At 36.9% G+C, this 144,179-nt stretch overlaps 4 protein-coding genes across 4 annotated transcripts; all 4 read right to left on the minus strand.

The window, feature by feature from the left end:
- Positions 1-8,895: 8,895 nt before the first annotated feature.
- On the minus strand, positions 8,896-41,504 carry LOC145981100 (uncharacterized). The gene is made up of 8 exons (XM_083114238.1): positions 41,367-41,504; positions 35,118-35,187; positions 34,666-34,718; positions 34,082-34,117; positions 32,933-33,053; positions 29,015-29,073; positions 18,392-18,414; positions 8,896-9,015 (listed from the first exon to the last, which is right to left on the minus strand). The coding sequence occupies exons 1-7, from the start codon at positions 41,445-41,447 to the stop codon at positions 18,394-18,396; spliced, it is 441 nt and encodes a 146-aa protein (XP_082970364.1). The 5' UTR covers positions 41,448-41,504; the 3' UTR covers positions 8,896-9,015; positions 18,392-18,393.
- An 11,865-nt stretch (positions 41,505-53,369) lies between these two features.
- On the minus strand, positions 53,370-86,102 carry LOC145981102 (general odorant-binding protein 56h-like). Its single transcript, XM_083114240.1, has 8 exons — positions 85,953-86,102; positions 64,468-64,534; positions 63,972-64,024; positions 60,976-61,011; positions 59,283-59,403; positions 56,453-56,511; positions 54,722-54,744; positions 53,370-53,480 (listed from the first exon to the last, which is right to left on the minus strand). Exons 1-7 carry the CDS (start codon positions 86,031-86,033, stop codon positions 54,724-54,726), a joined length of 438 nt encoding a protein of 145 aa, XP_082970366.1. The 5' UTR covers positions 86,034-86,102; the 3' UTR covers positions 53,370-53,480; positions 54,722-54,723.
- Positions 86,103-103,535: 17,433 nt separating this feature from the next.
- LOC145980710 (uncharacterized) lies at positions 103,536-122,053 on the minus strand. Its single transcript, XM_083113776.1, has 13 exons — positions 121,974-122,053; positions 119,186-119,249; positions 116,923-116,969; positions 116,083-116,118; positions 115,769-115,886; positions 114,110-114,165; positions 112,318-112,384; positions 111,447-111,496; positions 109,755-109,790; positions 108,082-108,199; positions 106,526-106,578; positions 104,466-104,573; positions 103,536-103,664 (listed from the first exon to the last, which is right to left on the minus strand). The coding sequence occupies exons 1-12, from the start codon at positions 122,034-122,036 to the stop codon at positions 104,484-104,486; spliced, it is 798 nt and encodes a 265-aa protein (XP_082969902.1). The 5' UTR covers positions 122,037-122,053; the 3' UTR covers positions 103,536-103,664; positions 104,466-104,483.
- Positions 122,054-128,509: 6,456 nt separating this feature from the next.
- Positions 128,510-138,002, minus strand: LOC145980805 (uncharacterized). Its single transcript, XM_083113896.1, has 8 exons — positions 137,908-138,002; positions 136,652-136,727; positions 134,552-134,601; positions 134,217-134,252; positions 131,527-131,644; positions 129,983-130,038; positions 129,484-129,525; positions 128,510-128,594 (listed from the first exon to the last, which is right to left on the minus strand). Exons 1-7 carry the CDS (start codon positions 137,962-137,964, stop codon positions 129,493-129,495), a joined length of 426 nt encoding a protein of 141 aa, XP_082970022.1. The 5' UTR covers positions 137,965-138,002; the 3' UTR covers positions 128,510-128,594; positions 129,484-129,492.
- Between the last annotated feature and the right edge of the window lie 6,177 nt (positions 138,003-144,179).

Genomic DNA, 144,179 nt, shown 5'->3' on the forward strand with positions numbered 1-144,179 from the left:
GAAAATAAGACACACACAGACAGAGAGAGAGAGTGAGACAGCTTATACGCAGTTTTTCCTACACAAGTACTGGGTTTAAAAGGTAACTTGCAACAACTATTTCACTCACCTCCTATCAATATCGCCTAACATATAATAAAATAACCACAGGTTTTTGATACTTGGTGTCAGAACATAGTGGTTTCAGACTGTAAATTCATCCCGATTATTCTATTTGTTCATAAAGTGAACTTAAAAAAAAGAAAAATGATGATGCCAGCATTTGGAATATATAATTCTTCTTTCTTGGCTTACGTGCCCCAGTAACCTTCCGTTCAATTCACGGAAGCTATGACGTGTATTTCCTGTTTCGCGAACATACGAGAACCTTTCACAATGTTGCATCAGATAATATATTGCAAGAGTGAGTTGGTTGTGTATATAAATCTAGTCTTGGAAATGGACATGAATACAATGTCAAAATTATTGCATAACTTAAAACATTCACAAAGAGGACATTTATTGCACTGCGCTTTCTAGCAAAGGTAAATGTGGAATGCAAAAGCTCAGGCAATGCGACCTCTTCTTTCTTGATCCGAACTTCGAACAGAAACTTGCAAATATGCTTGCCGAGATTTCAAGTGATGGGTCAGATATTGAATTTTTCCAATACAGAGGACGAAGAATATATTCAAAGCAATCATGATACCGATTCATATGTGTCAGTTGACAGCGAAGAAGACAACCAAAACAGTAGACCTAATACCGTAAGTGACAAATATTTCTATGTTATAAAGTAGATTCAAGAGATCTTCCGTGGAGACTACGAAACATACCAGGGTCCCGGAATATAATAAAATTAAAATTCTTTTGTTTCATCCAGAACTACAAAGAAGAAACAAAGTAGATCCAGTTGATGCATGGGGCTACATTATCACAGACACTATGCTGGAGAACGTGCTGAAATGGACAAACAAAAAAACTTGAAAATGTGAGAAAGAAATACGTTAATTCTTATAGAGTTGTGCTCAAATCTTGTACCCTTACAGAACTGAAAAGCTTCCTTGGCCTCCTGATTTACAGTGTAATTTTAAATAGAACAACAAAAACTTTCGATCTCTTTTTGCTACAGACGGAACAGGACATATTTCAAGTAACCATGCCATCAGCTAGATTTGCAGTACTTCTGAATTGTATGAGATTTGTCAACCCTGAAAGCAATTTTGCAAGTTCTGAGTGAATTTAATATCAATTCTCAAGCTTGCTATTCGCTTGGTGCTAATATAACTAGAACTAATAATCAGAACACATTGCATTTACAATACTTATCTCTATTGCGATAAAGGAACAGATGGGCTAGAGTTATGTAAAAAACAAGAAAAAGCTTTCTATACATAAGCAGGCTGTAGTAAGACTGTGTAAACCTAATTTTCATACCAACGGAAATGTAACTACTGATAACTGGTACATTTCCATGGAATTTGTAGATGTACTGTTAGAAACTAGGCTAACTATTGTAGGAACAATGAAAAAAGAACAGAAAAGAGATTTCACCACAACTTCAGGCTCAAAAAGAACGAAAAGTTGGAAATAGTATATACAGCTTTACGAAGAATGTTACAATAGTTTCTCAAGTACCTAAAAAGAAAAAAACATAATTCTTATTTGAAACTTTTGTGTTTTGTCTAACAATTGATTAAATTAAGTACCGAACATTATCGAAAAGCAATTCTCGAAACATTATACTGAAATGTTTAAATTATAATAAGTATCCTGGCATAGCCGTTCCAGTCTTCAAACTGCTCCCAACACGGCTTCTGCTTGCTTTTCAATAAAATCTAAATTATGTACAGTTCAATTTATAGTGCTAGCGTGCCTCATTGTTACACGGAAAATCCTACTGGAGTTTATTTTTTTTGGAGCTCTGAGACTCACCAAACCCTATATGGTACTGAGTATCCTCATCATTGCGATGTAAAAAGAAACATGAGTGTTTGTGTTGTGAATGAAAGGGCCAGAAAATCGCATGTAACGGCTTTTGATGTTATCTGTAAAAAAGCATAACGAGAGCAAGGATCGTGTCGGAAATAAACTTGTAGAGGGCGAGGCTTGCAGCATGAAGTTTCAAGGATGCCAGTTCCTAATAGCTCGGTATTAACCAACTAATTATCTTGTCTTCTTAAACCCGAAGGTTTAGCAATAAAAGCCTTCTATCTCTCACCCTATAAATGAGCAAGATCAATCCAATTTTGTATCTAATTCTGTCCAAATCACACGGCTCGAATCTTGTGTGTATTACCTTCACTGTTTATTCTTTCCGCTAGCTTCTGACCTTGACCATTGATCATGCATTTTTATTGCATGTTTCCCATGTCAGCACAAAATCATTCATGACTATGAGGATGAAAGGATCAGAAATACAATATTATTTAACAAGCAGTATATATGTTAAAAGTTCCTAGAGAGGGATGTACTTGACACAAGAATATAATTACCAGAGAATGATTGATTGAATTGCAGCTTTAAGTTCGCTTTATGCACGGAAAGGTAAATCGGGATTGGACCTGTAGATTAAAATGGGGTTCGAACCACCATGCGCCTGCAAAAGGTATTAATCAAAACCTGGCACCTTTTGATTACAAGGCGACAACGCTACCACTTCGCCATCGGCAAGGCATAATTACCAGATAATAACTGCAACCGACACAGTAAGAGGGGTCTTCATATTGTAAAGCGAGTTGATTTGCTTGCTAGGCTAGAGAGAACTGTTCGGCATATTCAACGAATTCATTTGATTAAAATGCAACAATATTTTACATTTCAACGTTTTTGTAGATGTCTAAACGTTTGAGAAAACCTTTTTTGGTTAGAGATGATAGAAGGAGAAGAGAGAGAGTGATTGAATAATTTCGAGGAGAACATCTTAATAGGGGACAGTGTTTTTTTTTTTTTTTTGGTGTGTAACCACTATGTTATCGATGGGAACAAGGTAAGAACAACATTACCACTATGCTATCGGGATTAAGGACATTTTCTCATTATCAATTGTGTCTACACATAGAACTTCGTGCCTGTCTGCATCCATACCTGTACCGAGAGATTCGACCCATGCCTCAGTCTCTTGTGACTGACTTACTTACTTAATTCTTTACACTCATCAAAATATGTGCTTAAGAAAATGCCTCAATCGCACGAGCCAAGGCATCCTTAGGTATCTTGTCATCCTCTGTAAGCATCCAAGCAACCACATGTATAAATTATAGTCTCCCACACATCATGCTCTTTTATGTCCAACTCGGCAAGGATAAATAGATTCGCTTCCTCCACCATCAGGGGAGATGGGCAGTGGGAGCTCGTATACCATGAGGGGTTGAATGGACCTAAAAGCAAAATCAGTTAGGATGGAAAAAGAGTGAATAGACACAGATCAGGATGGGCTTGTATTTGTCCTCATCGGGTTTAAGAAGCTTAGAGAGTTAGTTACTTGGTTGTTTCTCACTGCACTATTTGAAATTTGAATAATCGCATGTTAGTTATGAATGCATCGTTGATTTCCTGTCTGATCATATATGTGTTTGGGTTGAGGCTCCGTATCTGCCAGCAACATTTCTTTTCTTCTTTTTCTTGTCATCTGATTTATATTGAACATTAGAAACGACACATTTCCATTAACAGTATTTATTTATTTATTTATTTATTTATTTATCGAACTCAACAGGTACATACCTAATTACAGAGCCCATGTGAAGGATACATAGTGCATGTCATGCAAACATTTAAGTCTATACGCCATCGGGGGTGGGATTGCCACTACGTCATCCGACCTAGATCAGGATAGTGGGGAGGGGGTGGGACAATTGTAGTTGTTGGTGTAATGCACTTCGAAGCAGACGTGTGTTTTCTAAGTGCCCCACTTCCTCAATTTCATCAAAATAGCCATTATTCATCCTCATTGTTGGCATTAACCAAAATAGCTTCGCTTCTTTTTTTTTTTACAATTTTCGTGGTGATCTCCGTACGCACTGGGCATTTGCAGATTAACAAAAGAAATGTCTGAAGTTTGAACACGTGACCCCCTCCATACCGGTGCAAGCTGTTTTTGTGATTGTTCTCCTCGATTATTCAAAGTGTCTAATTTTCGCATATTCAAATGCACACAGCTGAAGGGGGTTCATGTCACATTAGTGATTTTAAATTGTATTCTCGGAGCCATGCACACATTTCCTAACATTGTTGCCTTATAGTCGATGAGTTGTGCAGGTACAGCTGTGAAGTTGTTAATAAAACCCAACACAGACAAGTCCCCCAACATTGCTTTTCGACATAGATTATTTTCTTTTTACTAGAAAATTGTTATGATTACAGTACACCCATATCAGTATAGAATAACATGGTGCCATTTTCTGTTTCTCTTGCCAACAAAAGCAAATCTACAGACCATAGGTTCGAGAAACAAGACATTTTTTAAAATAAATTATCCTGCACATAACATGGACCACCTATAGCAATGATATAATATAGATCGAATTAACAAATATAATTCAAAGTTATGTAATGAGATTTGATTTAGTATTTAATCACAGCAGCAAAAAACAAACTCTCCATTCGCTTCACATCAGAGATTAACTATATTTTGCATACATGCAGAAATAGAAATGTACGCCCCGCGAGGTGTGCTATTGGAAGACTATACAATAAGTACAATGCAAGTGAGCAGTGGAGTAAATGTCTTTCTTTTATTTTGATGTGAACAAAAGTTTTAGTCCATGCTTGATCTGAACCCCCTTGTCCAAATAAAACAAAAGCTCTGGTCCCATCTGGAGACTGCAATACTGATATGTATGTCTATTCAGAAAAACCCAAAAATTTTAACATCCATGGACAATACCGTTGCGCCCTCCATGTGTAATGTTTTATTTCCCTTGTTGGCTGAACGCGAAGATGCTCGAGACTGCTTTCGAAATTATTTTCGGCCTCACATCACGATACAATTTCATCACACACAGGCAAAGAAGTAAAAGTTAACATTTCTCTCCTTCCCTCGCTTTTAGCCATCGTCCAGTGTCCTACATAGCAGGTGAATCGTGACTAGCAAATGTATTGAAATCGAAATGAGAATTATCCATTTTGATCTCCCTCCCTTCTTTGCATGCATATTGCATATTACGCTCGCTGATATTGAAATAAGCGGAAACACACCGCTATGCTTTAATAAAAAAAACATCCATTGTACAACTGTATTGGTCGAGGTTCATAAGCCTCGTCCATCTCATGCCAGGGACTGCATATTTTGTGTAGTTTATAGTGGCATCATATTCCTTCACCAGATATCAAACTCGAGAGACTTGCAAGACAACTCAGGTTATAACTCATTACTAGATCTGTTTTGTCCATATGACAATGCTTGCTGTCAGTGATGACATTTTTATGCTGTTTAACCTAACAGTATTCGAATCTCTGAGGGGCCGGGGACTGAGCTTTTGCATTCCACATTTACCTTTGCTAGAAAGCGCAGTGCAATAAATGTCCTCTTTATGAATGTTTTAAGTTATGCAATAATTTTGACATTGTATTCATGTCCATTTCCAAGACTAGATTTATATACACAACCAACTCACTCTTGCAATATATTATCTGATGCAACATTGTGAAAGGTTCTCGTATGTTCGCGAAACAGGAAATACACGTCATAGCTTCCGTGAATTGAACGCAAGGTTACTGGGGCACGTAAGCCAAGAAAGAAGAATTATATATTCCAAATGCTGGCATCATCGTTTTTCTTTTTTTTAAGTTCACTTTATGAACAAATAGAATAATCGGGATGAATTTACAGTCTGAAACCACTATGTTCTGGCACCAAGTATCAAAAACCTGTGGTTATTTTATTATATGTTAGGCGATATTGATAGGAGGTGAGTGAAATAGTTGTTGCAAGTTACCTTTTAAACCCAGTACTTGTGTAGGAAAAACTGCGTATAAGCTGTCTCACTCTCTCTCTCTGTCTGTGTGTGTCTTATTTTCGTCAGGTTGTCGTGTCGATCGCTAGTTGTATGTCACAGCTTAACCTGTGAAAAACCGTACTAGGTAATATTTTTTACATGAGGTAAGTTAGCATACTCTGCTAGGGTGTTTTGTGAGTATATGTTTCAAGCTTCTAGCTGTAGAGCATTAGCTTTAGCCTATTTGCAAAAAGGTAAGTTTGGTAACACTGCTCGTCGAAAGCAGCTCAAACCGTGTTGCTAGCTGTAGGTTAATTTTCCCCGTCAGAAAATATAAAAACAATTGGAAGAGGTGAGTTGCTTATACCCTATCTGGAAGGCTTGGTGTGTGTGTGTTCATGGCTTATGTCGTAGGTTAATTTAGTTTGCAATAGATCTTGTGTGTTGGCCACCGTCAGCCCCTTACAAGTGATATAGCAGCCTTACTCTGTAAGGCATAGTGTGTATGTATGAGTGGGTGAGGTTAGTTTAGTTCACGATAGATCGACCTGTCACGACCAATCAAAGTTGTGCACCACTTTGAGTCACATCTGCTTTACTCTGTAAGACTATATGTGGGTGGGTGAGTGAGGTTAGTTTAGTTCACGATAGATCACACTTTGAATTTGCTCACTTTTAGACAGTAAAATTAATCAGAAATGTTAACTGTACTTCAAAAAGTAAAATTGTGTGTATCTCATGTCGAACTAGAAATAAAGAAGTTAAACATTAAGCATGCATGCAGATTAATTAAGCCGTAAGGTCAAAATTGGCCCTCTTCTTCTTCCCCTCAAATCGCATTATATACGTACATACATGTGGAGGACGTGGCGTTACAAGAGCCCTGCCTCCCAATATTGCTTAAGAGGTTTGGTTAGCATGCAATAGATCAGTATGCTAGAAAAACAGAGGAGAAGAGGGGGGTAACAAGAGCACCACCACTATTGCCAGTTAGCGTCACCAACTCTTCATCGTATCATCTTCGAAGACTACAAAATATTACGCTGTCAACTCCTATTTGTAGGTTAGCCTCGCCTGTGAAATATCATATAGCAAAATGTTTAAAAAACAAAAGGTTTGTGAAGCAACTAGTCAGTGTTGCCAACTCATATTTGTAGGTTAGCGTCGTCTGTAAAATATCACATGGTGAAATTTTCGAGCCCACTGAGCCTAAAAAGAGGTTAGTCAACCCGTCAATTACATCTACAGTAAGGCTAATGTTAAGGTAAAAACTAGGTGACTCGATCTGGTAAATACATATGGAAGTAGTCCTATTGAGTTGTTAAATAAAATTATTGAAAATATACTCGTACTAATAAATATGAGAGTTCTTCCTTGGTGATTAAGCATTGCCAAAAATGTTTTGAATTATTCATGTAATTTTATTATTATTATATTATATATTATAGTGGTTCGTGATTGTATTAATAAAAACGGAGTAGGAATTATTAGTAATCCTAGGAATGTTCTTGTTCAATTTAGTGACAAATTCATAATTGATGATGTTGGGTCAAATGACGAGAATAATCTTGTTATCACTTTCAGTGTTTAGTTTTTGATTTATTTTTTATTATAAAATTGTTAGTATTTAATAGTTTATTACAATTATAGTAGTTAATAATTATAAATAGAAAATAAATTGATATAAATATTGTGAATAGGATGAGTCAGTTTAAAGGATATATTTGTGGGATAAAAAAGTATCCATAAGAATAATTTAGGTTTGACATTCCTATGTTATATATTAACTAACTTTTTCATTAGACGTAGTTGTTATATTACTATTTTATTAATCAATTAATAAAGAATTTATGAGTTGTAGTTTCAATAATAATTGGTATAAATCTATGATTTGACCCACAAATTTCGGAACATTGTCCAAAAAATAGAACAATTCGACTAATGTTTACTCCTGCTTGATTAAGCCGTCCTGGAGTAGCATCTATCTTAATTTCTATGGATGGTATGGCCCATGAATACAATACATCTGCGGATGTAGTTAGGACTCGAATATCTATATTAATCGGTAATATTGTCCGGTTATCTACATCTAATAATCGAAATGAGTTTGTTATTATTTCATTTGTTGGGGTTATATATGAGTCAAATTCTGCCCTTATAAAATCTGAATATTCATAGCTTCAATATCATTGCTGTCCAATAGTTTTTAGGGTTAGTGAAGGTTGATTAATTTAATCTAATAAATATAGTAGTCGTAATGATGGTAGTGCAATAAAAACTAGAGTGATTGCTGGTATGATTGTTCACATTGTTTCTAATACTTGACCTTCTAAAAGTATTCGGTTGGTTAGTTTCTTATTAAATAATGATATTATTAAATATCCTACTAATACTGTAATTATAATTAAAATTAGCATTGTGTGGTCATGGAAGAATATTATTTGTTCTATTAGTGGGGAAGATCTATCTTGTAGTCCTATTTGATTTCAGGCTGACACTTTTAAGGAAGGCTATCCTTATATTTGAACCTTAAATTCAATGCACTTCTGTGCCACCTTAAAAATTAGTTAGTAAGTAATATTGGAAGTTCTGAATATGTATGTTCGGATGGAGGTGATATTTGATATCATTCAATTGATGATGCTTGTTGTAAGTTGAATAGTGTTGGTCGAGCACTTGTTATACCCTCTCAAGTAATAAAAATTATAATAACTACCGCTGTAAATGATAAGAATACCAAACTGAACACACCCAGTTTTCTAATTGACCATAATTGACCAGTGCACATCGGAGATGAAAAGTATCAACAATTTAGAAACTTTTACTAGCCTCCCATAATTCTTGGTTTTAACCTTCAACAACAACTCGTATTTTGCTTATTGGAAATGTTGCGCAACCACTCCATCACAGAGGTCCTCATTTTCTATAAAATTCTGCATATTTAGGTTAGAATTAGGCAAGAAAAACCTCAGTTCGATTATGCTTTAAACGATTTTATTCAGATTGCTCCACTTGTAAAGAACAACTAACACTTCATAATTAATTTTGAACAGGTATAACGTCATAAATGTAGACTCTTCCGGATTTGTTATGTGATCTGTAAAATAGAAACTTTTGTTAACTTTTCCTATTTTCATAAAATGAACTAATTAACATTAATTGTAGATTAGGCACACACAGGAGTTGCACTACGTAGAAATTTTCAGTGAAAAATTCAGGTTCGACTAGGACTCGAACCGGGTCTCTGGCATACCGTGCCATTGCTCTAACCACTTTTTTTTATTTAAAAGGAATATACCCCTGCGCTGTGATATCCCCCGTCATTCACACTTTCTCAACTTTCACACTTAGCATTTTTTACATTATTCTCAGTTTTCTCATTTGGACAAACACAAATACCCATGCCTTACCCGGGACTCGAACCCGGAACTCCTGGCGTTGTAGCGCGCTGTGCTAACCACTCCGCCACGGAGGTCGACAACCACTGAGCTACCGAGCCGCTCTGACCTCACCTGAGCTTTCGAAGTTTACTGTATTTCAAAGGCAACAGATCCCGTTGCGGTAGCACTGGCAGAGACGATTGCAAGCAGGTAAAATAGCGATAGCAAAAGATCAGGTGAGGCCAGTCGGCTCGGTAGCTCAGTGGTAGTTCCTCGGTGGACGCCGTTGGTGTTGGACGTGCTGATATCGTTCTCTGGTAGTGCGTTCCTCGAGTGCAGCTAGTGAGTCTGAAAAATTGGACTTGTGAAATAAGAGACAAATCGATAAACTTGTAAGTACAATAGTGGCAAGTAAGAATAACGAAATGAATAGGTTAAATACGATAAAGATAAGCTTTCCAGTGAATGCTCCTAAACCGAGGGCAACGGATATACCTGAATTTATTCACGGACAATTCCGTCTGCATGTTGACTCCCGACAATTTTGCGTTGTGTGTATATTAAATTTGTGAGAGAAGCGACAATGAGAAAACTATTAGAACAACATGGACCTGACATGGAGTTTCGTTACGCTGATGGTAATGTGAAAGTGTCATTAGAAGATGCGGGAAGGGTAGTGAAATTTGTGCGTGTCTTTAATCTCCCATTGGAAATGGACGATGATATCGTGAAAGAAAAACTGCGAGAATGTGGAACTGTCGATAGTGTAGACAAAGAACAATGGTCGGGGAACTTTCGATACCCAGTGTATAATGGAGTGCGAGTGGCTAAAATGGAAGTCACAAAACCAATACCTTCATTTCTAGTAATTCTCTCGTTTCAGTGTCACGTTATCTATGATGGACAGCAACGGACGTGCCAGATTTGTCACCAGCCTGGTCATGAAGGTAGGATGTGCGACCTTCGTCAACCCACTGTCCTGAGAGGTCCGCTCAGGCACGGACGGAACTACAGTCAAGTGGCGCAACAACGAGAAGGATACTTAGGAACCTCGGGACCATACCAAGAAGTTCCATCCAGTGAAACACCTTCTACTAGCCTTGAGAATCAGCTGGAATCAACTGAAATACATACAGAAAGACAACCTAACCCCCAGAAGGACGGAACACCTACCAACCCCGTAGAAGACACCACGAAGGAAGCAGAAGTGGCAGTGGCGGCTTCGAAGATCCCAGAGGAAGATGGTACACCATGTTTGGCAACTAAGGAAGAAAACTCCAAACCGGAATCAGTGAGAGAAATAGTTCTAGAGGATGGCGTGGTACGCACCAGTAACATTAAGGATCAGAAGACAGCAGAAAGAAAGGAAGAACAACAAGACGCAATGGGAGACGATATGGATAGTGAGTTGATTACACTGGGGAACAGTGAAATTGCGGCACAGTGTTTGAGAGCTAATTTAGGGCAATTTCATGCTGCTGAATAATGATATAATAATATATTTCCTGAATTGGCTCTAATTTATGAAATAAATGCAACTAAACCAAAATGGCGGAAACATAGGACATACATATAAATGAACTTCCAACAACAATTTAATATTTCTTTTTTTGATTACAATCACTATTATAAAAATCAATTTATATAGGCCTATGATCATAATAATTAAGAAAATATGTACACAATGAAGTAACAAACTATGTGAAACGTTTTCTATAGGATTTCCTGCTGTATTGCTTTTTAGCACAATCCGTCTTTAAGCTCCAACAGTAGTCGGCCATCACGTGGCGATCCCACCGTCCCTGGTACCTTTCTTCCATTATCCTTATATCCTGATGGAACCTTTCTCCCCGTTCTTCACTAAAATCACCAACGTTCTCAGGGAATCTGTCAATGTGGCTATGTAGAAAATGTATCTTCACACTCATATTAGCTCCCAATTTCTCAAAATTTTTCAACATATTTCCAACTATATCGGGGTACTTTTCTGCTCTGTGATTCCCCAAAACGTTTTTGACGACGGACACAAAGCTCAGCCAGGCCTCAGATTCGATGTAAGACATGTAAGTTGTAAAATTGGCATAATTTATAAGTGTACGAATTTGTGGTCGTCCGTCAAAGATTCCTGCCTTCAATTTTTCAATACTTAGTCCTGGAAAAGTGTGGCATATATATTTGAAACAATCACCACTTGTATCTAAGGCCTTGACAAACTGTTTTATCAACCCAAGTTTAATATGCAGTGGCGGAAGAATGATTTTGTCCCTATCTATCAGCGGTTCATGAATGATATTAGCTTTTTTAAATAATATTTTCCCTTGGGGGCCAAACTTTTATCGTCCAATGCTTTTCTCTAGCACGACTATCCCACAAACATAGCAAACAGGGATATTTTGTGTACCCACTTTGCTGTCCTAGTAAAAAATTCACCATCTTCAAATCCACACACACGAGCCACTTATGTTCAGCATATTAAATTTTTTTTCTAAAACCATTTTTATGTTTTGGTATTCTTCCTTAAGGTTTGTTGAGTGTCCGATATATTGCCTAGCAATGCTTCATAAGTTGCCTAGCAACAATTTACAAATAAATAAATAAGTTTCTTATGGGAATTTCAGCCTTTATCAAATTTTGATATTACCGAGAAAAGCGTAGAGTAATTTTACCTCCTACATTTTCCATGGTGTGTTTATTTTTATAACTGGAGTCAATTCAACTGAACCAATCATACAATTGGCAATCACAGCTGTTTTGTGTGCTGAAACTGTTATTAAACTTTATGCCGCAAAATAAAATCTTTTTTTGTTCCCCAGTGTTACTGATGAAGATAGTGAGAGCAGTATTGTAAATATGAAAATGGTTGTGGAAAATGGAACTGGTTAAAAAAAAAAAACGGACTAAAAGTGCGCGAAAGTGAACAACATGAACTTAGCGAAAAGAAGATCTAGGCGCAGGGTATGTGATTTAAGTAAATCAAAACAATAATTTAACAATTAGTTTGTCCTTGATAATTGGTATTAAATATTGCATATATAGCCAGAATAAGATTAAGCTAAAATGAACTGGAAAAGAGTATTTTCTTATAATTCTACATATATTTATATATATCTATATGTAATCCTTAGTTTTTCATTACACATTCATAATATATTTACCTATACAGTAGCTACTATTAATTATAATAAGTCGTGTAGTAATATTAAGCAGGAAGCTTTACTAGACTTCCTTAAAAAGCATATGTGGATATAGCCTTTTTGCAGAAATTGGAAGTCCATATTTAGAAGACGATAACATATATGATGTGTATAATAATTTAACTCCACAAAATCATGATATAGCTCTCTATATTCGTAAAGGAATACCGATACAACAGGTTCAATGTTACTATTCAGGAAGAATAATGACGGCAATATTAAATGGAATAAAACTTTGTAATATTTAGGCACCTTCTGGCTCACAAAACAGAACACAGCGGAACCACTTCTTTCTAGAGGACGTGGCGGCGGAATTAAGTGGTAATATTACATCTATCATCTTAGGAGGTGATTTTAATTCAGTTCTAAGAATCATTGATCAGAAACCAGGTTACAACTACTCCCCAACTTTAAAAGCATTAATAGATGGATTACAATTAGTTGATACATGGGAATATGTTAAAGGAGATGATGAAGGTTATACGTACATCAAACCAAATCATGCCTCGCGCATTGATAGAATTTATGTATCTAATAATATTAAGCTCCACGTTCCTAATGTGCAAAATTTTCCAATTTGCTTTACAGACCATTTTGCATATATCGTTAGAATCAAAATAGATAACTAACTAACAAACTCTCTAGCCTTCTTAAACCCGAAGGTTCATGGCTGCAGCAACACAGGCCTTCCATCTTTCCCTATCTTGAGCAAGTTCTATATACTCTTTTCCATCCCTACCGATTTCTCTTAGGTCCATCTCAACGTGGTCCCTCCATCTTCGTCTTGGCCTTCCTACAGGTCTTTTACCATCAGGTTTCACAACAAGAATCCTGTAAACTCCTCTTTCCTCCCATTCGTGCCACATGGCCTGCCCACCTAAGTCTTCTTGATTTAATTATTCTAATAATATCTGGACATGAGTACAAATTATGTAGTTCTAAATTATGTAACCTTCTCCACTCACCTGTCTCCTCATCCCTTTTAGGTCCAAAGATTTTCCTAAGGATCTTATTTTCAAATACTCTCAATTTATGTTCCTCTTTTAATGTAAGGGACCAAGTTTCACATCCATATAATACTACAGGCAAAATTACTGTTTTGTATATTTTAACTTTTAGTTTCTTAGATATTAAACGAGAAGCCAAAAGTTTCTGAAGAGAGAAGTAACATGCATTTCCTGAATTAAGCCTACTTTTTATTTCCTCTTTAATATAATTTTCTTTTGTTAATATTACTCCTAAGTATTTGAATTTGGAAACTGGTTCAAACGAGTTGTTATCAATAATTAGATTTTGATTATTATGTAACACTTGGTTTCGGCCTGTAAGCATATATTTAGTTTTCTCTTTGTTAACTTCCAAACCTATCTCTTTAGCAGTTTTGAAAAATATTTTAGCATTATTCTTAATTGTATTCACATCATGCCCCAGTAAGTCTACATCATCTGCATATGCTAAATAGATCAAAATAGATTCAGATAATATTTGTAGAGGACCAGGTTTCTGGCATTTAAATAATGCATTGATTCAAGTACGTTTTCAAGAAAAATGGAAGACGTGCTCAACAAAAAACTACTTATAAGACAAATGTTGTGGACTGGTGGGATAGTTGCTTTAAAGTAGAATTCCAAAACAAATTTTGAAAACTATGGAAAACAAAAATATCAAGACAGAAATAGTATGTACAATTTTTACTACAGTGTTTTGCATGAATTAAAATGTCAAGTATTGCTAGGTAAGTCAGTACAAGATAAAATTAAGCATGTTCAGGCGATATTATTAGGATTCCATAGAAATAAAATAAAAGCTATTCAAGTAAGAAGTAAGGTATAGCCCTTTGATCACGGAGAAAGAACCACATTATATCATATAAAACAAGAACGAAGTAGAGGTCAGAGAAAAATTATAAGCAAAATTAAAAACAAACATGAGAAAGAAATTATAATGCAATCTGAAGTTCAACAAGTAATAAAGGAACATTTTAAACAAAAAATTTGGAACCTACACGATCGACATAATAGATGGCAACATAATAATAAATAATATACCCACAATACTTCAGTATGAAGATAGAAATATATTAGATGGCTCAGTGTCGGCACCGTGGCGGAGTGGTTAGCACATCGCGCTACGACGCCGGGGGTCCTGGGTTCGAATCCTGGCTCGGACATGGATGTTTGTGATTGTCTGTCCTGAAAAGTCCTGAAATTGAAATATGAATGAAATGATATGAGTGAATGAAGTGTGATGGGGGAAGCTTCCGCATAGGGGCTGTCCTTTAAAATTAAAAGTTGATAACCTTGCTCAAGGTCCCGGGTTCTATCCCTGGCCGGTTCAAATCCGGGAACTTTTATAACGTTGGAAGCGGCTCCGGCGCCCACCCAGCGTCGAATGACATGGGTACCTGGGGGAAACCCTGGGGGGTAAAGGCGGTCAGGGGCGCGATGCTGATCACATCACTCCCACTCACCACCGGATCAAGAAAGTGTGGGGCGTTACCCCTACACCCCCTATACGCCTTCATGGCGTTGTGCTAAGCACAGGAGAGTACTTTACCTTTTTTTTTAGAAAGAGTTTACTCAGGATGAAATAACTAAAGCGGTTTTCAGTTTACGTGGAAATGTATCACCAGGTATCGATGGTATTACAAGTGAAGGTTATAAAAAGATATGGCATACTATAGGACCCACAGTAACTAAGTGGGTTCAAGAAGTATTTCACAAAATTAAGATAGGAAAAAAATGTAGTACTGGAGTGAATGTTTTAATAGTTAAGGTAAAGAAACCGATAACAATTAATGACTACAGACCAATTAATCTAATGAATGTTGAATATGAAATCTTAACAAAAATGATATCAAACAGGTTAAAACCATATATGTCATTGTTAGTAGGTAACACACAATATGGAATGCCAAGTGTTGGCACCATACACCAAGCATTAATGATAACTAGAGATAAAATAGAAACATATGAAGAGAAGAATGACACTGACGCAGCTATTTGCATGCTTGACTTTGAAACTGCATATGATTATGTTAGCCATAAATATTTAAATTAGTTTTACAAAAACTTGGGTTTAGTGACAAATTTATTAGTTGGGTACAACTATTAACTAGTAATATATATATTAAGGTACTTGCTAATGGGTTCCTAACATCGACAATACAGGTGACAAGAGGAGTCTTACAAGGATGCCCGTTAAGTTCATATCTGTTCATGTTATCGTTATCACCTTTTCTGAACATGATTCAAACAAAATTGTCATCTCTGAGATATTGTGAAAATAACTTACATGTATGTGGGTATATGGACGACTTAACAGCCTTCATTAACTCGAAGACTGATTATGAGGAATTTATAGTCTGTCTAAATGGATACATGCAAATATCAGGTGCAAAAATTAATTATAAAAAATCGCATTTGTTGTCACTGGGAAAGCAAACAAACTTAACATATGGACGTGTAATTGTAACTATAGATAAAGTAAGAATATTAGGGATAGTTTTTCAGAATATTTTACAATCGACGATAAATATTAATTTTGAAACAATAATAAATAACATACAAGGTTTGATTAAAACCAATGTGTTAAGAAATTTATCGCTTATATCATGAGTGCATTATTTAAACAGATACATATTCGCAAGTTTGGTTTGCTGCAGCACTCTTTCCTTTGTCAAGAATTTTGCAACAAGTTTACGATCGCTAGCTACGTATTCCTTGTGGCAAGGTCAGGTTTTCAGAGTGGCTTATATCACTGCAGTGCAACAGCGAACGGCAGGTGGATTGGGACTAATGCACGTGGAATGGAAAGCAGCGGCATTGTTCAACACGCGTAATCTACAGATGCTTATACAACAACCAGATAGCTACACAGCGATAGTGCTACGATCGATCCTCGATAAAATTCCCTTGACCTTGCCAATGCACACAGCAGCTATCCCGAAAAACTTTTTTTATCTTTTACCTTCTATTGCAGAATGTGTGTACAGACTGGGAGCAGGAAGTACGATAGGGAACCTACAAGTCAATGACTTGTATCGCCAGGAACTTGACCTAAATACGCAGTCAACGAAAGTAGAGCAACAATGGAATGGAACCTAGTATGGACGAATGTTTGGGCGAAACATTTAACTAACAAGGTTCAATCTTTATGGTACATATTAGTACATGATAAATATGATACCAAAAGTAAAAGACATCGACTTCAATTCAGTGACACGTCATTATGTAATGTGTGCAATGAGGAAGATACAATAGAACACAGAATATCTAAATGTCGTCACGCAAGTACCATGTGGCAACAATTACGAAACATGTTAAGTAGAATATGTCGTACATCAACAGCTAATTATACGACACAGACTGTAATAGTACCAGATTTTTAAGCATTATCCTAAAACCAAATGGAATGCAGTACAATGGCTTATTAGCAATTCTATTTACTATACATTAAACTGCACAAATATTAAGTATGCATGTAATTTTAAAGATTTCTTACAAGAAGAATTAATGCAAATCACTATTGTTTATAACAGAAAGAATTATGCAAATTTCGTAAGGGTTGTATATGAATAAAAGGAAGGTATCTTATTTTTAACCATGTTCATATAAAATGTAATTTGTGATAATAGTAAAAAAAAGAAAGAAGTGATTATAGCAATGGCACGGTATGCCAGAGACCCGGTTTCGAGTCCTGGTCGAGCCTCCATTTCTCGCTGATAATTTCTACGTAATTAACATTAGTACGAATTTTACAGACCTAGGTTAACTTTTTCATTATATTACCTATGTATGTACCAGATCCAACGCACTAACATTATCCTAGCAGTAATTTCACAGATTTTCTGACAGTTAAGAAGTGAAGGAAAAATATAGTATATTAAGATCAACCTTTATGTGATGAGTGGGTAACTTACCCGCCTACGTCATACGAGATATTATGACATATTGTATACATCTATATCAAGATGGAAGATCCTCTGACTTAAAATAGTGACTTTTTCTTTCGATTGTTACTTTATGATTACAGTTAAGGCCGGTCCTCTCATTTTCTCTTCATTTCCCCATATCTCTTTTGTTCTCTGAAGCCAATTGGCAGCGGCACTGCAGTCACGTGGGGCTGCTGAAGTACCAGAAGCCATCGTGGCAACGTCAGCTGTTTTCGTGTTTTGCTTTTTGAAGAATAAATTATGAATGAATACAGCACTATATTTCCATTTCGAAACATGAGGACTGCGTACATGAGAAGAAAACTTGCTATCATTTTTGACTATGGATTCTTTACAGAGCCAGCCGAAGATTTGTGTGTGCATGTAGATATTAACTGTGAGTGTCAACCAGAAGAATAACAACATTTGATGCAAGCAGAGGGAGGGTGAATTCTTCTAAGGGGCCATAAAATAGTCTCCCCTGTACTCTGTCCCAAACATCTCTGGAGAAGGCGAACGAAAACAAGTCTCTGTGCAAGTAGTGACGCGAGACGGCTGCACCAATGAACAGGTGAGAGGAACAGGATTGCGTGGAGGGGAAGCGACTGAAGTTACCAGCCTTCCCAGCAGCGTGTACTGCTTCGTTCTGCCCACTCGACCCTTCTCTTCCTCCTCTGCCGCTATGCGCTGCCTTGCTCCAGAGATAACTGAGACAGGGTATAGGTCCCTGAAATCTTCCCTACAGTTTAATGAAATCAATAATATGGATTAAAAATATTCTCTCTTTTATATGTGTTTATACATATATTGAAGTTCGTGCGTATACCAATCTTTCCACTGTATGGATCAGCTCACAATTCCATGAATTCTTAAAACTAAAGCTAACCGCATTAACAGAACACTGAACTTAGATTTCTATTTGTTAAAAAATGCAATCACTTCATCTGGTATGAAAATTGATATTACCTTCATTCTAGTTTTGGATTTTCCTGTAAAAAAAGAAAAACAGAATTGAAATATTATAACAATATATATTTTTCTTTAACAGACAAAAATGGACATATGAAGGTGAATTTTGAGTTAAGACACTAACTGAAGAAATAAAAGTTAGCTCTCACATCACCCGTTAGCGGATAATTATAATCTGTCCTACCAGGGCATATTTCATCACGAGATTTTCATGCGATCAATTATGCACATCCATTTTTACCTCTCATGAAACATCGAGATAAATAGATGCTTGCACCGCTTTCGAATCCAAAAAAAGAATTATTTCAAATTCGAAGAGTCCGTAAGTAGGTGCGAATCCACAACACACATTCGGGTTAAATATTACTCGGTCAAAACATCTCCTGTGTATTACAACTGAAAGACTTTTTCGTGCCAATGAAGTTCAGAAGATGTTGCTGCTCATAGAATGTTGCTGCTCTCTCTCAAGATCAGAAAACATATGCACTCAATTCTGCATACAACGGTTAAATGCTCTGGTATGCTCTGTCATATGCGACTGTCAGGTGAAGTAATATTTTTGGCTCGGCTTTGAATTGTAAAATCTGGCCGATTGTAATTACCCATACATGGCAGTTGAGTGCCAAATAGCTTATTGAACTGATGATTAATACAAAGATTACATAATAGATGTCCTCACTGTACTCTAAGTGTAAATTGATACAAATGATTGTATTAGCGATGAAAGTATAAGATTGTATGGCAAAAACAACGAATGACAATATTTTCCAAATTAGATTATGTATGTTTGCAATGTTTTCACAATTAGTTATGTACTTTGCTAATTTGCAAGAAAAGTGAAACATTCGTCAAAACCGGTAGAAAGCAAATGTTAAAAGAGAACTGGTTCCAAGAACGGATCACAGAACCGTTGACTGTGCAAAAGCCGTGGAATTGACGTAGATGGAATCGGTTAAGGAATCGGATCTGGGGAACGGTTGAAGGGACTCGGTCCGCTAGAAAGAAAAAAGAATGGCGTTCGTCAAGGAACAAGCGAGAAGTATCTATGGAAATCGGGCTCATGAGGAATTAAGAAGTGGATCCATTTAGCTAAATTTGTTTATCAAGGACCGTTCGTCGAAAATTCCAAGGAACATTTATTCTCCATTCTGTGTAAAAATGGATGTCATAAGTTAAAGTTGAGAGAAATTTTTTCCCCGATGGCAGCCGATCTGTAAGTACAAATCTTCAGTTAATTCTTGCATCGGAATTTGATGAGCGTGCAGGAACGTGAACTGTACAAAGTTTCATCCCCGATTTTGTATATGCTAGCATCCGTGTGAGTAATTATGGCCATAATTCGTGTGTATACCTTGTGTTGAACTTCGTCGGGAAGTTCATGAAGAACATGAGCCAGTGACGCTCGATACCCTGTTTGCGTTCATTAAGGAGAGTAATGAAGCTCTCAAAGGTGAACTCAGAGAGAGTAATGAAGCTCTCAAAGAGGAACTCAGAGAGAGTAATGAAGCTCTCAAAGGGGAACTTGGTGATAAAGTCATGAGTACCGCCAGGGAACTTAAGGGGGAACTCAAGGAGAGTAATGAAACTCTCAAAAATGAGCTCTCTTGAACTAAGGATATGGTTATCAACTTGGAGACCAAGTTGTGTCAGTTCAAGGTTGAAACCGATAAAAGTATCCTTGAAGTCAGACAGGGGAATGAAGAAATTAAAAGATGCGTGGCTCAATACCGTATTGAGTGCATTACCAGAGCAGAAGGGGTGGAAAAGAAATATGACTCCTTGGTAAGCAAGCTGGAAGGGGATGTACAGGGTGTTAGTGAAAGCATTGAGCAGCTGAATTTAGACAATGCCCTGGAAATCCAAGCATTGAGGCAGGAGGTCACCCAAAAAATGTGTGTAGTCGAGGGAAACAAAGGTTTGATTACTCTTACTGATCATGACAATGACGCAAGAAATGGTAATGGCATTCCAATAGTGGATAGCTGTGTAAAAAGGGAAAGGAATTTGGTTGATTTTGTAGTTGGGAAAGACCAAAGATCTGATAATGAGGAAGACTTGTCAAAAGAGGTTACACTTCCTCTTGTCGTGATATCTACTTTGAGGTTAATAGAAGGGAGGATGAGTAAATTGGATGAAGTTGTTACCCGGTGGGACAACAGGTGTGTAGATAGTGTAAATAAGGAATCGAGTTACACTGTGAATAACAATTTGCTGGGAGGGGAAACTAGAGGTTTGAATAGGAAGTTTGCTACAAATGACTCCGATTTAGAAAGCGTTTCACGTATTGGTGTCGGGAATTATGTAAAGGTTAAGAACGGTTACGCGAGTTCTGTAACGTCGTGTAAGGAAGACGTCTACAAAGACTCTGACAGTAAAAGAAACAAGAAAAGTTACTTGAAAACGCGACACAAGAAATTGAAGTTGAACGTGGGTAATGTGATCTCTAAAGAGGAAACTGGTCTAGAGCGACAGGACAGTGTACCGGCTGAGGGTAGGGGAACACATCCCGGGTTGCATCCGAACAGTATACACATTAAGCCGCAGGACTTATTAAAATTTCCGAAATTTAATGGGATAGTTTCTGATGTGACACCGTCTCAGTTCGTGGAGAAAACTGAGGAACTCTTAGATTTTAATGGGATTCATGAGAACCAGTACCTCAACTATGTGCCTAAGTTGTAGGTCGACAGTGCAAATGTATGGTACGGGGTAAATAAGGATAAAATTTGTTCTTATGGGGAATTCAAACAAGGGTTTCTTTCACATTACGAGAATTCCAGATGGCGCAGCTCCTGCCTTACTAGAATACTTAAGTCGCCTTATAATAAGTCTGTAGAGGAAAGCGTCCTCCAATTTTTCTCAAAAAATTTCAAACTGTTGAAATCTATACAACCGAACTTGGAAGAGTCTCATCTAGTAGCCCAGTTAGATACTTTGTTGCCTTACAAACTTAGGGAACACTTCGTCATGCAGGATGTTTCCACATTTTCAGAAGCACTTCATGCCATTGAAAGCTATGAGTCATTGAGAGATCTGGGAACAAAGAAGGATCAGAGTCACACTCAAAAGATCAAAAATGGCCGTGAAACTTTGGGTAGAGTCTCTGTGGTATCTTAAGCGAAGGATACCACAGGTAGAACGAATCTGAAAGATGTAAATACATCTTCGTCTGAGAATGTAAAGAAGCCTCAGGCCAGTCCGCGTGGTAATAGACGGGTTCAGGCTATGTCGTTCTCATCTAGAGAGTCTGTTTCGGGAAACGAGTCGGAGCTCGCATTACGGGAGGTGATGTGAGTGGGGTAAAGATAAATCCTCCTAATAGTCGCTTCAATGGTTATACACCGCGGGCAGGTAATCAAAATATGGGTAGAAATATTCCCACCTTGGAAGGAAAACAGCTCGTTGGTGACAGTATGTTTGTGAGGGTTGCTCAAAATTTTGCAGGTTACCCAGTTTCATTTGATACAGATGGCAATAGGCACATTGGTCTATCGGTGAGCGGGCAAACCATTGATCAGCTGAACGAAAGGTTAAGGTCATGTCAAAGACTGGCTGACTCTGTCCTCGTTATGATTGGATCTAATGATTTGCTTAGATGTCGCTCAGTGGAAGAAATAAAAAGGGGGTTGATGGAAACGGTCAAAGAAATGTCTAGCAGGACAAGGGATATAAATCTGTTAACATTGCCACCTATTCCTAAACTGATGTCTTCAAATGGTTCCCCTGCGTGGCGGAATTGGGAGGAAGTCAATGACTTCATTATGTCATTACATAACGGTAATAATGTAAAAGTATTTAATATTTCTCCATTGTTTTTTGATGACAGGGATCGCATCAAGCTTGAGTTATTTGAAGAATTTATTGGGCCTCCGTCTCGTGGTAGAATGGACAAAGTTCATTGGAACAGGGAGGGGATGTCGGTCATGTTAAACTTTTTGAGATCCTTGGGAGTATTGGGTGAACCGGTAGGTCACACTTCAAATAGGGAAACTTGTCAAGTGAAAGCTGAGGTCCATGCTCCTTGAAATTTCAACGACGTTGAAATAGGCAATGGACGGACGGGAAACGACCAGTACACTCTCCACAAAGGGCAGGGGGGAAGAGTGAAGTAACACGACCTGCCATACTATTTGTAAATATGGGAGATAATTTGGGAGACGGGGATTTAGGTGAATTTGATAAACAGTTAATACCTATCAATATACCAAATAATAATAACCGCCCTTCGGCTTTAATTCAGGTTACCATTTTAGATCAGAAATTAACTGCTTATGTGATCCGGGCGCAGAAACGAGTCTGATGTCACTAGATGTATGGAAAGGTCTCTCCTCGCTCGTTTCTAAACCAAGGTTGATTCCGGCATCAAATGTTAAATTATCGGATTATTCTGGTACAAAAACTAAGGCAGTAGAAGGAATAATAAAAGTAATGGTAAATTTGGGAGGTTATGACATTTATGTACAGTTTCTTGTAGTGAAAAAATTGAGTGTTCCTATCATTTTGGGATTGGATGTAATATATAATGTTCAGGGTGAGTTGAATTTTGAATCGGAAGCGTTGTTCTATCAGACCCAAAATGGCAGAGTCTTTTTCAAATGCGCTCCTTTGGAGGAAGTGAGAGACTCGAAGGAACCTAGACCTGTAAAAAATTTACAGGTGTCTGAAGGTAAGAACGTTGGGGTAAATAAGGGGTCCCTCTTCGAAATAAAGTTTGAGGAATCAGTTGAGTTATCGATAGAACAAAAGTCTCGACTTATTGATATGCTCAAAGACTACGAGGATTTATTTTCTGATAAGCCCAGATTATGCAAAGAGTATATACACGAAAGGAGCTAAATACAGATAGTCCCATAGTCAAGAAAAATTACCCTATCCCCTACGCTTATCGTGAGAAAGTAAAGGAACAAATTGATTTAATGTTGCAATGGGACGTGATAGAGCGATCTAATTCGGAATACCATTCTCCTTTGTTGGTGGTACCAAAGCCAAATGGCGGGATTCGCCTTTGTGTAGATTTGAAGAAAATCAATAAGCACGTAAAATTGAAGCAGATCTCTCCTTTGAAAATAAATGAATTGTTGACATCCTTTCAGGACTGTAAATACATGACATCCTTAGATTTAGGGAATGCTTACTGGCAGGTGCCCTTGCACCCAACAGCCGAAAGTATACAGCCTTCTCTTTTGACGGTGTACAATACCAGTTTAAACGTGTAGTTTTTGGTTCATTCAATGGCACTGCTGTATTTGTGGATGTAATGAACCGAGTTCTTGGTATATTTCAAGAGTTCACTGTTATCTATGTAGATGACATAATTATAAATCAAAAAAATTAGATTCGCATATAGAACACGTCAGATTAGTACTTTCGAGATTGAAGGAAGCTGGTTTTACTTTGAAACTCGAAAAGTGTAAATTTTGTGTTCAGGAGTTGAAGTTCCTAGGTCACATAATTACCACACACGGTTATCAGAAAGACCCCGCCTACGTGCAAAGTATCGTAAATCTACCTGTGCCTTATAATATTAAGCAGTTGCAAAAGATCTTAGGATGCTTCAACTGGTTGAGTAAGTACATTCATAATTATGCCATGATTGCGCACCCTTTGTATGACCTCTTGAAACATAAAACGAAATGGCAATGGGCCATAGAGGCTGAGCGAGCTTTTGAACGGTTAAAAGAATTAGTAGTTCCGGAAGTCACTTTAAACTATCCTGATATCAATAAAGATTTCTTTGTACAAACGGGTGCCTCCTTAATTGGAGTTGCCGGATATTGTTATCAGATCAATGAGGGTGAGATAAAACATTTAGGTTATGTCAGTCGGTTACTGAAATCCTACGAAAAGTCGTATACGTCCACGGAATTAGAGGCCTTGGCGATTCTTTTCACTATTGACAAATTTTCATCCTTTCTTCGTGGAAGGTATATTGTGGTAATATCAGACCATAAGTCACTCACCTGGATGGAGTCAGCCCACACGTGGAATGCTAGACTCACTAGGTGGTTTATGCAACTCCAGCAGTATTCTTTTGAAGTACGATACTGTAAGGGTTCCGATAACCAATTGGCGGACTTACTCAGTAGTACTTTTCCGGATATCTCAAACTCTATGTTTCGAATAAATCAGAATCAGGTGTTGTTTCCAGGAAAAATAGTTATTTCCAAAGAGGAAATTATTAAGTCCCAGCGTGAGGACTCTCAACTTAAGGAAATAATGGATTACCTTGAAGGAAAGTGTGCAGTGGTCAGTCCTCGATCCAGGACTTGGGATCAAACCTTTTGCATATTTGATTAAATATTATACGTTTGGTTTGGTTTGAGTTGGTGTTTTAAGTCCACTTTATGCACAGTAAGGCTAATCGGGACTGGACCTACGGTTTAAAGTGGGATCCGAACCACTGTGCCATGTGCCTCCACCGGGTATCGAACCCGGGACCCCTTGACTACAATGCGACGACGCTACCACTGCGCCATCGGGGAGGCCCGTGAAATATTATACATACGCGATTATAATGATCATAAGAAGCTCAGAATATGTATACCGGTTATCTTAATTGGTAAGATGCTTATAAGTTTCCATGATGATGCGGGACATTTTGGGGTGGCGAAAACCTTGGCGGAAGTCTATAGGTTATTTTTCTGGAAAGGAATGAAAGCAGACATCAAGTCTTTTGTTAAGGATTGTGAGATTTGCCAGCGAACAAAACCCAATAAGCATCCTTCTAAATTTGTTGCGAAATCACATAACACAGATAAACCTGGTCATGTGTCATTCCTTGATTTGCAAGGACCTTTCGCCTTAGGGCCGAAAAAAGAAAGATTTCTGTTTACCGTCTTGGATTCAGCTTCTAGGTTTCTCGTGGCGTATCCAATATCTAATAGTAATGCCAAAACGATACTTAATAAGTTGGAAAAAATTTACTTCATTCATATGGGAGTCCTTCGGCGGGTTGTCACAGATAATGGGCCCCAATTTAGATCAAAAATGTTTCAGGAATCCATGAAAAGGTGGGGAACTTATGTAACTTATGTCCCTACCTACCACCCCAGTTCTAACATGGTGGAGAGATATCACGAAGAACTTAATCGATTGATGAGGGTTTTGTGCTCCACGAATCACTCAAGGTGGCCAGATTATGTACAGGATGCTCTACACTTGTTGAATAATTCAATCTCCTCTCAAACCGGTTTTTCTCCTAGTGAGTTACGTTTGAATTTGGAAAGAAACCTTTTTGATTTTGATCCCGTAGGGTTGGGAATGGACAGCCTTTCTTGGAATTCTAAATTGGTTATGGCGGATTTAAGGAGTAAGGAATCAAGAAAAGGCCGACTAAAGAACATAAATTTAAAGACAGCTAATAGATGCAGTATCAAACAGGGAGACTTGGTTTTTGTAAAAAGTCTTTCTCCTGGAAATTTGGGCGACAAAATCATTAAAAAATATTGTAATTTATACTATGGACCTTATCTCTGTGTAGAGAACTTTAAGGATTCCACGCTGAAATTAGTAGACTGTATCACGGGGGATTTATTAGAAAATCAATCCATCGAAAATGTAAAGCTGTGGTTGTGCTCTCAGGAGAAAATGAAGCATTGGTTGACAAAACTAAAGGGGGTCAATCTGCTTTACTCAGGTTTGATTGATGAAAGGTTGCAGGAGCTTGACTCACTCGTTCGTCAAGTGAGTGAGCCTGCTTATACTGATCAAGAGTGAGGTGTAGTGTTCGGCAATGGCGCATACGGGTCAAGGGGAAGACCAACTGCGGCGGGCTGTTATGGCCAAGTAGAAGGGATTCAGCGACGGACCGGAGTATGTTAGTCGGGAACTACAATTATTAGGCAAATTCGAGAATAAACTATTCATTTGTGGGTTTAGCAGGTATTATTGGGAAAGTAAGGGAGTACTTAGAATGTTGATGCTTAGATTTGTATGGATTAGGAATATCAGATAATAAATGTCCTTTTAGTCCAAGTGAAATCTTACCTGCGGCGGGCTATGGGGCCAAGTGGGCAAGGTTTTGCGGCGGGACAGCACGCAGCGAGGGGGGTCATGGACTCATTCATTACCTGATGATACTTGCAAGCATGTGGTGACCAGGGGGACTTGAGCATTCCCTTCCTGGGGAATTCGTTCAGTGTTAACGTTGTAGATATTATTATGTTGTAAATGGTGTAATTAATTCTTTGTGATTTATGTGTATCATGAAAGTCTATGTTCTATGTCTGAGTAATTTAGGATGTATGATGGGTGCTTATGTTCAGTTGAATATTGATTTATTGTAAGAATTGTATGGATGGGTTCGGCCTTTGGTTGGGCGCCAACTATGACGGTAACTGTCATATGCGACTGTCAGGTGAAGTAATATTTTTGGCTCGGCTTTGAATTGTAAAATCTGGCCGATTGTAATTACCCATAGATGGCAGTTGAGAGCCAAATAGCTTATTGAACTGATGATTACATAATAGATGTCCTCACTGTACTCTAAGTGTAAATTGATACAAATGATTGTATTAGCGATGAAAGTATAAGATTGTATGGCAAAAACAACGAATGACAATATTTTCCAAATTAGATTATGTATGTTTGCAATGTTTTCACAATTAGTTATGTACTTTGCTAATTTGCAAGAAAAGTGAAACATTCGTCAAAACCGGTAGAAAGCAAATGTTAAAAGAGAACTGGTTCCAAGAACGGATCACAGAACCGTTGACTGTGCAAAAGCCGTGGAATTGACGTAGATGGAATCGGTTAAGGAATCGGATCTGGGGAACGGTTGAAGGGACTCGGTCCGCTAGAAAGAAAAAAGAATGGCGTTCGTCAAGGAACAAGCGAGAAGTATCTATGGAAATCGGGCTCATGAGGAATTAAGAAGTGGATCCATTTAGCTAAATTTGTTTATCAAGGACCGTTCGTCGAAAATTCCAAGGAACATTTATTCTCCATTCTGTGTAAAAATGGATGTCATAAGTTAAAGTTGAGAGAAATTTTTTCCCCGATGGCAGCCGATCTGTAAGTACAAATCTTCAGTTAATTCTTGCATCGGAATTTGATGAGCGTGCAGGAACGTGAACTGTACAAAGTTTCATCCCCGATTTTGTATATGCTAGCATCCGTGTGAGTAATTATGGCCATAATTCGTGTGTATACGTTGTGTTGAACTTCGGCGGGAAACGTGGCGTCCTAGGTAGCCATATTGAAAGAAAAAGTTGTGGAAAATTTCATCGAGCGTAAAGTACGATATAGGTCTCAATCGGAAATTGATTTAATTGACCAATTTGTGTTCGATGATTTAGTATTGAGAGACCAAGATATTTTGTTGCACGTTGGAGTGCACGTATAATCTGTGATTGGGTAAAATCAAAAATATTTTTGATGAATGATTCAGTTTCATATATTCCCGGGAAGTACGACTCCCGTACATTGAACATTTACTTTAAGTCCTAGAAAGGAAGTTATTACTGTACACTTGTTATATGGTATATGCGAAGGACACTTTATGACAAATATTGTTTATGTTCTGGCGTAAATAAATTGTTGTCGATAATCCAACATTTCAGACTCTGAATTTTGCGATTTGTATCTAAAAAAGTTTTAGTATATTTTCTATGTAATAATATGTTAATGACAATAATTTATTTCAGGCAGGGAAAGTTCATCTTGCTCTGGTCTTTAAGGGCAATAATCTGGACATCCATTTAGCAAGGGTATTTTATGTTCGAGTCTGATGTTCTGGGTTAGGCGTACAGTAAGCTAACACCCCCCCCCCCCCGGTTAAGCCAAAAGGTTGTTCTTCTTTGAGCATTTGAATTTCATTTATCAATATAGATTAGTTGTTTTTTTTGTTTTTTTTCTAGAGCTTGCGGGAATTTAAATTAAAAGTAAGGGCAAAGGGGAATCTAAATTCATTCACAGGGTTGATCATTCTTACCGGTTGGTCAATATTTCGTTTTAGTGTTGGAAATGATTTTTTTTGACATATTGGAATTTCTAAGGGTATAAGTTCGCGAGAGTAATTAGAATGCTGCGTGACCGTGCGTTGCCTGACGGGTGTGTCCAAAGTGCAGGGACTCTACATTTTTTGAGTTAGCGTTTTGTAAAGCGATTGCAGGTGGACATATAGGCACGGGGAAACCTCGTCAGCCTAGTCTCGTCATACTGGATGTACTCACATTAGGTAAAAGGATAAACATGTATTGAAATGTGATGCTTTCAACTTTCCTCAAACATGTAAAGAAATATTTAACTCCAGAAAGTGATAAATGTGTTTTCACATTGCGTGATAGAAAAACTATAATCAAGCTTCAAGTACTGAATTATCCTGCATGACAAAGTTGTGATCATTGTCACAATACTTTTATAGCTAAATGATTTAAATCTTGAAAGCACAAAAATGACATAATAAATTATCTACATCTTTACGCCTTCGTTTTATTTTTTTATGTGTAATGGTGATTACGTTGGCAGTATATATAAATACACATATCTTAATTTAACACTTCAACACCGTGCGATAAGGTGTTAAATAATACTAGTAATAGTACTAGAAGGAGGAGGAGGAACTTACGGCACTAATATTAAACTATTTGAAAAGAAAGAAAAATCTTGAAAAGTACTTACCATTCCACTGAAATTAACGACACATTCCAGCATGCCATGAGCTGAACCGCAATCATCAGCTAAAATAATTTTTAGAAAATATAAAATTGGATTTTTAATTTACGTAAATTAACGCATATTTTTTGTTACAAAGACATAGCTATTATGTGTGGCTAGTGGGCATTGGCAATTTTAGCTTGAGAAATTTAGGTCATATGTCCCTCCCCTAAGTATTAAAAATAATATCGTCAGCATTATAGTACAACGAACAAAAATGTTCAATTAATCCTTTCCCAGACCCAGGTAGTAAAATAATTAAACAATGTTTAGCACAACACTTAACATCGGAAATGAAATTTGAGGCTTGTTTGTTACAAGACAATAGCATCAGATATTACCCATGTGAGTGACAGTTTTGCCTGACGAATGAATATATCTTTTGTACTCATTGTTAATACAAATTGATTGACAAAAAATACTTCTATTTAAAAGAAAATCTACTGATGCTATCACCATCCAAAGGTTTCAGAGTTCATTTCTGGTGGAGATACATTATAGTACAGTGATTCGGATTCCACTTTGAAGATCGACTCACTAATAGTTTATCTGACCACAAATGTTTCTAATATGTTGTGAACTTCGTGCATCGTGTAAGCAGTTCGAAGAACTTCGTTTGAGCTTGTGCCAGGAACACTTATATTCTGTGAAAAATGACATAGCTACAATTAGCACATTATGTACAGTAAAAGAAAACGAGAAAACACGTTATTTAACCTAACTAACAGGAAGTAAACAAACTATACGAAAAATGGTAGAAAAAAATAGAATTCAAGTGGAAGTGGTCATATCGAATTTTGTCTCAGCTTCAATTTAGTCTATCCACTTCGTCCGTCTGATACTGGTTTTCTGTGATACACTGAGCAGATAACAAAATAGAAATGAAAGAACTCAAACTTCCAAGGTAAGCGACACATAATATAGTATATATTAAGGGCATTATGAGGCAAGTGACAAAAATGGTTGCAAATACAGGGATATAAGTAGTAGTAATACAAGCTCTCCGACGACTGTGTTTATCTATGCACCGGATATACATGTAATAGTTCGCAACTGTGAACAGGGAAGTATATTCGCTACTGATTCACCATTAGCTTGTTACTGTAGTTGTACGTTTTTTAGCCGAAATGTAACAACGTGAACCTCGGATACTTCCGTTATCATCACAAAATTACCACAAGGTATCTGGACACAAACCTGTAGATATCAACCTTGCAACAAGATTTGCAAATATTTGACATGTAGCTGAGTGTAAACAGCCACATGTAAGCTGTAAGTCCAATAAAATGTATTGTTGATATTTGACATGTAGGCTGAGACAAAATCCGATATTTACACTTCATTTTGAATACGTTTTTACCATTTCTCTTATCGTTGATTCACTTCCCCGAGATGACTGGTGATCTTCTGTCTGGTAGACTATGATGTTCGGCCTACTGGACGCGTTCCTCGATTCGTTCTGCACCTAATCATGTGGTTGGTAAAAAAAAAGGTAAAACTAAAGTGTTCCCCTGTGCATAGCACCACGCCATGAAGGCGTATAGGGGGTGTGGGGGTAACGCCCCACACTTTCTTGATCCGGTCGTGAGTGGGGGTGATGTGATCAGCATCACGCCCCTGACCGCCTTTACCCCCCAGGGTTTCCCCCAGGTACCCATGTTATTCGACGCTGGGTAGGCGCCGGGGCCGCTTCCACCGTTAGAAAAGTTCCCGGATTTGAACCGGCCGGGGATCGAACCCGGGACCATGTGGTTGGTAGTTTGTCAATTTTCCAAAATTTGTATGTTCCTTCCAACCCTGCCATGCGCTGTTTTGCCGCAGGAAATGACGTCACAGATACGATCAAATGTTGTGTTGGGTTGCCAGCATCCAGGCGGAAAAACGGTCTTTTTTGAACGGCTGTAGCATCGAATCGACGCACCAACGAGACAAATGTTACTGAGAAAAGTTGTTTGTTTTGATGTCCTCTATATCAATATGTGGTCCGTGGACGCAATTAAATGACACCCTGTATATTTGAATTCTTATTTAGTCCAGTTAAGACCAGTAGCGCACAGGTAATACATCTTCTAACGCGAAGAACATTGTGAAACATCCTCCTTGATTTTTTTAAAATATAAATTTTTATAATCAAATCGCGCATATTCTTTAAAAAGAAAACAAACAAACCCCAATATGTTAAAATGTGTAAGTTAACAATCAGCGTCACATAACCCTCATGTTTATTTGTGCAATGAATAACTTGAAATCATCTTATACAATTGGAATGAAGGAAGTTTCTATAATTAATTTAATTAGTACAATTAGAGTAATACCAAGACTCAGGGGCATTGTGTGCATTCAATCACTGCAAGCAATGAATACAAATAAGAAATGCTATTCTATCCTGCGTGTCCTACGGAGCGATATTTAACGCATTCAAATGTTCAGTATATCAGTGTGGCTAGCGTGTTGTGTGCCATGTATTCAGTAACATCAACATATTCAAAGTGCAACACCAAGTCGTCCACTTCATTGATTTTTGTCATGTACTGTATCTGGTGTCTTTACCGCTTTCATTAATTTTTGGAGCAATGTACAGAGTGGTATATTGTCATGCGTTACGTGTTACCAATCAAATGAACATTTAAAACAGCTTTGTTGAATCTTCTGAACTTGAACACCGGTACTCGTCTGCTTGGTTGCAAGTTATTTCCTTGCACCTGCACTGCACCGACTGTGACGGTAAATAGTGGCTTGGTGTGACAGAAATAACGTCAAATTGTCCCCTTATCTATTCTTTTGGAGTTAAACTTTAATTAAACGAGAGGTTGTTTTCCGAGAATTATACAACTAGGGCAGTACTCTGCCATAGGAGAGTAAGCAATAAAACTTTAACTTACATATCCAATTTAATTATGCGAGGACTATTCGGATTGGATTGATTTGTTGTTCTAAGTCCACTTAATGCACAGTAAGGCTAATCGCGACTGGACCTACAGTTTAAAGTGGGATCCGAACCACTATGTGCCTCCACCGTGAATCGAACCCGGGACTCCTTACTTACAAGGCGACGACGATAGCACTGCACCATCGGGGAGGCCGAGGGCTATTCGGAAAGTAAGTTCCACGAGTCTTTTATTCACAGGACTTTTTACTGAGGAAAGCATACGCAGTACCTGTGGAAAGATGAATCTGTATTCTACTTTCCCACATGAATTCCGTCAACAACGAGACACTTAACGTACCACTGCACTTGCAGCACTTATTTGGAAAGTCTTTTAGTATAAAGCTTAGTGCCCTGCTAACGAGGAAGTTGATACGTTCACACAGAAAAAACTGATTTGTTTGTAGTAAAAAGCAAGTTTGGTAAAACGTTTTGGTAACCATACATAAAAAATTGGTATTGTTTACAAATGTAGATAACTATGACCAAACTATTTGGTAACAAATGCACACGATTGCTAAAAGAATTAGGTTCAACTGTGCACTCATTTGTCGCCTATTAAAACAAATATTTGGTCACCAGAAAGTATTTGTGTGATTATTATTCAAAATAAACATTTTCTCTGTGCATAATCGGCTATTGTAACGTAGTCCAGACAGATCCATTTTAAAATTCTGAGCAGTGGAACTCATTGAATCCAAGATCAGGGCTGTAAGGAGCATAGGTTCATACGTTTTTAACTGACCTACTCAAGAAGGGCTGCTGTTGTTGCCGCTGTGAGAAGTGAGCTCACCTGGCCTCTTCTTCAAATGGAGCTTTCTATTTTGTCACTTGTTACTAACATTATCTAGAAGGTATATTAAACTAAAAAAAAATCTCGCGAACACTACATGCCATGCTTATGTGCTGTAACAGTAAAAAAACGAATTATTAAGCTGCAACACCGTTTAACTTACGTTTAAATAAAGTCGTGCAATCAACAATGGCATATCCAAAATCATCCTTCTTTCCTTGCTTTTCAGCAAAGTCGCCACCAAGCTTATTGAATAAGTCTTCATCATATTTTCCGTCTTTTAACTGAAAGAAAAGATCCAATAGATATGAAGTGAGCTGTACCAATTCACTGATTGATTTCTACACATACATATTGCCACAACGTGGTATTCAAAGGGGGCGTGGTTCTATTTTATATGAAGGAACACTGCAAAGTGATTGGCTTTCTAATTTAAACTGTAAATGCAGTTCCGATTAACCTACCTCCACACAACTTGTTTTCATATTCTAAGATTTGCAATTCTATTTGCGTTCATAGTCAATGAAAAAAGTTAGCAACAACAGCAAGAAAGTGGGCACTAAGAATAATAAATAAGCACTAAAAGAGAAAAATAGTAAATTTTGCATAAAAGAGAAGGAGGTGCGTAGCGAGGGGTAGGGTAAGGGGGCTGAATCCTAAGGCGCCATGCACTATTTTTACAAAAAAGACAAGAAAGTCAGAATATGGGACGGAGAAATTTACAGTTATTTTCTCCAGAGTTGAATAATTTCAAATTACAACTTTTGTACAGACACACACACAAAGAGACAGGAGAAAAACTAGTGTGAGAGACTGACAAAGATTGAGAGAAACAGAAATAGAGAAAGAATAGTAGAAAGAGATATGAAGAAATGAATTAAGTGAATAGAAAGATAAAAAAAATATAACAGAGGAAATATTTATTTCACCCACGAGAAATTCTCTGCTTAGGCTACTGTATCTGTGAATTCATATTTCTGTAATTAAAGCATTTACACTTGTATATTCAACCATAACGTATTTCTTTTCAATACTTGGTTGATCACTCTATGTTGAAAATGTTTTAGAGTCTTACGATAAAATCCTTGTATTTCTTCATTACATTTGATTTTGTTGTCTTTTAAATTCAAATAAATATACATTATAAGTAAAGACTTAAATGCAACTATTCCTTACATTGAGAATTTAAGAGACCATAAAATCGATCATAATGTACATTTACTACGATAAAGTTATATGTTAATACTTTAAAAGTTAATCAACATTAAACTCAGTGCTTGAACGGACAGATCTAAAATTAAAATATACATACGACTCCAGTAAATTCCATCATACACTTGCTGAAGCACTGTAAGAGAGAACACACAAACATTAGTCATCAACATAGCAATATTCTCTATTATTATTTATGACGTTATTTATATTTTAACATACGTAAACTACGAGCTCTAAGAAACGTGGTGTAAAGATTGAAATGAAAACTGAAGGTCTAAACTAGGAAATATTTGCATGTTCTGAATTAGGTATGGAATTAGAATCATATATTTTCAACATGTGCCCACTTTAATGGTTTGCATATATTATTGTCTCTATTTTTATGCAAACCATTTTGGTATTTGTTTTGCACTTGTTATGAATCATACGTGTTTATGATATGTTTGAAGCACTTGTACAAATTTGGTTGCAGAAAGTTTACAATCTTAATGTATCAAACTCTTAATTCATTTTATGTTTAAGGATGCTTTTCTAAATGTATATCACGTCTGTTTATTGTGTTGCGTTTGTTTCTTTCATTTTCATGTATAAAGTGAATTAAGTAGGCTTTGAAAGCTGTTTTCTTGCTCAATGAATATAATGAATAAAACTAACTTGTAATTTATTATATAAATATCTTACCTTGATCTTATCGGACGCGGACTCCTTCTTTTCAAGGTAATTCTTTATATCATCTGTAAAAAAGGTTAAAAAACATACAATGTACTGTCATATGCAATTACGTTATACATAGACGTTTAAGGAAAGAACTTATTTATACCGAAGATACAAAGGCAATCCTCAGCATAGGAGTAGTCGTGTCATTTCGTGCTTATCGAATTCTTCGGACTTTTTTTTTCTGATTTGAAAATTATGTTAACATTTTTGAAAGGATGTTAATTTCCGAGCATATTCTTCATATTAAGACATGTAACACTAAGTCATGTTTATTTATTTGGTACAGTCTTTCATTTCAATCCCTGTCCGACCTTCTTAAATTAGTTAAGAGGTGAAGATATTATTTCTTTTAATTAGCAAACGCTTTCTACTTTTGATTATATATCTTATCTTTTTGGAATCTCAGATCGTCTTACCCATAGACACTTCTCCATGCTCTTTTTGGTCTTTACATTTGGGATATCCTTCCTCGAATAACTTCTTCATCTGAAAGAAGAGAAGAGAAAAATATAATTCTCGTCTTCGGAATACCAAGGGCTTTGATTATTTACGTAATTGACAAATGGCAAATTTCATGTTAGATATTTTTACATCAACTGCGGTATTTACTACAAAAGAGCAGGGATTTAGAATCCAATTCAATCTAGTGTCTGTCTATTGAAAGGAGAAGTCGCTATCCTTGCCTTCAACTGACGTTTTTACTGAAAGTGACGTGTTGATGATTGAAAACTTCTACCTCTGTCGCTGGAAGTCTAGTCGATGATGGTGGTCCTTAGAAGGGCTGAATGGCTGATGAGGTACCATAGCCGTGGCTTTCTGGTGACTGTTCTGCCAGGCGCCCGGGTGCAGATGTTTTATACTTCATGGTTCGGATGAATCTTAATCTTCTTGGATCTGCTGAATGGTAAAGTACCGGCATGTCCGCTGATAATTTTTGGCTGCCTTGTCTGCTGGACCTGAACCTTCTTCATATTTGACTGTGCGGTGACAACAGGGCCGGTCTAATCATTGGAGTCAGGTCTCCATGGTGAGTTGCAAGTTCTGGAAATGGAGTCAAGTCCTCCCTGCTTCTTGTTGCCTTAACTCTGCAGGTTCTGAACGTGTTGTCTGAAGGTAAGACCGTGGTCTAAGCTCAGACCCAAGTACAGGGTAATTCAAAATTAATAGTACAAAAATAAACCATACATGTGACTGCTGTAATGAATGTAATTCACAATTATCGATATAACATGAAAGGTTTAATCATCAAGTGACTTGGTACACAAACTACACGTTTCTACTGATATTCGTCGACAGCATTTATCTGTTGTACATAGTAACTATAATTACCGATGAAGTTTTTGCGTATTCTAGCACATAATAAGCATTTACTTTCGCTACTGCCACCATTTTGCATGACAAGCTTGTTTTGTTTCAGTGTTGCCAGATGAAACCTGGAAATTTAAATTATCATCATATTATGTCGATAATTGTCAATTACATTCATTACAACAGTCACAGGTATGGTTTATTTTTGTACCATTCATTTTGAATTATCCTGTACGTATATTGTCGGCATATAGGATAGAATACCCAAAGCTGACGCTGTTGCAGGAACCGCAGAGACTTCTTGAATAGAAAGGCCGTACATTTGGTGATGTTGTTTTTCACCCTACATTGAGTCGACCACCTCTCGAACTGCAGTTGTTGTCGCAGGACATGGAAGGCTCCCGTAAACTTTCCGCGGGAGATGAAGTATGCGGCAAATCACGTTGGTGCCACCAGGATGTCTGCCGTGTAGATGTATTACACGATTGGCCCCAGTGCTGATCCTCGTGGGACACCCGCTCGGACTGGTCATGTGCATGTTGCAGTTTTCTGGAAGATCTTCTAAGTAGCTCCTCAGGAGATGTGTGTAACAGCCAGGGATGGGGAGGATGAAGAGTTCCTTGACAACGCCTTTAATCCAAACTCTATCAAAGGCACACTCTACTTCGAGAAACACTCCCATTGAAGCTCTCCTCCTGCTCTGGTTTAACGTGATATAGCAAGTCATCCCGGTATGTTGGCAACCGAAACCAAACTCATGATCTGGAAGCAGTTGGTTTCCGTCACTTGTTCTTACAGTCTCCTGGGGAGCACTCTCTCCACGACCTTGCTTAAGTGGGAGAGCAGACTAATTGACCTATAGCTCTTCGTATGACGTAGATTCTTCCCCTGCGTTTGGACGGAGCAGATCTTCAGTCTTCCACTGCTTGAGAAAGTATATTATCAACAAGATTATAAAGCTAATTCATTCAAGAGAGTCACGAACTCTACAATGACTTCATCTATTCCCATCCCCTTTTGTTGTTTGTACTAAGGCATTTTACGTAGCAGTTTATATTTTACATATTTGAGCTAATGTGCAGCTCTTTCATTCCAAGCATCATCAACCGCTGTTTCTTTGCTTTCGTCTATAGGCGCCATCTATTATTCCTTTAGTAACTATTGAAATAATTATTGAATTCAATATTCGAATATTTATCGACAATTCTAAATGTTTATTGTGTAGTTATTTTAATGAAAATAGTTACCAAGTGTTCTCGCCGTGTGACCCCATGCAACTATACACAATTCCAGGTGGGGCTCATCTACAAGTTTACCCGCTTGGACATTCCATACTGCTACGTCAACCTGCTAGACTATTTCCTCCACAACTGCTATTTCTTAACACAGTATCAAGATGCTGTCTCTACACCCAGACCAGCTATACCCTGTCCAAACTGTCTCTGGAGCAGGCGAACAAGTCTCTGCTCTACCAATGAACCCTTGAGAGCGAATGGGATTCCGTGGAGTGGGGGAAAGCAAAGGTGGAAATTAAAACCAGAAGCAGTTCCTCATATATTTCCTAATCTGCCCAAATACCTCTCTAAGACAGTTAGAAGCGAAAATCTCCCATGAAAAGGCAATCCTTGCGGACAGATGATAATAAAGTAAGTACTCGTCGCAATGTATCATTAAGCTTATCAGTAGAGGATGATTTGCTTCACACTGCGGATGCTAGCAATACAATAGCATTGCTAAAGAAAAAACTTAAGAATCAGAAACGCAATTTAATTAGAACGCAGAATAAACTAAAGGTCGCACAGGCTAAAATAAATTTGCTTGAAAAAGGCGTTAAAGATGCTAAATTAAAGACAACGGTCACACAGTCAAAACAGTTCGCGTCTCTTAGCAAAAATCAAAAAATTGTAATTGATACAATCTTAAAGAAATGCCAACTGAAAAGTAAGACAGGAATGAGATACAGTTCTGAGTTTATACTGGATTCTCTTCTATTAAAAATTAAGTCCCCCAAGGGGTATAGACACTGTTTGCATCACGATTTGCTACCTTTGCCTTCTGAAGCTCACTTGAGAAAATTGGTGAAGGGTCTTAAATGTCCTTACGGCGTAAATTCCCATGCCATCGACGCTATAACACATTTTTTTAGTGAAAAGAATGAGAATGAGCGTAGCGGAATGCTGATTTTTGATGAAGTTAAACTTAGGGAAGCAATTCAGTTTAACTCGAATTCCTTAAAAATAGACGGATTTGTTGATTTGGGAAATCTTACTCCAGACGAAAGCAAGAATCAATTAGCAAATCATGCTCTAGTTTTTATGTTTGTTCCTTTTCTGTATAATTGGATTCAACCCATAGCAGTATATGCTAGCAGGAATGCCACCCCTGGTGACATTCTCACAAAAATACTTATCCAGGTAATCATACATTTGGAAAAAGCAGGGGTGAGAATTATTGGTTTTACATCTGACGGTAGCCAATCTAACAAAAAGTTATGGAAATGCTTAGGAATTTCCGGAAACAGAAACAATCTTAAGTGCTCTATATCCAATCCAGCTGACCCTAGTAGAAAGCTTTGGGCATTTTCAGACGCACCACATATATTTAAATGCATAAGGAATAACTTCCATGATAAAGTGCAGGTGTACTATAATGGTGATATTGTTGATTATTCATTTTACAGAAAAGTGTATGAACATGATTCATCTACTGAACTTTCCGGTATGAAAGCTTGCTACAAAGTGACCTCTGCTCATTTGGATCCTAATTCATTCCAACGAATGAATGTAAGACTCGCAATGCAGCTGTTCATCAGATCTGTGGCTAATGGAATAAAATTTTATCGGAGTATTAATGCAGAGGGATTAGAAGGCAGTGAAACAACAGATAATTTCACAAGGGACCTAAACTGCCTGGTTGACGCATTAAATTCATTCACTCCTGCACAGGCACTATATAAAGGATCAGAAGCACATACAACTTTAATAAAATGGAATGCTGTCCTTAGAGATAATCGAAATTCCTTCGCTTCAGAAAAAACTCTAGAGTCCTTAAGAGTGACTCTAGAAAGTACTTTAGAAGTGTCCGAATATTTGTGGAAGAACAATTACAAGTACGTTTTGACAGGAAAATTTAATCAAGATCCCCTAGAACGCCATTTTGGTATATTGTGGTCGTTCACTTGCGATGATCATCCCTCCGCTGTGGATTTTCTGCACTTACATATGCTGCAATCAATTTACGTACCAGCAAAACTTGCTTTATTTTCGGGCGGAAACTGTGAATACAGGACTGAATCTCCTCTGACGTCTTTTGTTAATCAAATGCGAACTCTGGCAAGATCAACCGAAAATAAAAATATTTCTGTGAAGAAACAAGCTGAAAATAAAATAAGGGAAAAAATTTCCATTGTTGAAGATGAAATTCAAATACCGGACTGGGAAAACAACATACCGAACTTAAATGAACAAAGTGTTGGTAAAGAATACTTGGTGTATCATTTGGCAGGATACATAGTGCGGTATATTTCCAAAGTGACGGATTGTAAACTGTGTACAACTTTTCTGCACGGGGAACCAACTAATGTACCTGCCTCACTTACGTTAATCCAAGACTATGGTTCGAGCGACGGCTGTAAATACCTTACCTATGCATCGAAAAGTGTTTATGATGTGCTGTTACGAGTGGAAGAATTTGTTGCAGAAAAAATATCATGTGCTAATAGTTTATGGGGTGATATATTTTTTGAGTGTTTGGACAATTTAAACATAATTGCTGTAAAAACTTCGCAATTAGGATGCTGTGAAGATCATGTGCTGCGTACGCAACCTAAACTCGTATTTCACTATCTGAAATGTCGATTTTTCTTCCGCACCAAGCAGATAAGAAAGGAATTAAGTGCCTCGAAGACAGCAAAATCATCTCGGAAATTCTCCAAACTATCCAGCTGCTGAGCTCTTCTCTAAACGTAAGTAACATGCATTTTTGTTTATTATGTAGTTAGTTATGTAAGCAACGCGAGCATCTTCCGCGCCGTCTCAAACGTCACCACTGCCATCTAGGCGGTGGACCACGGCAACTCAGGGAGTGCGCACACTATTTCTTCTATACGCTCTGGTTGAATAATCAGTGCTGTAAGAGTAAGACTTTTGAAAAGACGATCGTCAACAACAGAAAATATATCGGAACTCAAAAATGCCTTAAAATTTGCACAGCACTTTTTTACGTCACTTGCAATTTTCACAATTTAAGTGATCTATTGTTGAGAATCCGCTAAAGAATAATGCTTAACAATTCAGCACGACTGAAACTTTTATTTTTAGAGATGTTTGTGATAACTAACTTCCTTTTCAAGTGATATTAAACTTTTCCACGTAGCTAATAAATATGGTCCTTTGTTTTATATGCACACATTTATCGTTAAGAATAGTTATTACCATAAATACTTTTTCTTGTCTTTCATGTCTTCGAACCTTTAGGGCTATCATATTTGCAAGAATTATAATTTTAAAATTGTTGTTGCCATGAAACAGAAGGACGAAAATACGAGGGGAGAATATCAGCTTAATACAATGAAAACATACGTTAATATTAAATTACCGATTAGGGCATAATGTCAGTCATGGATTTACACACTTAATACATTTTTTTCTTTACAATTTTGCGTGTTTCTTCAATTCCTACCCGCTCGCAACCAGAAAAGAAACAAAGCATAGTGTAAAATGTTTTTTTGTATTTTCGACCCATGGCAGCTAGAGACGACCGAAATGACGTCAAGTTTAGAGTTCTTTGTGCATAAACGTACTATATTTAGCTCATATTCGCAACCATTCCGTTGCGCTTTAACATATCAATTCTTAGGTTCAGAAGAATGTAATTTTCGGAAACTTATGACTGGCTGCATAATCTTTAAGCTTTGCTAAACCCATTTTTATTATCGATTTACACGAGAAATTCTTACCTTCATTGAAAATAACGTTTGAATAGCCATCCCATCGTGCTCCAATGTAAAGCTTAGGGCAACCAAATGACGAACGAAATTATTTAGGGACGCAACAGGGGTGGCGCCGCCACCGGAAAGGTTTGTCAATAAACAGCCCCATTACAAACCTTCCCAGCAGCGTGTACTGGTTCGCTCTGGAGTGTCCTAGGGTTCAGCACCAATGCTGTATGTTCGTTTTACTCAAGATGTTCGAATCGTGTTTGGTTGTTTTTCTGCCACCTCTGCAGACAAATCATGTCTATGGTTTCAGTTAGGCCTATTATTATTACAAGACAAAGTTTGCGGTGTGAAGTTCATGGAAGTTTATCTAGTGAACAAAAACACACACACTTCAAAACGAGACAATGAAATAACTTACAGGATCATCTTCCTCGCCGCAATGGACTGCTGCAAACAGCAGTGTGGTCAGAAAGAGTGCAAAGATGGCGTAAGAGTTCATGTTGCTTCTTCAGGTAGTAATCTGTGACTGATGGTAACAGCACTAGAGGATAGCTATTTAATACCAGCCGTTATATACCTACCCAGAGAAGAAAATCCTATAGTTATCAGAATCCGCTATTCAGAAAATCAACCTACGAGTTGATCAGATAAAATACTGACTCACAAAAGACATGCATGCAAAGATGTACAAGGTCATGAGGAATGCATACATGAATTGCACGAATATTAATGTGCAGTTCATTGTTGCTTACCCCTAGCAAACGAAAAGTGACCTGAAATCAGAAGCTACGCTTTGGATTTTTCATATTTACTTTCATTTCGTCATTTCTTGATACTTTTAGCAGTATAACGTTGATAGAAAGTCAACATATACAAGGTACAGTCATGTTCAAAAAATCTGTCGCATGGATTTTTTCTAAGTCCAACGTCATACGAAATTATGTTGGTAGCTCTGAAACAAGGAAGTGTTGTGAAATATACGATCCTCCAATCAGAGTGAAGTTCGATTCTGAGGAGCAGGAGGCGTGACTCACGGTCTTGTCCACAGGAAGTTCAACCAATGCAGCATTTCCAAATATGAGATAACGTCCCCATTGGTTAAATATTGTTTCAATAATGCGAATCGGCAGAAAGATTGCGCAAAAGTTTACTTTGTCGTTTTAATTGCCTTTAATCGTTTCAAATTAGTATTAAATTGTCCCAATTATAGTTCACGAGCTTAATATAATGTATTCATGTATGTGTTTGACAATCATGTATCACTCATTAGAACAATTTTCACATTGTTTTCACTACGTGAGATGACATTTCATTTACATTTACGATAAAATAGTGGTTTGGGTGTAATAACAGTTTTCATTAATTAATTTAGAGATGCATTTTTATTTGTTGAGTTAATGATTAGGTTAATTGGTTATTTCTCGCGAAAAGAGGGAACCACAGCTGAAAGAAAATACACAACTTCTAATATTGAGGTCAAGAGTTCGTTTTAACATCACTTTTTGCACACATAGGCTAATCACGACTCGGGATACATTTAAATTGGAATCTGAAACTTTATGCGACCTGACTGGAACTCGGAAAAGGACACACTGATTACAAGACAACAAGGGGTTGAGAGGGAGTGGGAGAGGGGTGACGGAAAGTAGCACATAAATAGTATTTTTGGGGGGTATTTAATGTTATATTTATACACATACAAACCTAAGAAAATATTTATTTTGATACATGTGTGTGGGGGGGGGAAGGGGGAAAAGAGAGGGACAGAAAGATATTGGGAGAGATGGGACGAAGAGGTGATTGTGGTAAATGTTTTATTTGACGTTCAGTAATAAAAACAATCAAATCAATGATGATTATCTTATAAATAACATATTTAATGTAAATTTGTTTTAAAAATGGGGACGGGGAGCTGTTTGTTTTACGTTCAGTGCAGGATAACAAGTGGAGACACATAGTGGTTCGTATCTCACTTTAAACTTTAGGCCCAGGCCCCATTAGCCTATCTGTGTATAACGTGGATTTAGAATTCAGTAGAAAATAACGTCGATCTAGTATTTTGGATTTTAGATGCGTTGAGACCACTAAAATGTCCAATTCTTGTAATAAGAAACCTGTCCTCATATTACCATTTTGAAAGAGAGAGAGTTAATTGTATAATCTTTTGTTGTTAGTTTCAAAGAGGACTAATTCAAATAGTAACAATGGGAACGAATAAAGCTTACGAAAAGTTCTTGCCACCGTGGAGATTTGAACCTACGACCATTAGATTGATAACCCAGTGCGATAACCACTACCCCACGAGTTCGTTTCTTCTTAGCGCATGATTATGAGTTAAGACCAATTCGTTGAATATGCATTAGAAATATAATCCCCACCCGCCTCTTGATAAACAACACACCCAAACGCTCCTTTGTAGAAATGAAATAAAGGTGGTATGAATGCACAAAACATTTAAGCAAAATCTACTATAGTTACGACGCAATCGTTTTACATGGAGAGGCCTAGAGCTTCGAAAATTGAGGTTGTGACGTGGTTTCTTGTAGTGGTAGGGTAGATATTCGTATGGCAAGGATCCAGCGTGCACTAGCCAGTAATTTCCGAGAAAAAAACTTCATTTTTTTTTATGATGGTAAAGTGGTTCGGTGATAGGCTATCAGTATTACACGCCGAAGATTATAGGTTTGACTTCTGTTCGATTACCCCTGTTATTATTATATATAGCAACTAAGTATTGTATTTAATAAATAATTTAAAGAAATAAAAATGTTATATATATATTTTTAAAAAAATAACACTCCTTTCTAATGATTTTTCAATGTTATTTTTGAAAATAATTGTTCAGAATATGTTTTTGAATTTCTCATCATTTTACTAGGATTTGCATAAAAATTATCCATGTGTCATATTCGACGAAATGTCATGTAAGCGAAAGTTATACATTTTTATTTTAGGGAAAATTATCAAGAAACAAAACAAATAAATACTATTGACATCCTTTTGTGAATAGTATTTATTTTACATTATTTTTTGTTCACCATGCATAGTTGTATTCTTGTAAAAAGCATGAAAAACAATATATTCTCTACATTTCGCAAAGCAAATAATATACGAATTTTCGTAATAAGTAAAATGCAATAAATAATTTTTCGGTTTAATAAGAAATAACAATCGCAGATTTAACCGAACTGTGAATCGAACACAGAATTTTACAACCCATAAAATGCCTTGTAGCCTTTGCAATGAAGTGATGTAGATTCAAGTAATAAAATTTAATGCAAAATCGCACGTTATAAGATTGTTCAAATATATTAAATCAATGTGTCCATATGTTATTATACTGTCAGCCATTTGGCACATCTCGTTACAAAATATCAGCATATCACCATTCACTAGTTAATCGAATTGAATATTGATTCACTTCACAGTTCAATGTGCAACAATAGTTTCGACTCATATCACGTGAGATGTAAACTCAATTCAATTCTCTCATTGTATGTAACTTGTATGTTGAGTTCATGTAGAAATATCAATTATGAGCTCTAAGCTAAATTTGACGCTACAATCGCTTGAACAACTCTTGCGTCTCGCTGCCAGACATTCTACGTTCCTGTTTGCTCCAGGTCGCTTCTGCATTTCATTATCATTGTTTTTACCTCTGTTTCATTCTCATCGTCGTTATAAACCTACGTAATTTCTACTGTTTACAGTAGACAGAATCTACTGTTATCAATTGTAGTACTCTACTGTGTCTCTCGGAAATCTACTCAAAATCAATGATTTCCTACTGAACACTTCAGTAGGCCTAATGTGTAATTACAGTTGAGGAACTACAAGTGAAATATTCTCTTCAGTACTACATGTAATATTTCATGTAGTGTGTTTGAATTTGAATTTGAATTCAAAATTTTGGGTGCGTCAGCACTTAGGCTATTTTGCACCTGTCACATTATACGGGGGTCCAGCCCCTTACCAGAACTAAAATAACATAACTGTAACGTCGTGTTGTAATTAAAATATTAAAATATTCTGAATTCGGTTAAAAGCTGAGGCTGTAAAGAGGCACTCAGCACCCACAAGGACCAAACACAGGACAACACAGAAAATTATACTGGCCATGGGGACAGTCGCCAGAACCTTGTTCGTCTGCAAACTGAAGTCCCGGGTGTACTACGTGGAAGCAACAATAGGGTGTACATACTTCGTGGAAGGTCATCCCTTACACCCTTGTAGTGTGTTTAGCTCAGCATGTTAGCTGTAAATATAACTTTTTATTCCTCCTCACTAACAATTTGTTTTTATATCTATTTAAAATTTAAACCAACCTCACTTCCAAGTAGTACAACCTGAACTGCATTTTGCAGACTAACGAGGCTCTGGTGACTGGACCTACTGTTAGTATAATCTTTGTAGGACTGTGTGTGTGTTGTCCTTGTTTGTGCTGACTGTCTGTCGCTTTACAGGCTCAGCTTTTAACTCAGGTAAGGATATTTTAGTTTTCAGACACGCTTTTATTTTTGTCATGATAAGGGGCTGGATCCCGTATAGCGTGACGGGTGTAAAATACCCTAAGTTTTCAGGCACACAATTTGTAATTCAAATTTAAAAAATCTTAACATAGATGTTTCAAAACACCTATTGATCTACTGAAAACAGTCGACAAAAGTTGCATTGGAGTTAGTAGAAAAGAGTCATGAAATAATACCCTAAGAAGTCAACCATTATGAATTAATGTTACATACTTTTTTTTTATTTTACTTTCCAAAACCTAGGAGCTCGAAATAATACATGGCATGCGATTTAGTAGACAGTCTGCTTTTCTGTGATTGATTCGTCGTGCCCAGTCGGGGATTACTACTGTTCAAGGTAAAAGGGGAAGGGGAAGAAATCCACCACCAGTACCATGATGTATGAAGTAACATGTTCACAGGCATTCAATACAACTGATAAGGGTTCACCTGACCTTGGAAGTGTGGGAAACACGTTTCACGCTGGTTTCCAGAATGCTGTGGCTAAATCTGGAACTAACGGTGGAATAAGAAATAGTTTGTAACATTTAACAATGATATTTCGTATTTACAAAATATGAGATATGTAGACTTTGATTTATTTATTATAGTAGACGGTAGAGAATTACTTACCACGAAAGTCAAGTTCTAAATTGCAGACATCAAAATGTACTCCAGGTTGTAAAATACATTTGTGATAGACAGCAGATAGGTTAATACGGTTTACAAGATTGCTAACGACTCTTAAGACAAACGTTCAACGAAGGTTATTGAGTGATAAAATGGGAAATTGTTAAAAATAGCGGCCTAGTTGAGTGAAGATCGAAGGTTCGAATCTCTTATAGAACCGGCTATTTTTTGACACTAATTTTTGGTGCGTAATATATTTAATGTATTGTCGACATTTATAAGAAACAAAATATGAAAACTCTCCTCCTCCGTAACGGTGCGGTTTAAGACACTGTGCTTTGGACTCCGACTGCAGCGGAACGGCATAGATTCGAGTCGTCCTGGGTTCTCGGCCTGTTATCTGTATAGAACCGGTGGCAACCCACCATCGTGAGGAAATTGGGGAGCTACGAGCGACTGGTGTAACCTGGTTTCAGATATCTTCTATAACGGCTGACGATTCAACGTGCTGACCAACGTCACCTCGTTGCCAGTTGAAGATAACTCTAGGTAGGATTGTGGAAGGGAGACTGACAGTCGGGAGATAGCCCATGGCCATTCGAGGTTTTAAAATATGAAAACTATTCCTTCCGTAAATCTAATTTCTCGTCATTGTCACGTGAGATTTCTTTTCAGTATGACTCCTGCAATACTAATTAGTTCCTAAGTGAGATAATGAGATGGACAGAGAGATATTAAATTATGAGTTCACTGTTTAAAAAATAATCATTAACAAATTTTTATATTCACACACATCTTTACAAATTCCTGAGCACGTCTCTACAAATGAACCAATCTAGTGCACACTAGAGCCTTGGCTTATCGATACCTATAGGGTATCCTACAATTACAGTCAAACCACAACCTCAATTCTCGAAGCTGTAGCCTCTCCATGTAAAACGATTGCGTCGTAACTATAGTAGATTTTGCTTAAATGTTTTGTGACATTCATACCACCTTTATTTCATTTCTACAAAGGAGCGTTTGGGTGTGTTGTTTATCAAGAGGCGGGTGGGGATTATATTTCTAATGCATATTGAACGAATTGGTCTTAACTCATAATCATGCCGTAAGAAGGAACGAACTCGTGGGGTAGTGGTTATCGCACTGGGTTGTCACTCTAATGGTCGTAGGTTCAAATCCTCACGGTGGCAAAAACTTTTCGTAAGCTTTATTCGTTCCCATTGTTACTATTTGAATTAGTCTTCTTTGAAACTAACAACGAAAGATTATAAAATTAACTCTCTCTCTTTCAAAATGGTAATATGAGGACAGGTTTCTTATTACAAGAATTGGACATTTTAGTGGTCTCAACGCATCTAAAATCCAAAATACTAGATCGACGTTATTTTCTACTGAATTCTAAATCCACGTTATACACAGATAGGCTAATGGGGCCTGGGCCTAAAGTTTAAAGTGAGATACGAACCACTATGTGTCTCCACTTGTTATCCTGCACTGAACGTAAAACAAACAGCTCCCCGTCCCCATTTTTAAAACAAATTTACATTAAATATGTTATTTATAAGATAATCATCATTGATTTGATTGTTTTTATTACTGAACGTCAAATAAAACATTTACCACAATCACCTCTTCGTCCCATCTCTCCCAATATCTTTCTGTCCCTCTCTTTTCCCCCTTCCCCCCCCCACACACATGTATCAAAATAAATATTTTCTTAGGTTTGTATGTGTATAAATATAACATTAAATACCCCCCAAAAATACTATTTATGTGCTACTTTCCGTCACCCCTCTCCCACTCCCTCTCAACCCCTCATTATTATTGGCGTTCGCCAGACCAAGTGGTAATATATCAATGTCTTGTAATCAGTGTGTCCTTTTCCGAGTTCCAGTCAGGTCGCATAAAGTTTCAGATTCCAATTTAAATGTATCCCGAGTCGTGATTAGCCTATGTGTGCAAAAAGTGATGTTAAAACGAACTCTTGACCTCAATAATAGAAGTTGTGTATTTTCTTTCAGCTGTGGTTCCCTCTTTTCGCGAGAAGTAACGAATTAACCTAATCATTAACTCAACAAATAAAAATGCATCTCTAAATTAATTAATGAAAACTGTTATTACACCCAAACCACTATTTTATCGTAAATGTAAATGAAATGTCATCTCACGTAGTGAAAACAATGTGAAAATTGTTCTAATGAGTGATACATGATTGTCAAACACATACATGAATACATTATATTAAGCTCGTGAACTATAATTGGGACAATTTAATACTAATTTGAAACGATTAAAGGCAATTAAAACGACAAAGTAAACTTTTGCGCAATCTTTCTGCCGATTCGCATTATTGAAACAATATTTAACCAATGGGGACGTTATCTCATATTTGGAAATGCTGCATTGGTTGAACTTCCTGTGGACAAGACCGTGAGTCACGCCTCCTGCTCCTCAGAATCGAACTTCACTCTGATTGCAGGATCGTATATTTCACAACACTTCCTTGTTTCAGAGCTACCAACATAATTTCGTAAGACGTTGGACTTAGAAAAAATCCATGCGACAGATTTTTTTGAACATGACTGTACAACGTTAACTTAGAAGAAAACTTAATCATAATTCACCATATCGATGCTAAACTTGTACGCATATTTTTTGCAGATACAGTAAAACTTCTCAATAACGGACAGACCTGGGGGAACTTTAATTAGTGTTATTAAGAAGTGTCCGCTATTGAGAAAAAAGTGTAGGATGTTACACAATAGGATAAGCATATTAAAGTATGTACTTTAGGAACATAATGTTTTCCCCCTCTACATTGCAGGATCAAAATATACTGTACTACACACGGTGAATATGAATTTACTAAAGTATCCCTACATATATTGCAAATTGACTTCAACTTCTTCCTTTAAAGTCAGTCGTTTGCGTTTCGGCGACATCGTAGCAGAAGTGACACACTTCTCAAGATAATCACAAAGAATATTGTCTTCTGTCTGCACTTTTAAAAAGAAATACGTTCGGTGTATCATGAAACAATGCGCGCTAGTTCGAAAATGGAAATACTGGTCATTGTTGTGTCGAATTCCAAGAATTGCTACTGTTTTCTTTCAGGCTGTCCGTTATTAAGAAGTTTTATTTGCGTTGGGGAGGTAGTTTTCAGTGTCCGCGTCCGTTATTGAGAAGTAATATTGCCATTAAACCTCATGTACTATTTCTGCCGGGGAATTTAAAAATGTCCTTAATTTAGAGGTGTTCTCTATTCAAAGGTGTCCGTTAGGAGACGTTTTACTGTATATCTATTTTACAGCTTACCGGTGCGTCGCTGTTCACTTGACAGCTCCGAAATAATTATTTTGTATCGATTATTATAAAATAGTGTATTTTGACCAGTTTATGGCCTTAGTTACGCCAGCAGCTCAGTCAGCGAATTCATGGGTTTTAAGTTTGAAACCTACATTTGTCATGTGGGGTTTACTGTGTGTGTTTCTTCATTAATTCACAATTCATCTACATCCCAGCGATTAACCTATTCTCTCTCCGTCTCTCATATTTCTTCATTTCTTACCCCAGCTGTTTTTGTAGTTCAGAATCAATGTAAAGAAAATTGTAAGCTTAATTGTAACCCTACTTTAATAATAATAATAATAATAATAATAATAATAATAATAATAATAATAATAATTCTTTTCTTTCCTTTTCCCTCGTTTCACTTCTTCCTTTCTTCTTTTCTCGTCTTTCTATTCTTTTCCTTTCTTCCTTCCTTTATTTATGATATTTCTTCTTTCCTTCCTCCTTTTATTTCTTATCTTACTCACTTTATCTCTTCTTCCTTCTTTTTTAATTCTTTTTCTTTTTCCTTCCTTTCGCTTATCTTTTTTCCTTCCTTTCGCTTATCTTTCTCTCCTTCTCTCTTCACCCTTCCTTTATTTATTTCTTCTCTCTTCCTTTCTACTTTTCTTTCTTTCTCTTTATCTCCTTTTCTGTTCTTCCTTCCTTTATTTCCTTTCTTTCTTCCCTCATTTCTCCATTTATTTTATTCTCTTTCTTTTCTAATCTCTTCTTCCTTCCTATCTTTTCTATCTATATTTTTTTTCTCCTTTCATTTATTTTTCTTTCGCTTCTTCTTTCCTCGTTATTTCCTTTCCTTTCTTCGTTGCTTTCTTCTCTTTTCTTTCTTTCTCTCTCTCTCTCTCTCTCTCTCTCTCTCTCTCTCTCTCTCTCTCTCTTTGTTTCGGAACAAATATTAACTTGTATGTATGTATGTATTAATGGTACTTGTATGTCCATTTCCGATTGTTCTATCTCATCATAGAAAGAGAACTTAGACATTTACAAAGTTTGCCTGCTTAAGAATAAGTGCTCTTGAAACTGAAGTTCGACTTTGGTCACTAATGTTTGAGAATGGCAACACTGCTAACTTAAACAAATTACCAAGAGCATTGCATTGCATGCGGCATTGTTACATTGTCGCCACCATATTGGACATAAAGGAAGATGTATCTCTATGGTATCATCAGAACGATCAACATTAGTGTCATATTATTTGTCGGGTTTCAAAATAGACATAGAAAAATTGCTGCCAAGGATGATCATATCCATATGTTACACAACATTTTTCTCACACATTTAAAAGAAAACCCTTCAAATTCAAGGTCATGGTACACGTGTTTATCACCCCTTTCGGAATTACATAATATGGACATGACAAAGGTTTAATATATGTATTTCCTCTATGGTAAATTCTGCGTAGAAACAAAATGAAGTGATCAGAAATTAACATCAGAATTGAAAATTTGTTTTTATTCATAGATCAAGCGCCCAGTGCAATCACTCACTAGGATTTATTGATGTACGTAACATCGGCACAAGGTTGTTAAAGGTCCAGGAATTTTAAATAAATTCCATTCCGGTCCAGGAGAGAAAATCAGCAAGCGTAGGGGTCTGGACAGTAAAGAACCTTCTTATCTGTAAAGTATTTCAAAGTCCAAGGACCTTCTTTCCGGATGAATTTCAATACGGTTCAGGAATACGTTTTTCCAGATGAATTTAAGAACGGTTCAGAAACCTTCTTTCCGGATCGGTTTAAATAGTATCCAAGTTTCGTATTGAAATGAAACCATACACAACTTGGACCGAATTTAAATTGAAAAAATGTTTCGGTCCTGTTACGGTACCCATTAGAACCCATTAGAATTTGTGTTTTTCCTGGATCATAACAATCCCAGAGTTGTTTAAGGTCCAGGTATTGCGAAATAATTCAGATCCCGATCGAGAGAGAAATTCAGCAAGTGTAGGCCTAAATGACTTCTACACTGTAAAGAACCTTTTTTTCTGTTTAAAGTATTTCGATTCGGTCCAGGAACGTTTTTTTCCATATGAATTTAAATGCGGTCCAGGAACCTTTTTTCAGGCTCAATTTAAATACAGTCCAGGAACATTTTTTTCAATTAAACAATACGCAACGTGGCGGAACCCAATAGAAACCATTTTTTATATTTGTTTCTTATTCAATTTCTGAATTACTGATAGTGGACACGGACTGACTGATGTGCCTTGTGCATGAAGTAATAGCTGATACGCGAATCATATCTTATTTGGAAGGAATTCTAGATTCCAGATTCCAAACCTTCTTCAATTGCTATGCTTTAAGGTGAATTCCCACAATCTGCAGCATAACAGTGGATTATTATTACTGCATAAGAAGCATAGAAACAATAAAAAAGGTAAAGTGCTCCCCTGTGCTTAGCACCACGCCATGAAGGCTTATAGGGGGTGTGGGGGTAACGTCCCACACTTTCTTGATCCGGTCGTGAGTGGGCGTGATGTGATCAGCATCACGCCCCTGACCGCCTTTACCCCCAGGGTTTCCCCCAGGTACCCATGTTATTCGACGCTGGGTGGGCGCCGGGGCCGCTTCCATCGTTAGAAATGGTGCAGCAACTTAGTTCCATTCCTTCACGGATTCAGTTAACTGAAGAGAAAGAAGACTTCCCCCTTCTCAATGAAGTGTTGCCCAGTGCTCCCTTAGTGTTTTGTCCACCAAATCTATTGCCATTTCCAGAAGATGGATCGTGGTGATCGTCGGATACTTAGAAGCAAAGTTCGCACCGAACTCTCCGAGACATCGGCAGCCGTTGAGCGACGTTTCAGGTTACCAATGTTTGGAGTGATCTTCATTTTCTTATAAGCACCTTAAATTCAAATAGAGAAAGTTAAATATTGAACAATTGTTTTATTACCAACCATTTTTAATAAAAAATAAATGAAACTATGATTTGCTCGAAGGTTTCAATAAAAGTTAATTGTTATGTGCATACATTTGCAGTCCTCCTCCGTGCCCGTGCAGTCTGAGGCGCTGTGCTTTGGATTTGAATTTATTGCTTGATGGAATTGTTGTTTTAAGTCAACTTTGTGCACAGAAAGGCTAATTGGGACTGGACGTAGAGTTTATAGTAGGATCCGTACTACTATGTGCCTCCACCGAATATCGAACCCCTTGATTAGAAGGCGACGACGCTACCACTGCGCCATCGAGGAGGCGCTGCGGGACGACATGGGTTCAAGTCCGCCTGTGTTCAGTCTCTGGGTTCTCGGCCTGTCTATAGGATTGGCAACCCACCATCGTGAGGAAATTAAGGAGCTACGAGTGAGTAGCGTAACCTGGTCTCAGAAATCTCCTACAACGGTTGGGGGTTAGACGTGCTGATCTACCGGTTGTACGAAATATTTAATCACATGTGCTTTGAAAGTAATAAATTCCTCTCGAAATACATGCGAACATGTATTACTCCATATATATTCACTTTGGTAAATTCTGTTAGAGGAGTGTTGTGAGCTCGCCAAAACCGGTTTTGTAAATTGCTTGGTATTTCAAGCGCGCCAGGTCGGGGAGACTGTTCATTGTAGACACCACTTGGCTCGTACCCAGTGGCAGCATCCTACATCTCTAGAGGGGAAATCTTCTCCGCTGTCTGAGAATACAGATGATTCCCACTGTACCAAAGCGATTGTCTCAGGGCGAATACCAAACTGAACACACCAGTTTTGTAATTTACCATAAATAACGAGTGCACATTGGAATTGAAAAGGATCAATAATTTAGAAACTTTTACTAGCCTCCCATAATTCTTGATTTTAACCTTCAACATCAACAACTCGTATTATGCTTATTAAAATGTTGAGTAACCACTCCACCACAGGAGTCCGCATTATCTATAAACTTCTGTATATTATATTTAGGTTAGAATTAGGCTAGAAAAACCTCAGTTCGATTATGATTCAAACAATTTTATTCAGATTGATCCAATTGTAAACAACAACTAACACTTCATAATTAATTTTGAACAGGTAAAGCGTCATAAATTTAGACTCTTCCGGATTTATGTGATCTGTAAAATAGAAACTTTTGTTAACTTTGCCTATTTTCATAAAATCAACTATAAATATCACATTAACTGTAACTAACATTGGTACCAATTTAGCAGACACAGGTTAACTTTTTCATTATATCAGCTGTAGGATCATGTCAAACGCACTAAGGTTAGCAGTAATTTCAAATATTTTCTGACAGTTAATAAGTAAGGGAAGAAAATGTACCGTATTACAATCAACCATATAATTTCTTAAGAGATAATATGATGCCATTACTTTATACGACAGGCAGTACATAGACAACATCCATATCAAAATGGACAATGCTTTTGACTTAAAATGGCTACTTTCGCTTTCGATTATTAGTTTCCGATTGTAGTTTATGCAAGCAACGGCGGTGGCAGAAAGTTCTGAACAGGTGAACAGCACAATATGTGTAGTGTGTGTGTGTGTTGGAGAATAAGTATACATTATGGCCTGCAGCCACAAAAGGCTGTCCCTCATTCTCCCCGCCTTTTTCCCATCTCTCTTTTGTTCCCTGAAGCCAATTGGCAGCGCCATTGCAGTCACGTGGGGCTGCTGAGCTCCCAGCAGCCATCACGGCAACGTCTGTTGTTTTCGTGTTTTGCTGTTTGAAGAATAGATTATGAATGAATACAACACTATATTTCTAGCGAAACATGAGGACTGCGTACATTAGAAGCAAACTTGCTATCATTTTTTATTATGGATTCTTTACAGAGTCAGCCGAAGATTGGTGTGTGCATGTAGATATTAACTGGGAGTGTCAACCAGAAGAATAACAACATTTGATGCAAGCAGAGGAAGGGTGAATTCTTCGAAGGGGCCATAAAATAGTCTCCCTACACTCTGTCCCAGATATCTGTGGAGAAGGCGAACGAAAACAAGTCTCTGCGCAAGTAGTGACGCGAGACGGCTGCACCAATGAACACGTGAGAGGAACAGGATTGCGTGGAGGGGGAAGCGTGTACTGCTTCGTTCTGCCCACTCGATCCCTCCCTTCTTCCTCTGCCGCTATGCGCTGCCCTGCTCCAGAGATAACTGAGACAGGGTACAGGTCGCTGAAATCTCCCCATCAGTTTAATGAAATCAATAATGCGGATTAAAAATATTCTCTCTTTTATATGTGTTTATACATATATTGAAGTTTGTGCGTATACCAATCTTTCCACTGTAAATATCAGCTCACAATTACATGAAAAAAATTAATCACATTTGGCATGAAAATTGATATTACCTTTATTCTGGTTTTGGGTTTTCCTGTGAAAAAAGAAAAACAATTGAAATATTATAACCATATATATTTTTCGTTAACAGACAAAAATTGACATATGTAGGTACAGATTGAGTCTGAAGTGATGAAATGTAGAGTAATAGATGCTTGCCCATGTTTTGAACCCGAATACAACGTGTTCGTAAGTAGGTGGATAAAAATCATTATTTTTATTTAAAAAATCATTTTTGATGATTTTTTTTGTTTAAATCAGATTGTTTGGATTTAAATCGATTTTTTTTATTCTTTTTAAAAGACATGCTTGAAATTGCTTTTGTCATTTTTGACACCACACATATAAGATACTTTCTATATATAGAAAAGATTTTTCTAGTAAACAGCCCAGTAATATATTTTAACAGTTTGATTAAAGCAAAGTAATAAATTATATGCAAATATACATTTTTCTTTTTTTGATACTGTATATAAGAACCTACTATGGAATTGTTTGTTGAGTGTGTTAATGAAACTTTAATACATAATTTCAGTAACTTTTCTTCCAGTGCAAATAAAACATTCTGGAAGTATTCTGTAATTGTAACTTACAATATGTAACACCTAATTTCTAAACCATGGAAAATTATCCACTTTCTCGGAGGGAGTAGCTAGTCTCCAGTACTCTTCATTATTTTAGCCTTGTACATGCACGGGCTATATGCAAACAAAACAAATATTTGTACATATGCACATCGTAATTACAATGTACTGTCTGTTGAATAAAATCTTGGCAATTATGTCATAGACTGCTAAAATAAAGACGTTGTACAGAAATATGTACATAAGATATATTTAAACTCTGAATGTAACACACGGTCATGCTAGTTTATTACATCCACAACTACTTTGTACGTCTTACGTTTATAACTTTAAGGCCAGTTTGTTAGATCTTTCAGCATTTAAATATTTAGTTGTTAAAGAGGTTCGAATGTCATTCCGAAACGCTAGGAAATAAAATAAGGGCAAACTGCACATAATTGGAAAGTACTATACTGAGTATGAAATGCAAAGTTGGCCTTGTATTTTCTGCTTATTTCCAGTTATTTAACGGCAAATTTACATTTCCATTGTTAATGTATGTTTTCCACTTACATAGTAATGTCAATCTTCTGTCGAGATTTGGAAAAAGAAAAACGTTTTTCACAGATTCCTTTGTTGCCATTTGCGCCCATGCTATGTAGCTTGATGTTTAGGCTGGCGAGACAGCGTTGCCAAATTTAAGGATTCCGGCCTTGAATAAAGCTGGCCGTGGACAAACACGTATTGAAATGAGATTTTTTTACTTTCCACAAACACACACAGACATATTTAGTTCTAGGAAGTGATGAATGTGTTTTCACATTTTATGATAGAAAAATTGTAATCAAGCTTCTAGTACGGAATTACACTGTATAGCAAAGTTATGATTATTGTCAAAATACATTTATAGCTAAGTGATTGATACCCTGTGAGTGGGAAAGCACAAAAATGACTTAATAAATCATCTACATCTTTACACCTTTGTTTTATTGTTTTATGTGTGATTGTGATTACGTTGGCAGTATATACATATATCTATATATCTTAATTTAACACTTCAACACTGTGCGCTATAGGCTGTAAAGTAATAGTAGTAGTTGTACCAAAATGAGGAGGAGGAACTTACGGCACTAATATTAATATTTTTGAAAAGAAGAAAGAATATTGAAAAGTACTTACGATTCCACACTTGCTAGATATACATTCCATTAAGGCATGAGATCCACCGCAATCAACAGCTGAAATTATTTTTAGAAAATCAAAAATTGCATTTATAATTTATGTACATTAACGTAACATATATCTTTTGTTACAAAGACGTATTATGTGTGGAAAGTGGACATTGGGACATATATCGGCAGCATTATATTACAACGAACAAAAATGTTCCATAAATCCTTTCTCAGGCCCAGATAGTAAAATAATACAATAATGTTTAGCACAAATACATTAATCGGGACTGGATATACTAAACACTTACCATCGGAAATCGAATTCGGAACTTATTGCTTACAAGACAACAACGTCAGATAATACCCATGTTTCTGACAGTTTCGTCTGACGAATGAATATGTCTTTCAGTACGGTGTCGTGAAAGTTCCGCTCAGCCAAATATCCGCTCACACTTCCAAGAACCATTAATGACCCTCCCCCACCCTAAAAAAATCAAATATTCATGTATTATATTTATTTAATATTTGATTCCCATTACACGTTTTCCAGGCTGTGGACTGGCTAAATGATTGAAATATCTTTCAACTATTTAGGCGTATTTAAAATCTGTTTATAAAAACTTCGTTATTATTTCCTTGCTAGAAAGCTTTGTCATGTCATCGGTTTATCGAGTTTACTGCAGCTTTTGTAAGAATGATATCGCTCCGAGACACGATCTAATGTTGCCTGTTTCTTCGTACCTCTTTACTGTGTTCTCAATTCTTGCATCCAGCTTTTGGTATCCAGTTTTCCTTCTCTTTCCCTCAAAATTTAACTGTGATCTCATGTACACGAAGCCTGAATTTTTCGCTTCTTTCTTCAGGCAAAGAACTACGTCTCTGATTCTGGAATTTAGTCGTCCAAGTAGGTTGTTTAGGCGATTATGCAATCCTTCAACAGCATTCGTAGTTCGGTGTCGTCTCTTGTACTCGTAGTACGTTCAAACTTCGACAGGAATTTCTTGATTTTCCAGCCATCTCTCAACAAAATAATTAAAAAATCTCCGATAACTATGCGTCGACGGGAGTCTCTGACAGGATCTGTAACCAACCATCTATTATGTCTTCAGGTTTCAGGAATAAATACACTAGTGTCTAAAATTAAAGCAACAAACAGAAATCCTTTGCTCGTGTGATTTATTTTTTAATATAAATTCGCCAAGTTTAACCTGTTGCTATCGTGATTTTTTTTGTTCATAAATCCTAGCACATTAAGGTTAGTTTATTTTCTATCTTAAATCAGTTCTCTATGACATAAATATTACTATCACCTGATCGTATTATGTGGTCAAACGGACACACGGAAAAGAATTTCCGTTTGTTGCTTTAATTTTGGACATTAGTATAGAATAAATAGTTTGTGGCGAAGTGGTGAATTGCTCTCAACGGTGAGTCATACTCAGGTGCGCTTCTTTCCTCCAGGAAACTGTGTACAAATTTCGCAACATTCCATTTCAGCGAAATTTTCACTGAGCGCAATTTTCATACAATCGTTAATACAAATGAAAAATACTTCTATTTAAAATAAAATCTCCTGATGCTATCATCTTCCAAAGGTTTCTGGGTTCATTTCCTGTTGGAGATCATTATAGTAAAGTGGTTCGGATTCCATTTTTAAGGTCCACTCCGTATTAGTTCATCTGAGCACAAATGTTTCTTGTCCAAGAATATGCACCTCATGTTTCTGGTGTTCAACGGGAACTTCGTGCATCGCTTGGATCTGTGCATGGACAAAATCGCAAATGTTGGTAAAGGTTAAGAATTGAAATGCCATGTCGATGTGTTTCGTACCACCCGTGGTGCATATATTGAACATTTATAGGAGAGGACAATATATTTGAATTCTTATTTTGTCCAGTTAAGACCAGTAGCACGCATGTAATATATCTTGTAACCAAAGAACATTGTGAAACATCCTGTGTACATGCTTTTGTTTAAAGATAAGGTCTTATAATGTAATCCATATCTTATTTTTTATAAAGAAAACTAACAAACATTAATCTGTTAAAATGTGCAAGTTAACTATCAACGTCACATAACCATATTTATTTGTACAAGAAATAAATTGAAGTCATTTTACCATTCGAATGAAACAGATTTGTTATAATTAGTTTATTTAGTGCAATTAAGATAATATCAAGATTCATGGATATGGTGTGCATTTAAACACTGCAAGCAATGCTTACAATGCAAATAAGAACAATATTATATGTCACACAATCCTACAGTACGATCTGACATAGCTCATTCTCTAAATATTCATTTTTCTAATATCTACAGAACAGCGGGGCACGTTAATCCACGCAATTCACACATAAATATACTAAGAGAAGACCCGAATTCAGTTTATAAAATAATTAATTTCTCGTGAATTATCATTTGTATGTCGTCTAATAAAACAAATATTTTGTTTACTAAAAAATATTTTTCTTTATTAAAAATAAACATTTTCTCTGTGCATGATTGACTAGTAGTCCAGACAGCTCCATTTTAAAGCTGGGAGAAGTGGAATTCATTGAGTGCAAGATCAGGACTATATGGGGAGTTTCAAACTGAACAAGTCCAGAAGGGCTGCTGTTGTTGCCGCTGCGAGAAGTGAGCGCACCTGGCCTCTTCTTCAAATGGGCCTTTCTATATTATCACTTATCGCTATCATTCCCTACAAGTTATATTAAGCACTATTTTCAACTGGCTCAAAAAAAAATTCCCGCGAACACTACATGCCATGCTTGTGTGCTGTAACAGTAAAGAAACCTACTGTTACAAGTGTTATTAACCTACAAGACAGTTTAACTTACGTTTGAATAGTTCCTTGCATTCTTTAATGGCAGCTTTAAACTGTTCCCTCTTTCCTTGCTTTTCAGCCAAACCGCCAAGAAGCTTATCGAATGCTTCTTCATCACATTCTCCATTTTTAAACTGAAAGAAAAGATCCAATAGATATGAAATAAGCTTTACAAATTCACTGATTGATTTCTACACGTACATATTGCCACACCCTTGTATTCAAAGGGGTATGGGTTCCATTCTATATGATGGAACACTGCACAGTGATTGGCTTTCTACTTTAAACTGTAAATGCAGTAATGATTAACCTAACTCCACAAAACTTATTTTCACATTCTAATATTTTCGACTCTATTTGCATTAGTAGTCATTGAAAACATTAAGCAAGAACAGCAAGAAAGTGGGCACTAAAATAATAAATAAGCACTAAAGGAGAAAAGTAGTAAATTTGACATAAAAGAGAAGGAGGTGCATAGCGAGGGGTAGGCTAAGGGGTGAAGCCCAGGGCGCCATGCACTATTTTTACAAAAATACATCAAAGTCAGAATATGCGACAGAGAAATTTAGTTATCTTTTCCAAACAGAGTTGAATAATTTCAAATTACAACTTTTTCTACAGACACACACACACACAAACAGAGGAGAAAAACTAGTGGGAGAGACAGAAATAGAGAAAGAATAGTAGAAAGAAGTATCGTCAAACGGGGAATCTTCATACAGATTTTGGCATATTCTAATGTGCCCTGCAAAATCCGTGGCGAATGACAACATGAAGATTATACGCGAGGAACACTTTGCCCTTTATAAATGTACTGAAGGAATACCAAAGAAATTCCAAAATATTAGGGGGGGGGGCAAATATATCAGCATTTTTGTGACGAAGTTCACTTCGTCATCTCTGCTTACGTTCCTAGCAGGTCAAAATTATCCCCATGAAGAGATAAGATCGTCACGCTTCCACGACCGTTTTCCCTTTGTGATCAGTCGTAAAACCTCCTGCACCTGATCGGAGATACAGTTCTGATATTTCCGACCGCCAACTACATTTTTATATGTCCTTGGTATTGTTCACAAGAAAATGCTGCAAACAGCGTCAAAGCACAATGCACTTGCACACAACACACTTCCTCCCTTATGTCCGCTCCACAACTGCATGCGTGTGGCTTCACACTCCCTTTGTTCCACCAGCATGTGACTCCTACCAACATCTATCAGTCTCATGACGAAGTTACCCTCAAAGACGAAGTTACTCCGTTTGACGGTATAAAATATGAATTAAGTGAATAGAAGGTGAAAATAATCAAGACAAAGGAAATATTTCCTTCAACCAAAAAGAATTTTCTGGGTACGCTACTGTACCTGTGAATGCTTATTTCTGTAATAAATCATTTATACATGTATTTTCAACCGTAAACTATTACTTTTCAATACCCGACTCTCACTCTATATTGAAAATATTTGAGTCTCTTACGATAAAATCCGTGGACTTGTTTATTACAGGTGGTTTTGTTGTCTTTTAAATCCAAATAAATATACATTGTAAGTAAACACATGCACATGTTCCTTAAATTGAGAAGTTAAGAGACCAAAAGATCGATCATAATGTACGTTTACTATGGTAAAATTATCTGTTAATACTATACAAGTTAAACAACATGAAACTCAGTCCTTGAAGAGTAAGATTTAGAATGAAAAGATACATACAACTCCAGCAACTTCCATCATACACTTGCTGAAGCACTGTAAGAGAGAACACACAACATTAGCCATCAACATACCAATACTAACTAACTAACTATCTAGCCTTCTTAAACCAGAAGGTTCATGGCTGCAGAAACACAGGCTTTCCATCTATCCCTATCCTGAGCAAGATCTATATACTCTTTCCATCCCTACCGATTTCCTTTAGGTCCATCTCAACGTTATCCCTTCATTTTTGTCTTGGCCTTCCTACAGGTCTCTTACCATCAGGTTTCCCAACAAGAATCCTCTAAACTTTTCTTCCCTCTCTCATTCGTGCCACATGGCCTGCCCATTCATTTCTTCATTTAATCATTCTAATAATATCTGGACATGAATACAAATTATGTAGTTCTAAATGATGTGACCTTTTCCACTCACCTGTCTCCTCATCCCTTTTAGGTCCAAATATTTTCCTGAGAATTTTATTTTCAAATACTCTCAATTTATGTTCCTCTTTCAATGTAAGGGACCAAGTTTCACACCAATATAATACGAGTACTTACTGTTTTGTATATTTTAACTTTTAGTTTCTTAGATATTAAACGAGAAGACAAAAGTTTATGAAGAGAGAAGTAACATGCATTTCCTGAATTAAGCCTACTTTTTATTTCCTCTTTAATATAATTTTCATTTGTTAATATTACTTCTAAGTATTTGAATTTGGAAACTGGTTCAAACGAGTTGTTATCAATAATTAGACTTTCGTTTTTACCTAACACTTGGTTTCGGGCTGTAAGCATATGTTTAGTTTTCTCTTTGTTAACTTCCAAACCTATCTCTTTAGAAGTTTTGAAAAATATTTTAGCATTATTCTTAATTGTATTTCTATCATCCCCTAATAAGTCTACATCATCTGCATATGCTAACAAACTAAGTCACACCATTTAAGTTTAGTCCTTCTTTAGTTGCTTTTACCTTCCTAACAGCATATTCTAAGGCAAAATTAGAGAGCAATGGAGATAATGCATTTGCTTGTTTTAACCCATCATGAATTGTAAATTTGTTAGACACATTAATACCAACACGAATTTTACTTTCTGTTTCACTGGTGCATATTTTTATCATACTAACAAGCTTCTTATGTATTCCAAACTCTACTAATATACAGTGCTCAAAAATAGTTTTGCATTTTATGATTGCATGCGGTTTGAGTCGCGATATCCCCAAAGGTATACAATGTTCATTATGTGAGCAATGCCCGAGACAGAAACCGACATACTGCCCCAAGTGAGTTCGATATTCAGCAGATAGAGGGCAGTAGTTGCCACATGATCCCTGAGCAGATTTGAAAGCAGCCCGATGGGAGGCATAGTCCGTGTCTTATCCACACTTGTTAGTTGGAAACTGCACAGAGAGCGGGTGGAAAACGAAGGGCAACATGCTTCAAGCAACCATTTCTGCTACGGGCCGCATTCGAATTGTAACTCTGATGCAAGAGGGATATCGCCAAGTGGACGTCGCTCTCCGTGTTGGAGTGAGCCAAAGTGATGTCTCGAGTGTGGAAAATGTTCAGGGAGACCCAATCAGTTGCTGATCGACCAAGGACAGGGCGACCACGCAAAGCAACACGCAGCGAAGATCGGTACGTGGTGATTTCGGCACGTCGTAGACCCACTGCAACTGCTACCAGTTTGTGCCAGGATCTGCGGAAGGCCTCAGGAGCGAATGTTTCCAATCAGACAGTGCGGAATCGACTTCATGAGGAAGTATTGACGTTAGGAAGACCCATGCCCAAGGTTCCCCTGAAACCACTCCATAAGAGAGACCGTGAAGGTGAGCAACAATGCACAGCGAATGGAGTCAGGAATAGTGGGAGCACACGCTCTTTACAGACGAGGTCACCATCAGTTTGCACCCGTTAAGCAAAAGCATAAGGGTTTGGAGACGATCAGAGGAGAGATTGAACGTCACCAGGAACGTCACCAGCAGCAAGGGGAGCTCCATCATTTTTGGGTCGGAATCATGTTTGGTCGACGTACGCCCCTAATTCCCCTCCAGGGTCACATGACTGGTCTGATGTACAGAAACGCTATTCTCGAACCCGTGGTAGCAGGTTTCTCTACAACTCTGGGGGATGGCTTTACGCTGGTGGATGATAACGCTAGACCACATCGAGCCAGAGTGGTTCAAGAGTTCCTTGACATGCATGTCATTCGTCGCATGGTGTGGCCGGCGTATTCTCCAGATATGAACTGTGTGGAACATGCATTGGGACACCTGAAGCGAGCAATTGTCAGCCGTGAAAATCCTCCTGTGAACAAGGTGCAATTGCGGGAGGCTGTCATTCAAGAGTGGGACAGTCTTCCTCAGGAGAAGTTGAATGCTCTTATCCTTAGCACGCCCCGTCGTGTTCAAGCATGCCTTCAGGCTCGAGGTACTGAACTCCCATCTGTTGATCCCAAGCATGCCTGCGAGCCGTAGGTACACGGTATTGCACTGCCTTTAGTTTGTGTTACGCATCCCACATTTTCAATCTTGTGCTTCTGGTGTGATTTTATTTCTTCTGCATAACTACACTGTTTTCTGTCTGTTTGTATGTCACCCCTGTACTCTTGAATATGATTCCATGTACCTAGTACAATAAAATGATCACAAACCCTGAATATGCAAAACTTTTTTTCAGCACTGTATTATATAATTTATCTCTTTTAACCGAATCATATGCTTTTGTGAAATCAATGAATAGCTGATGGACATTTTGATTATATTGCTACTTTTTTTTCAAGTGTCTGTCTGATGTGAAAAATTTGATCTGTAGTTGATCTGTTACGTTTAAATCCACATTGATAATCACCTATAATTTCATTAGCATATGGGGTTAGTCTTGTTAAAACAATGTTAGATAATATTTTATATGTTATTGATAGTAGAGAAATTCCACGGTAATTATTGCAATGAATAAATGAATATAATGAATTAAACTAAAGTGTAATGTATTATATAAATATGTTTGTTACCTTGATCTTTTCGGACACGGACTCCGTGTTTTCACGGTAATTCTTGATATCATCTGTAAAAAATGGTTAAAAAAACATAAATGTACTGACACATGCAATTACGTTATGCATACAGACATTTAAGGAAGAAACATATTTATGCGGAAGAAACAAAATCAATCCTCAGCATAGGAGTGGTGGTGTCATTTCGTGCTTATCGAATTCTTTCGAATTTTTTGTTTTCTGATTTGAAAATGATGTTAACATTTTTGAAAGGATGTTAATTTACGAGCATATTCTACATATTTGGACATGTAACAATAAGTCATGTATATTTAGTTTGGACAGTCCCTTTCTTTTCTCTGTCTCGCCTTCTTACATTAGTCGAGACGCAGTACCGGATTATGTAGGTAGATCCTGCACTGTCGAGACGTGAAAATATTATTTCTGTTCATTAGCAGACACTTGCTACTTTCGATTATATATCTAATCTTTTTAGAATCTCATATCGTCTTACCCATAGTCACCTCTCCAAGTTCTGTGTCTTTACATTTGGGATATCCTTCCTTGAAAAACTTCTTCATCTGAAAGAAGAGAAGAGAAAAATATAATTCTTGCTTTCGCAATAACCAGGGCCCTGATTATGCAATTGACAAATGGCGAATTTCATGTTAGATATTTTTACATCAACTGCGGTATTTACTCCAAAAGAGCAGGGATTGAGAATCCAATCCAATCTATTGATGAAGGAATTGGGAGCATAAAGGTAGAAACATCAAATTTCCTAAAACATTGCTCTGAAGCTTGCAAGTTGAACGCTCATTCACCCCACATTCCACCGGATGCAGAGCCGAGCAACAAGAATTTTCCACTTGGCTCTGCACAGTCAGCAAGGCAACGGCCTTCGCCAGCGGTAAATTCACCTCCACTGTAAATTTCCATCTGCATCCAGGGATAACCCAGTTGTACAGCTGGAGGTGCAAAGTCCACCAAGTCATGACTCAATTCCAAAGTATAAAACCCCTGGAGACGGTAAATCGATCTCTCACTTCGCTCCACAATTGCCAGCAAAATGATCAACGAGACGACGACGACGGCCAGTTGAGAGATCGCTAATTTACGAGGCGGCAACAAGCGAGAAGCCCTGGAAGCAGTCCGGACTACGGAGGAACATTAGCCAAAGCCAGCCGGAGAATCTGCAGTCCATAGAATCAAGTCGCCGAATTTGCCTGCCGCCTCTTATCGCCACCTTCGATCTCTCCTGCGGGCGCCTGTCACCATACAACCGCCGCCGACGCCAGAAGCCGAGGGCCAGACCTACAGAAAGGGGTGAGTAGCGTTCAACATCACAGGCTCCCAACGATCCTTCATCAGCTTCCTTAAGGGTAGAGGTGGTTACCTAAATCTAACTTATAGACCTATCTTATTTATCTGAGCTACGTCCCGGAGTGACTCGATCCCGTGCCATACCCGACGTCACGCTACATGGTGGAGATAGCAGGCTCCACTCCGTGGATTTGCATAAAATTTTAATTTCTTTTTTACGCCACTCAAAACTCCATAATTTAAATCCCCGCCGCACACAGCAGCAACCCTAGAAATTCTTGTTTTTCGATAATACACTTCGCATTATAAACCCCCAACTCGTAAATTTTATTTTCCGCTCGCTATATTTCATTTCTTGTGAATAAGTGCATAAATATTCCCACTTCCTAAATTCGCATGAACGAATCCCAAATTAGTCTTCACGAAGAGCTAGACCGTTCTCTTGACCAGATTCTATCCTTAGCCTCCGCTATTAATTTCCCCGCTCCTTCCCCACGAGAAACCAGATCCAAGGCCAAACATCCCGATTATCCACAGTTTCTAGGTGTTCTAGAAACCCCAAACGAAAAAAGAAACATCCAGAGCCCCAAACCAGTACACCTAAAACTAACACCCATACTACCATCAATCCTTCCCCGTCAAGAATATCAGTAAATATACCCCATGGCTTATACCCCGCCCCCTTCTCAGGGAAAAACCCTCAAGAAGTAGAGCAGTTTTTTGAAACGTTCGAGAATATTGCGAGCGCTTTGGCTTGAGAGGAAAATAAAAAACGCGAAATGTTTGCATTGTTCCTCGCAGACATAGCGCTCACGTTTTGAACGATCTCAAGAAGCAGCCAAACTTAACACCCTCACCTTTCCGCAAATCAAAAAAAGAATTAATTTCATTTTTTAAAGGCAGTCACTTAGTCAGCATGCCTATACAAATTTTATTAGAGACAAAGCAAGAAATTAACCAGTCCATTCATGATTATGTAATTCGTAAGAAAAATCTCGTCCTTCAATTCTTCCCACAAGCGACGAACCCTCAAATCCTTTCCTATGTTGTTTCTGGACTTCGATCTAAACACATCGCTGCGATAGGGAACAAAGAGTTCACCGACACAAGTTATCTTATTGCACATCTGAAGAATCAAGAAAGGCAAGACATGCTGATTCAAGCTAGACGCAATGAGGAACAAAGTGAAGCGATGAAACTGATAGATGCCGCTAAGTACATGCACTCGATTTAAGCAACAGCCCCCCTCACTTTCCCAGCTCTACGCAACCACAGGTCAACAACACCCATCCTTTCCCCTCGCCTCAGCCTGCTTCGTCATTTGTGACGTATTTCTCCCTACCCCCACATCGCAGATATCTCAAGCTACATAAAACTTTCTTCTGCAGCAATCCTATCAAACAACATCAGCTCTCCGGACCAACTCATGGCAGGTCCAAACCACGCCCACAGCCCCGCCTTCCGTCCCCTCCAGTCAAACTCCAAACACGCAGCATTCCGCTAATTCTCCAGGCGGCGCTGTCGTTTCACAGTCTTGCAACGCAATCCGGCCACCTGGCGGTACAACTGTGAACCAACTAGACTCAATCATAAATCAATTGCAGACATTAACATTAGAAAATAAAGTTGAAGCATTACGTCACTCAGTTCAGAACCTGGCTGACCAAATACAATCGAATAATAACAATCAATTTCAGACCCGACCTACTTTTTACGGCCAGGGAAATAGCAATTGCAGAGTTTCTTCTCGCAGCATAAGACGTTATTTCAGATCTCCAGGTTGAAATAATAATCAAGTCGGAGGCGACAAAATTCACAGTTTTCTCAATGTCAGTTTTGTTTTCGTTCAAATCACTCTACCATGAACTGCTTTTATAATCCAAATAATGAAAACAAGGGCGATTTAAACTGAAACGCTATGTGGATCAACGGAACGGATCCGCACGCAAGACAAAAGTTGACACAGTTCCTATCCTTGAGAAAAAACCTTTCCTTTATTCAAGTTCATGTAAATAATACCCCCTTGAAATTATGATTGACAATGCAAGCCAGATTAGTATTTGTCCTGAGCATTTAGTTCCACACAATGCATAGAAGATTCAAATGCACAGCATTATGAAAGGCGTCACTGGCAACAGACTTCTTATCTCAGAAATTGTATTACTTCCCCTTCACATAGGAAAATATTGGTACTCCCACCCTTTTAGAGTTGTGCAATCCAAAGAACTACCTCCCCTCCTGGGCAATGACTTCTTGAAGACACAGAAATGTGACATTTCTCTCAGTACTAACCTGGGAACTCTTAGACGCTTAGGCCATATTTCGAACTATAACCTTCCCACAAAATCACACACCTACACCATCCCTGATGCATTTTTTTCTAAACTACACCCTTCCAGCAACCAACACAGTTTAGTAACAATCCCAAAAAATGTAACTCTAAAACCCAGAACCCGAACATATGTTCCAGTTTCCATCACTCCCCTCCTCCCCCACAATATCCTACTCACACCCTCTCAGGAAACACTCCTTATATACAACATTCTCATACCCCATGCTCTCCTTAACACTTCTTCGCCCTGTTACTAATGCATAACCCCTCTGACAAACCAATCACATTCAAATCCAACACCCCACTTGGCCAAGCAACCCCCTGTGACATAATAGTAGACATGACAGACGCATCCAGCACTGATATGACTACCCCTACCACTACATACGCATGCACAGAAGACAATACAAAAACACAAGACTGAAGGAAAGTCAGGAAATATTTGATCCATCTTGCCTCATTATTAACCCTGACTTATCACAGGCAGAAAAACTACGCTGATGTTTTATCATGGAAAGGTGACAAACTAACTACAACCCCAATCTTTGAGTATGACATTGACATCGGAGATAATCCAACTCTATATATAAGACAATACCTCAGGGCGCTAAATAAAATTATTCAGCCCTCTTCTCTCCCAACACCTAACATTGATAACATTCTAGCAGACATCGCAGGCAAGAAATATTACACAACTCTTGACCTTAAGTCGGCATTCTTTCAGGTAAAATTAACAGAAAGGTCAAAGAAAATGACCTCATTTGCAATTAGTAATTGTGAAAATTACGAGTATGAAGCATTTCCAATGGGATTGAAGACAAGTAGTTAGGTCATGAACAATGTAATGTCTATGGCTCTATCTGGCATAGATAGTTCCGAGATATATGCATATAGGGATGACATGATTTGCTACACAAACTCAGTTGACGCGATGCTACAAGTTTTACATAAAGTATTTGCTAAATTACGTGCAGCCAATTTGAAACTAGGACGAAATAATTGTAAATTCTGCTGTGAAGAAATTCCAATCTTAGGCCATCTTGTGTCACAAAAGGGATTTAAAATTTCTGATCACATCCTGCGTGCAATCAAAAAATTCCCTCCACCTAAATCTTAGAAGAATTTGAAATCCTTCCTAAGCATATGCAATTTCATCAGACGCTATGTAGAAGGGTTTGCGGAACCCGCAGAAGGTTTTTTCAAATTACTCAAAAAGAAAGTACACTTTCATTGGCATGAGGAGGATCAGAAAAGCTTTGAAGCATTAAAAGACAAAATTATTTCCGCACCAATTCTTAGACCTTATGACCCAAAGCAAACTTCATGCGTATACATCGACGCGTCCTACCAAGGAATAGGCGGTTGTCTTATGCAGAAAGATTCTGTTGGAATGCTACATCCGATAGCCTTTTGCAGCAGACACCTTACAGACACTGAGAAAATAGTCGATTTCTTTTCTCTTGAAATTGCAGCTGCCTTTTATGTCTTAAAATCATTCAAAGTCTTCTTAATCAACACACCCTTTATAGTTTTCACAGATAAGCATGCATTGTCTTACCTTAGAACTACAAAACAGTTGTTTGGGGTTCTGTCTAGAAGATCACTCTTCTGCCAAGGCTTCAACTTCCAAGTCCACCATATCCCATCATTACAGAATGATATTACTGATGCACTATCGAGAAATTTTGTAGTCTCAGCCCCTTCCTTGCCCGAAGACACAGCACAAGACACTTCTCCTGATACAGACGAAGAGGAAATAGTGAATCAAGTCCTCATGTTATAATCCGATGACTTTGACATAGATACGGCACAAAGAGAGGACCCATACTTACAAGCATTACTCAAAATTCATGAAAACCACCCAGATGCTGATCACAAATTAGAGAACACAGCCTACTCATTTATTCTTGACAACGCAATCATTTATAGGAAAACTAAATTTTCACCAGGCTATAGAAGACAGTTATGTATTCCCCAAAAATTAAGAAAAGAAGAGTTTCAATTAATTCACTGTAGCAAAATGATGACCGCAGATCAAGGTGCTGCTGAAACATACTCCCATCTCTCTTTACGCTACTATTGGCCTAATCTAAAGAAATATGTGCACGATGCATTACGCAAATGCACTGAATGTCAAGTAGCAAAAAGAGCTCACGGAGCCGTGCAACATACACTGAAAACAAGCCCACCCGCTAGCCATCCCTTTAGCCAAATACATATTGACGTGTGTGTACCACTGACTTCAACATCTGACACAAATATTTTCTACCCGTTGTTGACAATTGTACCAGATTTGCCATAACTACAACCCTGCCCAACCATGATGCCAACTCAATAGCTAACGCTCTTGTCTCGCATGTTTTTCTCATTTCTGGTCTTCCAGAGACGATTATGCTTCACAGGAGTTCCCCGAACTGTAGCAAATTAGTAGCAAATTAATATAGGAATTATCCAAAATTACTGGTGTCACATTAAAATTCATTGATAATGCTGCCCACTTCAGAATGGTGCAGTAGAATCAATCATCTTTTCACTACTTGAAATCCATCATGAAAACTTATGTGGTGCAAAAACAAGGTAATTGGCATGCGCAACCCATGCTCACAATGTAAGTACACATCTTGGTATGGACAACTCCTCATATTTTTTGCTATTTGGACAACACCCTATATTAATTGCAGATGCTGTTCTCCCTACTAATCCCAACCCCACTATCCACTCTAATGAACACAGAATACAACAACTCCAAGCCGCTCGAGAACTAGCACACAAACATTTAGCAAAGCGGTTTGAGCATCAGAAACAATGTACCGACAAAAAGACACAACAAACGACCTACTCCCCTGGACAATTAGTGTATACTTTGGACACTACCCCTCATCGCCACGTACCCAAGGCATTTTCACCCAACTACAAATTTCAAGGGAAAATAATTTCACAAAACCACGCCAAGTTCGAAGACTAAAACAAACTTTTAACAAGCTGAAAACCGATGCTATCACGATTCACCGCTTGAAAACAAGGCACCTCGACTCGGACGAGCCTGTCACTTAAAATATTCAGTTTTTCCACTTTTTCTCAGTTGCACAGTCCATTCACAATTTATAAATATTCTTTTCGCACACACATGTCAACATAATACTTGTACTTGATTTTCGCATTTTTCTTGCAAAGCAATTTTTCTACAATGGCTATTTTTCACTCAGCCGCACAAAAGAACGAGCACATGTAATAAACGGAAGTTCCGCCATTTTGATTCACGTAGTACCTTCTTCTTCCTGTTCCCTCCTCCTCAACACTGCACACATTGTCATAATCCAACGAAAAAAAGAGAGCAAAGAATACTCGGGAATTAACTTTCAAAGCAAGTTCGAAGTCTAAAACACACTTTTAATATTTCAGAATGTAATAATAATAAGGAAGTCGAAAATAGAAACGGCCAATCAGGAATGTAGTCTCTTAACTGACTACTGGTTGAGTAAGTAAATTTTACACTTGCTAGGAAAAAAGCGATTTTTTCTGTCTGCAGCAAGCGGATTGTAAAAAAAACGCGCACAAATATATGCGCATGCGCGACCTACCCGTTGACGAATCTCGCACAGCCGACCATGTAGTAATCGCCTCGGTTCGAGCAAATACATCGCGGAGCGCAAGACGTAAACAAATGGTAATAAAATAAAAACAAATAAAAATGCATAAGTTTATATTATAAACTATTAGTTTCGAGAATCTCTTGCATTACAGCTTGTTATTCCCTCTCTTTCCTAATTTATCGTTAGTGATTATTTACATTTTTGTTTGAGTAGCTAACTCGAAAAGACAAATATTTTTTTCATCACATCTCATGCTTAATACATGCTATTTTTTTTTATGCAAACTCACTTGTAAAATTGTATCTTTGTCCGTTTCAGGGTTCGCTAACGACAATGGCAGTACACTTACTACTTTCCCTTTTTCCTAATTTTTCCGGTCACCATGGCGACTGAACATGTAAAAATAATTTCGGGAATTTACCTGAAAGTACCTGGAACCATCCCTTATCGTTATACCATCCCAATATACTATAATGTGAAATTAGAAATGCCTAAACCCCAACACTTCCCACCAACACTACATAATTCAATGTGCAACAAAGGTGCTGAAGATTCCAACCAATGTTGAACGTGTTGCTAGAAGGAGCTGCCCAATGTGAAATGTAGATACAACTCTCCTCCTACATGTAATGTGCAAATAATACTTGATTGTAACAAAGTGAACGAAGCACGCGTAGTATACGAATCTGCAAAAACATTTAGTGGAGATTTGCACATGATGAAAACTTTTCAGTTTATATTTGTGGAGGTATCTTTGCATTGAACTCGAAGGGGAAAATTCCGGGTTCGTTACCCGGTGGAGGCACATAGTAGTTTGGATCCCACTTTAAATTGTAGGCCCATTCCCGATTAGCCTTACTGTGCATAAAATAGACTTAAAACACCAAATCAACCCAACCCAATCGAGTGAGGAAATTGGTAAAATTAGTATGTCTTGAATTGCCACAAATATAAATTGTTATTTCACTAATATTTATCAATGTCTTTGAAGCAGTACACAATTATCATTAGAGTATCATAATTCACGATCTTATACATGGAAATATTCCTTTGAACGTGTGTTAATTCATTTTTCTCATATATATATAAATTCCAGATGCAAAACAACGTAACCACTTTACTCTGCTATTACAAATGATATCACCATGCTCTTCATTAATAAAAAAAGAATTAATTAAAAAAAGATAACACATCGTAAGGAGAATCGAACCGGGAACCACTAGCAGCCCAATCGAGAACTCTAACCACTACACAACGCCCCTTCCTTCCGTTGTAACAACAACTTTTAAGTATTCTGTCCCTCCAATATTGTAACTGTCGTTGGGTACATGTAGTTGAACTGTTACTTTAGTTTTGAGTTCAATGTACGGCCTCTCCGTTGGCGCAGTGGTAGCGTCGTTGCCTGTAATCAAGGGGTCCCGGGTTCGATACCCGGTGGAGGCACTTAGTGGTTCGCATTCCACTTCAAACTGTAAGACCAGTCCCGATTAGCCTTACTGTGCATAAAGTGGACTTAAAACAGCAAATCAATTAATCAATTGATCGAGTTCAATGCAAAGATAACTTCACAAATATCGACTGAAAAGTTTTCATCATGTGCAATTCTCCAATGTTTTCGCCGATTCGTTCTACGCGTGCCTTCGTTTACTTTGTTACAAACAAGTATTCTTTGCACATTACATGTAGGAGGAGAGTTGCATCTACATTTTACATTGGTCAGCTCCTTCTACCTGCTTTCAGGAGCGAAAGCTTGTAGGGTAATGGTTAACGTTAAGGATTGTCAACCTGATGGTCGTAGGTTCAAACCCCTCCGACGGCAGACATTTTTGGGGAGTTTTAGACGTATCCCATTGTGTTCATTTTCCACGCCGTGTGAAACGGAATGATTCAGTTTGGAATTAACGATGGGAGAGCGTAAATATTAAATTACAAAAACTCCATTTCAACGGACCGAGAAGTGGAGAAAAATTGGATAATTCTTATAAATATTAAAATTACATTCATGTTTTAGTGATATAATCGCAGGTGAAATCAAAGATCTTACTTGCTCTGAATTCAGCGAAAAGGTATATCGCACCGATCTAATACATTCTCCAACACATTTCAAAATGTTATTGAATGTTTCATGTCGATAATTTGATCAATGCATCATTTCTTGTCGCTGAGACTACATTTTCTGCAACTACCTCTTCTCTCCTGTCGTCTCCAGTCCCTTCTGTTCTTCTCTTCTCCTTCTCCTTCTTCCCTCCCCTCCCCTCCTTCTCCTCTGCTTTTATCTCATATCGCCTTCCCTACTTTTCTCGCATCTTGTCTCCAACCCACTCTTCTCCACTCTTCTTATCTCCTCTCCTCTCTTCGATTACCGACTACATTGCACTATTCTCCTCTTCTTTTCGTTCTTCTTTTTTCTCTCTTTTACTCTACTCTCCACTCCCCTCTTCTCGTCTCCTCCTCTCCTCTCCTCTCCTCTCCAAACTCTTCTTCTCCTCTACTCTCATCTAGTTTTCCTCCTTGTATCTCTTCTTGCTCCATTTCCTCATCTTTCCTCGAATCTTTTTCCTTTCTCCTCATTACTTCTCCTATCCACTTCTGTCCTCTATTTTCTTCCATCCTTTACTTTTCCTCTTCCCCTTTCCCTTTCCCTCTTCTCCTCTATTTTGTCCCCTTCCGTTTCCTCTCTCCTCTTTTCTTTGTGTAGACCCATCAGCAATGAAGTACTAGAAAATCGATTTTCTTTCTTTCAGAAAGTATTTTTCCATTTACAACAAATGGTAACATTATAGTATAAGGGAAACGGATGTCTTCAAATTTACAGGAGAAAGTACTTACGGAAATCATTTTCTGTAGAGTTGTGGAAGTTCGTGAATGTAGTTTTGATCCATTTTAATGCGAAAACATGTCGTTTTCTGCGAAAATCTCTGTCCAACACGCTGTTTCTGCTGCCACCATTTGCTTTCTGCACGAGAGTACAATGTTCCGTGTGTTAAGATGACGCAACCCCATAGTCAGTGTTCTAGCCTCGCCGTGTTTTCACTAGAACATGACTTGTCGAGTATTTTTAATTTATTTTTTTATTTTTTTTAACTATGCTTGCCTAACCTAACTTAACCTAACCTAACCTTACGGAAAATGGTTTTTGGGGCTAACGTCAATGGTTTTTGGGGCTAACGTCAATGTTTTGTGAGGCTTACGTCAATGGTTTTTGGGGCTAACGTCAATGGTTTGTGAGGCTAACGTCAATGGTTTGTTTGGTATTAGCATAATTTTAAATCCGGGCACGAAAGTAGGTATTTTCCGATGAACGAGGTTGCAACACTGCATAAACCGACAAAACACTCTCACAACGTGCCCTGAACCAGTACGCTATCGCCCGCCATAATGTGTTACAGAATCGAAATAACAAGTAACAGTAAGTACTCGGAAATGTAAGAAATAGACATTATCTTAGTTAGAAATGCATTATTTCACCTTAGGAAATGTTCCGCATTCCAAACTAATCCGTTAGCAATGTAACAAAGGGCGAAATATATGATTTATAGGTGTTTCCCTTATACTATAATAGTACCCAACAAATGTAGTACTGATATTGTTTCTAATTTTATACAATAATACTTGTACTTAGATTTCTTTCTTTCGCGTATTTCATAAATATATATTGTGCATGTGGCAACCCTAAAATTGGGCCTAACTCTACACGCAACCCACCAACGCCTTCTGTAAATTTGATTGCCTACTTTAAAATGTCGTTGTCCTAAAACTTTTGAGAGACACTGTACATAGTAACAACGGTTACCGATGAAGTTTTTGCCTATTATAGTACACAATAAGCCTTTTCTTTTGTTATTGCCGCCATTTTGATGACGAGCTTGTTTTGTATCGGTGTTGCCAGATGAGACCTGGAAAGGTAAACTACCGTGTTATGTCGATAATTGTGAATTAAATTCATTACAACAAGACAGTAAGAAAAAGTACCGGTGCGGCCTCTCAGTTGCCTCCCGAAAACGCATATTCGGCACCCTTTTCTACCCAACTGCTCAAAATCGGCGCCAAGTTGAGGAAAATTGCCACAGCCCTCTTGGCAGTTCCAGTCCGGCCCTCATAGAACCTGTTGTGGGATCCGCAGAGATTTCTTGAATAGAATGGCCATATATTTGGTGAAGTTGGTTTTAACCCTCCATTGAGCGACCAACTCTCAAACTTCAGTTGATGTTGCAGAACCTGGAAGGCTCCAGTAAACTTTCCGCGGGAGATGAAGTATGCGGCAAAACACTTTAGTGCCACCAGTATGTTCGCCTTGTACAGTGTCTCTCAAAAGTCTTAGCACAACGACATTTTAAACTAGGCAACCCAATTTAAACAAGGCGTTGGTGGGTTGCGTGTAGAGTTAGGCTCACTTTCAGGGTTGCCACATGCACAATAGATATATAATAAATACGCGAAATAAATAATTCCAAGTACAATTTAAAAGTAGAAAACAAATATCAGTATTACATTTGTTGCAAATGAGGAATACTTTCTGAATTTTTTTTTGAGAAAATCGATTTTCTAGTATTTCATTGCTGATTAGTCTACACAAAGAAAACAGGAGAGAGAAAACGGAAGGGGACAAAAGAGAAGAGAAGAGAGAAAGCTAAAGGGGAAGATGAAAAGTAAAGGAGGGAAGAAAATAGAGAACAGATGTGGATAGGAGAAGTAATGAGGAAAAAGGAAAAAGATTCGAGGAGAAATGAGGAAAATGGAGTAAAGAGAAGATGCGAGGATGAAAGCGAGATGAGAGAAGAGGAGTTTGGAGAGGAGAGGAAGAGACAAGAAGAGAGAAGTGGAGACTATAATAAAAGAGAAAAAAGAGAAGAATGAAAGAAGAGGAAAAGAGTGCAGTGGAGTCGGAAATCTAAGACAGGAGAGGAGATAAGAGGAGTGGAGAAGAGGGGGATGAAGGCACAAGACGAGAACAGGCGGAAAGGCAATATGAGATAGAAGGAGAGGAGAAGGAGATGGAGAAGAGAAGAAAAGAAAGGACAGGAGACGAGAGGAGAGAAGGGAAGAGAGGTAGTTGCAGAAAATATCGTCTCTGCGTCAAGAATTGATGTATTGATCAAATTATCGACATGATAACAAGTAACGATGAACACGTGAGAGGAACGGAATTGCGTGGAGGGAGGAAAGCCGCTGCAGTTACCAGCCTTTCCAGCAGCGTGCACTGCTTTGTTCTGTCTTCGCTCTTTTCCCCTCTCCCCTTTTCTTCCGTTATGCGCGGCTTTTCTCCAGAGATGCTGGGACAGGGTACAGTTAATTGTTTTCTCAAGAAGTCTCTCTGTGTGCCACACATTTAATTCTTACTCACATGGAAAGAAAATGTCAATTTGCATTCAGGGGTAGTTTCACAGTTACAAACTATTTTGGACTTGATGAGAAGTTTAGTGTAAATAGACATTTTGTTTATAATTTTGAAATTGAGGTCTAAGGTTGAAATCCTCATATTTAGGGCTTGAACTCGTCACCACATCGTCGCGATTAGCCAAAAGTAAAACAAGAAAACTCCTCCTCCGTGACTGTGCGGTCTAAGGTGCTGTGCTTTGGACTCCGACTGCGGGACTTCATGGGTTCCAGTCCACCTGTGTTCAGTCTCTGGGTTCTCGGCCTGTGTATAAGACCGGTGGCAACCCACCATCGTGAGGAAATTGGGGAGGTACGAGTGAGTAGCGTAACCCGGTCTCGGAAATCTCCTATGGGGAATGTTCCTGGGTAAAGAGAAAATAATCGATCAGACAATTCGATTATCGAAGGCGATAAAATAACTTCCGGTTTGACCAAGTTTCCAATATACTTGTAGACAAATGGAATGCAGATTGTCTTCGAGCTTACATTGCTAAAAAGGAGCGGATACAAAGGGGATTACTTGAAATTTTTAAGTGACATAGAAAAATAAAGATACCTCGAAGAAATTGGCCATTTCCCGGAGCCTTTCTATGAAGATTTATGGAACAATTGTAATCTTTTCCGAGACAATGTTGATCCTCTACCAACGGTTACGTTGGTATATACATGCATATTAAACAAGAAAGTTCACTCGCTTATAAATTGAAAGATTTTTTTACAATAAAAAAGAAGTAAATAATAATAAATTCTTAAAGGCAAAAGGAAGATTAAGTACACCAACGCAAAACAAAGACATTCTACATAATAGTTATAAAGTGCACATTTTATAACTCATTAATAAAACCACAGATCAATGTTCTCACGTCGATTAAAACCAAATATTATCTATTAAACGAAAAGTTTACGATTGTCAATAAACGGTTTAACCTATCTGAGCATAAGGTGGATGTAAATAATAAAATTTAATAGAAAGATTCTCCAAAATTTCTCTTCCACTGTCTACGTCAATGACAGAAATGCAAGCAATAGTTTTATTTATTTTTAGCCCAATTAAAGAAATGTGTAAGAATTTAAAAGAAATAAGAAAGAGCGGAACGACTGTTGTTCTACCTTAAAATTGTTGTTCTTCGAGGAAGAAAAATAAGATAGATTTAGTCCAGCACCTTAACACAGTGTCCCACGAGTCTCTCTTGACTAACACTGTCAAATGTGAAGTGATTTTATGAAAACAATTTTCCGCCTGTTTACGTATAATGTATCGCACACTTGGCAGTTCGCAAACGGTGTAATTACTTCGTATTACCTTACGCAACAGCAAATACATTTCATAAGACTGTTCTGGACACAAGACTTGCGTCAGTAAACAAGCATTTCGTCTGTTGCAGTATCACAGGAAGAGAACATCGTCCTGCATAGTTCAAGACTCTACATATTTTCCATTAATAATGTCTAATCACAGAAATAAGTTAGAAGAAATAACTCGCATTTTCACAACTACCAATATTCTCGTTTTTCATCATCACATCATCGATGTGATGGCGTCAGAGTTCTCTATTTGGCTGCTAGTGGTCACAGGTTCGATCCTCCTTACGAGGTGGTCTCTTATTTTTTAAATTCTCCTTTTATTAATCAAGAGCATGGTGACATTGTCCTCCTCCGTAGCCGAGCGGGTTAAGGCGTTCACTCGTCTTGAGATCGTTCGCTGCGGGACGGCGTAGGTTCGAATCCGGCTCTGGTCGGAATTTATTCGGCCTACGTATAGGGCCGGTGGCAACCCACCATCGTGAGGAAATTGGGGAGCTCCGAGTGAGTGAGCGTAATCCGGTCGCGAAGTCCTACAACGGGGATCGGTCGAGCTGACCACCCGTCCCCCTAGTCTGGCTGCAGATCTCCACGCCCCCTTGGTGGCTCGCGTGGGAGGGAGGCCAGCAGTCGGTAGGTAGGCTGATATTGGGCTGTTGCGCTATTGGATTATTATGGATCATGGTGACATAATTTGTAATAGCAGAGTAAAGTGGTTACATTGTTCTCCATCTGGATGTATTAAAAAAACTGAATTGACACAAGTTCAAAGGGATATTTTCATGTATAAGATCGTGAATTATGATACTCTAACGATAATTGTGTACTGCTTTAAAGACATTGACAAATATTAATGAAATAACTATTAATGATTGTGGTAATTAAGTACATACTAATTTTATCACTTTTCCCATTCGTACTATCTTCGTTTTCTTTGTTACAAATAAGTATTCTTTGCACATTACATGTAGGAGGAGAGTTACATCTACATTTAACATTGGTCAGCTCCTTCTACTTGTTTTCAGGAGCGAAAGCTTGTAGGGTAATGGTTACCGATAAGGATTGTCAACCTGATGGTCGTAGGTTCAAACCCCTCCAGTGGCAAAATTTTTTCGCAAGTTTTAGACATATCCCATTGTGTTTATTGTCAACGCCGTCTGAAACGGAATGATTCAGTTTGGAATTAACGATGGGGGGAGGAGAAATATTAAATTACAAAATCTCCATTTCAAGTGGAGATTAATATTAATATTACATTGATGATTTTAGTGATATAATCGCATGTAAAATTAAAGATTTTACGTGGAAGATTTTTTCTTGCTCTGAACTCAGCCAAAAGGTATTTCTCACCGAAGTAATACATTCTCCAATACATTTAAAAATGTTATTGAATGTTTCATGTCGATAATTTGATCAATACATCAATTCTTGACTCTGAGACGATATTTTCTGCAGCTACCTCTTCTCTCCTCTCGACTCCAGTCCCTTCTGTTCTTCTCTTTGTTTCCCTGCCCCCGTGTCAGGGCAACAGTGTTTCTTTTCCTTATTGAAATATTTATTAATATGTTAATTAATTGGGTAATCAAGTGTATAATCATATATATGTGTGATTAGTGTAAATCAATTTATTATGCATTTTTAGGTTCGTTATATTCCATGTATAAAAAACATGTAGCTCTCTGTTCTTTCTTCGTGTTTCGAACGTTCAAAATAAAGGCGGGCTTAAAAATTTTGAAAGAAGGGCCGTTGACAACAGACGCCAACCAAACATATATAAACTCCCAGATGAGAGTGGGGGAGGTCGGCTGTTGGAACTGAGACTTGGAAGGGAGAGGCTGTTTTTGCTTCGGTCAGCTAGGACCGGAGGACAGGTCTCTTGAAACGGATGCTGTAAGAGATTGGATTGCCGGGCAAGCTAGTGCCTTGGTATGCAGTTTACAGGTAAAAAGGTAGTTTGTACTGGATGTTATTTTGAAGTAATTACGGTGCACCGGGCAGCCTAGTGCCTTGTCACCGTGGAGGTTGAGAAATGTACACGTCGGGCGACCTCGCGCCTGTTAAGACGTTTCTTGGAGTAACGCGAGTCTACCTTGTGACAAGCGTACTTCAGATGTAATTCATGAAATGTAAAGCATCCAGGTACAAACAATAGAGATTCCAACATCAAAAATTAGAGGTTTGGCCCGATAAATAATTAGAGAAATGAACGTTCGGATACGACTTGTATATACTTCAAATTTTACGTTAATTAAACTATAGAAAATATCCCACGTGCATTGTCGTACAAAGAAAGATACCCCTAGACAAATCAGAGCCGAGTACGAAGTGCATCGAACCTCGAGTGCGGAGGTAAAATGTGGGGGGGGGGCAGGTTAGTAACATCTTCTCCTTCTCCTTCTCCTCTCCCCTCCTTCTCCTCTGCTTCGATCTCATATCGCCTTCCCTACTTTTCTCGCATCTTGTCTCCATCCCACTCTTCTCCACTCATCTTATATCCTCTCCTGTCTTAGATTCCCGGCTCCACTACACTCGTCTCCTCTTCTTTTTGTTCTTTTTTTTTCTCTCGTTTACTCTACTCTCCATTCTCCTCTTCTCGTCTCCTCCTCTCCTCTCCTCTCCTCTCTTCTCTGCCCCACTTTCCTCATCTCTCCTCGAATCTTTTTCCTTTCTTCTCACTACATCTATTCTCCTTGTGTATCTTCTCTTTCTTCTCACCTCTTCTTTTACTCTTCTCCTTTCGCTTTCTCTTTCTCTTCTACTTTGTCACCTTTCGTTTCCTTTCACCTCTTTTCCTTTCTGTAGACTCATCAGTGATGAAATACTAGAAAATCTGAAAGTGAGCCTAACTCTACACGCAACCCACCAACGTCTTGCGTAAATTGGGTTGCCTAGTTTAAAATGTCGTTGTCCTAAGACTTTTGAGAGACACTGTACAGTACAGATCCTTATTGGACGCCCGTTCGGTCTAGTCGTGTGATTGTTATTGCTTCCTGGAAGTAGCTCCTTAAAAGATGAATGTATCAGCCAGGGAAAGACAGACTAAAGAACTTCTTGATGCGTCCTTTAATCCAAACTCTATCAAAGGCACCCTGTACTTTAAGAAACACTTCCATTGTATGTAGCTCTCTTTCTGCTTTAAGTTTCGGTCATATAGCCAGCCATCGTTTCTAGCTGTATCCAGAGCCGGATTAAGGTGGGTGCTATTGATGCTGCAGAATTAGGCCCATTCCTGAAATAGGCCCAGATGAAAACAGACGAGAATTTTCCGAAAGCTGGACAGTTTTCTTTTACTATATTAACCTGAAAATAAATCTTAGAATGACATTTGGAGCCCCAATTTCGGACGCCTAGACACAGCGTTACTTACTATACAGTTACTATTATTCTTTGCGCTGTGACGTAACTATAACGTCGTTGTGTTGATTGTTCACCGAAGATTTCAAGCCTCAGGCCTAATTTCGTCTTAATCTGGCCCTGGGTGTATCGTCGTGTTGTGTTCTGTGGAAACCAAACTGATGATCTGGAAGTAGTTTGTTCGCCGTCTATATTTTTTGCAGCCTCCTGAGGAATATTCTCTCCAGGATCTTGCTGACGTGTGAGAGCTGTCTAATTGGCCGGTAACTCTTCGTACGACGTGAATACTTACTTACCCTGCTTTTGGATGGAGCAGATTTTCATAGTCTTCCACTGCTCGGGGTGCGTTTTCAGCAAGATAATGTTTGAAGAACTTTGCGAAGAAAGAGCTCAGTGACGTATCCTGAATTTTCATAAAGGGCATGCTGTACTCAAATTTTTTAAAACATATATATTATGGAATGGGGGATAGCATTATACGTATTCAATAGTTGACGATTTGCATATTAACATTACTAAATATTGCATAACGTATAAAGTAATGAAATATGGATAATAAAAGTTTAAAACTCACCAGGTTTGATGTCTGATGTGGAAGTCTTCATAAAATTATAAAATCACTTGATATTTATGAACAGCTTATATTTACATTGGAGATTCACAATTTAGGTTTCTTTGGCTTATGCAAATAACATTATAGTGTAGAGGCCTAAATTACAATCATAGATTCAGGAACAATAGAGTGGTAAATTTCCTTATAACATCTTTGTAAAATGAGAGCAATGCTTTAATTTTCAGAAGCAGTTCTCTTTCAATGGATAATATACCAACCTCACTTAATCTTTCTTGCGATTGGGTTGCTCTAATATAATTATTAATTCCTCTTAATGCTGAAAGAGATCGTTACACTGATGCAGTTGAAGCAGAGACAGTGTAGCCAACTTGTAAGTTTCACTCATAATGTTATGAATATTGTTCGTGTTCATATAAGGTACTACAGGGTGTCCCACGAACGGCGCAACTGGGAATTAAGAGTGGCGTTACTTTGTAACCGAAACCTGTACATACATAAGTCATACACCCAATGTTAGCCCTGTCCAAGTAGATATTTTTAAACATAGAAACAACAAACGGGTTGCAGTGTTGTTCATGCAGTGTTGCCAAATATAAGTGAAAGTGTAAATTTATTTTTCCACAAAGCATGGAGAATTGCATGTCAAACATTCGTATGGAAATTTGGACGTCAATTTCCACCTTGGGTAGGTGAACTATTTCGCCATCTATAGTTCAGAGAAGAAAACCGATCGTTTTCGCGTATAGCCAATCCTGAAATGCCTCGTAAAGGCGTACCGGTCCAAATGGGTGTTTTAAAAAAAAATATGAGGTACAGTTTCAACACTGTTGATGTTTGAAGGCAACAAAAGGTGTGTTTAGTGATGGTCTATGACATGGAAATACTGGAAACAGGAAAAAAAGAAAATGAAAATTATGGTGAAAAAAGTGTTACTTACTTACTCCTGGCAACCATGCAATGCGATAAGAGCGCCCACCGAACGAGAACAAAAGAATCAGTTAGTTGTGTACTCAGAACTGTTTGAGCCGTGCATTTCGCATTGTTCGTAGGGGAAGATTAGAATTGTTCTGTGAAATGAAGTTCTCTTAGGAAGAGAGGGTGATTGTGGAACATTATTTTTGTTCAAATCGTACGCTAGTATAAAAACTGTGTTTTGCGAGAAATATCCGAATAACAGTGTTCCAGAAAATTCGACGATATATCGACTTGTTTCCAGATTTCGTGAAACAGGATCAGTTAATGACAAACCCTACCACAGACAACCACCAGTTTTGACACAAGGTGTGCTGCAGGATGTGGAGCAGAGAATATCACAATCTCCCAGGAAATCTGTTCGTAAACTTGCTGCACAGTCAGGTGTATCAAAAACAACAACTCACCGAGCGTTAAAACAATTGCACCTACGTGCACATAAGGTACAGGCTGTGCAAGAACTGAAGGAAGCATGCAAAGGTGCACGTGTAAGATACTGCCAGTGGTTTAGAAATTTTATTAGAGACGATGGTGTGAATATTTTGAATAAGGTTTTTTTTCACGGATGAAGAAGCATGGTTCCACTTAAATGGATATGTCAACAGTCAAAATTCTCGACACTGGTCAAGTAACAATCCCCATTTGTTACACGAACAATCACTTCATCCACAAAAGATCGGTGTGTGGTGCGCGATTTCACGGAGAAAAATAATCGGTCCAATCTTTTTCAACACAACAGTTGACGGAATAGTTTATCGTGACCTTATCACACAGTTTATTTCTCTGTTGGAACGTGATGAACGTGATTGTTGATTTCAACAAGACTCCGCAACATGTCACACGTCTAATGAAACTTTAGACATGTTGGCAGAGTTTTTTTGGCGATCACATTATAAGCAAAAACTTATGGCCCAGTCGCTCCCCGGATCTGACGTCTCCAGATTTTTTTCTGTAGGATTATTTGAAACAAACAGTTTACATTAATAACCCAAGAACACTTGATGATCTAAAAATAAACATTTGCACAGCCATTAACAATATAAACCAATCAACCTTGCATAAAGTTGCTTCCAACATGATAAAACGTGTTGATGAATGCCTCAGGGAAAATGGTTGTCATTTTCAACATCTTTTGTAAAGCTACACTGCCTGTTACGCGCATTGCATGATTGCCAGGAGTAGGTAAGTAACACTTTTTTCACCATAATTTTCATTTTCTTTTTTTCCTGTTTCCAGTATTTCCATGTCATAGACCATCACTAAACACACCTTTTGTTGCCTTCAAACATCAACAGTGTTGCCACTGTACCTCTTATTTTTTTTAAAACACCCATTTGGACCGGTACGCCTTTACGAGGCATTTCAGGATTGGCTATACGCGAAAACGATCGGTTTTCTTCTCTGAACTATAGATGGCGAAATAGTTCACCTATCCAAGGTGGAAATTGACGTCTAAATTTCCATACGAATGTTTGACATGCAATTTTCCATGCTTTGTGGAAAAATAAATTTACACTTTCACTTATATTTGGCAACACTGCATGAACAACACTGCACCCCGTTTGTTCTTTCTATGTTTAAAAATATCTACTTGGACAGGGCTAACATTTGGTGTATGACTTATGTATGTACAGCTTTCGGTTACAAAGTAACGCCACTCTTAATTCCCAGTTGCGACGTTCGTGGGACACCCTGTAGTTCATGTACAGGTTTATTTTCAAAGTCGGGGAAAGAATAGAGAGCAATCAATTCATTTTTAATTTTACAAAGTCAAATAATAATAATAATAATCCTGTATCACACCCTCTGTTTCATTTTCCGTCAATTTATAAAAATATTTCGGGAAAATACTGCACTAAGCCAGGAACTTTGAAAGAGGCCCAGAAATAAAAATAAACCAAATTTTAAACTAAATGTGCATTGCACTGTACCCCCAAGGAAAAATATCAATCGCTGCCACCTCTTTGTTCAACGAAACAACAAGCATACTCTTCTTTGTAGCTGTTACCTCACCGCATGCAGCCATCGCAATATTCATGCATTGTGAAGGGGAAGAAGCGGAAAGGGGAGGGAAGAAGCACGGGAGCAGCGCTTGCCCACATTAAAATCTTCTTCGCTGATACGGTACATCGGACAGCTTGCTCAGCGACGACATTAATGAGCATTTCTACATTCTAATTTCTTCATATAGCAGAAGTAGAAGGAGAAGCTTATATTACATTTATCGGATCTGAAGTGAAAGAAAGTAATAATTATTTTCCCACAATTGACACGTGCATCGCATGCGCCCAGAATACGCCTCTGAAAGAGCTACATTATGAAGACTATTCAATCAAGATGTCACGAACTCTACAGTCAATTCATCCATTCTCGTTTTCCTTTGTTGTTTAGCACATGGCTTCTTACGTAACAGTTTAAATTTTATATATTTGAGATTCTGTGCTTTTCTTCCACTTCAAGCATCAACAACTAATACTTCCTTTCTTTCTCTTTTGCTGGGCACCATCTATTAATTCCTTTTATAACTATTGAATTACTTACTGACGCTAATATTAAAAAAGAGATGTAGATAATTCTAAATGTTTATTGTGTAGTTATTTTAATGAAAATAGATACCAAGTGTTCTAGACATGTGTCCCCATGCAACCCTACACAATTCCAGGTGGGGCTCATCTTCAAGACTACCCACTTGGACAGTGGCGGTGATTGGGTGGAGGAGGGTGCAAGGTACCAAAACTAGGGGGCAAGGGAAGTTTTCCTTGGTAGATAAGGTTTAGCACAGTGCGGTGGCAAAAGTGGGGGGAGAGCAAATGCCCTCTATCTATCCCCTAATAGCCGCCACTGCGCTTAGACATTCTGCTACATCCACCTGTCAGACACCTTTCTCTACAACTGCCATTTCTTAACACAGTTCCAAAGTGCTGCCCTCTATACCCAGACCAACTATAGTAAGAGTGCCTCAGGGTTCAGTACCAACGCTGTATGTTCGTTTCACTCAAGATGTTCAAATCGTGTTTGTTGTTGTTCTGCCACCTCTGCAAGCAAATCATGTGTATGGAATCAGTAAGGCCTATTATTACTATAAGAGAAAGATTGCGGTGTGAAGTTCATGGAACTTTAGCTAGTGAACAAAAACACACACTTCAAAAAGAGACAATGAAATAACTTACAGGATTATCATCCTCGTCGCAATGGACTGCTGCAAACAGCGGCGTTGTCAGAAGTAGTGCAAAGATGGCGTAAGAGTTCATGTTGCTTCTTCAAGTAGTAATCTGTGACTGATGGTAACAGCACTAGAGGATAGCTATTTAATACCACCCGTTATATACTACCCAGAGAGGAAAATCAACCTATGAGTTATTACACATGTCACCAGATAAAATGCTGACTCACAAAATACCTGCGTGCAAAGTTGTACGTACAAGGCCGAGTGGAATGTATGATGAAGTCTACGAATATTAATACACTTACAGTTCAATGTTGCATACCTCTAGAAAACGAAATGTGACCAGAAATCAGCTGCCTCGCTAAGGATTTAACTCAAAATTAACTCGCTATAGTCTCCGTGGTGCACTGTGATAGTAGCATAACTAACGATTTCGAGGCTCGCAACTGAGAACCTTAAGGGGACAATCACTCATAAATTTCTACTAGTTATCTTTTCTCACTTTGCCCTTCATCTCGTTAATGCCTGATTCTTTTAAAAATATAACTCTGATAAAGAATCGACATATACAAGGCGTAGAAGAAAGGCTGTATCATAACTCAGCACATTGATGTTAAACTTGGATGCATATTCTTGCAGATGCACCTATTTTACAGTGTACCGATACGTCGCTGTTTCTTGACAACTCACAAATAATTATTTTGTATCAATTTTTACAAAACATGTATTTTGACCAACATCTGTTTCAATTACGCCACCAGCTCGGTCAGCAAATTCAGGGATTCTAAGTTCGAAACCTGCATTTGACATAATTTTATTTATTTATTTGAGTTTTATTGCGTGTTCCTTAATTAATTCACAATTCATCTTCATCCCAATGATTAGCCTATGCTCTCTCCTTATCTCTCTCTTCTTCCTTCATTTCTTTCTTTTTCTTTTTCATATTTTCTGTCTTTCTTTTCCTCTTTTCACTTCTTTATTCCTTCCATTCTCTTCTTCTCATTCCTTCTGCCTTTATATATTATCTTTCTTCTCTTTTGTTCTCTTTCTCCCCTTCCTTACTTCGCTTCTCTTTTTCTTTCTTCTCTTTCTCCCTTTCTATACGCTTCATTTCTTAATTTCTATATATCTTTGTTTTCTTCCTTCCTTAATTTTCTTTTTCTATCTTCCTCTTCTTCCTTCATTTGTTTGTTTTCTTTCTCCTCTTCTTTCTTTCTCTTTCTCTCCTTCTTTCTTCTTCCTTACTTAATTTCTTGTTTCGTTTCTTCATTTCTCCTATTGTTTATTTTCCTTCTCTCTATCCGATCTATTACTATGTTGCATAGCGATTATCTCAGAACGAATATTAAACTTAAACATTACTAACTTTGACCGAGAACCAACGTTGAGTTCCAATTTGAACTCCTAGATAGCGTAGTGGTAACGCTGGCGCCTTGTAATCAAGGTGTACTTGTATGTCCATTTCCGATTGTTCTATCTCAGCATAAAAAGATAACTTAGACTTTTACAAAGTTTGCCTGCCTTAGAATAAGTGCTCTTGAAACAGAAGTTCCAATGTGGTCACTAATGTTTGAGAATGGCAACACTTCTAACTGAAACAAATCACCAAGAGAATTGACATGCATGCGACATTGTTACAGTGTCAACTTATTGGACAAAAAATAAGATAGATGTCTGTGGCATCATCAGCGGGATGAACATTATTGTCACAATATTTGTCGGGTTTCAAAGGAGACATAAAAAAGTGCTGCCAAGGATGTATATTTCCATATGTTACGCAACACAATATTGCTCACACATTAAAAAAAACTTCAAAATCACAGTACATGTGTTTATCTCCCTTGCGTAATTACATAATATGGACATGACAAAGATTTACTATATGTATTTCCTTTATGGTAAATTCTGTGTAGAAACAAATTGAAGTGGCCAGAAATTAACATCAGAATTGATTGATTCATTTGGTGTTTTAAGTCCACTTTATGCACAGTAAGGCTAATCGGTATTAGACCTACAGTTTAAAGTGAGGTCCGAACCACTATGTGCCTCCGCTGGGAAACAAACCCGGGACCCCTTGATTACAAGGCGACGACGGTACCTCTGCGCTATCAGGGAGGCCAACATCAGAATTGAAGATTTGTTTTAATTCATATATCAAGCTCCCAGTGCAATCACTCACGAGGATTTATTGATGTACGTAACATCGGGACAGGGTTGTAAAAGGTCCAGGAATTTTAAATAAGTTCGATTCCGGTCCAGGAGATAAAATCAGCAAGCGTAAATGGGTTCTGGACCGTAATGAACCTTTTTATCTGTAAGGTATTTCAATTCGGTCCAGGAACCTTTTTCTGTATGAATTTCAATGCGTTCCAGGAAGCCATTTTCCGGCTCAATTTAAATACAGTCCAGGAACCTTCTTTCATTGAAACAATACGGAACTTGGACCGAATTTAAAAGAAAAAAGGTTCCGGTCCTGCAGCGGAACCTAATAGAACCCATTTTTGTATCTGTTTTTTAATCAATTTCTGAATTCCTGATGCTGGACAAGTAGTGACTAACGTGATTTGTGCATGAAGTAAGAGCTGATACGCGAATCATTGGAAGGAATTTTAGAGGGAAAATAACATCAGATACCAAACTTTCAATTGCTATGCTTTAAGGTGAATTCCCACAATCTGCACTAAAATAGTGTATTATTATTACTGCATAAGAATCATAGAAACAAGTATCTTCATTTTCTTATAAAAGCTTTTAATTCAAAAAGAGAAAGTTAATTATTGAACAATTGAAGACTAGAATTGGTAAACGCTGTAAGTGCCACAATAATTCAAACACCGTTTTCCACGTTAAACTGTGCAATGTGCAATGCTTTATAATGTGGTAAATGTTCAAAGTGGCTGGTAGCCCTCTAAGTAGTTCAAAGAACGTGTAAAGAGGTCACTAGTGTGCACGTTCTTTCGGGCTGATGTGCGAAACGATGCTATTTCCCAACACTTTCGCTTTTGGCACTTATAACGTTTACCACTTTTAGTCCTCAATTGTTATAGAACAATTTTTATCTTAACATAGAAAGGTAATCAAATAAAAGGTCTTCCATATCTAGTTCGAAATGTATAATGTTTATTTTTAATTGTGTTTTGTAAATTCATGTAGTTTTAGGGGATGTTTGTGAAATATTTTACACATATGTTATACTGTATGTCTGTACAGATATCGTATGTTTCATATTTCCATTTTTATGTAATATATTCATGTAAAACTTCTGTTTTTAAGGTAACCATGCTGTTCACAGCAGTATAAACGTCTAAATAAATAAATAATGTAGTTTTTCAGCTTAGCATACTAAAATGTAGGAGAATTTGACACAAGTAATTATCATGCTAGTTTGAAACGTTAATTTCACTAAATGGAAGATGACCAATCAGTGGCGGTGATTATGGGGCGATGGGGGGCAATAATGACAATAATGAAGCAATAATGACAAAATCTGTCATCATTGTGGTTCGGATCCCACTTTAAAGTGTAGGCCCTGTCCCGATTAGCCTCTCTGCGCATGAAGCGGACTTGAAATTCGAACTTATGTGGCAAGTTGTGTGTTCGAACTGATATATAGCTTCATTTACTGCATACTAATTATAGTAATTTATCTTGTAATCCCTTTGCTCATAAAACGCGGAAGCATAACAAGTATTATTATTGGCCGGCCCCCCGTGGCAGAGTGGTTATCACATCCCGCTACGAATCCCGGCCTGGGAATGGATGTCCATTCATCAATTTTATAATTTTATTATTTATTTATTTATTATCTCAATAGGGTTACAATTAAGCCATACAACATTTCATTTACAACAATATTAATACAAATAATGTTTCTCATTTGTCAATTTATTTTCTCTCTGTTGAAATACTGATATAAAAGAAAGAAATAAATTATATGTAGATAGATCATTGCCACAATCGAGACAATCCATAGTTCTTTCAATCCATCAGATTTCACACACACGTAGCTCGAATCTTGGATTGTTGACCTGAAGTTGTTTCTTTCCCTTAGCCAATCAGAATAATTTCTCCAACTGTAAATTAGCATTTGCTAGCTCTAAAATTATTGAAAACTTTAGACATTCATATTTACTATCTTCGGAGCTGTTCTTGTCTCTCACGGTCAGGCATGTTTATGTCGCCAAGATAGATCCATCATTGTATATTACCATCTTATACTTAATGGTAAATATTTAGTTTCTTATAAATAGTACTATAATACCCTCCATTCTAAATTAATTCTGTTTCTTCTTTTATTCTAGTTAAAAAGACCCGTCAATGTCAGCCACATACCAATTCAGAAGATGCTTAATGAAATGAAGGAAGATACCATCTTTCAACCGAATGTAAGGAAATACATTTATCTACTACATTGTAGTTACTCTTCATTTAATTTTCAAGTCTTTGGAATCCTGTCACTATCCCTTGATACCATTAATAGGGGTAAAATGAAGCAATAAATGATTATCTTCCCCATGGTGTGGCTATGAGGGGTTGGCGCTCAAAATCTAAAAGAAGAATTTCAAATGCAAGAAACATGGCAGAAAATATGGGAATTGAATCAATGAAATTACACTGGGGAACAAAATAAAGATTTTATTTTGCGGCATAAAGTTTAATAACAGTTTCAGCACACAAAACAGCTGTTATTGCCAATTGTATGATTGGTTCAGTTGAATTGACTCCAGTTATAAAAATAAACACACCATGGAAAATGTAGGAGGTAAAATTACTCTACGCTTTTCTCGGTAATATCAAAATTTGATAATGGTCTGAAATTCCTATTAAGAAACTTATTTATTTATTTGTAAATTGTTGCTAGGTAACTTATGAAGCATTGCTAAGCATTATATCGGACACTCAACAAAGCTTAAGGAAGAATACCAAAACATAAAAATGGTTTTAGAAAAAAATTGAATATGCTGAACATAAGTGGCTCATGTGTGTGTGGATTTGAAGATGGTGAAATTTTTACTAGGACAGCAAAGTGGGTACACAAAGTATCCCTGTTTCCTATGTTTGTGGGATAGTCGTCCTAGAGAAAAGCATTGGACGATAAAAGTTTGCCCCCCAAGGGAAAATATTAGTGGGAAAAGCTAATATCATTCATGAACCGCTGATAGAAAAGGACAAAATCATCCTTCCGCCACTGCATATTAAACTTGGGTTGATAAAACAGTTTGTCAAGGCCTTAGATACAAGTGTTGATTGTTTCAAATATATATGCCACACTTTTCCAGGACTAAGTATAGAAATATTGAAGGCAGGAATCTTTGAGAGACCACAAATTCGTACACTTAGAAATGATGCCAATTTTACAACTTACATGTCTTAAATCGAATCTGAGGCCTGGCTGAGCTTTGTGTCCGTCGTCAAAAACTTTTTGGGGAATCACAGAGCAGAAAAGTACCCCGATATAGTTGGAAATATGTTGAAAAATTTTGAGAAATTGGGAGCTAATATGAGTGTGAAGATACATTTTCTACATAGCCACATTGACAGATTCCCTGAGAACCTTGGTGATTTTAGTGAAGAATGGGGAGAAAGGTTCCATCAGGATATAAGGATAATGGAAGAAAGGTACCAGGGACGGTGGGATTGCCACATGATGGCCGACTACTGTTGGAGCTTACAGAGGGATTGTCTTAAAAAGCAATACAGCAGGAAATCGTATAGAAAACGTTTCACATAGTTTGTTACTTCATTGTGTACATATTTTCTTAATTATTATCATCATAGGCCTATATAAATTTATTTTTATAATAATGATTGTAATCACAAAAAGAAATATTAAATTGTTGTTGGAAGTTCATTTATATGTATGTCTTATGTTTCCGCCATTTTGGTTTAGTGCATTTATTTCATAAATTAGAGCCAATTCAGGAAATATATTATTATATCATTATTCAGCAGCATGAAATTGCCCTAAATTAGCTCTCAAACACTGTGCCGCAATTTCACTGTTCCCCAGTGTTATCTTTCACGCAGGTGTTCTTTGCAAATAATTTTCAGATTTGGAGTTTCTTAATTCGTTAACTCTTTACTCATCGATGTGGCTGTCGCCATGGCCGTCCGGAAGGGGGGGGGGCAAGGGGGCCACGGCCCCCCCTGGAAAATGAATGTGTTCTTAAAAATTATATATTTCACACATAGTTTTATTTCAATCACAGTAATTTATGTTAATTATTATAAATTCGTTGAAGAAAAATGATAATTTCAGACTGAAATAGTGTTTTTTTAGAGGGCATCACTATTTTGGAAGAAAATATTTGTCCTTTCCCCCCCCCTGGAAAAAAATTACCTTGCTTGCCCCTCCCTGGAAAAAATCTTGCGGATGTCCATGGCTGTCGCTACACCGATGTCCGTTAAATCGTGGAAAGTGCGGGCTGCCACTGCGAGCGGTGTCCCGACGTTCAACACACATCTTTACTCCATTGAATAAAAGTCTGCATAAATCGGTTTCGCATTCAATTGACAATTATAGTGGGTTCTGAACACAGCTGCAAAGAGATTCAAAACAAGACTATCATCGTATTTGTAGGACTACCCAACACTAAGAAAGAGTTGTTTCACGAAATTGATAAGAATTTTTTTTGGCCAACTTAAAAATAATCTTAAAATTAAGAATTCTATTTAAAACCTTTCTGCTTGCACTGCATTTAAATGCCATCAAGATAGGACTACACGTTTTCTTATTTATAGAATTTCAAAGAGTGCGGTCGTTTGGAAAACACAAAAAATACACTTTCTTGGTTCCCACGACAATAAAAAATCGAAGGCCTACTCGAAATAAATTTGCTTGCCATATCGTAAAGAATAATAGAATAAGCTAAATTTTGATATTGATATAACTCGTTTAATTGGAGTCGAAACTCGAGTATCCATAATTTTTAATCGGACAATATTTGTTTTGTATGGTAATTACTGCGAAATTTTCCCCTAATAATTTTAAATTAGAAACAAAAGTTTTCTTTTAATTGTTGTATCCTTCCCAATTCTATACTTAATGAGAATTTGTCATAGATATTAAACAATAATGACAAATGCACATTTACTTGTGGAAATTTCCCCCCAAAAGCACAAATAGTTCGTAACTTTTATATCTCTTTTAGAGATAAACATTTAAAATTTTGAGACTAAATATGGATGTCGCAAATCTTTGTTCATCCTTAGAATGTTCAAATATGTGTTCGTACTGTACCTTATGTGTTTCTTTAAATAAATGACAATTTCTTGTGTAATGTAATTTCTTACTTTTAAGTAGAAGTGACACATTTTGCCATTATATGTTTTCAAAGTAAAAAAATACACATAATTAAGCATTAATTATAATTAAGGACGATTAATAACACACTGTTATTAAACTTTTATTCTGAGTCTACGAACTAGAAGGTTTGAATATTTAACGAATAAAAAAGAACTACAAATATTAATTTGCAGTAATTTATTCAGTAATATAAACGTAGGCATACGTATTAATTTCAAACTCTTATGTATAGAGTTGCGCTTGATATATATGTAACATTCGCCCTCCGATATCCAAAAGTAAGCTCTGAAAAATAAGTTAATAATGTTTTCATGTAATGTCGAATATTACTTACAAATTAGATATTTCTCAAGAAATTTACACAGCTTTAAAGCAAGCTACAAAAACATACATAATATGTATTTGAAATCAATTATTAAAATTAATAGTCCTTCTTTTGCAATAACTATATATATTTTTAAACATTATTGATTGCACTTTTTTATTGCGCTAGCTTCAAACAATATACTTAAATTAGCACTGAGTTAAAATATAACTAATTTTAGATTGTCATGAATACATTTATTTTTTAATGCATTCTGCAAAACTTTTTGTAGATTGGCATCATATGCTCTCCTAATAGCTCAAATATATATTTTGTAGACTAGATCCTGAGTTATTGTAGGGAGTGCCAAAGTGGTTATGTCCTTAATTTAGCCTTGATTTTAAATATAAACAAACTAATTACCGCACCCTACCGTTGGCGGCAATACCGGGAAACCTATCCCAGCTATTACCCAACTCCCGACAGCACTATAAAAGGGGTCATCAACCTGCCTCTGGAGGAGAAGCCAACCAGTACATCAAGAGGCCGCCAGGGATCGAGAGTGCCGGACGCGAAGAATCGACTGCAGGGCCGCCAGAAGCCGTGGGGTTCAAGCCGTGGCCTGTCCGCGAGGCACCTCAGGCCAGCCAGCGGGACCAGCACCCAGCCGACCGTTCCAGCGTCCAGGCGATCCTGACATAAGTACCTGCCCCTCTATGGTGCTAATTCTTTCGCCCCTAACTTCTCCCTTTTATTATTCTATTGGAGTGCTATAGCTTATTGAATAAAACTCAGTCAATTAACTATTCAATTTATGCTACATTAATTACTTGCTCTACCTCTGACTCGTCGCCCCTTGGTCAACGGGTCCTACCCTCAAACATAGAGGGTGAAATCTGGTACGGCTAAGATCTTAACGCCCCCAATTGTGTCTCTAGGGACCAGCCCTGGGGCGGAACCTTTAGCTTGTAACACTACAATGATTACACAACAGCCTGGCAAATGCCAATTTCATGAAGGTGGAAATTGTAGTTTTCTTGGCTTCGTGTTTGGAACAAGTATTGTCATCATGTCCACATACCTTATTCTTATACTGGTCTTCAATTCCCTGATGATGAGAACAATGTATGCGCTCGAAACATTAGTTAGTTAGTTAGGGTTACAATTAAGCCATACAACATTTCATTTAGAACAACATTAATAGAAATAATAAACTGCAGAAGGCCATGGAAAGTGCCTGCATTATTTTTTGGAAAGATGATGCAAAGTACAGTGCTGCTAACTCTTGGTGATGGAAAAGTAACCAGTAAATGTCACGTTAAGCATTTTACAAGTTTAGAAAGTGCTTCAAAAACTTTTAATACTCTTTCATCGTTTTATAAATTCAGATTAATTATACTTTTGGTGATCCATTATGTACTTATGAAACAAATGAGAGCAACATAAAGGAACTCTAAACGAATAATCACGGATTCGAACCTAGGACTTGCCATATCTTTACATTAACGAATGCACCATGGAGGGCGTGAAAATGATGAAACAGGCTATGCAAATTCGTGTTTGAAATTGTTTTGATAAATCAAGTTTTCTCGTCAGTTGCAGTTTGTGGACACCCAACGTGGCTTGTATTCAACAATCCCCGTTGCTTGAAATTTGGATGTGAGGAATGTGAGTGTCGGTTATGATACGGCAGCTGCGTTCCCAAGACATCAGGATCATCTCGATTTGCCCCTTTTTACTCAGTCCCATTTCCAGTTACCTGAAGCAAACAAAGACTAACTATCTAACTCTCTAGCCTTCTGAAACCCGAAGGCTGCAGCAACACAGGCCTTCCATCTGTCCCTAGATGAAATGGTTAACATTTTGCTCTGTTGGGTTTACATAGATGTCCTGTCATGGCTCTATGAGAGTCCCACAATTGGCAGAAGTGGGGTACTGTTCGTGGACTACAATGTGATCCTCCCAGCTAGATCCGAGGAATCCGCTGACCAACGATAGGTGCGGTCCTCCATTCATATTGGGGGTTAGGCGTAGTACTCTGCACTGTAAAAAGACAAGTCAAGAAACAGCAATATGAGGCGATGGATGTTCCCAAGGTAAAATATTCCGGAGGTAAAATAGTTCCCCATTCGGATTTCTGGGTGGGGACTACTTTCGGTGGTACCTGGACTAAGGATAAGAAACAAACAAAGATCATGTCAAAATTTTTAATAACTTTTGTACCATATCACATATGAATAATTTGATTTCAGAAATGAATCGCTGAGAAAAACCAGACTCACTTGATGTAACATGTAGCCCCTTCCCATTTGAACAACTTAACGTGAAATCAATATGATGGATTTCAAGATGACGGCAATGCTGCGCTTATATCCGTGCTTTTTTGTTATTTAGCGTTGATCCTTGTCACTTTGGGCTAACCGCCTATGAGGTCAGCACATGGTTGAGTTCAAACTAACTGTATCTGATATCTACGGGGGTGTGTGGGCTATTTTTTCCGTGAAAAAGTACCATACTTTTTGGATATTTATTTTTAACTGTGTAGACAGTAACTCCGATTTTTCTCATTGTGATTATTATTTATTGTTTCCAGTAAGGTTATACTTGCATCATTCAATTGTGCTTCTTCTATTACTATACCATTCAAATTTTAGCCTTACATACATTAAAAGTAGTTGGTAATTATACTGGTCGACATGAGTTTCGATGTTTCACAGATGACTGTTGTCTCTGAATAATGAATAATTTGAGCATACTGATTCCAAAAATTCAGAAAACAGCAATGTATTAACTGCCTTAATTTCACAATAGAATGTTTAGTTCCATTATTTCCCAATAGATAACTTTGTTTAGGTGGAGGTAAAATATTGATTTTCTACAATACAAAATCTCCAATTTTGAACCATAAATGCATGTAGAATTGTATGCATCTAAACCACCTTCTACATTCATATGACACATTGGCATGAAAATCGTATGTACTTTTATTACGTAGTTTTAATTTCGAAATCTCCCTTGAAGATTTCATTCACAAAATGTCCAATGCTTAATGTTATAATAGGGTGGGTTGATTGAACTTAGTCATATGTATAAAATCCTGACATGATGGGAAGAAATGTATGTCATTTCCGTCATCAGAATTCAAAATACTTCCAGAATCACCTAATGGTTTGTAAACAACCGAAATATCCCATGTATAAATTTATTTTGTTGCTTTGTGTAATAAATGTGATGTAATGGTGAATTTGAGGATTTTGATTGTGAAATTGTGAGAAATCCTGTCGTGACGCGAAAAAAGGGATGTCATTTCCGAGATCAGCATTGAAAATACTTCCAAATTAATCATTTATTGATCAGGAAACAACCGATCGTTTCTTTTTTACGTCATGCAATAAATGTAATGTATTGGCGATTATGAGAATTTTGATTGTGAAATTGTGAAAACAATTCTGGCGTTATGGGAAAAAATGGATGTTATTTCCGTTATCAACATTCAAAGTACTTCCAGAATCATCCATTGATTAGAAAACATCCAAACTCTTTTCTCAAAATGTCGACCTGTGTTCATTATCTAATAGCCTCCATGCTAACTGTATAAGCAAAGTGTAAATAATTCAAAGAATAGTCACAGTATAAGAAAATAAATATTACAAATAATTTCATATCTAATTTATATAAGTAACTAACTATAAAACAGTAATAAACATTCTGTATTTCTTCTTTAAATCTATTGTTTTACGAATGGTATAATTAAAAACAATAGTTACATTACACAGAGTCTATTGAAGACTGGATTAAACTTTGGACATTTGTACACTTTGGCCACTGAAGTTGTAGGAGACAATTACGCCATTGTATACATCTTCCATATATTCATATATTATATTGTTTATTATTACTGTGGAGTGGAAAATAGGTCTGCAGACTGGAGCACAATGGGTGTGCAAGCACCTCTCGCACACACTTTGAAACCGCCTATGAAACCATCTTTAAAGTCAAAACTAAATGACAGCTCTTTGATATAGATTTATATCCATATTTATCTGAAACAATAAGTAAGGTGGGGACCCATTTACAACATGTATTATTTGTCAAACCCTGTGTCGTGCTTTTAAGTTACACACTAATATACTATATTGTTTGATCATCATCGGCGACACCAGAGAGGCAGGAGGAATGAACGCCTTCCTAAATCTATCAGTCCACTTACTATGCAACCCTCCAGGAAACAACAAAAACTGCATAAATAAATGCTCATTTAGCGCATCTGTATGGTGTCATGTATAGATCATCCTTTTGTAATCAAATAATCCAAGATTTTACAGGTCCTAGCTTTAAAAGTTATCTTAAGATAATAACAATATAATAATTTTTATTATTTACTCTAGATCCGATATAGGGATAATTTCACTAGTATGGAAACATTGGTGAACCGTCATTATGATTGAATCATCCCTAGCTTTCATTATTGTTGCAATGAAGACATAAACCAATTGAAGAGGAAAGGTCATGAATTACATCATCAGTATCAACAGATAACTTTTTAATGATATTTTTCCTTCCGGTGTTTCTACATGTTACACACATTTAAGAAGAGCATTTCCTGTACTATAGATTTATTGGTACGTTCAGCTATTGAGTTTTGATGTAATGCGTACCGCCACGAAAAATTAATTCGTTTGCTTTATAACTAGATACACCATTCAAAATAGCTGTGCATTTTGAAACTTAAATAAGAACTAGTAGTTTTCTTTCCTATCCAATTCTAAAGGACAAATACGAAGGCCACTTCGAAAAAAGTTTTTCTTTCTTCCTGTCTGAAAGATTTTTTTCTCATTTTGTGGGAGCTGAATTTCCGTCTACACTACTAACGTCCCGGAAATGCCACAATGCATAGGTTTTTGTGTATAGAGTATTTTCATTCAAACAGTCTGTATCTCACAGCCTTTTAGCATTTGAAATCCTTTGTTCGTTCTTCTTCGTTTCCGTGATACGATATTTTGTTTCACATTTGTCAAAACTGACTTTGAGAGTCAAGGCCTTCCAAGGGGCTTTCCATTGGGCGGCAAGTGGACAACACATCAAGTCCCATCGGCCATCTTTTGAGGCTTTGTAGACCAGATTTCGGCCTTTCGTCTCTTCAAGTAGCTCCCCGATTGTCCGCACGATGGTGACTCAACAGCTAAATTATGGATCTCTGGCCGGTGATCGAAATCAGGACCTCTTGCGTCCAGTGATTTATCCACACACCCCCAACACTCCCCCAACACCCTCCCAAATTTTGACGAACACCCCCCCCCAAGCAGAAAAGTGGAACGCCCCCCTGTAGGGGGGGGGTGTAAATATGGATTTCTATATCAACAATAGAATGACAATACTTCAATATTAACAGAAGGGAACCATTTGTAGCTCTACAAGAAGCGTAGTCCAATGGACCTTTCGATCAAATAAAACCAAAGTGGCAAGGAAGGAGGGTGGAATGTGCAACATGGTAATTTCCCGGAAACACTACCTCCCTTGACAAGGCTTCGGTCAGCTCTAGGGAAGACACATTGCCATCTGGGAAGTGTCAAACTGACCTCTCGCCCTCTTTACAAGGAGCACATACCGCACACAGTGTTGACAGTTCAGCGCTTGAATACCTAAATAATTATTTCTTAAATACGTTACAGACTTTTAAATTCAACCCCTGAGTCAATGAAATTTATATTTTGTTGCATTTTCCTTTCGATTCTTTCATCTGAAAAATGTACGATAAAAGTAAGGGAAGAAATTGAAAGATACAGGTTTAACTCAGTGCAGCTTCTCAGTTCGTATGTTGTCGTTCTGCTTAGTGTAACAATGTCTGAAACTTTACTGCAAAACTGGCTGAAGAAAGTAGAGAAAATGAAATCAGACAGAAGGAAACCGAAAGTGGTGAGTAGAAGAGTAGAAAAGCAGTGACACTATATGTAGGTATAATTTATTCCAACTGATATTCATCAAGTACCAATATAAAATTTACTAACTGAGTATTCAATATAAAACGGCAAGTATTTTATGAAGAACATAAGTGATTCATTCAAGACTATAGTTGATGTATGTAACTATTTTTGTGGCTCTAAGAGTTCTTACCTTTGTAAAATAAATTATATATTAGAAAGTGAGTTGTAAAGGGGCGGTGGTGTCCGCATAAGGTGGTTGCCTGGGTGCTAAGGAAAATTGGGGTGCAGGACAAGCAAAACAGATAAAAATAAAAAAGCGTTAACGTCGTAATAACTGGCACTCTATTAAATTAAAGTTATTGTCAACTTGCAAAAATATAGATTTAGTAAAAATTGTCTTCCTCTTTTTATCTAGTTGGTTCCCTGACATAATGACATATTTAATTTTCTCCAACTTTTCAGAAGAAGCAAAGGAAGTATAAGGAATTATACATAAAAATAAATTTAATTTACATTAAGTCCCAAATTTATATCTGACCATTGGCGCACCAGTGGGGGCAGGACGCCACTTGCCACTGCCTGCTGGAAAACGTGGAGAGAGAAGTTTTGTTTGGTTCATTGTGCTCTTTGTGCTGGAAAGTGAAAGAAATGCTATTCAATTTGTAAATAATTGAAAATAAAGCGTTACCTCAATTTAGAAGTGAAAATTCATTGCCTTCCCTTGACAGTTAACATGCCATGCGTTTATTTGCACGTTATTTAGTTTTCTTTTAAGGCAAAGAGGCGCATGACTTCTAATTCCCTAGAGTCCTTTGTTCAGTATTTGAAATATACACTCTCAACAGCGCCAAGTGTATTTTCCAAAGTTTTGTAAGGGTATAAGACTTCAATATGAATTTCCTTGGCCGATCTCATTCAAAAGCAATATCAGATATCTATCAAACGTGCATCCTAATTTCCCAGTTTAAAGTCTTCATGGCAATGCTTTAAATATATAGAGTTTCATTACTTTATTTCAGTTTGTGAATCATTGTTCAAACAGAAATTTGAAAACACCAGCAGAATTTGGAACTCACTCGCTACATAGAACAATTAAAATTATATATAATCATATTTTCTAACTGAATCTAGAACAGGAGGGGGCAGGGGGCATGTGGTGAGGTAAAGAGGACGCCGAACGAGCAAAGCAAGATTGTACAGAGTAAACATCGTGGGATTCTGTCGCTATGTTTAATTAATAATATGCATAAACAGTTTGCAAAGAAATAGTTCTAAAAATTTTCTTGCTCGCTTCGCTCACAGTGTGGTACTTTATTCAAGAGTCATATTATATCTCCAGTTATTACTACTACTTTAGACAAGCAAGCGCGCATGCACCCATGCACTGATATCTCATCGATGAAATGGGCACCCCCCAAGACGAACTCCGAATTACACCTACGATAAGAACCATACAAATACAGTTAAAAAATATTTCGCAAATGTTTCTAATTTCTTTATAACTAGCTCAAGAATTGCATGAAATGATTCCTGGTAGTAGGTAATATGTTTAAATTTTGTGTTTTTCAATATCATATATTGTGTTTTATCTAACGATTGATTGAATCAAGTACTGAACATTATCGGAAAGCAATATTCGAAACGTTAGACTGAAATGTTAACATTATCACAAAAATCTACTTTCCATCTTTTCCTGCATTTAACATCTTTTTTCCATTGAAATGTTAGGTGAAGGAAAGGGGGGTTAATCTCTGGAAATATCTATGAACAAATTGAATTAGGCCGAATATTTTAAAAATGGTCATAAATATGCACTTAACATCCCCAAACTTACACCCCCCCAAAAGTTTCCAACACCCCCCAAGGGAAAAATCCTGGATAAACCCCTGCTTGCGTCAATGCTTCCCCGATGGCGCACTGCTAACCTCCTTTCTTTCACATCTTGTAATGTTGACCTTTTGTGAACTTTGTAAGTTAATGTAAGAAGTGAAAGAAATAATACACACTCTATAAAGAATGAATATGTTGAAGCTCTGCTAATTTGTAGGCATGAAGGGATTACTAAAATATTGATTTTTGTTGTATAACATCGTGTTATATTTTAAAAAATATTTTACACTTAATTTCATGATTGATTGATTTAGCTTATTTTACTTCGCGTTTTTGTGCCTCTTGGCTAATTTGCGAAGATGGGGATGAGTGATGAAATGATGAAATTGATGAATGGACATTCACAAACAACCAAGCCCGACCGGGATTCGAAACCGGGACCCTTGGCGTCGCAGCGCGATGTGCTAACCACTTTTTTTATTATTTTTTTATTTGAAACTATTACATATTATTGTGCATGTTATACATTTTAGGTCATTTTAAAGTGAACATTACATTTAGGAAATTTGCATATAACATATCTCTTTTACAACGAGGGATCATTTGGTATTCCTGGTGCAGGTGATTGATAAATTGGGTGTGAAAATCTTGTTGCCTATATATGGATACAAAAAGGGCATATTGGCCTAAGAGCCATTGTACACTGTGACGTTTTGTTCTTGGATAATATGCAAAGGAAAGATACAAAAGAATATCTACTGAAATGTTACGTTCTGATGTACGACAAATTGTACTCACAAGTTTTTTGATATATAACCATGATTTTTGGATTATTTGACATTCACTAAGCTTATGCACTAAATTATCTTGTACATTACATGTAGCACATATTGGAGTATTTACTAATTTTATATCATAAAGTTTAACTCCAGTAATGAATATTTGGTGTACAATTATATACCACGCCGATCTGACTCTTAACGTAAGGTGGCGGGCCTGTATATTATTCCATACTTCCCGCCAATTGACTCTTGGATTCCGATCTACAATTTTACACTGTTTTTGTGATAGTGAACACATTCTTCTATATATTTTTAACGTCTCTTGCGTTGGAAGGATAGGAGATTGTATTAAAGCGTAACTGATATCCACTATTGTATTCTTAAAATACCATAATCTGTCTGGAAGTCTTGTAACATCAATGGGGGCCTCCAATTGAATGTTGTCCAAGGCGTGTCTCAGAACTTTACTAGTGAGGCTGTTTGGGTGTTGAATCAGTGTCGTTACATCAGTTTGAATACGTAGAGCCTGACTTTTATATTCCACGTTTACAAGGTTCATTCCCCCTTCTTCATAGGGTAAACAAATCGTTGCGTGATTTACACGCAAGATTTGACTGTTCCAGACAAACCAGTTCACAGCACTCTTGAGCTTAAAAATATCCAGTTGCCGCAACGGGAGGATTTTTGCTACATACCACACCTTGGAGAGAGCGTACACCTGTACAAACGTCACTCTTGACTGTATACTAAGTATTCGAAATTTATTCATTTGTAGAACTGCTTTAACACCATTTATCACTCTGTTTTAGTTTAACTGGATCATTCGTTGAAGGGAACGCGCGAAAATTATTCCAAGTATTTTTATCGATGGAACAACATGAAATTCTCCGCTCTGAGGGTAAGTTATATCCGGGTTTAAATGCATAAGAGTTGATTTTTTCTGATTTACTGTGAGCTCTGAAAGGGGACCAAATTCCTGTAATACTTTAGACGTAACCACTCGGCCACAGGGTCGGGCTTACACTTAATTTCATGACATTGTTTATTTGCATAATACTTCCATTCAAATGTTTCTGATGGGCGTCAGATAAGATATATGGGGAAATGCATTACAAGAAAAAGAAGCAAACTAGATGAAAAGGAGAAGTATAGGGTCGGGTGAGAGGCACACCCAGGCGAGGAATTAAAGAATGAACTTGAAGTGAAGATATTTGTTTTGTGATGTTAAATACTTGTTCCATGTATTTCTAGTGTAACGTATATTTTTCATTTCGTTATTATTTGGTGTAAGTAACTTAAGTGTATACAAAACAGGGAATCAAAGTAAAATATTGTTTATAAACTTAACTTTTTCTGAAAAGGCAAACCTATGCTAAATTATGAAGATATTACAATATTCTAGATAATTTGAATATTTGAGGAATACATTATGACAGCACACTATTTTTAATATTTTATTCACTAATGCAATGGCATTTCATATTATATATCTAACACACAAGCGCACATAGTTTCAGACGTACAAATTCAGGTCTTCCATGATTGCATCGTACTTGTCTCAAGGTAAGATCTGAAAAACATAAATATACATCGTTTACTTGTGGAGGTAAGCATTACATCCAGATGTGAAAGATATTTCAGGAACCAAGTTACATCAACTAAAGTTGTATGTACCAGGAAATACTTTTATTTATGCAATCAATAAAAATCTCTCCTCACATATTTTTTGTTCTCTATGTTTGATGTTAGGTTTATATAATCAGACTGAGAAACTGATAAGTATATTGGGAATATAATCTTGCATAAGTACATACTTTTTTGAGGAGTCATGGTTTCTTTGGCATTAAATTCAGGGAAATCAGAGTCCAGTGTTCGATTTGCACCGGATGCACATTGTACAGTAGTAGCAGGAATCCCCTCTTTAAACTGTACTTCCAGTGCCGATTAGTAAAGATTGACTTGAAACCAACTTTCTGAAACTGTGGAATTGAGAAAATGCTTAAAGTAAAATACATTGATTTATTGATTTGTGTTATTTTACTCTGTTTTTTCTGCCACTTTTAGCTAATCGCGAAGATGAGAATGAGTGTTAATATTATGAAATTGATGAAGAGACACTCACAAATAACACCCATGCGCAGGCCGAGATTCGAACCCGTAACCCATGGCGTCTCAAATATATTGAAATGAAAAGTTTATTTCCAAAACGTTTCTTAACCATCAAATTGAATCTGAATGTCACGGAAAATATGTAACTGTATTAAAATGTAGATTGTGGACTACAAATTGTATATCTTTCACGGAAACAATATCATTGCGTTACAAATAGTCGTTGATAGTGTCCTCCTCATATAGTCAGGCACTAACTTACCATGGATTTGTTGTAATTTTAGTCTGAAGATTCAGGTTCATCCTCTCCTTGGGGTGGTTCTTCTGGATTTTCTTCTCCTTTATTCCCTTCTGGTTCAATTTCCTGGAACTTAACCATAGAATTATTGTTTAGAATCGTTTCCATTTGTTGAGTTGTTTTAGTCATTAAAACAAACTCACTCTTCATATTTCACATCAATATTTTCTCACATTCTTTTCTTCTTCTTACCCAACTAACAAATTTGAAGTAGCTTTAATGCTGATGTGTGATTTTTAGTGCCACCTCAATTCCTTTGCTTTTGATTCCAATTTGTGCATTTAATTTCTAAAAAAGTAGTTTTTTTGTTGTTTTTTTTAAATCCTGAGTCTCATATTCTGGAATCATATGTAAACGTTTCTGATCAATATCGAAAATAAGAGACAATCATATTCATTATCAAAAATATTTCTCTCGCTGAAACTGCACAAGACACAACCTGTTTTAGCCCCTTCAGTCCCGAAGCGAAATTTTTAGTAAACTTTTCACAAAATTTGAAGTTTTGGGACATTTGCCACCTACCTAAAGATAATATTGCAGTGTTTCCCCCCTTAAATTAAGAAATATTTTTAGAAGAGGTATCAAATATGAAAAAGAATGACCCTAATAGAGAAATAGAGTAAGAAATAAATAGAAATAGAGCAAGATAGCTTACCAAGTCACACACACACTCACTTCACATGTAGTATTCCGAACAATTAAACTGAAATAATTAGTGAAACTATTACTACAACTTCTCAATTGATACACCTAAATAGCAAGAGAAAAGGATCTTCCGATATTTTTCGGGTTCGTATTTTTGGTGAAGAAAGTAATGGTTGAGTCCCAAGATAGCAAATGTGATATCTGGGTGAAATTACGTCATAATACTAACATATTTTACTTTCTTTGCGTATATTTCAACTTTAATAATGGCATTATCATCTAAAAATATGTTTTAAATTCAACTAAGAAAGTTTCGACAAAAATATCATAAAATTTATATTTTCTTTGTCTGGATATGCTGCCCATAGTAAAAACACACGTTTTCGCCAATTTATTGCCATCTACTGGAACTACAACAAACGGAAAACAAAGCACTACCACAAAGCACAGTCATCTCACGGGTGATATTCCCCGGCCGCCAACTCAATCGGTTGAAGCGTAGTCGCGCAGAAAAAATAAAACCACGAGGTATCATATATGATACCTCGGGACTGAAGGGATTAAACATGCATTACGCATGTGGGTATTTGAAATAATTTTGCACACATGCGACCTATTTCTCTAGAGCATGTCCAGTATACGAGTAAAAAAACCTTGGCGATGTTTTTTTTGTGGGCTCATTTCTAAAAGATACCTTACAATCCAGTACTCAAAGCCAAAATAGAATTTCAATAGGTGGTGACAGATATCTAACATACACGATGATATGACTTTACTTGCAAGTCCTTGTTTTCTGAATAATATTAGTATAATGTATTAAATATTTTTCTAGAAGTTTTTTCCAGCATATGCTTTAACTTTCTTCGAATTTTTACACTCAAGAATTATGGCCTTATGCAAATTTTGGGGGACCTTCAAACTACATCACACGAAAATTTCTGTACACAAAAAGTGTTCAATAGTTATAGCTTACAAATTGTTCCCTTACAAAAAAATTACAGTTGCTACATTAAATGACCTGTTAAAAAAACTGGGTTGGTATAATGAGCCTATCGCATTTGGACTAGAGTTAAATTTCGAATAAGTTAGATTTGTAACTTCCCGTTTTCCAAATTTTGCTTTTCATTTTTTTTCTCTATATGCATCTCCTGACATCTGATCGGCATTGGTAAAACAATATTATGAAATAATATACGTATAGACCCTACATATTAGTTACATTAAGCATTCATAATTTCAACGTGTGAAGATATTAGTCAATAAGTACGATTCGCCTACTTGCACCCCCCTCCCACACGCACACATACAGGTACGGTCATAACTTTAAGAAATAGCCAATTACATTTACACATATGAGATCTTAGGAGTGGGGAACTTACCGTTCCTTTCTTCATGCATCCAATCAACGTAGAGTAATCGTCACAGCTTTCCACTACAAGAAAAATATTTATTTATTTGCATTTGCAACTTTATGATAAGGATTTATTATTTTAGACATACCTAGGATTGGATTAGGGATAAATGAAAACCTATTGTGTCATGAGAAATCCTTTGGTTTTCAAAATCATTATTTTTTGTTGGTTTTAAAGGGGTTATTATATCAATATATATTTAATTGCATAATAATTAGTATTTAAGACTTCTAGAATGTTTATATTCTATTTTATGTTTTCAAGACATATGCTTATGTTTCGGCCAAGAAGTCATTTTATAATATCTCATATTAATAGTGCTGCTGGGACTACTATGTATAATGAAATATATGAAGTATATGATTGCTAATACTTGTCCTGTTATAATATGTGGATCTTAAACTGGACGGCCCCCATTTCAAGTTAATATTAGGGTGGTTGCTAATATTGTTCAAAATAAATACTTTTTAATTCCACAAATATGCTCTTTAAACATATCTCTGCATTTTAATCACACTGAAGAAATAGTTTAGTGACATTTGGTATTTTCACTTTTAGTACCGAGAGATTTAACTGTTTTATTTCCTACCAAAGAATTCGATGCAATAGTTCGCCCTTCAGCAGTAGCGGAGCCTTTTTATAACTTATTTTCAGTCGAAAATACTGTTAACATTTCACAGAGAAAAGTTAGGAACAACAATATAAGTTAATAGCAAACAATCAACAGGCGATAAATAGATGTCATGATTATTCACCAGTACTAAATGCTCTTTACTAATCGTACACATTTACTTATGGTTACCAAAGAATTTGTTCAAAATAACCAAATTTAGTAATTGCTACTATTTTTTTCGTTTTAGTTACCATAAAGCTTAACCAAAAGTGTTTTGCTATTTCAACCGAAAATACTTGTACTTTACAGTGTCATGTTACACTGTGGCTTACAACAATATCGTCCTACTGATATGGTAAGCAATGAAAGAATAACTATTATTGTATACTACAGGAAACCCATTACAAGCAAGCAAAATAAAAAATGAAAAAGTCTCTAGTGAATTTCAGTTTCATTGAATCAAGTTCATTGGTATATCATGTAGTGGCTAAAGCATACATGCGTTTCATTTTTACATTATTTTCAACATCACACCCCCTAAATTTAATTTCGCACCCCATCAGCACCCCTATGTGATTGATCCTGGCCGTTGAGGCCCGTGAGTCGAGTAGCAAATAAGCTTCCATTATCTCCTTCGTAGGAGCGTTTACAAGGGAAGTGGAGAGTGGGGAATACGCCGCAGACCAACCAGACAACAACGGTGGCGCCGAGAGTTACAACGTCGCGGGAGGAAGTGCCACACGAACCTAGATCCACAAACAGGCTCTGCGCTTCTCATCGTGCTGGATTGGTCGCTTCCCCTCTCCCCGCTTCTATTGCCAGTATGTATGCCGCCCGCCATAAGACCAGACAGGAGCTAAAGGAACAGTTGTTACCTCACATATTTCAAACAAAGGTACTGATCACGTACCGTCCCCTTTCACGCAAGTTTCTATTGCCTTCTTAAACTTGTCCTCGTTGCCTTCCTTTTTCAACCAACGTCTTGCAAATTTTCTTGCTGCTTCCTCGTTAAATTTGCCATTTTCAACCTGCAATAAAATATAAGAATCTATGAGTACTCAAAAAAGTTGTACCGAGTTTGTGTATTTTCATTGGTCAAAAAATGTGTTGAATTTTAATTTTATAAGTCCCATTGTTTATGTCAGCATTCAGTAGCACAATGTAATAAAAATAGCTAATATGAAAGATAAACAATAAGACAGAATGTATTGAAGGATGAAGTCTAGTAGAATTTCTAGTTCCACTGGATATGTAACTCACAACTAAATTATATGAAAAGATTGTTTGCACACTTTCCAAAACAGGGAATTAATAGCATTTTTCCAACACAGTTATCACTTGAGGTGCAAAATTTTCCAGTAAACTTGACATGTTAAATCTCACTCGTGTTCGAAGTTAAATATCGAGCAAATCGTTAAAAGCTTTATATACGAGATGTGAATATAAGCTCATGTAATTTGGAATTTCATACAACGGTGTCATTATATATTGTAATTGTAGTAATGGAATGTATTGTACTAATATAAATCTTCCAACAAATGTGATATTTTTACGTCAAAAAGTGGTATAGAGATCAATACTATTTCAAAAATTGCATTTTATCGAACGCCAATATAATAGCATGGTGTATGTATAGATGATACCATAACTCGAATATCTATAAATGTCATTTTTCTTGAGTTAATTGCTACTATGAGGATGAAGTGATTAAATGGATGATGAGACAGACCCAATGCCTTAAACCAGGGGGACCTCTGACTTCGTAACATGTTACTCTAACCACGGGGCCGGTTATAAAAATGTCGTATCTACTTGAATTCATTTTTGAAATGCCTTATATATGTATAATAAGAACAGTCGATGTAATTAATAGTTTTGTGAATGATATCCAACAATTGTATGATTATTTTGCATCCGTATAGAATACGTGTGGACAGATGTTAGAGTATCTGTTCAGATCTGGGAGATATAGCAATGTTTCAAAGAATAAATCAAATTGTGTGATACTGTATGAAGAATGTCAGTTACTCACTGTCTGCAATGCATAATCCATATCCTCATATATACTGATATCTTGGTGGGTTTTTTCCCACCCTACTCCTTTGTCGGGGGCAGAAACCTTTCTTCACATAACCTACCTTGTCTAATAGTGATAAAGTGCAATACTGACTGCATTCATAAGGGATCTCTGGGGAACGCCATTTCCAAGAAGTTTGGCCCATGTGCCACTCGATGCGGTGGGGCTTTGGAAGGCACATTTTAGTTTATTCTATCTTACATGCTTCAGTAAGGACAAGCATAATATGTTTTGAAAGGTTTTGGTAAATCCAGTCTTCCAGAGTATTGAACTTTGTCGTTAGGATCCTTGAAACTGCTGAAGAGTAATGATTCATACTACGTTAATATACATTTTAGAAATTTTAATAATAATTTCACATCAAACTTTGCATTCTTTCAGCATTGTAGCTAGTGCTACTCAATTTACGTCAATTACCAACTGATTCCTAGATCTATTTGTTAATGTTTCATACACTAATTTTCGAATATCAAATATGTCAAGAATGAAAGAATACTGTTCCTTACCAGTTTTGCCTCCTGCAGGAAACACCTCTGGAAACACTGCGAAAGAAAATAATTTGTTAATTGTGCTTGTTAACGCAGACATACAAGAAGTTTACATCATATTACATGTGTGACGCATCTCTCTCAAGACGTGCATTGATACACGTTTGTATCAGAAGAACGCGGACAATGTATGAGTTATATCAAAGACGAGACCATTGCTTTATGTACAGAAATTAAAATACTCGTACTAAATATTGAAATTCAATAAATAAATGCTGTGACATTATAGCATCTCAATAAAGCTCTCTGAGGTTTTGAGGGAATTATACTTACATGATAAAAGTTATCGAGCCTTTTTCCTATGGAGTGTAAATAGAATCAGTTTCAAACTCAATGTAGTTATTTTATTATTTATTTTCTTTGCAATACTGATAATGCCATCCAGATAATATAAATATTAATGGCACTTCTTGTTGAATGTGCCGAATTTGCTTTTCTCAGGCAGACTTTTAATCTTCGCAGCTATTCGTCATCCCTGTTGGGCGATGACAACAGTGTTTTATCAAATGTTTTAGGTTTTTGCAAGGAGCTGGACTCTTCCACTACCTATGAGGAAGTTTTTTTCTAAATTCTTAGTTTTTAATGTGTTGTGTTTGTCTTTTGCAGGTCCCTTTACAACTTTGGCCTTTTAACTTTTCCAAATGGCATGTTACACCTCTTGTTTTAATATTATCAGTAAGAATTTTAGGTAAGGGGACACTTTCCCGTATATGTTGAAGGGTGCAAAATGACCACAAGTACCGACGCACCCAAACATTTCAATTCAATGAATCACTAAATGAAAGCATAATTTAAAAAATTTCAACGATTTTTTGTTGATAATTCGTTTCAACGAACCGCTGAAAACACAAATATGTTTACTAGACACTCTACAATAGTGTGACCCTTCTTTCTGATTTCTTGGAGTGGTTATTTTTGGAGCCAGACGGTGGTGTCGCCAATGTTCGACTGTTTAGATTAAAATTATCCAGGTTTAGGCTACCTAGCCAATTAATATAAAAATGGAATGCATAGAGATGGTGGCGTTGAATATCCCGAACAAGCTCCCACTATACTTATATATTCCATCTTGAGTGTTGAATAACAATTATTTAAAAAAAATTCTTGTACTTTTAATTCTACCATCAATTAAGTTATCTTGTTCTGATTCTATGTTTGACACTCTAGATTGTGAGCTTGACATCATTGTATCAAGCCAAACACTATTCCATCTGAGGAAAACGAGATATCGTTAAAATAAATTTTCAAACCCGTGAAAAATTAATCGGCATTAAGCTGTAAGAACTGTACAGTGCACAATTTAACCAAACCTTCTTTCTATCTTGTATTGCAATGTTGGCTGAAGACTATATTTCAATTAACAGCAAAGAGACAAAAGCATTTCGGTATTCAAATTCCCGTCGATTTCCCAGTTCTTCGAAATTCATCTACCAGTTACGATTTTTTTTTTCACTTAATTGACAGTAACATATACGTTTGTTACATATATTCCACTAAGAACGATCCCACTTCAAACTGAAGATAGAGTATAGATTAACCTATTTGTGCATAAAGTTGACTTAATATTGAACTCAATTCAAATAAGAAATATATTATAATATAAAATACAAAAATGTAATTTCTAACCTCGCAAGACAGCTCAATATTTACCTTCACTTTATCGTTCGGTTCGCCCGATTCCTTGTACGCCATAAAGTCCTCTGAAAATAAAATTGAAAGGAATATATATTATTGAATACAACATGATCTTCCTTACACATAGAGAAAGAATACCCTGAACTAGATAGGAAATTAGGAGTGCTATTGTGGGTAATACCTTTCTGCAGCCTTTTGGGGTATTGTTTTCAGTGTGAGAATTAAATGCTTTCTGCTTTGGAGGGAAGGAGAGACGTCCATCATGTGTACTGTATTTGGAGGAAGGAGATGGATTAGAATAATTATTAAGTGAAAAAGCACTACACACCACATTATTAGTTTTCCTCAAACAATCTACACTTTAAATTTTAATTTCCAAATACTTAATTTATTAATCTATGGGTACAATAAATACAGTTTTTTCAACAAACTAGAGCGATATTACGAAATGTTTTAATGCATACAAAAACATTAGTATGCACATGAAGGCATGCACTAGTGCTGATGAGAATACAATAAACTTCTATGTATTGCTTACTTTATTTATTATAAAAATAATATTTAGTTTATATATTAATGTTGCGTTAATAAGCATGGTTTAGTTGTTAAAATGCGAATGCTACTTTGTAAATAATATTTATTATTATTTCACCAGATGCTAGTTTTTACTCTTTCTCCTTACGAATAAATTCTTTTTTTTACTTTAATTCTTTCTGCGATTGATGAACCATTGTGAAGTTCTCGATATTTGTGTAGATGCGATATAAAGCTAGTTTTCTTTCCTTCATATTTTTGCTACTACAGTTCAATCTGAATTGTTTTTAATGTTTGACTGATAATAATTTTCAAGAAAATCGATCTACAAATATTTTCGTAATTTACTTACCCTTTTTTGTTTCTGTCATATTAGCACACTTCATGACTAGCTTCATATTTTTTCCCCTGTGCCTGAACTGTAAAATAAAAATACTCGAGCTAAGAAATTTGCATATTGTTATATTTGTTTTACTATTCTAGATACAATGTTTTTTCATAATGTTGTAACTGAATGCAGTTTTACTTGTAGATTATTTCATACAGGGTTATTCATAAATAAGTTATACTATGAGAACAACTAAAGAACTAAGCCCTGTTAACTTTCGTTAATTCAGAAGCTCGAATTGTAATGTACTCTGCGACTATGTGTTGCAGTGTGGTTCCTTGGTGGCTACTGTTGTGTACTACATTTTTATGAAACATTTGTACAGTTCTCGACATTACTTAAAATACTTAAAACTAGATAGAAGCGTTCTAAATATTCATATGCTCGTATCTTATTTCTATTTACCTTATTTCTGAAGAATAAAACGTAAATGAAGTTTCATCAAATATAAAACTCGTATACATTGCACACACTAAAGTTCTACAGTCCAAAATAAATTGTCAGTGAATAACTTAGACTTGCATTGTCAATATCTTATTACTCTATTTAACACAATGGTTAAATGTAATCAGTTGGATGAAAGCAACGTATTTTTTCTAAACTTGTAGAGGAGGGGCACGTGATTTTAATTCAAGTTTGAAACTACTAAGACACTCTATTTTCAAGACACTAAAGCAGTTTCTGAGACCCCTTGACTACAAGGTGACGACGTTACCGGTAGCTACGCCATCTGGGAAGCGAAGTTGTCGACCTAACTGACCAAGGTAAGGTAAAAATATAGTTGACCATCACTTTGAACAACTTTTATAACACAGTTTAGTAGTCGTTATCCAATATAAATATAATTGAAAGTTCTAAATATATGTGCACGAAAATAAGCGGGACGTTACAGATCGAAAATGCCGGCATGCGTGCCATGCCTCGCCGTCTGCAGTCACGCGCTATCTCGGCCCCGGGCCAAACTGAACAGACTGTACTTGTCGCATTATTTCACATTTGAAAATTTATTGGTTTTTCAGGAAGGTTTGGGCTGAGATATTGTTTTCTAGGACAATTAGTCAGTCACATTTGAACTTTGTAATTAAAATATGTCTTGAGATATTGTTGATTAAAATTTGTCTTGAGATATTGTTGATTAACTAGACAGTAGAATAATGGAAATTTTCAACTCTTACTTATGATTAGGGAACGGATTTTAAGGTGCAGCTCCTTTCCAAAAATATAGCTGTTTTCATACCGATCATTTGAGATATGTATTTTAGGACATGAAATCAAGTGAAATGAACACACTTTGTTGCACCTTTTCGTGAGATTAGCGCATTTATCCCCTTTTTACCCCCTCTTTGATGCTTCAGCATCTTTTCCATTCCTTTTCTTTCATCTTTTCTTAATAACTTGGACAGAAAAATAAATTATTTTTTACTCTTCTTGAGCAGCTAACCTAAAATCCTATAGTTTCATTTTGTAGAGTAGAACGAGAGCTATAAAATGGCATAATATAATTATTGTACAGACCAATAGTTCCCAAGATAATGTAACAAAACCCGCGAGAGAAAAACGAACTTCAACAAAACCGAGGTCCGAGGGCATTATATACAAAAGGCGCAGAAAAAAGAGAGCATCAAATAAAGGCATTTTATCAGCACTTTTTTTGGCACCTTTTCAAAAAAGTTCAGAAACTTTTTTTTCCTTTCCTGACCATAATTTTGCACCTTAAAATCCTTTTCCTACTTATGATTATTATTGTATTACTTACTAAGTAATGTCTTCTCATACACATGTCGAATTTATAATAATGTTCGCACTCTGAATCTGAAAGACAAAATAAGAGTGTCATCATTTCTTTGAAAAATAAGCACATCACTATGGATCTTTTGAAGCCGTTGTGAGATTTATATTTTTCAAATTTCGGGTACCGACAAAAGTTATGAACACTAGCGTACGCAGAAGGGAGCTGATGGGCTACTGCTCACTGTGAACTATTGAATAAATAAACATTTTCAAATGAATGCAGTAAAGAACTCGGGGAAAACGAAAGTGGTAAAAACAAACCCTCCTTCAAAATAGTCCCTGATTACCATTTTGTCTTTGAGCAACATTTAAAACGAAAGTTAAAAATAGTATTTATGAAATAATTGTGGGTGTAACCTTCAGAGAACGTAGCTAACGCACAACGCCAACTTTACAATTCTAGACCTCTCTGAAGAAATCCTGCGCACGCTAGTGGATATGATATAACTCTTCATAGTTATAAAATGTTAATAAAACATTAAAATACTGACCAAGGCAGAATTTATAGTATAAGAAATATATACACTAAAAAGGTAGCGTTTCCACCCTGTAACAGGGTTTTCTTCAGACGAATATTCACACTAGAATGATCATAATTACAAAACATCATGTCGTATATACACATTCCCAGACAGGGTCAATACACAAAACAAGATGAAGGCACCAGTCCTTATCTTAGAACATTTCCTGTCAGGAATTCCTGAGTGTGGAATAAGGAATCTGTCTAGGTCCATTAGTGGAGGAATTGATAAGACACAGACTCTCACCAGGTACCTGTCAATCACCTGTCAGGTAGTGTCAATTACCTGTCAGCAGGATATTCCACACTCAGGAATTCCTGACAAGAAATGTTCTAAGATAAGGACTGGTGCCTTCGTGTTCTTTTGTGTATTGACCCTGTCTGGAAATGTGTATCTATACGATGATGTTTTGTAATTTTCATCATTCTAGTGTGAATATTCGTCTGAAGAAGACCCTGTTAGAGGGTGGAAACGTTACCATTTTAGTGTATATATTTTTTATACAATAAATTCTGCCTTGGCCAGTATATTAATGTTCTATTAACATGGAAACAAGGCTTAACAGTGTTACCATTATAAAATGTTGACCATCAAAGTTGACATATTTATAGAATTGCTCTATAATTTATGTTAGTTAATTATAATATTTATTTTTTGTATGATTCTACTTTTCTGAGCTGACAATGTATAACAATTTTAATATTTTTACTCGCATTTCATACTCATCCTACCAGTGATGGAATCAAGGGGGAGTATAACCTCATTGTCGCAGATTTTGAAACACAAATGAGCATCCGATGCTTGAAAAAGGTAAGATATAGCACAGATTACAAAAATAAGAAGCCACAATCCCCCGCCCCTTAAAGTACCTGGGTAAGTCACTGTAGTTGCTTGGATCGCACTTGACATGAACATTGAACCATGATTTTTGTATACATACAGATCCAAGTCATAGAAGAAAAAAAAAATAATTCATGTTTTGCAGTAGCACGGAGTTCTTGGCTGTAACAATCTCCTTGACTTTCAGTAGGGTTATCACAACACAGAAGTACCCGTGACTGTACATTATGTACTATTAAAGATAGAAAATGCCTGTTACTTACATTGTTCTTGTTTGCATTTTTCCAAGGCCTTATCCAGCTTCTCCTTTTCTCCTTCCTTCTTCAAAAACTTTTCGTATTGGGTATCGATGACATCTCGATTGCATTGCCCATTCTCGAACTGCAAACATGCAAAATAATTCAAAGACCATGTTTTTTTTCGTTTAGCAATAATATACTCTTACAAAGCACTGTGCAATTTCTTCTGTTAATCTTTTGATGTGATAAATGCATCACAAATGTTTCAAAAGTAATTTCACAAACACGAATACAGTCGTATATGGAACATAAGAAAACAGCAGAAAATATATACTTACTATCTTTTTCTCTTCCAAGAAGCATTTACTCAAGCACTGTAAAGAAAAGTAATAACAGAAAATATTATTCATAAGGTTATTCTCTGTCTGTATGTATCTCGCTCTCATTGACACACACACACACACATACATATGTATAAATGATACAATGCCATTTTTCCATATTTCATGCAAAATGTCCGACCATGAATGTATCGTACACTAGAAGAAATAAGATATATGCTTATTTCTGGACATATTCCCTTTATTCTATTGTATCAATAAAGCAAGCATATGCAATTTACTCATTATTTCTTTACACGTCAAGTCTCGTATTTGTCTAATCTTTGCTCCTTCATTTTGTTATTGCCATTCAGGAGTTGTAGTCTCCAGATTACGCAATTGTTTGTATCTCGAATTGAAAATTGCATTAAGTGCTTCACATAGATTACAAAGTAACTTTGAAATTTGTAACAAGTTCAATAAAACGATAATGTAAAAACTATTATTTCTTCTTCTTAATTAATTCAAAAGGAAGAATAATTGATATTCTTAAAATATATGTTTTGTCTCGACCCTAAATTACGATATTTCAACCAGAATATCGAAGTCCATTTGAAGGCATTATGAAAAGGAGTCATAAAAGCTCTGACATGTGCATTGAAGTGAACAACTATGAAATATATAATACGTTTCAAATTAATTTTATGTGTTTTTGAACCTAGATATCGTAATGAACCAAGATATGAAGAAATACGAAAGTTATAAACATATTTGCATAAACTTCAGCAGTCTACTGACTGCATTCTAATGTATTCGTGAGCTAAACTGTGTAATATATTCTATATCTTATATACCTACCATGACCTTTGGGTTAGGATTGGATTTGGTGTGGTCTTTGAAGTCATCTGTAAAGTAATAAAGAGAATACAAATCATCTTGCTGTAAAAAACAATTTTCAAAATAAAGAAATACTACAAACTAAGCTCTACTTTAACAGGTGAAGCTACGTAATATAATATTTTAACAGTCAAATTGAAGCTGACATGTATGTAGAGCACTGGTCTACGCGGTGGAGTGGTTAGCTACGAAGCCAGGGGTTCTGGGTTCGAATCCTGGCTTTGGTATGGATGCTCTTTGAGATTTCATGATATAATCACTGATTCTCATCTTCGCGATTATCCAAAAGTGGCAGAAAGCGAAGTAAAATAGACCAAATCTATAAGCAAAATTCAGATTGTATTAGGTACATCCAACAACAAATGCAATAGTAAGCAAATTGTCAATCACGATTTTCATTAATTTGATTTTCCGCCACTTGTGGTTTAACAATTGAAACGAAAAGCACAAATAAGCCTCTGTTTATCACAAACACAGTTCCATTCCCTACAAACACATAAAATAGTAAAGAAGAAAAGAGAACGAACCAAAATAACAAAATTTGAAATACCTTCACGTGAGATGTGGAAGTGGAAAAAATTCGTGGAAAGGAATACTTGCCACATAAGACTACTGGTATTAAGGATTTAGGGGGGAAGTATCTTTCCATGAATGTTCATACAAGTCTCGTCTAGTTCACTGCACTTTTTCACACTATGTGTAATGCAGGTATATCCCGGTGTCAGGCTGGTGCAAGGAAATGACGTTAAACCCAGTAGAGGAATAGCAGTGTTCAAGTTCAGAAGATTCAACAAATGACTGTCACCTGCTTTAAAAGTTAATTTGATTAGTTAGCACGCACCACGTGACCACACACCATACATTACACCGCTCCAGAACGTGGTGCAAACGGTGTAGACACCAAGTACACTACCTGACACCAAATCAACGGAAAGAACGAGTCGGTGTTACACCGTGTAACCAACTAGGTGCGTGAGTGCAGAGAGAGTCAAAAAGTACAGCGAACTATACTCTGTTCCAGGTAACTGTGGAGCAGGCAAACGAAAACAAGTCTCTGCGCAAGTAGTGACACGAGACGGATCCACCAATGAACACGTAAGAGGAACGGAATTGCGTGGAGCGGGGAAAGCGACTGCCGTTACCAGCAGCGTGTCCTGCTTCGCTCTGGCCACTCGATTTCCTTCGCTTCTGTGACGTTATGCGCGACCTTGCTCCACAGTTAGCTGGGACAGGGTATAGACGTGTCTTGTATGAACAGTCATGGAACAGGGGAGGTAATATTAGGCAAATTGTCACTGTTTTCATTATTTTGTATCTTACATTCTGAGTTATTTTAAGGAATAGAATTCTATAGAAGCGAATCAGAAGTTGTCCTTTGCTTATTGACGTTTTCATTTCAATTCACGATCACCACAATGTGGAAAACAGACTGAATCTGAATGAAAATGGTGATGGATAATTCGCTTACTGTTTCTTTTCCCGTTGGGGTATATGTCCTTTACATGGCGTGATGCAGTTTTGTTTACACATTTTGTAAACTTGATAAGGGAAGTTTTATCGTACAAAAAGAAGTAGAACACAATTTTAAATCAGTGAATTATATTTTTCGCAAAAAAATAAACAACATTCGAATTAAATTGTAATAATACAGGGTGTCCAAAGTCAGGCAACCAAGATTTTGAACCTACGTGACTTTTATACAAAAAGCGATAGAGACATGAATCTAACACTGGTATTAACTTTGTCTATGTGGACATTTTTTAAACACTAAACAAGGAAATCGTGCTCTACAAAAACGTTCAGTATGAGGAAAAAGTTACTAACGTGTAAAAATGGTATTGTAGGAAGTAAAAATAAACATGAATAAAATACAGCTGTGGAGTCTGTTGCAAAAAATTTCCATGTTGAACGATTGTCTCTGTGGGTATTTATTGAATTGATAAAATAACAATAACGTATTACCTACCCATTTTATGTATTACAAACGATTTTAGGAGTTAATTATAGCACATTCATAAAAATCGTGTTTCTTCAAAATTGCGAGGTCTACTGGCAAGATTGGTCATGCCAGAGGACAGTAACATACGTTTCTGGCTATGTTATTGAATCAATGCCCAGATGAAAAGAAAGTTTTCACATTTATCGTACAAAACAAAAGTGCCACTGGTATGTGCGTGGGGAGCTGGGTTTTGTTTAGAATTAATGGTAATAATTAAAAGCTTACCTTTAGTTACTTGTCCATTCTCCATGCATTGTTTCCAGATTGCCTTATCTTCTTCTCGACCACCCTATAAGTCAGAAAGGAAACATCTTATGATATTTCAATACTTTAATATTGATATGTCAATGCTCGTAACATTTGTCTGGATCCCATTTATAAATATTTTGACATTTACGGAAAAAAACTGGGCCACATGAATAAAACTTCGCACATGCCTCATTTTGTGTGAATGAAAGGGGCTGATTGCCTGCTTGCTATGATTGCCTGCTACAGTGTTGAGATCACTTTGTGATATGAATAAAAAATGACGGTGGTCAACATTTTGAGAGGTGGTTGAAGTGTTAATGGTGCCAGAGATTAATGCATAGGGGAGATTGTTTTTTGGGAGACTTTTAGGGGACGGAATAGATGACCAGATGTCTTCCAGACCCACTTGTCACGTGCCAGTTCCGACGACACAATGAAAAACACAAGGAAGAAATGTTTCTCAAGAGCGACGATAGGTGGCATCACGCCATATAAAGAAGAGTAGAGTTCATTGTAGATACTAAGAGCGGAGAAGAGCGATTATATATATTATAGTAAATGCAAAATACATAAAGGAAAAGTATAAAAATTAAAGAAGGAGTGAATAAAATGTTGTTAATAGCAAATTAAGATAAATAAGAATATGCTCGTATATGAAACAATTAGGAAAGTTAATAAATGAGCAAATGAATTCAGAAATTTTATATCTCTCCTTTTTGATCTTCTGATTTTCCATCGATGCAGATGGAAGAAAATAGCAGAAGATTAGAAAGAGAATTAAAAGAGAATAGCAGAGAAGCAAAAGAGAATAATAGAAGACTCGAAGAAAATATAGATGAAAGTAGGAGAGAATTAAAAGATAATAGAAATGAAGATAGATGAGAATAGTAGAAAGGTAGAAGAGCACCATATTGTGTCACGTGCCAGTTCCGACGACACAATGAAAAACACAAGGAAGAAATGCTTCTCGAGAGCGACGATAGATGGCAGCACGCCATATAAAGAAGAGCAGAGTTCATTGTAGAGACTAGGAGCGGAGAAGAGCGATTATAGTATAAAAATTAAAGAAGGAGTGAATAAAATGTTGTTAATAGCAAATTAAGATAAATAAGAATATGCTCGTATATGAAACAATTAGGAAAGTTAATAAATGAGCAAATGAATTCAGAAATTGTATCTCTCTCCTTTTTTATCTTCTGACGAGGAGAACATCGTCAGCTTTTGTCTTTGTCCGTCCCTCGGTGGCGCTGTGTTCAATTAGACGCCCCGAAGCACTTACGGTTGCGCTTCTTATTAGACACACTGGGCCATAGGCAGCGCTTGCTGTTAGCGATCCTGGGCTATTCCCCTTTTGGTCGTTACATAGGAGGTGGCGCTATTGTCAGTTTAGACGCCCCTAATCTTTCTATAAGTATAGCTTGCGAAGCGGGGAAAGCGAGGGCATATATGTAATAAATAAGATTACGCTTTAAAAGGAAAGACAATAAATTAGAAGAAAGAAAAGAAGAATAAGCTTTCTCAAAAATTAGAAAGAAGAAAAGAAGAAGAAGCCTTTTCCAAAAATAGAAAGAAGAAAAGAAGAAGAAGTCTTTTCAAAAAATAGAAGAAGAAGCCTTTTCCCAGATCAAAGATAGGAAGGAAGAAGAAGCCTTTTCCCAGAAATTACGAGAAGAAGAAGATTTCCTTTCAATTATTCATATATATATAAGAAGAATATAACCGACGTAAATTTGGAATCAGCATACATATATATATATATATATATTTCAATGTATATACAAGCTTCGCTATATATTTTCTCTGTATTGTGTATAGTTTCCAGAATATAGAGCCGCATTTAACTATATACTCTTGGCTATAAAACGCTTTCTTATTTGGAATTCTCGAATAAAGAACCTATCCCCTGAGATTAAGATATCTGTAGCCGTGGTATAAGTTTATTTTAAGAAGTGCAGTAGAGGGACGTTGCACAAGTGGCGCTCCTAACGTGAGGCATACATAAGGACCTTGCACACTGCCCCTTTGGCGAAGGTGTCCCAGTACAAAACATCCCTATTGGTAAACATTCCCCCGGAACAAACAAAATTTCCTCCCAAAAAAAAAGATATTACGTAAGTCCATCGGCCGGCTCCCGTGGCGGAGTGGTTAGTACATCGCCCAACGACGCCAGGGGTCCCGGGTTTGAATCCCGGCTTGGACATGGATGTTTGTGAGTGTCCATTCATCAATTTCATCATATCATCACTCATCCCCATCTTAGCAAATTTGCCAAAAGTGGCACAAAAAGCGAAGTAAAATAAAGCAAATCAATCAGTTAAGTATGCACATCGTGAACTTTCCCCCTTCATGGTGGAATTTTCCCCCTTAGAAAGCACAAGGGGATGAAACACAATGTGCTCGGAGATACTATAATAGGAGACAATGATATTGTGCCACCCTTTCATAGTGTTTCTATGACTAGGGCGGCGTTGTACATTAGTGTACTTCATCCCCATGGACATTCTACAATACATAACTTAGTTATTTTGCACCCCTCCAAATTGTTAGATAGATCATTGCGATGACTAGGGGATAGTTTTACATCATTGTCAACAATATTTAATTCGCCTGTGGATATTATTTGTGAGTTTTCCTTCATCAATTACATCAATCATCACTCATCCTCATAAAAAAAAATATTTCTCTTTTGGTGATGACTTCTATGTTATTTTTAATATCATATGAAAGTGGTTTGTGCAATCTAAGAACTCTTTTAGACACTTACCTCAACAGAAGAGAAGACACAGACGGCGATTGCCACAGTCAAGACAAGAGTGGAGTACCTCATCTTTCGGTTGCTTTGTAAATGGCACGATATTTACCATTCAAGCGTTGTCCGTTATATAAGGCTACTGGAAATGACGTCAAAGCAGTGTTGCCAACCACTGTTTGTTTTATCCACCAAAATTCTCAAATATGAATTTTCTCTTTTGCGTGAGCACGTCCAATACTACTTTTCTAACCACCAGATTGAGATTAAAATAAGAGATAAGGTAAATATTTGATCACGTGCTGCCCTGATTCATCCGTGTGGGTCTTATATGTGGATAAACTGATCACATAAATAAACAGAGGCGTCTACAGGGTGCATCCATAACGTGCACTGTGTGATAAGAATTGTTTTTATATTTAATAATGTATGACAAATATTAAACGATTTAAAACGTTTCTGTACTTAATTTAACACTTCTTTTTATCTTCTCATAAGAATGGCGCTTTTTATTTATTTATTATTATTATTATTATTATTATTATTATTATTATTATTATTATTATTATTATTATTATTATCATTTGCTACTTAATGTAAATTTTATACCTGTGGGTTAATCGTTGGGGTGAGAGGTTGATTAATGAAATGCTGAAGAGATACACACGAACATATGTGCCTTACGCTCGACTTGAGCTGTAATACTTCTGCCTTTGTATGAGGTACTGAGTTCGAATTCCAAAAGAGTAGATATTTCCAAAGTTAGTTCATCATTTCAATTTTTCCCCAATTTTCAAATGGAGTCCAATGCAGCAATGTTGAACCGAACACCGACTTGTGAACCAAAAACTGTTTGCCTTTAACTGCCCATCATGGGTTAAAGCCCAGGACATCTTATTTCAGGGTACCTATGTAAAAAGCAAAATAAGATAATATCGATCATTGCAGGTTGGTAAAGGTTAGAGATGCCAATATATTCTCTTATAATTAAATGCAACTTCTACACTGTTAGATTTGCAGCGAACAACAAAGAATAGCATTGTTGAAGCTGTGTTTGTATTATATTATTTTTATCGATACTATGTATTTAAAGTCATGCCTTATTTACTTTCATATGGATTTGATATTTGTACAAATTGTGTAATTAATCTTAGTGTTCATCGTCTATTGTGCGATGTATAATATGTTTGTATCTGAAAGTATTTAGCAGTACTCTGTTGTGATTGTACTATATTGTGTTTGTATTTTGTTCTGTTACTTTGTGTAACATACCTACTGCCATTTTTATCTTTTTACCTTTTTTATATTTTGCTTTGTATTTTGTAATATTGTAACTCTGTAGTTTTGTAGTTTTGTATTTTTGTAATTTTTAAAATGTATATTTAATCTTTATTATAAATGTTGTTAATATGATCCTTTGTAATTGGAACTATTGGTTCTGTTAAGGATCTTGTGCTAAGAAGCCCATTTTATGATGCATATTAATTATAATTTCTTGAATTGTTTTAAGTCCAATTTATGCCCAGATAGGCTATTTGGGACTGGACCTACAGTTCAAAGTGGATCCAAGCCACTGTGCAACCCGGGACCCCTTGATTACCACTTCGCCATCGGGGAACTCTATACTTTTTGTATTAATGGGTGTACTTTAACAACTTAACACTTCAAATAATCGGTTTGAGTGAGAAGGGGCGGGGTAAGTACCATAGTTCGGATTCCGTAACTGAAAAATGTGTTGTTCATTGTGTAAAGAATTTAGTATAAAGGGGAAAGCCCCCTCCCCATAATGGCAAGAGCAATTTAAGAGTATAATGAGAGAAATAAGCTTTCAGTGTTTCCAGTGTTGCGAACAAATCTTTTACAGCACTGGACATTGAGCACAAAATTTCAAGCAACACTAATGTAGTCACTACATTTAGATACACATGCTTACGGTTTGCAACATTGCCGGAAACTAGTTTCAATACTTGCTCCCATGCGCCGACTTAACAATAGCAAAAGATACACGTGTGCTTATACGCCATCTATAGTACGACAATGAGCCATTGTACTTCGTGTTATTTATTTTTTCAAACAGGATATAAAGAGGTTAAACCGAATCTTGCATGTTGGACATTGTATACTGAAAGGAAACCATGAGAACGGTACCGGAAGTTACCAAAAATTTATAAAATACGGTCAACACGTGTAAGGGTCATCCTATTGAAGGGAAACCCATTACGTTATTTGCAAATTCTACTTTCTGGAAACGCACAATAGATATCCCGGTGGTGGATATACGAAATTACCTTGCAAACATTTTTATTCATGGATAACCATCATAAGAGCCTTGTATGAAAACATGTTGATCTCTCGGCATAAAAAAGTACAAAACAGGCATATTATCCGTCGCATTACCACACGTGTATGGGCACAATGAAATCCGTTCATGCAATTATAGGCACATGATAATTTAAAATAGACGGATAGATTCATTGATTGGTTGATTTAGGTTATTTTACTTCGCTTTTCAGCCAATTTTGTCTAATCATGAAGATTAGGATAAGGTGAAATGGATGAAGGGACAGCAGAACACGATCCTACACGATCCTGGCTGAAGGTACAAGCGCCAGAGCTTCGTTAGTTTGCAGAATGCAGTTCAGGGTGTACTACGTAGAGGTGAGGTTGACATTTGGGTCACCAATAGACGGACAGAACAATGACATTTCCTCGAGTTGTTTGGGCACAATAATGCCTATGTCTACTTTGTTTGAATTGTTGTTTTAAGTCCACTATATGCACAGAGAAGCTAATCAGGACTGGACATGCAGTTAAAGTGGAGTCCGAATGTACCTATTTTGCGTATTTGACGAAGCTTTTTCCTCTTGGATTTATCGCGACAATGACGAAGATTGAAGAACTTGTAAAATGGATAATGGGACAACACAATGACGCACCCATGCCTGAGAAAAGTTCGAACCCGGGACCTCTGGCTTCGTTGTGCGTTATGTTAACCCTCTGCCTTGGAGGTCGACCTAGATGAAATTCACCAGATTTTTAAAACTTTTTAATTTTCCTGAAGAAAAAACGGGACGACAAAATGTATACATTTTAACATAAAAACTGTTTCTTTATAAATACTTATGTTTGAAGATAACAATTTACTGCAAAGCGCTATAGCTACATTACCTAAGCGTGTTATCAAAGCAGGCTTACCACCTTCGGTTTCTTCTTACCAGCGCGCATAATAACCTAAACCGCGCTGGAGTCAGATGTGAATGACTGAATGTTACTATGTTATAGTTCATAGTAATAGTATAAAAGGTGTATTATTGCAGCAATTCTATTAAATTAAGTCGTTGTCACAAAAAGGGACATTTTGCGTCCTGTTGTACGTTCAAAACCAATCGGGACAGATACTCAAAGAAAGGAACTGTCTCCAGTAGCGTAACTAACACGTTCTGCGCCCACCCGCAAATTCCAGTTGTGCGCCCCTACTCGTTTTAAAAATAAGAGCTTTCTGAAATATTAATTCACGCCATCATTTATATTAGGTATGTATAAATACGAAAATACATACATGTAATTGGAATCAATGTAAAAACTGGTATGAAAGGTTAAGATAATAGTAGGGATGTGCCGAAGCCGATTACAGATATATGAAAATCGGCCGAAATTGACATATCGGCATCAGTATCGGAATCGGCAAAAATCCAATACTTAAACCGGTACAGATTATACTAGAGTTTTTACCTTCTAATAAGTTTTATATTCTAGTTTTGTAAGATTTATTGAAAATTTGGTTATGATTCGTCATTATTGTAGAGTTTTTATAATAAAATTATTGCAAACTCATTCTGAGGATCAACCTAACTATACATCGGAAATAAAACAGTACATTGCTGAACCAGGATCTGCTGTTGTATTGGACATTCAAAATTGAATATTCATACCTGAAGCAAGTCCTGAGAAAATACTTGGACATACCTGCTGCATCAGTATTCAGTGATTGAGTGTTCAGTGTTGCTGAACATTTGCGATAAGAGAAGAAGTAGGTTACTTCCTGAAGTGCTTCCAAATCTCGTGTTTCTGAAGTTGAATCTGGCAGAACAGGAATTAATTTTGTATTTCAAAGAACTGCTTGTGTACTAATGTTTAATCTCTTGAGAATCCATGTTCTTCTTAAAGGTTCACATAACATTTTGTAGATTCAAATGCACATTCGCATCTCTTGAGAATATATATGTATATACATATGATATGCAATAGAAATGTACATAGCAAATTTATTTTTGTCATGCTGTTCATTTCTGTTCAATAATCTTATATCGGAATCGGTTAAATATCGGCATCGGTATCGGTTCCAAAAATTATCGGTAAGTACATCGGCATCGGAAAATTTTCAGCTTCGTCACATCCCTATATAATAGACAAACTGTAACAAAAATACGGATGTTGTAGTTATATATGACAATACACTGTTACTACAAAAATTACGATATTGTTGAATACCCATTAACAGTCCTTTTTTGTTGGAAGCAAATTCTTGTGCTAGTTTGGTCAAGTCCAGTTCTCGAGGCTAGTCGCTTTCGATTCTTAACAGCACTCAATCTCACTCTTGTTATTGTGCTTCTAAAGTATTTTTTGATCAATTTTAGCTTGGAAAATGACCTCACCTGATGAAGGCATCACAGGTAGGGTAATAGGCAGAATATAAGCAGTGAATACGTCAGAAATGCTACTACCCAGAATTTTGTTTTCTCTCAAGAGGAATTCTGCAACTTCGCTGATATTCGACTTGTTTCTTCTTTTGATTTCAGTTGACACTACATTCCGAAAACAAATAATTTCTATAGATATGGTGCAAGATATATCTTCATATTTGTGCCAGAAATTAGTAGCGGATATCGCTTTCTGTTAGGGTATTGGGGCTTAAAAAGGTGAAGTTTTCTTTGATTTTTTCCATATTCTGAAATAAGATTGTTTAATTGATTTACTAGAATATCTAAAGCGCAGTAGAAAATATTCAAAACAATCCAATTGGTCGACAAGCCAACATCTTCTGTCAGTTCGTCGAAAGGAAAACTTTTGTGAACTATCGGTATTTCTTAATATTATCATTCTTACTGCGTCCCTTCCCCCCGCACCCTGACTGTCTCAGCTAATACACATTGTCACCTTAACATAATTTATTTACTTTGTGCAAATAGATCCCTTAGGCGAACTGTGCTGACCATATGAAAGCCTAATATTTATCCTGAAAATACTAATATCTGCTTTTAAGATTAGATAGTAATTAGAATAACTAGAAGTGTAGGAAAAGAAAAGGATTAAGCAAAGAAACGTATTACTATAAAGTATACTTTAGGTATAAGGTCATAGACTGAACCTATATTTTAAGTGAAATTCAATCTATTGAAATGTGGACCATACGGAAAATGTGGTCTTAATCTACGAAGAAACAATACACATGCAATATAAGTAAATAATGTTGCTGTATTAAAAGTATGGAAGAATAACATTTATAGCGTTCGTATTTGGTTATACTGGGTGTTCCGTTCAAATCTACCTAATTTCAATTAATCGTAGAAAAGAAAGTATGAATGATAGAACATTGAAATTTCAGAGAATTGAAGAAAAACTCATATATTTTATTTTTCATACACTAATACACCTCCACATGTGCCCCATTGGTAGCACGAACAATATCCAGTCTGTATTCAACTTCTTGCCATGTTCTCTCCAACATGTCCCCTGTTACTGTTGCAATCGTATCACGTATGCGGGTTCGTAACTCTGGTATGTTATTCACTGGAGTCGCACGCACACGATCCTTGACGTAACCCCAGAGGAAGAAGTCCTGCGGAGTGAGATCAGGTCGAATTTCTTCCACCTTTTCCTCCGACACACGACGGCAAGCTCCATCAGATTGTTTTAGTACACTGCCAGTTGTTAGAAACTTACTAAACCACAGCCTAATTAATTTACCATCAGGTGCAACTCCTCCGTGCACTCCTCTGAAATTTCGTTGCGTTGCAATCATAGATTTTGTCTCAGCATACCACCCACTGCCTGCCCTCGTTGTTGAACAGTCGCCATTTCTATTTATGCGACCGTGGCGCTGCGTAGTGAGCAAACGGACAACTTCAAGTCATGAAAACAAAACTTGAAGATCTGGCCTTTCATTTGGTGTTATAGTTATTTCACAATTCAACGTACTTCGTTCACAGTAATTAATTGAAATTAGGGAGATATGAACGGAACACTCTGTAGATGAAGGCTTTATATTTATCTCCTTTTATTAATTATTGTATCTAAATGTGACTCCGTATATGTACTTTAAAAGTTTTATGAAGAAGTTATTTTAAATATTGAAAGAAAGAAGTTTTATTTAAACAAAATTAATGTTCAAATTCAAACGTAGTGATTAGTTGTGATATCCTTAAAATCTAATGCACAACAGTATTATAATTTGGTGTAAAAATCTTATTGTACCTTCTGCCCAGTTAAAGTGAAGGATAAATTGTAACAAACATCTACAGAAAATGACAACGTCAGATATTTGCATTAAAACATTTTATTATTGTTTCAAAATAACATGTGATTTTTTTTAATCTGTGTTCAATAACACGCCTCTAGGAGTCCAAACGTCTGAATCTGAAAATATAGAAACAAATATATGTATATTATTTTTCATGGCTTATTCTATACTGGTTTCAGAATTATCAAAGAATCAACTTTTGAATTGCTTACCGTTTTCATTTTAAAACTTTTTAAGTAACCTGGTATTACAGTGTTCAATGATGCTTTAAAGCAGTTTTATGTATTTAACATTAGTGTGGATAATTTAGGGGATACGTCGTTATAAAATATATCTCATTGAATAACACACGACAACCATTGCGACTGAAAATTTAGTTCCATTTTTAGCTGATTGTGTAGGATTATGTGTAAACATTCAAGCACTTATGTTTATGATACGATATACAATTATAAGAATTGTGACGTGTTTTAGTTTATATCCCTTTCAGTTGTTGATAATATTCACTGTAAAATGTATTCACCAAAAAATTTAGGACGAGATTGCAAACTAATTCGATTATTTTTCACTCGGATTATATATTTTTCATTTCCTCAGCTAGAGTCAAAGTTATGTTAGATTGATTAATATGCTATTTTGTGAATTGGGCTTATAGCATCTTCACAGAATACGTAATATTTCAACTTTATTGGACGACAATAAATAGACATCAAGATCTGAAAACCCAACCTTATAAATCCTATGAACAAATAAATTAATTCTGATCTTCATGCATGTTCTACAAAAATTTATATTTTCATGTCGAGAAGAACAGGTAACAAATAGAGTTTCTCTAGTAGTACTGAAATTTGGCGGGAAGGAATGGCGAATTATTTCTAAATCGGAACCTTCGGCAGCAAGATCGTGAATGTATCCCTCCGCCACCAAGGCGACGGTATTATTGAAAATATAATAATATATATTGTGTTTATACATACATAAACGTGAATAAAGGATAAACATTACCTTCATTGTTTATTCGTCTTGACTATCTCCAGCAATACACTCCTACAGAAGAGAATATTAAGAAATATATTAATTCTATAAATGCATCAAACATTTGCAACTTCAATTCGTACAAAATTTAATTTATTGATTTCGTTTATTATACTTCGCCTTTCTGGCCGAAATTTTAACTGAAAATCTAAATCTAACTGTGACTAACTTTTATTTTTGCCAAAATTATTGTATGATAAGAATGAAAACTTATTAAATTCAGCATATTTAACAAATACTTTATTTTGTTTGAAAAAATAAATTTTAACTGGAAATCTCTCACTTAAACCTACATCCATTTTACAAAAGAGTTAATGATAAATATTATATATGAAATATAAATATAAATATTACTGCAGAAAACTTGGTGATTGGTATATTTTGTGATTCACAACCTTAATATCGATTTCAATTAATCAGATTCCAAGTAAACTAAGTAATACTGCTTAAAGTTGTACCGTTTACTTGCCTTTATGTACTTTTTGACGCATTTGGCCAGGTTCCATGCTTCATCGCAGGTTTGAGCTGAAATAAATATATTTTTAAAATTTTCAGCCAATTTTTATGAAATAGTCATGTTGATGCTGTAACTCTTTTTCCCCATTCGGCTGAAATCTAATTGTTACTAAATTATTACTTTTATTTTTGCAAAAAAATACATAATGAGAATGAAAATTTACTAAATTAAGCGTAACAAAAACTATATTTTCCTTGTGTCAAAAATTTATATTTAACGAATGTACAAGACTTTCGATTTTTGCACGATTGTTTTCTTTGTTTGTGAGACGTCACACCAATCTGTCATATTAAGCATGCGTGTGTAAAGGGGGGGGGGGGGGAATGGTTTGCAAATAAACTTATACGAGGGAAGGGCGAAAAGTATCTGGTTCTGTGTAACCGTGTTACAGGAACAAGAGAAATGCACACATTTCAGTAGCTTTGAAAAAATAATCAGTAGAGTTCTTGTAAAGTGTTTCATAATGATGTACACTTTGTCCCGAAAGGTACTTTACAACTTTGATGCCATACAGCACAACTTGTAATTGGCAGAGAGGAATATAAGTACTTTGTTGTAGGTGATTCACCAACGCCTGAAGTTTTATTTCTTTTTTTGTCAGGCATTGAATAAGATGGTGCTCCACTACACTGGGCCTTAGACGTGAGAGATGTCCTGGACAGGATATTTCCAGCACGTTGAATTGGAAGAGATGGTTGAATTTCCTGGCCTCCTAGATCCCCTGAGATTGCACCCCTGGACTTCTCTTCGTGAGGCTATGACAAAATCACAGTATACAGCTCTCCTGTCATTGATCTTGATGATTTGAAGGTCTGAATAAGACCTGTCATTGCCACAGTTGACAGGTATATGCTAGAGTGGGTATAGACAGAATTGGAATTTCGATTAGATATTGTAGGAGCCACAGAGGGCCGCATGTTGAAGTGGACAAATACACAATAAAACTTTATGCGTTGGTAAATCAAATGGGGCATGATATGTTTCTTCATGTCAATTGCAAGTTGTTCTGTATGGCATCAAATTTGTAAATTACCTTTACGGACACCCTGTATTTCATTCTTAATTGCTAGTCAGTTTCAGTTCTCAAAGGTCATGTTTCAGTGTGGAGAGTCACGAGTAGTCGTGTGGTTGGAGGTCTGGGTTATAGGGTGGGTGTTCCGTCTCCTGGCTACACAAACACTGACGGGCGCTTTGACAATGGTGATGGTGCATTATCATAAGGAAGACACGCTCCATTTTAAGCATGCAGCGTTTAAATGTAACATAGCATAAGTTGTCAGATTAAACTAGTTTTAATTCGTTAGACTTGAAGTTTGGAAATATTCTCGTAATATCCCCACCCCGAGTGAGTGTTATGGAAAATCCAGGTGACGAAACGTATAACCTGAAAAGCAGCGAATCACAAAAGGTTAGTACCAGCGTGCATCCAATGCAATCATCCGTGTAAATTCTATTAAATACCATGAATTGGGAAAGTTAGATTTCAACGAACTTACCTGGCAGTTGTCCACAGTCTGAGACGGCCTTGTCCACCACTTCCGAATTCTGTCCCCTCTCTTCCATTTCCTTCTTTATCTTGTCAACGTCCTCAGTGTTTAATGCACCATTAGCGATCTGAAAATTATTATGTAATTCACTTGAACTTCTTTAAAACTTTTTTAAAGCTACATACAATACAGACGCTGTACTAGCGAGAGGGATAACAGGAGAATTAGCCCCGTTTCAAAAGTTAGAGAAAATGTTTAGTGAAATTTTCTTTAGATTCGGAAAATATACCGATAAAATTTGGCACACTTCAATATATATTAATATGCTAAAATCATATTTTAACCAAAGTACGCCACTATTTATTTTTCTAAGAGCATATTTAAGTACAGTAAAACCTCGTTAATCCGGACTAGTGCGGGGATAAGTTGATCGGTTTAACGAGAGTCCGGATTAACTGAAATAACCTAAAAGAACAGTAGAAAGTGCATTAAAACTCCATTCATAGCAACAAAGCACGTTTATTATGGTGTATTTAGAGGGCATAGGCGTAAATACACTATAAAGTACAGTACAGTACAAAGTCTGCGGGAAACAGAATTTCATCAGTGGTTGACTGCCTTTTCTTTGGGAAGTTCTCTTGTTGACTTCTAGCCACATTTAAAACCTTGCATTCTGCTTTCCTTTGCCTTTTGGCTGTCCGGATTAAGCTGAGTTCGGGTTATGGGGGTCCGAATTAACGACGTTTTACTGTACTTCAATATCAAAATCGTTCTTACACCCAAATCGACCGATTTTGTTTAAATATGAAAAGCTACTGCGTTCTGTGTCAAGGGAATTTGCACTTAAACACATCAGAATTATGTTATTGGATGAGCGTCCTCTTTGATAGGTGAAATAACAACAAGATTAAATAAATACAAGATGCCACATCATTGACACGCCGGGAATAGATAGAAACAAAATAATTTCAAGTAAGTCATGGAGAAAATAAGCAAAATTTAATATATCACGTAGAAGAGGGATTAGTGCCCATGTTGTCTTGTCTACAGCCTGTGAAATGTACTGGTAATAAGTGAACTAGTGGAAGCAACAAGTATGCTGACTTTCCCACCAGATGGGGACAATTTTTAATTGCTTACAATTTATGTAAATATTGTTTGGTTCTCTTAAGACTATAGCCATGGAATCACCTTAGTTGGCCTGAAATTTTAAAGCCTCATAAAAAATTAAGAAATATGCAGATCCTGGTAGATATTTTCATAGCAAAATTTTGTTTTGAAAGCTTTCCGTACTTGTTTTTATTAATCAAATATTTAAAAATGTGTCTGTTGAAAGTAAATATATTATTCATGGAGACTTCCTGACGTTTAATACAGGAGCTGGTCAAGGTTGACCGAGTCTTTTGTGCATAAAACTAAATAACTGAAGCACGATAATACGTTCGAACTACGTAACGCAATCCTTCATGCACGAGTATTCAGCGTATTGTATGACGTATTTTGTGTATGGGCAACAGATGCAGAAAACATGGCAACAAGCAGTGTGTCTGTAGCTACGGAACAGAGGTACGTAATAAAATTTCTTGTGAAGGAGGAAGTAAAGCCAGATGAGATTTTGAGACGACTGCAAGCACAGTATGGGGAACAGACGATGTCACGGGCAAGAGTTTATTAATGGTGTCCGAATTTTTGCGAAGGGTGAGAGTTGGTAACGAATGAACTACACATACAAATTTGTTCCATTTCACCCAAGCCAGTAAATATGCACGTATCGAAGAAGTGATCATTGAAAAGAATGCCGTACGAAACATCATTCGCAAGGAAAACATGCTGGCTGTAAGTGCCACTCCTCTACATGACAATGCCCAGCCCCACACTGCCAATTTGACAGCAAAAATTGTGTTAAACTTACGTTAATGAAACCAGCCCAGAACGATCGAGGAACGCAAACAGTTTGTGCGTGTATGTCTTGGTAAGCTGAGAGTTCATATCCCTGCCGCTAGGCGACACTCAAATCACTCACAGTGTTTTGTGCAATGTTTTGGTCCCCAAGATCACCGGACCTTACACCGTGTGACTCTTTTTGTGAGGTTTCATCACCGATGCCGCGTGATATCCCTGCATTAAGTTTGAAGTTCCTCGTTCTGTTGCCTTGTCACTTCTCTGACTTGAACAAAAACGCAAGGCTTTCAATTTGCACCAAGAAGCAGCATTCGGTTAACATTAAGAACAATATTTTGCCGCTCTGGTGACATGAAGAAGCCTGTTGCCCAGGAAGGAACTCTTTAACATTTGAGCTACATTGTCGGAACTTTTTAATCCATTCGCAGACACTCTGACGCAAAAACCATTCACATACCGCGTTGAAAGTGTTCTATGGATTTCGGCTGCTGATAACAGGCTGCAAGAAACAGGTCAAGGAACGCTGTTCTTCTTTGGTGCATATCAGAGCTACATCAATGCAACAGACCTAGCAATGGTCAACAGTGACTGACATAAATCACGCCTGGTGCTGCATGCGAAAACATGGACACGAACGCATGTGAATTGCAGATAATGATTGACTCACCCTCGTATTTTGTAGTCAGTTCCTAAAAATAATGTTTCATGCAATAGCAGTGGTTGTAATACTAAGATGCTAACAAATTACACTAAATGTATAAGCACTGTTCATGAAAATATCGTAGCCATTTTCATACCAGTTTGATCTCCTCCATGACACATTTCAGAAGGCACTGAAAGAAAGAGAGAATAGTTATAGCTTTGCATGCATTCACATATTACAATTACTTCATTTAGTAGCCAGAAGAAATCATTAGTTTATTTTATTTAATTTGATAGGTTTATTATGAAGGTATATTACAAGATAGTGGGTTAAATCTGTAGCATTGAAATGCACCAGAAATTAAAAACAGGTAGCCTATTACTCAAAATGATACTAAAATGTACCTTGAAAAAATGGTAAAAAAAATCTACCCAACTTCAAATGTACTTGAGTGTTGAATCGTTGTTTTTCATGCAGTGCGTAAATTACCTTGAATTCTTCACTAGGCTCGTCTTTCTTCCATTCTCCTTTAACCTGATCTGGAAAGAAAATTTGTAATTTACGCTATTGCAATGAAAAATGTTAGTGACGAATTCGTTCGCAATGGAAGCATATTGAGGTTTTATATTTCATGAAGTATAAACTATGCTCATGGTATTATTTTAAGGTATATTATGTGTGTGTGCGTGTTAGGGGTTAAATCTAGAAATATCGTTCAAATACATACAGTTTATTTTCCAATATCTTACACATATCCCTTCTTCCCACTCATAGCTGAGAGAAAATATTCTAATTACTTCCTGCTACTTTGACTTTCGCTCGTAAATCAGATGATCGAATGTTGTATCTGTTCTTTGTATTCTCTGAACTTAACCTTTATCAAGTTTTGAGCAAAGTAATCTGCATTTTCACCCGTCACTGCGAACAAATTTTATAAAGTAGATTTACTCAACTTCAGAGGAGAACTGACGGCAATGCCAGGGGGCTTGGCCCCCCTGGCCTCTGTCTGGCTATTGCTCTGGTAACTTCCATGAATTAGGTGTTTCCACGAAAATACTTTCACCTTAGTACTCAGAGGAGCCAAATTTAATTCTTCTCCACATTTCAAATTTTCCTAGCAATTTAAGTGTCGCAATGTATATGTGAAAGTAACTCTTACATCCAAACAATGATACACACAAACACACGGTGCTTTCTCTGGAGTACGAAATGGTACTCCGCACTGTCACCTTTGTTCATAGTGACAGTAGTAACTAAAATAATTCGTCGTAACGAAAGAAATTTAAATCCACATGTATGAATATATCGCAGTACTTTTCAGTGGCTCCCATGATGAACTTCGTTTATATCCCATAGCAAACTGACTCTAAAATGTGCCGCAATGTTTTCATATGATAAGTGTTACCAGCTACATTTAGACATCACATTTTTCATTTTTTTGATAATGAAGCAAATAATACAAAATTACTGAAGGAATCCAGGTAGAATTAAATAATATATTTCTAAATTACAGATGGCACAGCAGTCGAAGTTATAATTTTCTATATATGTAGCGGTACTTCTATTCACTAATCTAAATATGTAATGTAGTTTAGTAATAACATCATACCTTCTATTATATTATTATTATATGGTACATAGTTGAGTTAAATAAGGTTGAGTTGCTTTCGTGCATCTTCTATTTTGTGTAGGAACAACTAGGAAAAAGTTTAAGAATAGTTGTGGACAGACTATTTTGTAATCCTTTACACTTTTGGCGTAAAACATTCTAATAAGCATACTATAGTTGTGTGTCGAATGTGCAAGAAACTTATGTTTTTGAACATTTTAAGAAGTTTTTTTTATATATATTTAACATTTAGAGCAGACGCGAGATCGAAATTTTTTAGATCTCGGCGAGAATAAGAATAAAGTTTTGACGTACAGTAGGATCCGTGAGTATTAACGTGCAAATTGTCCATGACTATTTTCATTAGTTTTTCTCTTACATCCTGTGTGTGGGGTGTAAGGGATGACCTTGCACGTAGTACACCCAAATGTCAACCTCACTTCCACGTTATTACACCCTGGACTGCAGACTAACGAGGCTCTGGCGACTGGCCCCCATGGCCAGTATAATTTTTTTTGTGTTGTCCTGTTCTTTTGTCCTTATGTGTGCTGATTGCCCCTTTACAGCCTCAGCTTTTAACGACAGTCAGAATATTTTATGATTTTAGTTATACAACGTTAGAGTTGTTACGTGTAATGGTCAGAGGCTGGACCCCATATAATGTGACGGGTGCAAAATAGCCTAAGTGCTGACGCACCCAAAATTTTAAATTCAAATATAAAAAAAAAGCATCCTATGTGTTTTTAAGCGATGGATTTTTATGTATGCTGGTGGAGAAGTTGTCAACAGCTTGTTTTAAGTTTTATGTTAATTTTTGAAGCTCTTATTGGGTCAAATAAAGTGCACGAATATGGTGATAGACAATTTGCACGGTAATACTCATGGATCTTACTGTACGAGACCAGCATTTACAATTCTAGCTTCTCCTGTCTCATTGCTGCTCTTAAATATTCATATCTTGTTTGAGATAGTTTTCTTACCTTTAGTCAAGCCCTGTGCTGCTTCACACTTTGCGAAAGCGTCCTTCACTCCTGGGAGCATATCATGATGATCTTTCTGCAAAGAAATACCTGTACTTTATGCATATTCTATCACGAGCAATCATTGTGATTGGTGGAACTACTTTCTGTCTTGGTAAAGTCTTATTACCTTTTCTAATAGGCCTGGTCAAAACGCTGATTTTGTGGAAGAGCGTTGTAAGAAGTATGGAGGTTACGTCGGTCGCGTTCGCGCAAAGGGAGACCCTCACGTTATGATTCGAAAAAAACAGTGCAGTGCGGCAGAGGGTGGTTCCGTGAAAGCAGTATTTTTTACCTCTGAACGCACACAGCCTTTCGTTTTCTACTCAGCTGCTTACTGGCTGTGACGTGTATTATGCAGGCGGGAAACTCACACTGCACGGAGGGTTCGCTGGTCTTCACGAGTGCAAGCAAAATGCTCAAGCATGGTTTATAAAGAACCAACAAAATTGATCCACCGATCGTGTGTCGACATATGTCTACAGGCATAGATGTCATGATCTTGTATGTTACCTAATATTGTTAAACGTACATGAGAAAGTCAAATCACTTTTTTATCTCTTCATGTAATTATTTTCTTTGTTTTAATTGACGAAAACAGATACATAACAACCCACCTCTCAGTCTATTTACTAAAACAATTGCATTTCTAGAGTAAAAGCCAATTCTTATCCTACTGTTATCAACATAATGTCATTAGTTCTCACTGAACATTCAAAATGATTGATTGATTTGGTATTTTAAGTCCACTTCAGTGGCGGTGATTTGGTCCCAAAACCGGGGGGTAAAGACAGTATTTTTCCCTTTGTAGATAAGGTTTAGCATAGTGCGGAGGCAAAAGTGGAGAAAAGTGGTGGCAACTGTCCCCCTTCGCCCCCCTATTTGCCACCACTGCACAGATAGGCTAATCGGGACTGAACCTACAGTTTAAAGTGGAATCCGAACCACTATGTGCCTCCACCATTTCAAATGAATTACTACAATACCGCACACATCATATTCCATACAAGAAACTCCTAGTCCCAAAAAATCTTCAGGTTGGCCAATAACCATTGAGAAATTACTCAGTAGTGCCATCTACTTAAATTGGTGTCATAACACATGAAGAATATTCTGTTTTAATTCTTATATTTTAAACGTAGACGTAAGAGATGTATGTAAGTTTTACAGTAAACATGACACAACTTTGGGTTTGATAGAATCGAATACGTGCTTACCTCTGCATAAACAGCTGCGAGTAGAACTGCGAGCGATACCAGTACTTTGGAGTTCATGTTGGTGATTCCTTGTAGGCCTACGTGCTTCGAAATCAGTGTCTGGAATGAGATCTACCACTGAGAATCCATGTCCTTTTATACCATCGAAGAGGGGAAATGGTAGACTACAAACTTGTCAACCACTTCCTTGTGTTACAGATGAACGTCTATACCCATTATGTTTCCATAAGGTTAAATTGTGCCAAAAATATCTTCTGTACCACTAACCATATTAAATGTCGAAACTGTCATATCTAACAGCCACCTTCCTTCCTGCATTTACATGAAGTTACCTCAGCAAACGGTCATAGCGTCAATCACCATGACAATTCAAGGATGAAGTTGACGCTTAAGGTGACAAAATTGACCATAGGCTAATTGATTTTTCCCTTTTTTTGGTAGTTGACATAAATTGGCCCTCAATTTTCGAGCAAAAATGAAGTTTTATCAGTCTTGTAAGTGTCCATGACAGCGGAGATATATCAAGTGGACGTGAGCAATGCTTACCATCATGACGGAAATGATGAAGAGTACATAACAGTAATGAAATTTAAAATCACACACAATTTATTTATTTGAGGAATCCTGAATACAAAATAAATCCATTTTATATCCAGATAACACCGTCAAATAAAAACAAACCTGCATGTATGCTTAAATAACAATAATGAACTGTTGCGGGTATACAGTCTATAAAGAAGTGGCATTTGTTCCAAAGATAACCTTTTGTGTAAAATAAGTTGTTTCATTTGCTATTGGTATGTGGTTTTTGTTACCAAGAACATTAGTTGCACTGACTTCATTCAAATGATCGATAATAAACATTGTTTTAGTGCAGGGGTGTCCACAGGAGGATTATGGCGCAAGTTTCGCCATCGATATTCTTTGGGAGGATTTTTTCCCTTCAAATAATATAAAATTCAACATTTTTATATTTTTCCAAAATATGTGTAAAATTTTGAAACCCTAAATGCACCATATTTAATCCATTAGATGAAGAAAGAAAGTGTTTAAGGGTTTTATCGAAGGCGGGGGTGGGGTAGAGGGGATATCCAACTCTTACATAATATTAGGCCTTAATTGACACGTGGATTCTAGGGAGGGATTCTGAATGAATTAAACGTTGTAGGGACAGTATCCAACTCTAGGTCTTAGATTATGGCGGGTATTTTAGTTAGAGGGGGATTGAGCATTAAATTGAGGGGATATCCAGTTCTTGTGTATGAGTATTATCTTAGGCTATTGCAGAAATTCTGGCCTGGAGACTGAGCATATATATTTTTTTAAATTAGGCAATATCCACTCTTCAATATCAACAGTAAGTTTAATGTTAGCATGGAAATTTTTGCGCTGGGATTGAATTTTAAATGTAAAGGGGGAGATAGGAAGCTCTTGATAAAGTGTTAAAACTTAGATTGTCAAGGGATTTCTGTAGTGGAGAGAGAGTTCGAACATTAAATTTTGGAGAATGTATTTAAAGTTATGTTATCCATACGTTTTCGACCCCGAACAAGCCAGAAGAGAAGCTGGAAAACACTAAATATCTCGGGATCCTAAGAAAGTATTGACACCACCATAAAAGTAATATGCTTGAAAGCGTGCAAAGAAATGGATGTAACAATTTTCTTGCTCGCTTCGCTCGCATTATTGTTCTGTTGCTAGGATGTTTGGCGCTTTATTGAGGTGAATGTGAAGTTTTTATACTATAGCTGCATTGCAAGACAAGCGATATTATCGATTATGATGAACAATTGTAGAGGCAATCTTGAGTGATGAGCACCCCTGTTTAGGGAGGAGGGGCAGATCAAGTATAGTGTTCAGTAAAGCTTAGAAAATAGTAACTTTCGGTAGACACGCTGTCGTAATTCAATACGTGATTACGATATGGTTTGAGGGCGCGAATGATATGATTTGGGGGGGACGTATGACATGATTTTGGGAGGGATGGGCACCCCCGTTTTAGTGTATTGTTATAATGCTACTTCACTAGATCCATTCAGGGACTGGAAATTGTGGATTTCCCCCCTCCTAAAACGCAATACACCAAAAATGTCTAAATGAACTATATAATCAGTGATGGTGACCAAGCGTTGGTTTAAATGGAGGATAAACAAATGATTGTTCAGTAACAATACATGTATTCAAGTTTCATTTCTTCTGAACTGTTCTACGTTACCAAATGTGCTCGGAAGTAACCTAAATAATATCATCACGTTAAGAAAAATTGTAGCTCCGAGAAGTAACTTTTTCACATAGCAGTCATCAACAATTTAGCATTTCAAGTTTCGGATAAACATTTTTTTAATTATTGCCAAAGTAAATTATTACCTTAATGCTAACAAATGTCTTTTGCTCCCTAAAAAATTCATTTTGTTTTGTAAAATTTCATTACTTTCGTATGTAATCAATATTACCATCCTAAATTCACATATGAGTGCAAATGTCCGCCTACAGCAAATGTAAGAAGATGAGGAGAGGATGAGTGATGACAAAATGGAATTTATTGAAGGACAATCGCAAACATGCATGTACAGTGTCTCTCAAAAGTTTTAGGACAACGACATTTTAAACTAGGCAACCCAATTTACACAAGGCATTGGTGGGTTGCGTGTAGAGTTAGGCTCAATTTCAGGGTTGCCACGTGCATAATAGATATTTATAAAATACGCGAAAGGAATAATAACAAGTAATATTGTATAAAATTATTAAAAATAACACTATTATATCGCAAGTGACAAAATTCTTTCTGAAAAAAAAAAAATAGGTTTTCTAGTATTTCATCGCTGATATTTTTATGTATAAGATCTTGAATTATGATACTCTAACGATAATTGTGTACTGCTTCAAAGACATTGACAAATATTAATGAAATAACTATTTATATTTGTGGCAATTCAGGGCATACTAATTTTATCCCTTTTCCCACTCCAGTTCAATGCAAGGATACCTCCGCAAATATCGAATGAAAAGTTCTCATCATGTGCAATTCTCCATTAAATGTTTTCACCGAGTCGTCCTACCTTCTTTTTTTGTTGTTGTTACAAACAAGTATTCTTTGCACATTATATGTAGGAGGAGAGTTGCATCTACATTTCACATTGGTCAGCTCCTTCTACTTACTTTCAGGAGCGAAAGCTTGTAGGGTAGTGTTTACCGTTCAGGACTGTCAATCTGATGGTCGTAGGTTCAAACCCATCCTGTGGCAGAAAATTTTCGTAAGTTTTAGACCTATCCCATTGTCTTCATTGTCCACGCCGTGTGAAACGGAATGATTCAGTTTGGAATTAACGATGGGGGAGGGAAAATATTAAATTACAAAATCTCCATTTCAACGAACCGAGAAGTGGACAAAAAGTAGATAATTCTTATAAATATTCAAATTACATTCATGTTTTTAGTAACATAATCGCAGGTAAAATCAAAGATCTTACATGGAATATTTTACCTTGCTCTGAACTAAGCCAAAAGGCATTTCGAACCGATCTAATACATTCTCCAATACATATCAAAATGTTATTGAATGTTTCATGTCGATAATTTGACCAATGCATCAATTCTTGACGCTGAGACGATATTTTCTGAGACTACCGCTTCTCTTCAGTCCCTTCTGTTCTTCTCTTCTCCTTCTCCTCTCCCCTCCTTCTACTCGCTCTGCTTTTATCTCATATCGCCTTCCCTACTTTTCTCGCATCTTATCTCCATCCCACTCATCTCCACTCCTCGTATCTCCTCTCCTGTCTTAGATTTCCGACTCCACTGCACTCTTCTCCTCTTCTTTTCGTTCTTCTCTTTTTCTCTCCTTTACTTTACTCTCCACTCCCCTCTTCTCTCTTATTTGCTCCATTTTCCTCATCTCTACTAGAATCTTTTTCCATTCTCCTCTCCTCGTCAATCCTCTCCTTCTTCTCTCCTCTACTTTTCCTCTTCTCCTTTCGCTTTCTCTTTCTCCTCTCCTTTGTCACCTTTCTTTTTCTCTCACCTCTTTTCCTTTCTGTAGACTCATCAGCGATGAAATACTAGAAACCTACTTTTTTCTTTCAGAAAGAATTTTGTCACTTGCGATATAATAGTGATATTTTTAATAATTTTATACAATATTACTTGTTTTTATTCCTTTCGCGTATTTTATAAATATCTATTGTGCATGTGGCAACCCTGAAATTGAGCCTAACTCTACACGCAACACACCAACGCCTTGTGTAAATTGGGTTGCCTAGTTTAAAATGTCGTTGTCCTAAAACTTTTGAGAGACACTGTACACCATAGGCGTGCGAAGACCCTGTGATTAGGGGAGCAAGGCATTTCTGCCCCCCAAATTCCTCGAGAAGTACATACATTATACGTAAAAAATATTGTTGTTAATCTTGTCCCCCTTCCCCCCAAATATTTACATTAAGTTGCCGCCTCTGGTCAAAAACCTTGATGAAAATTCAGTCGGGAAAGAAAAAATATGATTTCACCTACCGTTTTACTGCATTGATGGGTACGAAACAGGGGCGTATAGTGTGTGCCTGGACCCACCAAAAATCCTCTTGGTGTAATTTTAGGCGTATTATAGTTCAATTACGTTGGAAACACCCCTTCCCCGTATTTGCTTTGAACTTTCATGGGCTTGAAAATATTTCTTTAAGAGTATAATATCGTTTAATAACGGCGATAAGATTCATCTACACTAATACACTTTCTAGGTGAAAGTATATAGGGCATGGACGTCGAATGTAGGAGAATGATGAATGTCTACCTTAAAAGTACATATTTCACACAATAATTTACATTAATTATTAAAATGGGAATACAGGAACATGATAACTTCAAACTCAAGTGTGTTTTTTTTAGATGGCAATATGTCTCGTTTACCCTCCCTGTTAAAAATCTGCAAAGGTCCATGATTGTGAGGAGCACGCCATGATTGCACCCAGTGCGCACGGCTATGAGAACACAACACAAATGAGGAGCCACAAAGGATTATGGGTCCACGCGACAGAGCCTTGTTACGTTGTGGTAACACTGAATCTCGTTCAAATTCTGCAATAAGTCTTGAAGCTTTCCTGGTGATGAATGATGAATAGATTCTCTCTGGCTATCGATCAGGCCAATTCTGGAAACGTTTTCAAGCTTTCGAGAGAAAACGTCACTCTCATCTTCAGGGTAGAACTCTACCTTGTTCGACTAACGGGCGTTCTGGTCATGTGGAGGTCAAGTACCAACAGGAAAATCGTCATTGTGCTGGTAGAGTTTGATGTGCAGAATGTATCCAAAGGTCCGACTATACAGGGTGTTTTCGGGCTGATGATACAAACTTTCAGGGATGATGGAGAAGGGCACATGTATCAATTTGAGATAAGGAACCCTGGTCCGGAAAGGACTTAGTCGAACGTTATAAGCGAAAATCGGTGCATGAAGATGTAATACTTTTATTACCTGCACAAGTTTCACAAGCTGTTTCGTGGGCAGCTCGGTCACCTGATCTGACCCCACTTGATTTCTTCTTGTGGTGTCATGTGAAAAGTCTTGTGTACGAGACACCTGTCGAGACTGGCAAGAATTGAGGACTAAAAGTGGTAAAGGATGTAAGTGCCAAAAGCGAAGGTGTTGGGAAATCGCATCGTTCCGCACAAGAACGTGCACGCTAGTGACCTCTTTACAAGCCCTTTGAACTAAGTGGAGGCCTGCCAGCCACATTTCACGTTTACACATTATAAAGCATGGCACATTTTACAATTTAAGGTGAAAAATGGTGTTTGAATTATTGTGTCACTTACAGCGTTTACCAATTTTAGTCTTCAATTTTTGCTGCCTGTGACATTGTTCGAACGACCCTGGGGTTGTTCCAACGGGTACGCCAGAACTTTGTGCGACGATGTTAAGCCTTCAGCGAAGCTGGGGGAAACCACTTTGAACAACTGTTGTGAATGTAGCAGCTGTGAAACTTCTGCAGGTAATAAAAGTACTACATCTTCATACACCGATTTTCGCTTATAACTTTCGACTAAGTCGTTTCCGGACCAGGGTTCCTTATCTCAAATAGCTACATGTACCCTTCTCCATCATTCCTGAAAGTTTGTATCATCAGCCCGGAAACACCCTGTATATGTTACTGCTGAAAAACCCTTTGTCGAAAATAACGGAGATGATTTTAAAAGATTTATATTATTAATTTATATATATTATGTTATTTAATTACAAAAAGTTAAATTTACACAGTTTCGTAGCTCCTGGTTGTTACGGTTCTT

This window comes from Lepisma saccharinum, chromosome 28 (assembly GCF_977018435.1).
Source record: "Lepisma saccharinum chromosome 28, izLepSacc3.1, whole genome shotgun sequence".
Classification (NCBI taxonomy): Eukaryota; Metazoa; Arthropoda; class Insecta; order Zygentoma; family Lepismatidae; genus Lepisma; species Lepisma saccharinum.

What these genes read in the sequence shown, in the direction of transcription:
- LOC145981100 (XM_083114238.1), bottom strand. Translation starts at nt 41,447, where the DNA reads ATGAACTCTTACGCCATCTTTGCACTCTTTCTGACCACACTGCTGTTT. An exon ending in GCGGCGAGGAAGATGATCCT is followed by an intron (nt 35,188 to 41,366) that starts GTAAGTTATTTC and finishes CTCTTCTTTCAG; the next exon opens with ATGAAGAAGTTATTCGAGGA. An exon ending in TTGCACGACTTTATTTAAAC is followed by an intron (nt 29,074 to 32,932) that starts GTAAGTTAAACG and finishes AAATTATTTTAG; the next exon opens with CTGATGATTGCGGTTCAGCT.
- LOC145981102 (XM_083114240.1), bottom strand. Translation starts at nt 86,033, where the DNA reads ATGAACTCTTACGCCATCTTTGCACTACTTCTGACAACGCCGCTGTTT. An exon ending in GCGACGAGGATGATAATCCT is followed by an intron (nt 64,535 to 85,952) that starts GTAAGTTATTTC and finishes CTCTTCTTTCAG; the next exon opens with ATGAAGAAGTTTTTCAAGGA. An exon ending in CCGTGTCCGAAAAGATCAAG is followed by an intron (nt 61,012 to 63,971) that starts GTAACAAACATA and finishes TCTCTCTTACAG; the next exon opens with TGCTTCAGCAAGTGTATGAT.
- LOC145980710 (XM_083113776.1), bottom strand. Translation starts at nt 122,036, where the DNA reads ATGAGGTACTCCACTCTTGTCTTGACTGTGGCAATCGCCGTCTGTGTC. An exon ending in GTGTCTTCTCTTCTGTTGAG is followed by an intron (nt 119,250 to 121,973) that starts GTAAGTGTCTAA and finishes TCTGACTTATAG; the next exon opens with GGTGGTCGAGAAGAAGATAA. An exon ending in ATCCTAACCCAAAGGTCATG is followed by an intron (nt 116,119 to 116,922) that starts GTAGGTATATAA and finishes TTTTCTTTACAG; the next exon opens with TGCTTGAGTAAATGCTTCTT.
- LOC145980805 (XM_083113896.1), bottom strand. Translation starts at nt 137,964, where the DNA reads ATGAACTCCAAAGTACTGGTATCGCTCGCAGTTCTACTCGCAGCTGTT. An exon ending in TCATGGAGGAGATCAAACTG is followed by an intron (nt 131,645 to 134,216) that starts GTATGAAAATGG and finishes AATAATTTTCAG; the next exon opens with ATCGCTAATGGTGCATTAAA. An exon ending in AGACTGTGGACAACTGCCAG is followed by an intron (nt 130,039 to 131,526) that starts GTAAGTTCGTTG and finishes TATTTATTTCAG; the next exon opens with CTCAAACCTGCGATGAAGCA.